The following is a 144,179-nucleotide window of genomic DNA, read 5'->3' as shown; positions in this document are numbered from 1 at the left end:
TTAGTATAAGGTGGGTTATAATTATTTATAACTATCGGATGTGAAATTTGATAGCTTGAGTGCGTTATAAAGTTCAATTTTTTTTTTTTTTTAACATTGAACTTGGTCAACGAAATAAATGTAGCCACCCAATTTCACATCCAATAGTCGAGATTAATTGTGACCACTTTGTATCAAAGGTAAATGGTTTCCTCTCAACTAAATTTTTTTTCGCAACTTTTATTTCAAAATTATGTTTTATAACAAATACACTCTCAAGTCAAAAAATCATATTTTTTGGATGAAAATGGACCACGAAACCTACAACTCTCCCATGTCCAGCAAGTGAAATTGCATTTTGGCAATGTGTCGTTGGTCCGATAGTTGTGTGGTGCGGTTCGACAACATTGTATGGTGATCTCGCTCCGACAAGTCAAATTTCACCCTGGCAATATGTGTTGCCAGTCCAGCACTTGTTTACCGCAGTCAGAGACTTGTCTACTGCGATCCGGCACTTGTTTGCCGTGGTCTAGCACTTGTTTTCTGCATGTTCTTATGACATGGTACTGGTCCGATAGGAATATGTATCGGACCGTCTTTGGTCATTGTGCATCCAACGGGGATTGGTGCCATCATATACAAAGGTATTTTTGTTCAAAAAATATGACTTTTGATTTGGGGGATATTTGCTATAAAATATAGTTTTGGAGTAAAAGTTACGGATAAATAGTTGGTTTGGGGGAGGTTGTCTAGAAAGTTTACTTTTGGGGATTTTTTGTAATTTTCCTTACATTAAAGTCATTAAACAATAATTTTATGGCTTTACCTAGTGTAATTAAAGTAATACTTGATAATTTACTATCTAAATTTTCAATAAATACAACAACAATGCTTATTCTATTGCGGTAACACTAAACATATCGTATATTTATGGGGAGTATAAAATGAATCAACATCAATTAATATTAAATATAAGAACTACATAAGTAAATAACAAGAACTGTGAACCAATGTATAGATTACTTTTCAAAGAAAGCAAAAAAAAAAAACTTTTAGTATAGAATTGCAGTCAACTAAAACTAAAAACAAACATCGAAATATGTAAAATAGTAGTCTATCCAAAATACTATGTTATATACACCAATGAAATAAATAAATAAATAATAATAATATGAAATCAAAACTCTCTATGCATAAAGAAAGCAACAAAACGCTTAAGCAAATTCAAATCTCACACTGAATTCCTATTTGTCTAAATCTAGTATCATTTCATCTCTCTCTTGCTCCTTCTAAAGATGCCTAGGTTTAAAGAAAAAAAAAAATCATTGGGTTACTTTTCTTCTTTTAATTCTACCCATTGTTTTGATATGATTTTATCTTATTTTCTGGATAATACATTGCTTATATTTATTCGTACACTTTTCTAAAAGAAACTTATTGGTGAAATTTTTTTTATTAAATTAAGATTTTTAATTTACTTCCATTGTTAATGTACTTATCTTTCAACTAAAATTCAATAATATAAAGTTAATGAAGAAATAAAGTGATAGAGAATAAGTTTTTTTGAAAAATTATATGAATAGAAATTTATATCGGTTCTATTAAAAAGACACGAGTTTTGAAGATCTTTTGAAAAACTCGAATTTTTTAACTGATTTAAAAAAATTGAAGATTTTTTGAAAAAATCGTATTTTAAACAGAGATGGATCGGGATTTAAAACAGGCTGGGTTTTAAAACCCTTGATCCAAGCCTATGGTGGTGCTCCAATGCTCCCCCTATCTATAATGTATCTAATCCCATCACCAATTCTGACATAGAGAAATCCAAAGAAGAAAAGTGGTTGGTATATGTCAAACAGAGAAGCTGGTAACTTCCAATGTAGAGAGAGAGAGATGAAGGGAAGATAAGTGGTTATGGTGAGAGAGAAAGAACTTCCAAGATAGACAGAGATGAAGGGAAGAGAAGTGATTGTGGTGAGAAAGTGAGACTCTGGTAGGGGTGGCAACGGTTCAGGTCCGGGTGGACCAGGACCCTAACCTGAAATGATACGGGACATAGACCCAAACTCGGACTCGACTAGACCCAACTCAAAAATTTTAATATCTATGCGTTAAACTATATTTAAATATATTTTTTATATTGGGACTTGAAAAAATATTACCAGACCTGAATCCAGATCTAACCCGTCAGGTCCAATAGACCCGGATCGGGTCTACCCTTAGACCTGGCTCCCGATCCATTACCACCCCTAGACTCTGGTAACTGCTCGCAAATAGGGAAGAAAATTTGAGAACAAAATTAGAGTTACGTAATCAGGGGTGCAAAATTGATCAAGTGGACTCGACAGGTTGCATCTAGGTCCAACTGACTTCGACTTGGTTAGGTCCGAGTACCAATCTAACTTAGACTTTTTCAACTCAGGTTCAGTCTGGGTAGACCCGACTCAAACCCTATTATCTGAACCCAACTATGTTTGGGCCGGACTCGGCCCATTTTCACCCCCTAAAGCAAATGAGGACAAAGAGAAACGTTATATATGCTCTCAATTCTTAAATGATAGAAACTTAAATCCACAAGAAAACAATGAGAAAAAGTGACTATTGATTTCACTTCAGATATGACAAGTATTTGTACCTAATCATATCAAAGAAAGCCACATTTTTTAATCTTGTTTGATTATCCACCTTTTCATTTGCTTTAAAACTTTCTAAATGGCGTGGTTTCTATAAGGCTGAGGCCCTAAACAATCAAAGTAAGCCGCACATCCAAATAGTGTTGAAAGATGTTATTTGAGTATCAAATTTTTTTGTAATGGCCTCAAAATTTATTTTTATATCTAATTATAAAATTTAAAGTATCAAAAATGTTGTGGATCGAGCAAATATTTGAATACTTGAAAAACTTGAAAATTGAAGGTCAAGAAAATCCATAACATGATGCATTATTTCTAAGACTTGAAATACATATTTTTTAATGGCCATACATCATGAGGTCAAGATGATCAATTTGAGGATTTTGAAGTATCGAAATAACCTCTTCTAATGAATTATTGAGGAGCACCGTAATTTGATTGTTTAGGGCATCGCCCTTATATATACTTTTTCTGGGTTTTTTAAATTTTTTAAATACAAGATGTGGGGCCTTGTATTAATTAAAAGATTCCAACAAAAACAAACTTCCAAAAAGAAAAGGTGAGAAAGGGAGAAAATGGGTTTGGAGGACTGATAAATCTCTTTCCATTTTCAACGACTCCAACAAACATTCAAAAGTCCATGAAAAGAAGACCAAATGCTCCATTTGATGCCATGTGGCATCAAGACAGAAGCTTAAAACCCATATCTTTCTCTCTAAGAAAGAGTAGTAAAACTAAAGTTATTTTGAAATACACTTAATTATTTTTCAAATAAAAAATACTAATAATTTTTAAATCCCTTTAGAATTTAAAGATGAGCAGCTGATTATTTGAGTAAAAAAGGAGAGATTTTGAGAACCAAAAAACCTTTGTACAATCCAGGGGCATTATTTCTTTTAGCATGACATGTTTCTTTTTTTTTTACTTGCTAGATGGTTTTGTTGAGTAGGTTGTATCACTGAGATTTAGGGTCCTAAAAGTACTCTAAACAATAGCTCAGTTCGAAGGAACAAATGCACATTTTGCTCTCACTAGAGCATATGATCTTTTCAAAGCACAAATAAAATAGTAATTTTTATTTGCGTTCAAGCAAATAGTTTGTATAGATCATTCTTAGTAAAAATACAGTAAAAATTCCCATTTTTTCAGATATTAAGGTGGAATATCTGCTTATGTGCTCAACTAAGAGAATCAAACCAATCGGAAAGGTCCAGTAAAACTGGTGTGATCACTAGTTGAATTAGTTTGGCGAGATTTTAAAAGATTAAAAAATAAAAATGAAGTAATGATTTAAAGTTGTGAAATTTTTGTTTTGCCTGTCCGATCAGTTAAAATCAGTCAAACATGGATTTTGTCCAAACTTTCGACAAGACAAAGGAGGAGCCAATCACGGCCCTGTCTTTTCTTGAAACAAGGTAATATAAACAAGACAGGGCTCATAAAGATCGACAATGCGAGAATCATTAGGCCATAAAATCCTAGAGAGAGAAACAAAAAGAAAAATTATGTTTAGAAGGAAATTGCTAGAGAGAGAAAGAGAGACAAATTATGTTTCAAATGAGCTTGGAGAAAAAAAAGGCACTATTGTCGTTTTTCAGCTAAACAAATCTTCTCCTTTTCTTTTGTGAAGAAAACGGCAGATTTTGGAAAAGGAAGCACTAAAACCACTTTAATTTTCAGAGAAAAGTAATGGCATGACAATCGTTTTCTTTTTCATGTCGTATAGAAAAGACTAGCCTCACGGATTTCCTTCTTTCACAAGTAACCTGCCAAAATTTTAGAGAGAGAGAGAGAGAGAGGGAGGTGACCTCTTAAATCGCCATACACAATTTTTATGGAAATACCATAATTTCAAAGTTATTAATAACCACCCAAATTTGTAGAAATTCACATTCCATGAAAGGGAGAGGTAACTTATCAATAGGGGTGGCAATGGGTCGGGTCGGTTTGGTCTACCATTTTAATGAAAATACCATAATTTCAGAGTTGTTAATCAGCATCTAAATTTTATAGAAAGTCATAACGGGAGCGATAACTTATCAAAAGGGGTGGCAAAGGATCGGGTCGGGTTTGGGACTCGATTGGACAGATACAAAAATAAAAAATAAATATATACTTGAGTATTATATTAAATATATACATATAATTATTCAAATATTGTAATAAAAATATATAGTTATATTTATTTAAATATGGACCCGGTTTCTATGCGACCAAACTCGCATATGTAGAAATGCGAGCCTATTAATAAATATATTTTTGAGATGGATTTTTGAACTTAATTTTTAAAGACATGTAATCTCTAACATGGTGATCATGAATATGAAAAAATAAGTAAATTCTAAAAACTAGAAATAATAATTCTAGTAAGAAATAATAATTATAGTAAAAAATAATAATTTTAGATGGAACACCTACTTGCATCCATCTTTAAGATGGATGCTTTACACTTTTTTGGAACATATGTAGTCATGCGGTCCATCGCGCATGAAACAAATTTTCTTTAAATATTAATTAAATGTTATTCAAATATTATATATTAAATATTATTTAAATTATAATACGATTTGGGTAGGATCCGAATATTGGACCCAGACTTGATCCACCATATCCAATTTTTTGACCCATAACCGGACCCGGGTCAGGTCTAAGTCCATTGCCCCCCCCTTTACTTGTCAATGATGCATCTTAAGCGCAATTCCTATTATTGATCTACTCCAAAAAAAAAAAAAAAAAAAAAGAAGGAAAGATATATATATATATATATATAATTTTAATTTCATAAAGCTGCAATATATGAGAGAGAGAGAGAGAGAGGGGTCTAAACTATTATAATTTCATAAAGCTGCAATATATGAGAGAGTGAGAGGGGTCTAAACTATTAAATCACCATCACTATTTATATAAGTATCATAAATTCAAAGAGAGAGGTTATTTGTCGCCGACCCACACCAATAAAAGGTCAAAATTCACAAAGAAAAGTAGACCACCTCAATTTCATAAAAAAATGTGTGAGAGAGAGAGGTAACATATGAATCACAACTCAACTTCATTAAATTTATCATGATCATAGAGAAAGAGAGGGAGCTGACCCATTAGTCACCACCCCCCACTTGTAACTCACTCGTATTAGCACTTATAGCAGGCTGTTGCTGGAGCATGCTGTTCATTAGTTCCCTCGGACAAAAATACCTACACCGAGTAACTTTTTTATCTCAAAATTTGGGATCTACCCAAAAATCATTTGATGATTATTTTTTAAAAAATACTTAGTTCTTTACCACTTTGATTTTGCCCACAAAAAATTAGATACTTCCTATGTAATATTTGGATGTTATTTGGATGTTATTTTGTTAAGAGATTGTATACTATGATACCATTTATTTTTGCTAAAATGAGGTCACAACCATTTTTAACCATTAGATGTAAAATTTAATATATTGAAGTGCGTCACAACATTATATAAATTTTATTATAGACATTATGCCCCATCAATAGCACACCCTTAGTAACTCGATGTCACATCCGACGATCAATAACAATTGTGAATTTCTTGTATCAAAGATAAATTGTCTCATTTTATATATTTCATTTTGTCAAAGTATCGCAATTTTATTTTATTTTAAATTTTTTTTGTTGAGGTCAAAAAAGTCCCATCTCAATAAACAATATGCTCCCCCGCAGGAGTTTATTTCAAGTTCAACTAGACAGATCACTCACACACGCCATGTCTTTGAAAATTGCGCGTCGTTTTCCCCCAAAATTCAAATACAAAAAAATAAAAGAAAGAAAACCGTAATAAAATGGAGAATTTAGTCAATAAATGGTTTAATATTGGCATAAAAAATCATCAACCAATTTATTAATATCTTTATGGTTGAAAGTATCATTTCACCCGTAACAGTTTTTTAATAAAAAACAACAACCTGAAACAAGTAGAGGCTCCAGTTTACTTGGTCCAAAATTATAAAAAAATATTTTAATGATAAATACAATATTTTTTATTTGTAACAAAAAACAAATAGAGGTATTTAAGGATCCCCTAAGTGGGGCTAATAAACATATTTGTTGAATTATAATTTGCAATATGTGTGCTTATTTGGATTCTAGGTCCAAACTAGGGGCACTTTGATTGTTTTTCACAAAATAATTGAGAAGTAATTTGCTTGAAATAATCCTTTTAAAGTAACTAAATCATTTTGTTAAATTGGTTAATTTGACAATAGGTGCTGATTTTTCCGAGTATTTTAACCACTTGGTGACTAAAAAAGAGAAGATTAGCATGCCCTATGTTGAGAAAAGCAGAGGCACTTACCAAAAAACACAAAAGCAGAGATATATCACAAATTTCAATGAAGGTTCCAATTTAGCTTCAAAAAATCTTCGAATTGATCATCTCAATCTCAATCTTGTAGAGTTCAAAAAAAAGAAAGAAAAAGATTTCAAACCCTAATTTTTTTTTTTTTTTTTTTTGTAATGCATTTCTTAAAATGTTCAATTTCAAGTGTTCATAAATCCTCAATTTAAGAGCTTCAAACTATCATTTTAAGAGCTTCAAATTTCATAATCAATAGTAAAAATGGATTATCAAATTATCATAAGGTTCCCAATAGGAAAACTGCATTTTTCAGTAGGATTTTGAGGAGCAACTGTATTTTTTCTCATGTCGAGGCCTCATATAAATAAAATAAAAAAGTGAATTATGTGAAGAACCCCTATATTTTTTAAACAAATTAAAATTGCTATAATATTTTATGATTTACATTCACATTCTATTTTTTATAGCACATCTAGTATTTTCAAATTTATCTTAATTTTATATATTAGATTAAGCTCAAATTATAGGTGTCCATATTTACGCCATAATGCACTGCTGAAAGGATAAAAATAATAATTTTAATCAAATAAGATGACCAAAAAAAAAAAGTATAAAATGAGACTATTTACCTTTGATACAAGACGGTCACATTAATCTTTATCATTTTGATGTGCAATTATATGGCTGTAGTTATTCTATTGACCAAGCTTAAATTTCAAAAGGAATTTTTTCGAGCCTTGTAACACATCAAAGTTGTCAGGTTTCACATCAAATGGTTGTAAAGAATTGTGACGACCTTATATCAAAGATAAATTGTCTCACTATGTACAATCCCATAACTAAAATGCCCCTAAAATTTGTACAAGTATTGTGATAATTTTTTATTTAATTATTTTTTACTGTTTACGGGTTTGAAGCGTGAATTTACGAAATTCGAACTTAATCCGACACATATAGAAAAATACAATTAAAATATTAAATGTGCTCTTAAAAAAATAATATGAATATGAAATATAAAATATTAATAATATTATTTTAAAGAGAAATGATCCTATAAGACCTTAATCCACTCATGTGTATAGGACTCCAAAAGATCACCATTAAATTTGACATGGATCTATAAAAAAATTAAGTCCCATACTTTTTTTAAATATCTGTATCAACTTTAATAGTGATCCTTTAATATATATATATATATATATATATATATATATATATATATATATAGATGGAAGAGAGGCATATAAGATCATTACTCTTTTTTAAAGCCATAAAAATTTTCCAAAATAGAAAACAAAAATCAGGGGCTCTAATTCACTCTAACTGGCCGTAATTTAAATAATAATTATTCCTATAAATACCTGGTCCTACCCTTTTAACTTCTCCCTTGTTGATTTTGGCACGTCTTTTTTAGCGCATTTCCTCTTCTTCATAAGGCCGGCTCCACAATTGAAACCCCTAATTCTATTTCCTCCTCTTCAGGTGAAATCCTGAAACCCTAGTTTTATAGTTTCAGAGCCATTTCATGCAATTATAGGACGAAAAAAAAACATTTTTTGGAGTTTTGATTCTGCTGTTTCAGGACGTTTTTGAATTCCTAATTTTTTGGAACATTCATGTAATCTGAGAGATTTGGTTTAGTTTAAGCTTGCTGTTTTGTCTTGTAAATCTCTGGTTCTGAGAATCTGATGATTTTTTTGTGATTGGTGAGGGATGTGCTATTTACTTCATTATTAGGGTTCATGTGCTTTAATCTTCCCTACTTCATGGTGTGTGATTAGAGATCATGGAAAAATTGATGTAATTTTGGGACTTGATGGGAGATCAATGATGAGGGACTGATCGAATTGCATGAAGCTGATGTAGATCTAGGTTTACTGATCTGTTTGTGATTATATCGCCTTATTCTTGTATTTATCAAAGAAAAGAATCCCCTGATACTTGTCGAATTTCTGCCTTTTCAATTCAAACTATTGAATTTTTTAATTCAAGAAGTTCAGTTCAAATAAACTCTGCGCTTTTGGGGTGTTAAAACAGTGAATTTTGATATTGAAGTGATTATTGATGGAGGTCCAGTCCTGGTAATAGCACACTAACACCTGATTATAGGGAATGGCTATTAGCAACTTCTCGACCTCTTCTGGTTTATATGATTCGGTTCACCATTTTTCCCTGCATATGTATTTCTCTTTAAAATTTGTCGAACATTCTATTTTTCATGTGATATTGGGGGATTTTTGCCATAGTTTGGCAACTTTTATGATTGAATAAAGAAGCAATTGTGGAAGCCAGAAGTGCTTTTCAGTTTAATGGGGTAGTTTATGGTTTTTAATTGGGTTTTCCTGGTGGTGTGCATGCTTGGTTGTTGCTGCTTGATCGCATTTTTCAATATCTTAATCAATGGTTGAGGACAGTGGGACTGGAATTTTGTGTTTCAGGTGGAGAAATCTTTTAAATTCTTATTCTTCGTTCCAGAAGTTATCAATGGTTGACTGTAGAAGTTTGATCGAGTTCTGCAAGGCTTTTGAGCAACACAGAAACATGGCTAATTCTCAAGCCATGTCTGATCAACTCACTCACCACAAGAGCAGTAGTAATCACTCGAAGAACAAGAAATCCAACAATTCACTGAACCCTCTTTCCCATCCCTTGTGTGACCAATCACCCTTTGCAGCCATTGACATTGTTGTGCTACTTCTGGTTATTGGAGCGTTTGGGTTTCTGTTAATTCCATACTTCAAGTTTGTCTACCACGAAGCAGCTGAAATTTTACCTGCCGCGCTTTATTTTATTGGAGATATTGTCTATAATGCACCTGTGGCTTATGCTTTGGGTGCAATCCTCATGTTCGTTGCTGTTATTGCAACTTGGGAGATATACAGTTACAAGATGAGGAAGTGTGAGAATCCCCATTGTCGAGGTCTTCGAAAGGCAATTGAATTCGATATACAATTGGAATCTGAGGAGTGTGTGAAGTATTTGCCTCCTGTTCCCAAGGATGCATTTGGGGCTCGGCCTTTGGAATTGGGCCAAGATCACAAGGAACTTGAAGCGGAATTGAAGAGAATGGCACCTCCTAATGGTAGAGCAGTTCTCATATTTCGGGCACCATGTGGATGCCCAGCTGGTCGAATGGAAGTTTGGGGGGCAAAGAAGCTTCGACGAATTAAAAAGTAGGACTCATTTTGTTTTTCTTTGATCATATATAGTAAAGAAGCTCAGCTGCTAAATGGGTCATTCACGATCCTTCATCCCTTATTAAATAAGTGACTCACAGGCATGGTCCTGGCAAATGTTACATTTGAAGGGAAAGTTTCGATAATTTTGTTGTCATTGTAGACATACAAATGACCATAATGTTATTGATCATGGAATTTATATCGTGTTTCCTTTTCCAGTATGGATGACAACATAATACTTGATCAATATATAAACTCCTGTTTCTATGCCATGGTATTACCATAACACTTGCAGATCTGATATCCATTGCATTTTCTTCCTTTTTCTTACACTGGCCTGAGTTTCTTACTATTTTCACTCCAGTCAGGCTTTATTGCAACCCTACATGATATTATTCAAGCCTGCACAAATTATTTGTAAAGATTCATTTGCAATTGATCAACATTGTGATTATTTGTAAAGATTCATTTGCAATTGATCAACATTGTGATTAATTGTAAAGATTCATTTGCAATTGATCAAGATTGTGATTAATTGTAAAGATTCATTTGCAATTGATCAACATTGTTTAAAGAAATGATGTTGCCAAACAGTCAAACTCAACATGATTGCGCACTTACACTAGAAATTGTCCAGACATGACATTTTTAAGATTGGTGATACCTGATTTTTTTTAATGAAGTACACAAGTTTAGCTTAGATAGAAATCATTTTTTACATGTCTGTTAGTCATTTTTGCTTTATTTTTAACTCCTGCAAAATATCTCTAAAACGGTGAAACCACCTCAAAAAATCAATGAGCTAATAAACTGGTGAAACCACATTAAAAATCATTGAGGTGGTTAAATTTACTAAGTTGCCAATAAAGTTCTTGCTCTGGGTTACAAAGCCAAAGTGAGACTTTTTGACGAACTTATTAGTTGGAAGCAGATCAAGCAGGGGTATATAGGTCATTTCACTCAAGTGACTTAAGTGAGTGAAATTACCGAAATGCTTCATTTGTTCCAGGTTGCAAACCTGGAACAAGGGCAACTTACGTATTTTTAACGAAATTCTAGAGGAGGAACCTAAATGAAAGAATTTTTAAAGAGCAACTGCTTTGTTGGCAAAATTGTTGATTTACCACGTCATTGATTTTTTGAATTGGTCGACCATTTTAATGATATTCTCCATGAACGTTTTTTTATACATTTTCTCATAGTAAGTTGGGTACTTCCTGGGCTATCCACACTGATGATTGTTGTTGTTTAATTAGTAGAAATCTTATATCTTCTTTTTCTTTTTTCCTCATATGGTACAGGCTACAACTTAGGCCCTCATTGTACCTTTCTCTAGAGCAAGCCGTTATTGATACTGAGAACGAAAAGTATTCCTGGTCTCCAAACCACTATTTGTACTTTCTCATACTTGCACCTCATACTAGTCTCAATTAATGAATTCCTAGACCTTGAACACAGATGATAATTTGGAAGAGATACTATTTTTCATGAACATGTTTATGTTCTTCTGGGTAGGCCAGCATTGGATGGTGACCTCATTTATGGTATTATCTCATCTCATCTCATCCACGCTTCTTAATATTCTAGAAGCAAAACTCATTGTGTGAAGGATGAATCCTTCAAGTTTTTTATAGTCTATGCCAAATTGGTTTCTTAATGGCTCAATCTCAGCAGCAAAACTCAGTATAGAAGTTCTAATATGAGTGGTTGATGAAGGACCCAATGGAGTTTATTGGACATTCTCTTTCATAGGAAGTTGGGTGCAGGTTTTGTCTCTTGATTCAGCGGGCCATCTATTTCTTTTCAGAGAATTAGTTGCTCTAGATGAGACTTCAGAAATGGATTTATGCTTTTCTTGTTAGTTGTTTTCAAAGAATTCATCCCATGGGAGAAGAAGAACTTCTGATAAAGTTGTGGCTTTGGATGCATGGAAACTTTCTTCATTGTAAAGATAAAAGGAAGTTTTCTATGTGCAGTATGAAAAGGTATGATCTACTTGTACTAGATTTTCTGAGATGGTTGAATATGGAACTATGATGAATTAAAGTTGATATGCAAAACATTGATTATCACAAAAAAAGAAAAAAAAAAGGAGTGGAAATGGAGTTCTGTACATTTCATCAGTAAGAGGAGGTGCAAAACATAAATATCACTAGAAGAAACAATAAATTGGAGCAACCTTGACACTCTTTTGGACCTTTAACATTTGAATAATATTCATGTCTGCTGACTAATATTATATTAGTGTCAATGGTTGCATGAATGAACCTTCAGTTGTTTTAGAATAAACAATAAATTGGAGCGACCTTGACACTCTTTTGGACTTCTAACATTTGAATAATATTCATGTTTGCAGTCTGCCGACTAATATTATAGCATAGTGTCAATGGTTGCATGAACCTTCAATTGTTTTTTAAGAGAGGAAGACACTGTTCTATAGACAAGATCCACCATTTCTTTGTCTACCATATTAGTATCTTCAGGGGCTCTATGACTTTTGCCTAAAGTGGTAGTGGGAGTGGTGCTTTTTGCTGGACACTCTTGGTAGAATTCATTTGATACATTGAGTATTAAACCTAAGGGAAACCCGTTCCTGATGATAATTTCTGAAAAGAACTCGATGGAATTTTCCTTTTTCTTGTGTTGGGTAGCCTAAGAAGCGAAGTTCATGGTGCAAATGGGAATAAGAACATGACCAAGAGTGTGGAGGCAACAAACTTTGGAAAGGAATTGGCTAAGAATAGTAGAAAACTGCCATTTTAAGAGAAGAGCACCAACCCTGATTTTACTTCCTTCTCTCCTTTTAGCTGCATGATGGTGACTGAAAGTTGATTACCAGGGATTTTGGGTTCATGGACGTGTTACTGAGGTTAAGGCATGACATGAAAATCAGATATGAAATGATGCATAATCCTAAGATGGCCCTAAAAATGTAATCCGAAAGCAGCAACCTGTGAAATGGAATGGCCTGAGAATCATTTTGGAAACCACCCTTAAGAGTAGCGCAACACCCCTGATTATAATTATCTCTTTCTTGTTATCCCTAAAAGTTATTAGCGTTGTTGGAATCATGGTGGGTTTCTCTTTTCCTTGAACACCATTTAGTTTTGATTTGGATAAAAACAATGACCATTTCTCAAATATTATTTGTTTGATTTGTGCTGCGGCAATTTGGAAATATTATTTATGTACCACAATGGACGCGAGCTTTTGGCCAACCAGCATATATTTAAGATTATCAAACCTTCTATTACAGGGCAAAAACTATCTAACGGATTTAATTTGAGTTGATCATCTTCTAGAATGTATGAAAATATAAATTATACAACTGTTCAGCTCCAGCTGAAACCATTCAAATCGAATTCTTTGCATTCGGAAGAAGCATCATTTTCATCATGAGCATTTAAGTCTAGAACTGCAGTATGGTTGGACAGTCTGTCAAACACTTCTGTTTGCTCTATATCTAATGCTTGTGTCCTTGAAGCAACTGATCTCTTACGTGGGGGCTCACCACAAGCACCCTCAAAACCTCTCTCTTTTCTTCTTGCATCGGAGTTGGTGCTGCAAGCACCTTTATCTCCTGGGGCTCTCACATTGTTAATTGTATCACCAAAGCTGCTTGTTAATAGATGCATTTTCCTTTCGGGAGATGGAGAGTAATGCTTAGTATCTTTAAGGCTTTCCCCAGTTGAATGATTGGGCCGTTGGACCCGAAACTCTTCTCTCTCTGCTTTTTGCCACAAGAGTGAATTGCTGTGATAGCCCAAGCCTATGCTAATGTTTTGTGTTTCCTGGTCCTTTTGGGGTCCCTCACATGAAGTTAAGCAGCTGTCCATTGAACAATCTGCTAAATGTGATTTCTGTGCTTGCTGGTTGTTTAAGCTGGGTGCCTCTGTCAAACCAGAGAAAGCAGAATTGAGGCATTCTGCCGATACTTGAGATACCAGTTCGGAGATTTGAGCCCTAGTTGCCTCCAGTCCTGAAGAACCAGGGTTTTGTTTCGCGAGGGTTTCTTGGGCTTTCTCGAGCACCGACTGCAAATACTTCCCTTGAGCTTCTATTCGGAGTTGTAGATGTCTCTGCACCTGAGTCATTTTAAAACCACACTAAATTTCAGAAAGTTCAGGATCCATCAGATTTATCAAAGTAAAATATTCGATAGAAAATTTGACTGAGTGTTTGAAGATTTGAATGGAAATTATTCATATGCTTTGTGGAAAGTAGTTCCTGTTTTCTCTATAACGAGCCAACTTCCATTTGTCTCTCTCGCTTTTTTTTTTTTTTGTTGATGTTTTTGTTTTTTTTAATGTTAACTTGGGACGGGTGGACTTGGAATGGAACTGTTGACATTACGGTGTAGTTCCCCATACCCTGACCACCGTTCCAACTGCCCCATTCCCTGAGCCAAATTTCTTTTCTTAAGACTACCATTCTTTATCATAATTTCATGATTGTTCTGCATTCTGACTCTTAGCATTCCCAAATATGCTCGAGACTTTCGGGTAACGATGATGATGTAGTGATAGAGTCACATAATCAGTTGTCAATAATTGTTGTAAACATCTCTAAAAAAGAGTTTTATTTATGGTCTGATCAATACTAAGGTTGCTTTCCTTAAGTGTCCTCCTACAGTTGTTATGGTCAGGTTGCCAAAACAAGTTGCCACATGATCTAGGGAAGTTCAGTCTTTTTTCCTGCAAATATCCCTGAAGTTTCATATGCAGTATTGATCTTTTTGGTCATTTCAGAAAGTGCGCAGCCATTTTCAGCTTCACTCGAATAGAAAATTTGCTTAATAGTACAATTCATTTCTTTAGAAGTTTCTACCTCAAGTTGTTCATGCAACCTTCTCTGCACCTCAATGTGCATCTGAAGCGCTTCATTGATTTGCAAGCCCCTGAAATCCATAGCCTACTGTAAGTAAAACGTGTTCCATATAAGGAAAAAAAAAATATTATCCAGAATAACACACTAGCAAGGTCTTTGCTTAGAGTTCTTAGCAAGGTCTTTGCTTAGAGTTCTTACTTATTTGTACCAGACACGGCCATGTTTGCCATTCCCATATGTGGCCCATTGGTATGAGACATTCTTTCTGCTGCTGCCGCTGGTCCTATAGAGCAAATAATTGATTATTCAGAGATTATAAACTGCAAGTTCAAATCAAACAAAGCCACAATGTACAATTTGGGTTCATGTGAGTTTGACTTCTATGTCTAAGAAACTATTGCTACTTTTCTTACCATTCTTGTCGGAACCATTTGATTGTGACCGTAGATTCTTGCTGAGTCTATATTTCTGCAATCAATGAAATTCTTATTGGCTCTTGTGAAAAGATTTAACTTATAGTTAGCTGCTGAAATACAATAGAATACACATGGACGCACGATTGCACGCATCTAGGATAAATCTCATATACAATGCATATTCATCTTAGGAACTTCATTATTACCTGAAGATGGCTTTTTAGATGATACAGTGTAAGTCCAGGGATGCCCATCACCCTCATTACATTTTTTGGGGTAGCCTCTGCAGCGGAAAATTTTCTTAGTTAGTCATCAGAGGGGCAAAAAAAAAATCATTAATGTGAATACACAACATGGCCAGAGTTCTCTTAACCTATGGTAGATATGTTGGTCTGAATGTCATTGTGCATCTTCTTTGAAAATTGGAAATATTGGAATAGATTTTGGAAGTGATTGATGGGAGAAACTTTGGAAATGAAATGTGAATATTAAGGTTTTAACTTAGGGAAATGTTGAAACAGGTTGTGGAATGTCTACCTTAGGAAAGTTCAGAAACCTTTGAAATAAGACCAATATGAATGGTTAAAACTTAATGTGTTTGGTTTGGATTTATCTTATACTCACTGTCTGCACCTCCGAGCTGTGCGACTGCTTCTACAAAGCGCTCATGAAGCTCAGGGGTCCATTTGAGTCGAGGCTTCGCATCAGTTGAGAGTACCAGTCCTGGGTCTCCTTGAATGTTTGCACCATGCAAAAGCAATGGTCTCTCGGGGGGCATGGTTGCCCTTGAAGAAGAGAAGCAGTTCTTGCCTTGATAGTACATTTGGCCTCACTCTGCATAAGTATGAATTACTCAGACATCCACAGCCCGATAAATATACCAACTTCTCTATCTTTCTCTCTCGAAAATTCTTACCTCTAGAAGAATAATTTTCTTTGTTCGTTGTATGCAGTTGCAACTTGTCTTGGGCAGCTTGATCTTCAATTGACTGAAATGGAATTTCCTTCTCACTAAAATTTGCTATCCTAGGAAACCACGATGGATTCTCCCAGTAGAGCAGCCTCAAGTTCTCTGTGACTTTCAGAGGACTCTCTCTCTCTTCCCTACCTCATCTAGTTCGATGGGTAAGCCATACTGCACAGGGCGCATTGGCTAACATTATAAGGAAATAGCGAAGGTGAAGCATAGAATCTTGGACAGGAAAGGTGAAACACTTGACCCAATCCAATCTTCACAGCGACCCTAAAAGAGATCGTGTCCCCTCTTGCTTTGGGTATCTTTCTACACCTTTGGTTGATGCTCAAAGAGCCCCACAACTCCCATGTGAGTTCTCTGCAAGAGTCTTGTACTCTTATAGGCAAAAAGATTACATATGGTCACCATTTATAACAAAAGAGAAGCAACAGAAAAAAGGAATAGCTGGTATGTTTCGGTGACGGTTAGAGGAATAGAAGAAGAAAACGAGTAGTTTCTGACATGGTCCCGCTGTTAAAAGCTGGAACCCTATTCCCAAAAAAGGAATTTACTGGCCCATAGATAAATAAAGACATGCCCCGGAATCTCCTCAAGTGCCTACACTCTAGAAACTCTTTGCGCAAAGAACACGATCACGGCGCATCTTTTAAATGTAAAAAGGCTTATCAAAATATCCATTTTCTTTTTGCCATATACTAAAATTGGATGAAATTATTGTTATTTTAACTATTTATATTATCATTATTACTATAAAGATTATATGTTGTTGTGGTTGCTATACTACTATTTACTACTTTATCATTATTATTATTGTTTTTAGTGTTACTATTATTATTATCATTGTCATCATTATTATTATGATTAGTTTTATGACTGCTACTGTCTGCAACTTGTGCCTTCTATTTTTTCTACAACATTTTTGTTTCTAAGTCTTCATAGTGATATGTCACCATTGGCATAAATTCAGGAAATTAACTCTTGAAATTACTAATCTCCATCCCATGAATCAAGCTGCCATTCTGCCCCTTATCATCATCATCATGCTATTATTATTATTATTATTATTCTTATTAGGAAAATTTATCAAAATACCAATGAGAGAAACATTATTTAACATTTTACACATTTGCAACAATTCCAAGTCATGATCATGTGTAAGGTGATGCTTAATTTGAAACTAATTCAAACAATATGGGTAAAATGTTAAATTGTTCCTCTCTCGTTGGTATTTTGGTAAATTGTCCTTCCTATTATTATCGGGTTAGTACTTTTGGGTTTTGATAGGCAAAATGCCTGAACAGATCATGCGTCTCTGCCTGACTGAGATTCAAGATTGTAATTTTCATTATTAGACATTTCAATATAGCCTGCCTCCCTGAGTACTTCATTTGGGGCCTGCGATGTTGATGTTAGGGTTGGAAGCATATATGACATGGGGCCGGATAGTAGAAGCTATATGAAATTGGCATAAATTCCAGTTTAAAGGTCATTATACTCCTGAATTTTGCTTGATTGGTTGTGGATATGAGAAATATAGGAATATCAGTTTATGAGAAAGGAAGAAGGCAGGAGATTCTGTTGACTGCTTATGCCGTAGAAGCTGAATGAGACACACCCATAAAATGTAGAAAGATGCTCTGTAGTTTAGGTAGTGTTCAAAAGCAAGCTATGGAATAAGCATATACTTTCCCTTTCTCAATCTAAAGGGAGGATTGGTACATATTCAACCATACTGTAGGAAAAGACAAATGTAGCCACATCTTTCATCTTTATCCACTTGCTCTCTCTCTCTCTCTCGTTCTCTCTCTCTCTCTCTTTCTCACACACACACACACGCACGCACACAAAATATCACATGCTTTTGTTTCATATATTGCTTGATTGGTGTTCCTTCAAGCATTGGTGTTGTTTAATAATTAATATTTTTGATCCTGTGCTGTATGATACTCAGATTATGGGTTGTACAGTTGATTCAATCAGTTGATGTTGATCTTTTGTTGCTATGATATGCTTGCATACATATTCTTTTATGCATGACTACTAAAGTAACCGTGGCTTTTGTGAGGATGGCAATGATTTAGAAGCTGGAAAAGTGGCACATTAAGTATTGCCTCATGGAGGTACCAGGAAAAGGTACACAAGAAATCCTTTCTTTGAGAGAGAGAGAGATTTGTAAGAGAGAGAGAGAGATATTTGTGTTGAGTACCATGGATTGGATGGCAATAATATTCCATGATCATTAAACATGGACAAAACAAGACCCAACATTTGAGATGATACTATGACATGCATGAGAGATATTGACATGCTTTTTCTCCCTTTTCTTGTATTTTTAATTTGGCTTATTGCTGTTATGGAAATATATATTTCCATTAGTGGGATAGTTGATACCAGGATCAATTCTTGAGCTTAGTTTTGGGGGGTCTCTTGAATGAGAGCATCGGATTGGTAACTTATTTTTTTAGGAATTGGGCATGTGTAAGCTGAGGATTGGTAGTCTCATGTTGACTGCATGTGATTATTAGTTGCTATGAGAAAGTATAGTGAATTGACCACACAGCTGTTTGTTTCTTTGGAGAAAGAAGAGGGAAGGTGATTCTTCTTCCATGGCATGGAATGAGGAATCTGTCCAAGGGAACTAGAGAATCACACTAGGGAGGGTCACAATTGTTCAGGTTCTCCAGTCAATTGATTGGTTATTCTTTCCCTTCCCTTCCCATCCTCAAAGGGGAAAGAGTGGGACCTGACTATTGTTTGCTCTCTCTCTCTCTCTCCAAAGTACTTTGGTCTCTTTCCCATCTTAAGGAAAAAGGAATGTTTATTGCTTTTGCTCTCTCTCTCTATATTTGGTCATGCTCCCCCCTTGAGGGAAAAAGGAATGTTGCCCAACTTTTGCTCTCTCTCTCTCTCACACACACACACTTCCCTAAATTGATTGCTTTCACACAAGTGAAACCCAACCAACCCAGCTTGTTTGCTCTCACTCAAGTGAATTCCAACCCAGCTTTGTCCCACCTTACAAATAAAACTTGTATTTTCTCAACCTTTTTTGCCATGCTGCAATGAAACCTAGTTTATTACACAAAACTGTGAAACCCCCCCTTCTCTTATCTCTCTCTCTCTCTCTTACACACATGCAGGATTTGATTTGTTGGCCATGCATGATGCATCCTACTCTGGAATGCATCAGTTGGGTTACATGGGCCATATTGAGGCTGTCCCTTGTTACAAAGCATGGTTGGTTTAGCATTGCTTCTGCGGCATTTTAGGTGGCCGCTAATGTAGTTGGCACTGTTTGGGTGGTATTTAGGTGGCAGTGAATATGCGGTTAAGTGGTTATTTTAGGTGCACTTTGGAGTCTCTTTTAGGTGTGTGTTTCATTGCACTTGCAAAATGCTGCATTTTGTAGGAACACTGATCTTGTGTTCAGAAAATTGGAGAATCAGCTCGATACTCGCCCCGAGTCCTTGCTCCTACCCTAATTTATTTGTTTACAAATCACCGGTTCGACGTGGGACGGGCCTGAGTTGGGCCTGGTGACTCAAGGCTGGGGACCTGGAATGCCCTAGTCTGAGAGCCAGTTTTTTTAAGAACTGCATGGACCACAACATAATTTGCAGGCAAACTGGGGGTAAATGGTTTCACACTCTTTATGAAATGTTGTCTTTTCTTACACTCATAGCTGAGTTGATGGTCTTGTCAGGAATTTGAAAGTCCATTATTCTTCAGAGATTAAAGGAATTAAGCAAAGAAGAAATTCTCTCATTTTCAAAAAAAAAAAACGTGCAGAGAGAGAGAGAGAGAGAGAGAGAGAGAGAGGGCATCCATCCAGCTTGAGCTCCTCAAGTCTAATATTCATGATTAATGAGAACTAAGCAAAGAAGAAATTCTCACATGAGAGAGAGAGAGAGAGAGAGAGAGAGAGAGAGGTCTAATATTCATGATTAATGAGAACTAAGCAAAGAAGAAATTCTCACATGAGAGAGAGAGAGAGAGAGAGAGAGAGGAAATTATCACTTTAAAGAGAAGAGAGAGAATCCATCCAGCTTGAGCTCCTCAAGTCTAATATTCCTGATTAATAAGAACTAAGCATTATGTCACTTTAGAGAGAGAGAGAGAGATGGGACAGCTTGAGCTCCTATCAGTTGTGGAAGAATAGGTGTCCTCATCCCTTTGATTCTTTGGAAGCCATCCAATTATGTCTCTCTTAAAAGTTGCTTGAAAATGGTTTGGCCATGCTAAGATAGAATCATTCTTGGTCAAGGCACTTCTTTATTTATGGGAAAAGTGAGGTTACACAGATGCATTTAAAGTAAGGCCCCTTCTTAATCAAGCTTCACTCAACATCTTTGAGAGATGACTCATATTCTCTCCCAATAATTGGAAAGTACTCCCACAGTAACAAGATTGATGATGTATCCTCAGGGACAACAATAATTGGGAAGAGAGAGAGAGAGAGAGGTTGGGACCAGATGCACCACAGCAGTTAATCTAGACAGACAGAGAGGGTTTTTGAGACTAGAACTCTATAGCACTAAGGGCATGGCATGTTTGATATGTGGGAGTATTCGAAAGTGAGAGTTGAACGTCCTACTTCTACGATTGATATTACAGTGCGGAAGCTGCTAAGTGGAAGGGCCGCTTTCCTTGTAGTATTATTTTTTTGTATCAAATGGTTCCACTTTTGAAAGACCTCCCTTTTATAAAAAATAAAGAATAGAGGTCTTTCATAATTTGCGGGAGACCCCATTCCACCCCCAAAAATTCCACGTGTCAAACACGCCCTAAGTGAATAGAGATAGAAAGAGAGAATGTGTGTTGGGACCAAAAGCCCCACAACATTAAATCGAGAGAGTATTGGTTGTTTAGCACTAAATCAGTACGCCTAATTTTTTCCACTTAACAAAGTGCATGAGGGAACCTATGTTTAGGAAATCGCCTAGGCCAATGTACTCGCTAGGGGTTGCAGAGGACCTAGACCCGAAAAAATATATGGGACCCAGACCTGATCGGATCCAATTGGATCCGACTCAAAAATTAAAATAACTATGTATTTAACTATATTTAAATGTATTTCATATATTGGGACCCGAAAATAGTACCGGGCTCGAAACCGAACCCGAACAGTATTCTAGCCTAAGATTTGGACTTGGGCCCAAGCTGTTGGGTACAATTTTTAGACCCGTACCCAGGTCTACCCTCCGGGTCTGGGTCCATTGCCAGCCCTAATACTCACCTTTCGTCAAGGTGAGTAACTCGACTGAGTACCCGTGGTTTGAGCTGAGTCATGCACACAAGAAAAATAAAAAAAGTTAAAATACATAAAGAAATAAAAATAAAACTAAGAAGAGCTGGAAAAGGTCATAGAGTCCATTCAAATATGAATTTTTTTTCGGATTTCAAGTGTCGTCAATGGTACACTTTTTACTTATCTAATTTGCACATAAAGTGATTATGACTTTTTTGTACCAAATGTAAACAATGTTATTGTTTTTCAAATTTTTATGTTGAGAAATAATACATTCCTAACTGTCTCATTTTATGTCCAATGACTTGGGCCTAGGGGTGGCAATAGGTCTACCGACAGACTCGACCAGTGTTTCGACTCATGATTGTCTGGGTCTTGGTCTACCTAGGACCTTATCAAGGCGGGTCAAGGTTGACCCGACATAATATTTGTATATATAGTATATCCTTAACCACTAGTTTTTATGCATAACAAAAAATATACAACAAATTTTGTACCTTTTTATTTAGACACGGACTCGACACATATCTAGTCCCGGGGCCCAACTAGAACCCAATTGGTGGAGTCAAGCTAAACCATGTCCGACCCATTTAGATCCGGGGCATTTGTGACCCTTGTATATAAAAATAAACAAGCCAAAAGCTTTTAAACTCCCATGGCTGTACAATGTCCATTTACTCCCTCAACAAAAATTCAATATGAGAGTAATTTTAGGATCCCAAAAATGTAGCCTCTTTAATCCATTAACTAACCTTAGTAAAAAAAAAACAATCCAAATTAAGCTCTCTATATAATAGGGAAAAAAGAAAATTGCATCAATCTTGAACAAAGACCATCCAATTTTTTAAGGGCAAATTTAATTGTCAAATAACTCAAAATTAAATTTTCTTATGTCAAAATTAATCTAGTGATTATTCAATGATTCACATAATTTCAGATTGCAATATCCTCCCAAATAAGTCTTTTGATTTAGAGAGTACATACGCAGTATATGCACCTGCAGGAGCATAGTTTAGGACAAATAATCATTATATAAAATCCCTAAGGGCTCGTTTGGTTCACATGAAAATATTTCCCATGAATATTTTCACATAAAAAAAAATCCTTCATGCGGTTAGGTGTGAAAATATTTTCACACCAATTAGCTATCTATTAATGTGAAAAGATGCATCGGGACCAATTAGTGTGAAAATTTCTCACACCTTAACATATTGGAAAATTTTTTCATATAAAAATATTTTTCAAAAAATATTTTTACATGAACCAAATATGCCCTAAAATAATCTAGATATTTATCATATGAGCCACTATTATCCCTTAAGTGGTACCCCTAGGTGGAAGCCAAACAGGACAAAGCAAGTACTTGGAAGAGGACTTCTTTTTTTTTTCTTTAATGGGACATATTCTTCCTTGGACTAGGAAATCTCTTTATGAGGCATATTCTTTCTTTAAAGTGTCTCAACCAATTATGGCACATATTCTCACACTTTATCTGTCAATTGATAGCTTCAATGAGGCTAGGCTACTTGTGAGGACATCACAAACTGTGTGCTTTGTTTTTTTATAATAGAAAAGGAAAAGAGGAATGTTGAGAAAGAAATAATTCTCATTTCCTTTTGATGGCTTGTTATTCCTCATTTTCTCTTCTTTTGTTATGCCAACATAGGTGGAGAGAGAAAAAAAGATTTGGTCTATATTGTATAAGAGAGAGAGAGATTTGGTCTCTTTTGCATGTCATAAAATATGGCAGTCTCATTTGCAGTTTGAGCAACTTTTGCATGAAGTATAGTTGTTGTATGTGTTTTCTTTTTTTTGTGATGATCGTTCATTGTGCATCAAAAGGGATTGTAAATTATAAGACTATTTATTTTTGGTACAAGAATGTCACAATCATTTTTAACTATTAGATGCGATATTTAATAGAGTAAAGTATCTCACAATATTTGAAAAAATTTATTTTGGATATTGTGCCTAGTCAATGACACATTTCCAACCACCCGATTTCACACATACTGGTCAATAGTAATTGTGATCTTCTTATACCAAAAGCAAATGGTCTCATGTTATATATTTCGGCAACAAAATATTTTTGTTAACTAATTCCCCAACTAGGCGAAGTATCTCTTGACAAATGGGTCATCTTACTTTTGGGTATAGTCGGTATACGTTGTTAACTTTAAACAAACAAAGTAAGGCACATATTTAAATCATGTTAAAACACGTAGTTTTAATGCTAGGAACCCTTCAATCACTTGAAAACCTGTTTTTAGACCAGTTATAAAATTTAAAGCTCAAAATATGATGTTGATCAAAGAATCTATAAATACTTGAATATTTTGAAAATAGACGGTCTAGATAATATGTTAAAAGATGCACTTATTTTAGAACTTAAAATCATTTTCTTTTCATATCCATACATCTTGAGGTCAAGATAATCAATTGTAGGGTTTTTCAATATTTGAACAACCTTTCGAGTATAAAGTTGACACATTTATAAACTTTTCCCCTTATGTTCTAGCCCATTTATGAGTTAAAAAAGAGAACAATTTAGTTCAGTGCACTATTCAAGGCTACAACATAGTGAAAAACATTTTTTTTCACTTATTTGAATTAACATTGTTTGGAGTTGTTGAGAACCCACCCAAAAAATATACCAAGGTAATCATCTACAATGAGCATATTGTAGCTGCCTAGAAAACTTCATTGTAGTACCACGAGTGTGTCATTTCTCTAATCGAAGAAGTCTTTCAAAAAGGGGCCTGTGTTGATTGCTTCACGAGTATAATGTAGAAAATCTCCATCAGGCAAAATAGATACTTGAGACAATTTTTTAATCCATAATTTGGGGATCTGTCTAAGTCTCACTAAATTACTATTTCAAGATAAAAAAGTTGGATTTTGAGTTCTTGAACATCTAGATCTTTCTCTCCAAAAATTGGACGGTTATTGGTCAGTCTTGGGACATCAATTTATTTTGACACATAGAGAGTACAATTTTTTTTTATTTTTTTTGAAGTTGGTCCCTGGGTTTTAGAGATTATATCCTCAAAATTTAGGATCCAAAAAATATTCTTAGCTTGAGTTTTTCTCAAGGGAGCAAATGAGCAGTATGCTCATGTAGGAGCATATTTCAAAAAATTACAAGAAGAGAAACAGCAAATTCCTAACCCAGTGGGGAGATTGAGATTCCCTACAAAACCTTTGCTCATGAATTACATTTCCATTCACTCCCATGCGTATCCCTATGTAGGATTATTTTTGGCCCCCAAAGTTTGGGGATGTGACCTCGACCAACTAATAATAGTAGTAGTAACAACAACAATAATATAATAATAAACTAATCAGTACAGTCCCACGACTTAAATTTAGAAATGAGTTACCTCTTAAAATTATATTTTTTAGATGGATTTTAAACCTATGTTTTTAAGAATATGTAATCTCTAACATGGAAATCATTAATATGTAAAAGTAAATAAATTTTAAAAATTAAATATAATAATTTTACGAAAAAAATATTTAGACCAATGGTTTTAACCATTTTTTTTTGGAGTGATTACTCATTTGTGTCTATCTTTAAGATGGATGTTTTATGCCTCGAGGAATGCAATTGTAGAAATGTATCCCCCGATGCATACAACCAATTTTCTGTATCGTTCATACACAGAATATACATGCTTTAAGAAAGAATAATGTACTAGAATTGAATAGATGTCCAAATTTTAGACAGTTAAAACTAAGTGTTTAAAAACTCAAAATCCAATGTTTTTTTTTCTTTTTTTTTTAAAGCCTTGTAATTATGAAGTATGTCCCAAAACATCAGCTAGAGAAAGTCCTTTCAAGTAAAGTAATTTACTTGAAGCGGTAAAATTGTTGTGTACCGTAGCAGGAGTAAGCTATGCACCGTCATATATAATTAGGGCAAGCAATTGGCTAGGCGGCCTAGCCTGGTCATCCTAGCCCTGAAAAACTAGGGCATGAGCCATAAAATGTGGCTCAAGGGCCGAGCTAGGCTTGGGTCAGGGCCACAAAAAGTCGGCCCTACCTAACCCTTTTTTCTCCTTTTTTGTTTTCTCTTTTTTAAAAAACCTTCCAATGTTGTGGATACCCCATTTGAAGTTGGTTATTTTTTCTAAGTTCCTAAACCCTGATTCCCTAGGAACCATAAGAAAATATTGTAAAATGCCCCTAAGGAGAAATAGATCCTAGTGTATCGACATCCTTGATCCATACACCCTAGATCATAATCTTGACTTTTTGGGAAATATATCATAATATCTTAAACCCCTAGAATTATCCAGGATTTAGGAAAATCTAGAATTTATGTCGAGATAGGATTGACCTACGCTGAAAAGAATAGCATGGGTCTTGGCGGTAGTATTGTCCAACCCCATGATGAAATCTCTAACTCCATTCTTATCAAAAGGTTGGGGCCGAAATCCCCATTGACTTACCACTTTACTCACCCAAAAAATAAGAAAAGAGAGAAAAAACTCACAAAAAAACATACCAAAATACCAAGAAGATCGCACATTCTAAAAATTAAGTCGCAAAAGGGCTGGAACACAAACCACCTAAAGACCTGGATGGTGCGATAACCCATATTTCTTTGGTTTCATGATGAAAGAGATAAAAACATGTTTGGACACTTGAAAAAACCTATATAAAGGCCTAAATAAGAATCCTACACATCTTATAAACCCTAGGGAAGCCCAAAGGTTTGAGATCCTAAAACCCTAGGCTAGACCACAGACACTCAAGCCTAAAACCCTAGATCTATGGAATCCTTTCTTAGCGCTTGGTGAAACCAATTCCCTGCAAATTCAAAATCCTAATTTCAATTTTAAAAGCTTTAGGAAGTCAATGCCCTAAGCAAACAAAAACCCTAGGATGAACATACCTTAGGTATTTTTTAAATTCATGCAAACCTTTTGGGGGTCCCAATCTAGTTTGGGCTACCAACTCCGAGTGTCGACCAAAAGGACCATAATCAAATAAGTCTTTGCTTTTCTTTGATTGTCTTTTGATTTATTTTTCCTTTATTTCTTTCTTGTTTTCTTTGTTTATGTTTGGATTTTGAGTGATTTCAAGCTGGCTCTGATGGCAATTCTCAAAGAGAACTAATCTCCTGGGGATCATGATCTTTTTTTTAACCATAATTTGACATACCTTACCATTCTTTACCGATCTTTAATTTTAACAATTTAAAGCATAAACTTGAAGAGATTTCTTCAAATTGCATCGTAAACAAGTATATTATGCCCGGTTGGCCCAATCTCAACCCAACCCAAACGAGCCTAGGCCAAGGCCTATATGGACTGGAGCCAGAGCTGGCCTGGGCTAGATCCAGCCCGTTGCGAGTCCTATACATAACATATGCTTTCTAGTTTTAAAGATGCTAAAATACACCATAGTTGTCATTATTTGATAAATGGTACACCAATGGGAGCTCCACCATGCAAACCCTTTTATAGATGGTGGAGATTATCGGGAACCACTTTTAATCGGTACAATTTGTCATGGGAACAAATGGTAGATGGGCCCATTATGCACCATATAGCAGACACTAATATATTCTTTTCTAAAAACAAAGGTATAATAAATTGAAAGAATTTACATTAGGATAGTGACTATGGATCATTTGTTTGGTGGATCAGCCCATTTCACATCTAATAGTCAATGATGATTGTGACATCTCTGAAGAAAAAATAATTAGTCTTTTGTAACATTTTAACTATCATTTAGGGTACCTTGTTTCCTTCTTTTAAAGAAGACAGGCCCAAGGTAGAGCCACCCCTTCTTCTACAAGGGGGAGTCATCTCTCTAGCTGTTTTTAGTTTAAAAGAAAAAAGAAAATATTTTTTCTTGTGTAAGTCTCAGGTTCTAATTTTATTCATTAAATAATTCTTAAAATTTGATATTAAAAATATTAAACTGAAAAATATGGGGAATATTAACTATTCTTTGCAAATTATGGAAAATAACAATTGTTATTTAGAAAAGGGTCCATGTGCTAGAAAACCGATTAGGTACAATAAGGTCACAAATTACCCGTAGTTGTTAGATGCAAAATCATGCAATTAAGAGTTAGTCATCTAATTGCATTAAGTTAGTGAAAATTTTATTTGGACTTTGAGAGTCGTTAAAAACAAGTCGCTTGATTTGACATTTGACAGTTAGATGTGATTGTGACCTCCTGTAAAAGAGTCAATAGTTATACAAAAGCTGAGAGTCGCTATCCGTCAAGTATCATAAATGTGTTAAACCTTGGCCTAAAAAGCCAATACGAAATAAGTCCGTATAACAAGATTATATAAATACTATTTACCAGTACATACAATATAATTTCCTATATTAATTAACATATAAAGTGGGTTAATAAGGTAGTGAACTCAAGATAGTTGCCCATATTGAGAGCATTTATTTTGTTTAATACCCAAATACCCCCATGTGTCCCTTAAAGATCCCAAACAAATAAGTCCATTTTAACATACCCCGTTGAGGATCCTTTCTTTCTTTTTTTTTCTTGTCTCCCTTCTTCTTTTTTTTTTTTTACAATGTTCATAAATTTTATTAATCAAGAAAGCTTACAATACAATCAGATCATCAAAACATCCAAAATGACCAAAGCCTGCATCGAACCTCCTCTCCTGGTACCCCTTTAGAGACTTCAAGTCTAGTTTTTTTAAGCTCAACAAATTAGTTTTCCAATAGAAATGGTTATCTAGACGTTGGAAAGACTTTCAATTGATCATCTTAACCTCAAGATGCATGAATATATATATATAAAAAATTTCGTATCCAAAAAATAATGCATCTTGTAATACATTATCTTGCCCATTCATTTTTAAGATTTTCAAATGTTTATAGATCTGCTTGATCTACACTATTTTTTTAGCTTTAAATTTAGGAGCAAAAATAGATTTTTCAGGTTATTATAAGACCTTTTAGATACTAGAACGACATCTTCCTAAACGATTTAGAGGTATTACTTACTTATATTGCTTAAAGTTAACGATGTATATACAATACACACGCTGAAGAGTAAGTAATCTAAAATTCAAAAGACTAAGTGAAAATATTGTGAGGGTGGAGGGATAGGGGAATGTATGATGTCCACCACCATTCAACTCATTGATGGACGGTGATGACCTTTATGACCATATGATTATCATGATCATGTACATCATCGCATAAATCTTCCCGGTCTAAATACACTATAATTTAGTACACATTCCCAATTAATGATAGAAATCACCAAAATCATATTGAAGTTTCACTGAAGGGAAAGTATGCAACAATTTTTTTTTGCCTTGGCACATGTGTGTCACAATCACCCTTGAAATGGGGGATCTTGGGGTGCCATTGACCATGTTGAAGTTCCAAACAAAATTTCCGAGGCTTTATGTATGGAAATGATGCCTTCATTGTCTGGTTGTATATTTGACAGCTTAGAGTGCTTGTGACCTTTGTGTTTTGTAAGACGTTCTTATTGTAACTTATATAAAAAAAAAGCCGTTCTTATTGTATACAATCCCTTTGTTAAAAACTTGTTTATTTGGAAGAACGTTTTATAATTCCTCTTATATATATGATTTATTGGAAAAAGTTTATACAAGGGTAAGGCCCTAAACAATTAAATCAAGGCACACCTAAAAAATTAAGTAAAAGATGTTGTTTCGATACCTAAAAAGCCTCAAATTGATGATCTCGACCTCAAGATGTATGGATATGAGAAAAAATGGATTGCAAATCTTAGAAATAATGCATCTTATAATACATTTTTGGACCCTCAATTTTCAAGATTTTCAAGTGTTTATAGATTTGCTCGATCTACACTTTTTTTGAAGCTTTAAATTTTATAAATAGAGAGAAAAAAAAATTTTCAGGCCATCACAAAGATTTGTAGGATTGAAACAACATATTTCGACACTATTTGAAGGTTCACCTTACTTTAATTGTTTAAGGATGTAGGTGCCTACTGTGGTCGGACTTATGGTACTAAGTCAACAATATTATCACACATCGCTTTATGCCTTGATATTGTTGTTAGCTTACTATCGTATAATTAATATCGGGGTTGTCATTCCCTTGTATATACAAGTAAAGGAAATGTATAAAAATCATCAAAGAAACTTGATATCTTAAGTGTGATTTGATAAATTTTCCTTTATATATATATATATATATATATATATATATATATATGCGAGACGCAAAATGATATTTCCTTTCTTGCATGAAATACTTGTTTTTGGTAAATTTTTCATAATAAAGTATACAATAATACATTCCTCTTTGGTATAAGAATGTTAAAAAGGTTTAGAAAATGCGTTAAACTTATATTATGACACTAAGATGCACCTCCCAATTCCAATGAAAACGGTTCTTTAGATATTTGAAAACCCAGTTGATCATGTCGAACTCAAGATGTATGAATACGAACAAAAAGTTTTTCTAGTCTTAAAATAAGGGAAAATTTCGTATAGAACTCTAATTCCCCATATTATTTCATGGTAGACCATCCTTCCGCTTTTTTTTCAAGCCGCATAAAAAAACCCCTAAAGATTGCACCATACCCCCTTATCTCTTATCTCCCTTTTTTATTGATTTTTTATCATAAAAATTAGCCCCAACAAATCTTTTTATACCATTTCAACCCATTTTTTTTTTAATGGGTAGAAAAGAAAAAAGATGGTTAAAATTTTTTTTGGGATGAAATGATATAAAAAGATTTATTGGGGCTAATTTTTATGGTAAAAAATCAATAAAAGAGAGAGATAAGAGATGAGGGAGTACGGTGAAATCCTTAGGGATTTCTTTATGCTGCTTGAAAGAAAAACGGAAAGATGACCTATCGTGAAATAATATGAGAAATTAGGGTTTTATATGAAATTTTTCCTTAAAATAATGTATCTTGTGACAAATTATCTAAGACCATCTATTTAAAAAAAGTTTACGTATTTATACATTTGTTCGATTTGCATCATTTTTTGAGCTTAAAAGTGTATAATCAAGAGAGAAAATAGTTTTTAAGGCTTTGACTGGGTTTTCAAACACCTAAGATGCATCTTTTATCTTACTTCGATATTTTTTTTGATGTTATTAACTATTTGTGTCTTACTTTGATTATTTTAAAAAAGGGAGTTTATACAATGAGACAATTTACTTTTAGTACGTGGAAGTCACAATTACTTACAACCATCCGATGTGAAATTTGATAGCTTGGGTGTTTCACAAAGTTCAAGAACATTTCTTTTGAACTTTGAGCTTGGACAATGAAATAAACATCGTCACCCAATTTTACATCCAATAGTCAAGATTAATTGTAATCATCTTGTACCAAATGGTAAATGGTCACATTATATACTTTATTTTAAAAAAATTAACCAAAAGCCCCGAAAATATTTTTCTCATAGAAATTATAGAACGAATCGATCCGACCCGTTGCCACCCTTAGTCACAGATATCCCAAACTGTGGACCAGGACCTGAAAAATGATATGGGACACAGACCTAACCTGACCCAAACTCGGACCCAGACCCAAAAATATAGTGTGAGACCCGGACCTTACCAGATCCGATTGGATCCAACCCAGAAATTAAAATATTTTTGTTTGACTATATTTAAATATATTTTATACATTGGGACCCAAAAAAATTATTGGTCTTCAACCCGACCTAACCCCAACCCCGATCCGAATAGTGTTCGAATCCAAGATTTGGACCCGGCCCTGCACTGTTAGGTCCAATTTTTGACCCATACCCAAACTTGGATCAGGTCTACCCCTCAAGTCCTAGGTCGGGTCCGGGTCCATTGCCTGCCATTGTGACCTTGTGGTGGAAAATTTTTTAATGCGGACTGGACTGCATTTCTACATATGCAGTCCAGAAATTGTAAAGCATTCATCTTAAAGATGGACATAAGTAGGTATTCAATCTAAAAACAATGGAGACTAACGGTCCAAATGTTTTCTTACTATAATTATTATTTTTAATTTTTAAAATTTATTTATTTTTTCATATTCATGATCTCCATATTAAAGATTACATGTTTTTAAAAATTCAGCTTTTAAATCCATTCAAAAACTGGGAAATTATATAATAAGAGCATTTACTTTTGGTACAAAATGGTCATAATTAATCTTGACCATTGGATGTGAAATTGGGTGGTTGTATTTATTTCATTGACCAAGCTCAAAGTTCAAAAGAAATTTTTTTGAACTTTGTGACACACCCAAACTATCAGATTTCATATCGGATGGTTGCAAGTAATTGTGACGCCTTTGTACTAAAAGTAAATGGTGTCATTGTCTAAAAAGATTTATTAAGAGTCCAGCATTTGGCGCATAGAAATTGGGTCCTTTGTGCCTCGACAAATCGCACTGGAAATTTCTCATAGAGTATGGAAATTAGTAGAGTCACAAATAAAATCACTGATTTTCCAAGCGTCCTCTCGATAAAATTTTGTTAAAGAGAAGCTAAATAAGATTTTGTTAGAGAGAGAGAGAGAGAGCTCTGGTTAATGGGATGACAGGCATTTAAGAGAAATGATAAAAAAAAGGGGAACGTCTCTAGCTAATTTGAGATGCCCCCATTGTGCAGGTCCTCTCTCCAAAGACCTGGTATGCTTCTTCTTTTAACATTTAGTGGTTTAAACTCATCCATTAAAATACCCTCTCTCTCCATGTGTGTGTATATATATATATATATATATATATATATCTTATTTTTTTGGGTTCGTCTCATTTTTGGGTCATGTTTGTTTTTAGATCAACCTCAGCAATTAAAAAAAGACCTAACTTTTATTTTTCTTTTGAATTTCTATTCTCTAAATACTAGATCAACCTCAACCATTAAAAAACAGACCTTAATTTTATTTTTCTTTTAAATTTCTATCACCGCAAAAAAAGATTTTTCTTTTGAATTTCTATCACTGCTTTCAATTGGTTGCAGGAATCTAGCACTTGGATTGTGGCTCCCTTCATTAGAGATATAATTTTCGATGGTAAGTTATTCATTTCCTGCCTGTTAAACATTTTTTAACATTATATTTATCAGAGACTAATATATAGAACCCATGTTAGAGTTTTCTTTGGGATGAGTTATGTGAAAATACTAGGCTATCCTTTCTTTGGAGAAATTGGGCTTGTTCTTTCTCTCTGCATAGTAAAATTCTCATTTGATTGGAAATTGGGAATGTCACATACAACAACAAAAAAAAAAAGTTATTTGTGGAAATCTCTCTCTCTCTCTCTCTCTCTCTCTCTCTCTCTCTCTATATATATATATATATATATATATATATATATATATATATATATATATATATATATATATATATATATATATATATATATATATATATATATATATATATATATATATATATATATATATATATCTATCTGTCTGTCTGTCTATTTTGCTCTTCCAATGTAGTTTTTCTTTAGAGAGAATATTGAATTGAGTTTTGATGTATTTTTATGCATGTTTTTGGTAGATTGATACTGCTGTTGGAGGGACTGCAAGTGCATTCTATGGGTTCAATCATAGTACTCCTCTCTTTCTCAAACTTATCTCATTGACATATTTGTCTCTCAATGGCCATGAAGTGTTCTACTTGTGGCTCTATTAGTGTTTGAGTTGGTAGAATTGAATCTCGATATGTTAACTATATCACTCCATTTTTGTTATGTAATTTAGTCTAAATGACTTGTTTATCTTTCATTAATTCATATCAAATTGAAGAAGTTAGATCTTTGTAGTATGCTTCAGTAACTTGATGTTTTAAATAGCTGGCCATGTTAACTGGATGTGTTTGGGGAAGTTGGAGATGATGTTACAACCTTTCTTTCTTTCTCTCTCTCTCTCTCTCTCTCTCTCTCTCTCTCACACACACACACACACACACACGCACACATGCACAACCACTGGAGTTGCTCTTTTGTGATATGCTTGAATGACTCGATGTTATATAGTTGTTCAAATAAATGGAATAGAATTTTTTTTTTTTTTTTTTTTGAATAAATAAAAAGGAAAGCTAAGAAAAGGGAATTAAGAGAAAGAACTTTTATTGTTTTTTGTTAAATAAAAATAAATCATGTTATAAAGCTTGGCAATAGAATGGAAAATAATCAAATCTTAGAAGAATATAAAAATGCCAAGAAGAATGATGTGAAAGTAGTAAGTAAAGCTAAGCTAAGCTCAAGGCATATGATAATCTATGCATCAAATTAGGCACAATAGAAGGTGAAAAAGATGTCTTCAAACTAGAAAAAATGAGAGAGGAAGTGTAAGGATCCATATCATATTAAATGCATTAAGAGTGAAGATCAAAGGGCCTTGGTAAAAGATAACTAGGTAACTGAAAGGTGAAAATTTTATTTTCAAAAATTGCTAAATGATGACCACAATGAGAACACAACATTAGGAAGAACCTTTGATATAGAAGAGATCGAAGGTCATCGACACATTCGTACGTTTAGGATATCTGAAGTGAAAGAATGATGCAAATCGCATCCAAAATATTTATTTATTGTTGGGATTCAATTTTAGGGATATTCATATAGGGGTTTAAAATTGACTTTTATTTTATTTAGGATGGATTTACTAGTTTGTAGGATTCCATGATCCTATTTTGGTAGGATTGTCAGATAATTAAAAAGAAAATGATGGGAAAGGGTTGATCACGTGAGGGATAGCGAAGAAATTTTTTTGAAAATAGGATCTAAAGGGGTTGATTTGTTTGATTTAGAGAGATTTATGTGGCATATGGATAGGGAGTTAGAGATTTAAAAGAGAGATTTTTATGAGAGATTTTCATAGAAGTGAATATCTAAGGAAAGATTTGATGGAGGAGAGATTCATGTGAAAAGGAGATGAGCTAGAGAGATAAAATTGTGGGGGAGAGAGAGGAAGAGATTAATGTGGGGGACAGAGAGACATATGTGGTGGAGAGAGAGAGAGAGAGATTGGCATGAGAGAGAGAGAGAGAAATAGTCTATCTTTTTGTTTTTTTTTGTTTTTATTTTTAATTGGCTTGTATTTAAGGTGGAACTTTCTCTTTAGAAAAGAGATTGGAATATTTTTGTAGAGAATTTGTTTATGAATGAAGAAAGATAACGTCTTCTTTTCCATGGCTTGATTTACAACCATATTTTTCCCTCCATTATTGTTGAAATTTTGTTTGTTTAAGAAGGTTGGATTTAATTTTTCAGACTCCTTTTATTTGGTATCAAAGCATGGTTCGAAAATGGTTAGTGACTACGATGGATGGTCGTGGAGGTCACAACGGTAGAAATGCCGACCATGACCAAATACACAAGAAAATCGACAAATTGACCTAGATGGTTGAAACTTTGTTGCAAAAAGAAAGATTGCAACAATGCACATCAAACAAAATGAAAACTACTGTGTTAGATCCATATTGTGCAAGTTCTAGTGGAGATCGGCATAGATCACAGCGCAAGTCTGAGTGGGAACGGCCTGATGTTATGGTTGATCACACTTATGGATTCAATGCATGACCACATCGACGAGAGCATGATTGCAGAGAAAAGTTGGGCGACCGACAACCCCAAAGCCGATGTTATTGGCATAGAGGAGTAGACCAAAATCAGTGTCGAGACGAGAAAAGAAATTTTTTCCTATATCCAGATCGACCATTAGAGTTGGATCATCCCAAACTAGGAGACTAATACCTTCAACTCGAGGAGTTGTTGTCCCTACAACAAAACCTAAGCATTACACAAGTAAATATAGAAAGGTATGTGATTGCTTGGTAAATTAAAATTCTAAGTTTTCCACTAGAGAGGTTCATGCGTTGAAAGACACAACGGGTCTTAAATTTAATGAGAAACAAGTAGATCTATTTATAAATTAATCTGCTGAAAAAGTAAATATAGTTGAGGATATGCCTAGCATTTTTATTGATGAAAGTACGGAGGATTCCAAGTCCGATAATGAAGAAATTCTGCATTGTATTGATCAGAAGGAAATGTTAACTTTTAACGTTATTCTGTTGAAGGCAATGTTGGATTTTCAAATGATTCCCTCTTTGTGAACATGGAAGAGCAGCCCGTGACTACAATGAAATGGGATTTATGATTGGATGAGAAAACCAAGATAGTGGTTTTTATCAAAGCAAATTGTCGATGGTCAGACATGAACTATCTTTGTTGCCATTAAGTAATGAGACTCCACCTGAATCTTTTAAGGAGGAGGGTATGGGTCGATTCTCTATTCGGCAACTTATTAAGGAATATGTTGATGATATCCAGACTGTAGTTGATGATGTGGTGGTGGTAAAAATTATGTGTGCGCATTGGAGTTGTGTAGTAGAGGTGATGAGAGTGTTGGTACAAACATGGTGAGTTGTGATTGGTTGTTTGTTCTGAAAAAGCCTAACCATGATGTGTGGAATAGCTATGATAAATTTGGATGGTTTGGTCGTGTATTGGAACCATTCAATAATTGGTGTAGTGATTTTCAAGTAAATTGTTATATTGTAACTTGTGAAGACATGGACACACCTCGGGACCCAACAAAAACATTTGATAAGGCTGACTATTATGCACATCCAAAATACTACTTTGCCATTTTCCATGAAAGAATTGCACCATATGCTTATGTAGTAGTGAATTGCATGTGTTGAGAAAGAAGATTTCCTCGATTGCTTAGTACTAAGCAAGTACAAGACATAATGAGAAAAGGATGCCCACTTGTTAATATTTTTGATGTCACATGTGATGTTGCCAGTTCAATTGACTGTGTTAATCAAACCACATCAATAGAACAACCTTTCTTCATGTACAATCCCTTCACAACGTTTTATCATGAGGATATGGGGGGCGAGGGTATAATATGTCTAGTGGTTGACATTCTTCCAACTAAGTTTGCAAGAGAAGCGACCCAATACATTAGTGATGTCCTATCTAATTTCATTGTTGTCTTGGACTCTACAATTAACATCTCAGATTTACCTCATTTAAGAAGAGCTTGCATATCTCACAAAGGAGTGTCTACACCTTTATATAGATATATTTCCCGCATAAGAAATTCAAACTTAATTGATTTACCGTTAGCAATGACCTCCACAAGAAATACAAGATATTGGTTTCTCTTAGTGGTCATTTATTTTATCAATTTTTTATCAATAAGTATTGGATATTATTGAGGCTGTTGGTGGTGCACTTCATTAAGTGATATGTGAAGTCGGTCAAAGTGTGGGTGCCTTGTTATTCTCAAAACTAGAAGTTGGTGTTGATGATCAAAGCATTCTTGACCAAATAATTGATTTGTTGTCTTCTATTATTAATCCAAGTGATTATTTTGAGGCTAAAATTTCCAGGAGACGTACAAACGGATTTTCACTGGAGGTTGGTGAAAAAATGGTGCAGGTAGGAGGTCACTTGAAGGAAAGACTGGCGGATCTAATTTTGGGTGCAACATGAGTTCATCAACAACTATATTTCCCGTGCAGATATTTGAATGTGTTTGGGTGTTTGTTATAGGAGAAAGTTTTTTTTGACCGGAATCAAAATTCTTTGGTTGGAAACAATGCTTCTTTAGCAAAGGTAGTTGATTTTAATCCCTCAATCAGCAATTTGTTCTGCAATGTATATGCCAAATGGATGGCCATTGAAGATGTATCCCGGTTGTTCAGCTTCATGCCTTACAAAGTATATTTGCGTGGAGATGTTGGATTTCACCATCAGCTGAGGGAGGATGATGGAGATGCAACAGAAAAAACTGGAGACAACCCGGGGAGTATGATGCAAATCGCATCCAAAATTTTTATTTTTTTATTTTTTATTTATTGTTGAGATTATATATTAGGGATATTTATATAGGGTTTAAAAAGGGATTTTTATTTTATTTAGGATGGATTTCCTAGTTTGTAGGATTCTACTATCCTATTTTAGTAGGATTGTTAGATAATTAGAAAGAGAATGATGGGAAATGACTGATCACGGAGGGGTAGAGAAATTTCCAAGAAAATAGGATCTAAAGGGGTTGATTTGCTTGAATTATAGATATTTATCTGGTATATGAATAGGGAGTTATAAAATTAAAAGAGAGATTTTTATAGAAGTAAAGATATAAGGAAAGATTTGACGGGGAAGAGAGTCACGTGAAAAGGAGATGAGCTAGAGAGAGAAAATTGTGGGGGAGAGAGAGGAAGAGATTAACATGGGAGAGAGAGAGAGAGAGAGAGAGAGAGAGAGAGAGATTGGTGTGAGAGTAGAGAAAGAGTCTATCTTTTTGGGTTTTTTTATTTATTTTTAATTGGCTTGTATTTAAGGTGGAACTTTCCCCTTAGAAAAGAAACTGGAATATTTTTGTAGAGAAATTGCTTCTCCATGGCTTGATTTACATCCATATTTTTCCCTCCATTATTGTTGAATTTTTAATTGTTTAAGATTAAAAGAAGGCCGTATTTAATTTCCCAGACTACTATTGCATCAAAGAAACTTTGAGAAAGATAAAAATATAAAAGACTTTAGGACCAAATGTTATCCCAATAGAGGTTTGGAAGTGCTTGGAGCGATTGGTATATCTCGGTTGACCAAGTTGTTCAAAAAGATCTTGAGAACAAAGAAATGTCTACAATAATAAAAGAAATATACAAAATTGTAAGAACTATTGAAGGATCAAACTTATGAGATACACTATGAAACTGTGGGAAAGAGGACTTGAGTAATGACACGACACGAAACGAAATGAGTGTATCAAGAGCTCAATTTGGTTTTAGTCCAGGGAGGTCAATGAAAGATGCTATTTTCGTTCTTAGGCAAATGATTGAGAAGTTAAGGGAGAACAGAAAAGACCACCACATGGTCTTTATTGATTTAGAGAAAACATACGATAGGGCACTTTAAGAGTTAATTTGGTCGGTATTGGAAAAAAATGAGTCTTTTGAGGATATATTGACATGGTAAGAGATATGTACAAAAGAGTGCTAGCTAGAGTAAGGACAATTAACGGAGAGACAAGTTAGTTCTTAGTGATGGTAGGCGTTCATTAGGGGCCAGCATTGAGTGTATATCTCTTTGTTTTGGTTATAGGCAAGATAACTAGGGATATACAAGATGAGGTACCATGGTGTACGTTGTTTGCAAGTGACATAGCTTTGATTGATGAGACTAGAGACAACATCGATGCAAAGTTATAATTTTGGAAGGATGCTTAAGAATCAAAAGGTTTTAAAATTAGCCGGACTAAGGCATACTATATGGAATACAAATTTAGTAATAATATAAGTTGAAATGATAAATTAGTTAAAATTGATGGCCAATAAATACTTAAAAGAGATTATTTTCAATGTTTTCCATTTAAGTTGGGCCAACTTGTTCTTGGGTTTCCATACTTTGGGACTCTATGTTCACAACGACGTCATGCTTGCTTTTGGTACTCCAGGAAAACAAATCTTGATTGAACCTATATTTGCCGAATGGATACAATCCGCTCATGGTAAGGTGGATAATCCATGAAAATAGGGAGATTAAGGAAGATTTTATGCATAGAATTAGAGTTGGGTGGAAGAAGTAAATATGTTTTTGGAGTCATATGTGATCGTCTCATAACACTGAAACTGAAAGGGGGATTCTATAGGACAGTTGTAGGACCAGCCATGTTTTATGTGACAAAATGTTGGGCGGTCAAGAAACAACATATTTGTAAAATGAGTGTAATTGAGATTGATAAGTGGCATGACAAGAAATGATAAAATTTGGAATAAACATATCTAAAAGAACTTAGGGGTAGCTCCAATAAGCGGTTAGATGAGGGAAAGTAGATTTGAGTTGTCTGGCCATGTACAACTTCGACCTAAAACATCGCCTGTGAGGAGGAACGATTTAGCTTAAGTGGAAGGCTCTAAAAGAGCAAGAGAAAGGCACAAAATGATATGGATAAAAGTAGTGAGAAGAAATATGATGACCTAGGGTCTAGCTGAGGGTATGACACTTGATATAGTACAATGGTGGAACATAATTCGTGTAACCAACATCAAATAGTTGGGATAAGGCTCGGATGATGACATGATGAAATAAGAGGGAAAGAACTTTAAGATGTTATGTGGCATTTGAAACTTGACGTGATATGGCATTTCATCTCTTCAAGGGTGGATTCTCAAGTGATTCATAATGAATCTGGGTTCTGATATATGGAAAGTGCCTTGGAAATATTTAACTAGGAAATAGTTGAAGTATTTGGGGAATAATTGATGTGTTGATGTAAAGTGGAAACAAGTTTCAATGTGTGCACATTTAGTGACATTAGTGGGTGTAATGGCTGGATATGTTTTGTGAATTGACTGTGAATGTCAATTTTTTAGCAAATTTTGAGATTTGAGCAAGACTTGCTCATTCCCTTCATTTTATCTGCTAAAAAATCCCAATCGATTTTATTACGAAACTATGCTCTTTTTGCTTTGATGTGCTGGTAATGTAGTTCTAGCCTCTTGTTTCAAGCCGTATTAAGCCATTTGGGATGATTGTATTGTGTTAAAGAAATAATTCGATGTTCATTAGTTTCTCCCAACAACGATTTCCATTTTCTTTCTTTGTTGAATATAGTTAATTGATTTAAATTCCTCAGTGCACTAAATTTATCAACAAATGTTAAACCACTTCCATAAGTGCTCTCCATTATGGTATTCTACCCAACTGATCAACCAAGAGACTAGTACACGTGGGTGCATGATATTTCCATTAAATTTAGCCCCGTAGTTTCTTATGGACGCATATTTGGAGGACGTCCAACAACTTCGCAGACCACCTCACCAAGGAAGCAGCTAGGAGCCAGCCTTCAGCACAAGTCTAAATGGGTCACAGAGGAAGTCCTAACATAGTTCGTATAGCTTGCTCTAGTTGATGTGTTGAGCCTCAACGGGAAGCCTCCCCCTTCTTATCTGGCAATTCTATCTCATGTAATAGGAGTATTCTATAAGCTCCTTTCTTTGAACAACCCCACTTTCTGTATCTCTAGTGATGCCATAGCCAGATTTCTAGTACATGTCACTTTTTAGTGACCATTTTTTGGTTGAGAGACCCGGTCTATGGGCCTCCTCGACCCATACTTTTGTATCACTATTATGCATTACTATTTATAAACTCAATCGGTAACATTCTAAAAAAAAAAAAATTTGATACCACATATATATATATATATATATATATATATATAAGGAAACTTCGTTGAGCAGTATTTTTGTTTATATTTTTATCATAACTTGCTGAAAATTTTCCTGCTTTGCAATCAATAGATTGATCATGGGAAAGAGGCATGGTAAACACATATCAAAATACTTATACAGTGAGAAAACACCTGGCTCAATCCTCAAATGTATTGTGTCCGGAGACTACTTAGTTCTAAGATGCAAGGAAATCAACAACTAGGCTATCGAGGATATGGAAAGTCTCTATGGTACCAGTAAAGTTTATTTCCCATCTAAAGGTCTCTAGAAATCTCTCTCTGACCTTATGGTTTTTTCCCGATTTGTTCCATGAGGCGATCATGTGTGGACTTGGATACTAGAATAATGAGCAACGGTCACATAGATAATTGGTGGTTTTTGTAAGTCCAAAAGGGATGGCGCTTGAGGCTATATGCAGTATGGTCTAGATGTAGTTCTACCATAGACTACTAATTGGGGGTGATCCATATAGGTTTTCTTTTGTTCTCTAAGAGGTGCCATGTGATCATTTATTGATAGTGGCTACTCTCCATATTTTTTGGGGAGGAAAGCAAGTTGTCAGAAATGTACAATAACATAGAAGAAGAGCTTAGTTTATAACATTTAAGATGAGTCCTAGTTCCATGATCGGAATGCCTGCAATATGACTTTAGTTGTCATAGTATAATATTTTAGCCCTGAATCCTGTAACACCCTAACCACAAAATCCAAGAACCTGAACTTAACCTTCATAGTGGAGAAAAGAGAGAGAGGATTTGGTGTTAGCCTGTGGAGATCTGTATTACTGAGGAGTCTAGGAGATATGGAGTTAGGAACAAGTGTTGGCATTAGGAGATGGATTCGTGATGCTCTAGTGACAAGTTTATCTAAATAGTTTGATTGATCATGTCTGTTTCTTTGGTTAGATTGAGTAGTTATCACAATTGACTTGACTTGTGTCCTTTTCTTATACTTTTGTTTTGTTTCTTGGTCCTTGACAATATCTGTAAAGGCCTCAAGTTGTTGCTTGCAATATGGGGATATTCATAAATCGACCTTAAGACAAACCTTCTTGCTACTTTATTGGCTTATTTGATGGCAGTGATCTAAAAAGTAGACCACCCAGCGCCTAGGTGGCAGCCTCAACTGTTCAGAAGGTCTAGGCAGCCAAATTAGGCGGATATCCCTAGGCGCATGCCTGAACCCGCTTAGGCGGGCCTGCAACCCGCCTAGGGGTGGAAATGCCCTTTGTTGAGGGTATTTTTTTTATCATTTTTTTAATACTAAAGGAGCAAAATTGTGCGTTTTAGGTCCATTTCAAACCTAAAACCCATTGGAGCCTATTTTAGAGAGAGAAAACCTCTACAATTTTTTCTTTCTACTAGGCCACCCTGGTTCTGAGTGCCCGCCTAGGCACTGGGCGACTTGGACCCACTGGCCGCCTAAGCGCCACCTAGCAACTTTTTGAAGCATTGTTTGGTGGTATTGCACTCAGTAAACAATACGAGTATCAAGTGAATCCAGGCATCGGTGAAGTAATTTTATTTGCACCAATCTGGTTGCCTGCTTTCATTCAAACTAAAGTATGAAAATTACATTCACCTTTGAATCTCATCTGCTTGCTTTTGCATTGGTTCTATACCATTGTAGTTCCATAAATATTTAATCGAACTTTCCACTTCTCACATACTTTCTTAGTCTTTTCTTGAATTTCTGAAATCACATGGAATGGTGTTAGATTTCACTTCTGTTTATTGTTATTTAAGAGAAGCAAATCTTGAGATCTGCATGTCTCATAGGCTATAAATATAGGAGTAGGTAGTATACTTTTGTCAGTTTCGTTTTTTTGATGATTTTTTTTTTTCCTTTTTCTTTTACCTTTTTGGTTGGAGTGATGTCTATCGTACAGAAATGGATTAAAGGGCCTATGTGGGTGCATTTCCTTGTTGGTGTAAGTATATGAAAACAAGTTTTTGGTTTTCTGCTCTACTTGATGAAATTTACTCCTCTTCTGCTTTGAGTTTCCTTTATTTTATCAAGTAAACTAAATTGATTCCTTTGACCAACCTGATTTTCCTATTCTCTGAAGTTTAAGATGTTCCGAGGAATTTTGCTAGTTGAAATTAGATGCTTAATAGATGCCCTTCAGTGCATTGCTTTAATGCTAAATAATATAATGAATGTTATGAAAATAATATAATTTATTTATTTTAATGAATGTTAATCTTCGCATAGATCTGATAATTACCAGAAGGAGGGATTTTAATTTTGATGACAACTTGGTTTAAGTAGCTTGGGTCTCCTTTATGAGATTTTAGGAGGAATTAGATTCATTATGAGATGGGTCTTTTACCGGGGCTTTATGCGTGATGGGAGGTGTTTCACAGATTTCTGAGCAACAGAAGTTCAAGTTTATTAGCTCAAGCACATTATCTATGTGCTTGTGCATGTGTGTGTTTGTAAAGGGTACAAGGCTTTTAACACCCTTGACACACAATATTAGAATAATCGACATATAGGTGAATATCAAGTAACATAGATGGTGTGCAGTTAGGGATACAAATAAGTTACTAACCAAACTAATGCCACTAGGCTCTAAGAGTCCTGGCAAGAGCTAGTCTAGTGTGTTTTTGCAAAGGGTGAGAAACTTTTAATACCCTTGACTCATAAAATATTAGAATAACACATGCATGGATGAAATACAAGAAGTAACATCGGCAATTTACAGTCAATGGTGCAAACGAGTAACCACACAAGTAACTAACACAATGAGACCAATAGGCTCTAAGATTACCTACAAGCTTAGGGGTGGAACTGAGCATCAATAGTTTATAAGTGAGTAGGTTTGATGATCCCAAGCCAATGATCTTTTGAAGATATCAACAAAGACTTCATATCAAATCATGCTTCACACAAACAGTTGTTGTGTTTATTAAACCATACCCCCCAGCAGAGTCATATTGACTTCACTTGGGTGAGTCCTATGTGGACTTGTCTGATTCACAACTAAAAATTGCATGGTATTGGCTCACTCAGGCAGGTTGTGTGATAAACCAAAAAACTCATCAAGTTCTCAGGCCAAGTCAAATTACCATTGACTTCTTGATGACAGGTTACTCTTGTGAAACTTCATGTTGCATAATTAAATATTTTTTCTTATTAGTTATGCAAACTAAAAGTACAAGCATACAAAACCAAGATTTAGTCCGGTAAGTCTCAGTTACATTTACTTATTTTGTGTTTTTCTTTACTTCTGTTGTTGAGTTTATTACTAGATTTAGAAATGGTACAAAACTGCATTGCAAAGTATTTCAATTAGATAAGAGAACCCCATATGCTCAATTTCAGTCAATAGAACATTAGGTTGGGGAATCTTCAAAGTAGTGTTTCTATTATCTTAGTTGTCACTTCTCTCCTTATGACGTCCTATAAAATTGCCTGGAATAAGAACTAAGAAGCTAGGTTTATCCATCTTCCTCTCATCTCAGGCTTGCCCAAAAGAGTTCCTTGAGCCCACCTTAAATAAAGTAAGATTTCATTCAAAAGCTACCCTTTCAACCTCTTAAGAGAAAGCCCCTGTCATTTCCTTCAACATTGTAAAAATCCTAATCTTCACCGCATACTAAAACATGAATCACACGGGGAGGAAGCCACAAAATTTGTCTTATAAGCAAAAAGAATTGGGTTTTGATAAATCACATGATATATCCGTCATAGTATATTTTGTTTTAGATAGATATATTGTTTAATCATACATAATATCTTATTAACATATCTATTGTTGTGTGATTCCAGCCTTTGAAAATCCATCTTGGAGATGGATTTGGGATCCAAAACTCTGCAGGTCTATCATCATGACCACCACGATCATGAATCTGAAGAGGGAAAAAAAAAGAAAAGAAAAGGAATTGAACCTTAAAAGTGGCGCATCTTGTATATTGGTTTGGGACCATTCATTCAATTATTCAAAGATAATTATATCTGCACTGTTCGTATAGATTCAGATTCATGCACTGTTCGTATAGATTCATATTCATGGATTTCACATGGAAATGGATTTGCAGTGATTTGGGATATGTTGCAAGTCCAAAAACTCTTGAAAAGCAAGGCAGATGCAAAAGTCCATAGACTCACCAAAATCTTTTCCTTCCTTTATTTCCATGATTTCACATTTATTAACATCCCTAGAGTTAGTGGTACTAGAATCAGGGTCTTATTGTATCGATACCAGTTTGAAAAGAATGTGAGCATTGATTTACTTGATTTCTTTGTTTTTTTAGCATACTTCGCATTTTAACTTATAGCTAAGTATTGCAATATTACTAATGATTTATATGACAAGAATCAAGGTTTTTTTCAACAAATCAGGAAACTGATAAACTACATGCTACTTATCTTATTCCTCATACAATTTCAGTTATATTGTCTAAATTTGATTTCAAGCTCCACCAGTAATACTCTTCTCTAGAACTTGTGCTGGACTTGCAGGTAAATCAAACCTTTCCCTTAATGATTCATATTACGCTTCCAAAAAAAGAAAAAACAGATGGTCGATTCATATCCTTTACACACCCTCAGGCATAAAAAGAGCGTACACACAATGAGAAATTCTCATGTGGACTTCTTATATTGGTCATCTATTTGTAGTTCGATCTTTCTTGTTTTTGAGAGGATTGAACAAATATTTTTTCTTTTCATGGGAATTTTACAGAATAATCCCATTTTATTTTTCAAAATTTAAAAATAATATCCTATATTTTATATTTGAAATGTATACAATGAGACCATTTACTTTTGATACAAGGAGGTCACCGTCATTATTGACCATTGGATTTAAAATCGGGTGGTTGATGATGTATCATTGTTTGGGTACAAAGTCCAAAAGTAAAATTTCTCAAATGTTGTATCATACTTTAATCTATTGTATTTCATATCTAATGACTAAAAAAGAATGTGACCTCCTTGTAACAAAAGTAAATGGTCTCATAGTATATGATTCTTTTTGTATTTGGGTATGATTTGTATAAGATGTTAGCCTTAAACAATCAAAGTAACGCAGACCTCTAAAACTTGGCAAAAGAAAACTTGGCAAAAGATGTAGTTTTGCCTTTTCGATGACATAAAAATCTATTTTCAGACCAAATCATAAAATTTAAAGCTTGAAAATGACGGAGATCGAGCATATCTAAAAACACTTAAAAGTTTTGAAAATGGACGGTCTAGATAATATGTTACAATATATGCAATCCATGTATCTCGAGGTTGAGATGATCAATTGTGGGCTTTTTCAACACAAACTTTTTCGATTTATATTTTATGCTCAAGTCCCTCTTTTTTTGTGTGTAGTGTATTTCAATTTTATTTCTTCTATGCATCGGATTAAGTTCAGATTTGGGGCAGCTATAGTTCTTCATATTATGCACTCATTAAACACAATAAAAAATAATTCAATAATAAAATGATCAAAATACCCTTATAAGATTTAAGGGTATTATGGTAATTTTATTTTTTCAAAATTATTTTTTATATTTTTTTACAAGTCTGTGATGGTGAGAAGTATGAACACCACAACTTCAAAACATTATCTACTTTAGCACAATGAAGATGCCACCAACAAATCGACTCTTAACTCATTGAGGGAGAGAGGTTACTCTTACTGTGTGTGTGAGAGAGAGTAAAAACATGAGAATAATTTTATGAGGATGAGGTATTTAAAAAACGATGGGTCGACACAGAATTACCCGATCCGAAGTAGGAATCGGTCATGCCATTCTGGTTCTGTGTATATATAGAAAAACGGTTGAGTCTAGAAGGGAACCAGCAGTTCTGCACAGTAAAACGACAATTCTTTATAGTAAAATAGCGATCCGGTCACCGATTCACCGATTCATAGTGGTTTTTGGCTTGTTCACTATTTTTTCACGCTTTTTTTTACCTGTTCATTAGTTTTTCCACATGGTAAAATGATGATCCGAATTGCTGATTCATTAATCTGGACTAGTTTTTGGGGTGTTTGAACTAGGTCACTGATTTGTCTTTTAAATCACTGGTTGAGACTTGTATTTTTCATGTAGTTTGGCATTGTATTAAGTGTGGGCTTTGGGGTATCCTTATGCCGTTTTTCTCTTTGAAGGTGCTAGGGTTTTATATGATTGCCAAAAGACATTTGTACTGCTACTGTTGGACCATACCGGCTTTCTTGGATAAAAGCCTATTTAGGATTTACTTAAGACTCCAAATTTTTGAGATGTAACAACTCATATAATCATTTCAGAAAAAAAAAAATCCTAATTGCACCTCTATATATTTGAAAAAAAAAGTCTCGAGCTTTAATAGTGACTGTCCAATTTTTACATGATGAGATCCAAACGTACGAAAACTCAAATTTCAATTGTTTTTTTTTGAAAACAATCATGTAGTGATTCTTAAGTGGTTACCAAAATTTTAAATTGAAAAAAATCCTCCCAAATAGTTCTACTGATCGAGGGAGTAGATGTATTATATGCTCTATAAAAATTTTGTACTTTTATTTTATTTGTGTAATTTACTCTCTCTCTCACTTTCTCTCTGTTTTTATATGTGTATGTGTCCGGAACTAGACTTGGTCGGGTTCAGGTCAAGTCGACCCTGGGACGGGTTGGATTTGAGTCAATGTATACATATATCCCTTCTACATGCCCATGAGTTAAATGCTCTCGTGATTTTGCTCATGCTCCTAAAGGTTATCGACCGTACGATTAAAATCAAATGGTTGATGGTATATAATAGCATTTTAATTTTCGAATCGGATCAACCTGAAAGTTTGGGGCATGGATATACCACACCACCTCCTCCTACGCAATAGAAAATTAGCAAAAATATTTTGATTTTAAAATGACAAAAATACTCTAATGTTAGAGGAGTATTTTTGATATTTATAATCATGTGAAATATGTTTTTATATTTTTCATTATGTGCATGAGGTTAAGGTGCATCTAGCCTCCAAAGTTTAGCTTAAAGATGTTTGTACAAAAGATTAAAAATAATAAAACAGAATAACTCAGCTGTTTAATTAAAATTAAAATCAGACAGGCAAAATGGGACAGGTAAGAGTCTCTTGGTAAAATGGCACAGGTATGAGTCTCTAGGCTTATGAGCGAAATTGTTGTAGTATTGACTATTAAGATTAAGATAATGTGTGTGTATAATTCAGGCTCATGCAAATGTTATGGACATAGTTTTTTTAGTGATATCGTTATGCTAAATGAGGTGAAAAAGAGAGTGCTGGGGTGTAAAGATAGATAAGAATTTCCATTAAAAATATTTTTGAGTAGGGTTGAGAATTTATCCGGTTTGCTTCCACAATCCGAATTTTGGATTTTATCTGGATTTGGGAATGGATTTGATATTACGATCTGACGGTTGGATATGGATCCAAAATTTGGATCTGAATAGTAATTTAAACCAAATCCAAGTACAAGTGGATCCGATCCAAATCCGACCCAATTATTCAAATATTATATATATATATATATATATATATATATATATATATATATATATATATATATATATATATATATATATATATATATATATATATATATATATATATAGATATATTTATAGATAAAAGTGGTGATCCAATGCAACCGGTTGTATCATAGTATAATGCAACGACACTTCTACAAAATCATGTTTGTGGTATTTGTATGACCCCAAATTTTACACACACACTTTCTTCATCTCAATAATCATTCCTCCAAAAAAACAAAGTTTAATTTGAACCCTAGATATGGTCAAAATGAGTCCCCTCCAAAAATGAATCTAGACCATTCATTTTGTGAATTTCAAGATCTTAGCCTTTATAAAGTCAAAATCATTTTTTTATTTTTTTAACATAGTTCATCTAATGATAATAAAGTCATCCAAAAAAAATTGGAAATGAAAAAATCCTTCTAAGGCCTAGATCTAAGCATCTCACCAAAATGAATGGCCTATGTTAATTGGGCTAAAAAAATACTTTCTAGGTAGTGTTTTCAATTTTTTGTTTTTGCGAATGTTCATTAGAATGAAAAGAGTGTATATTTCAAAATTTGGATCAAACGAATGGCCATAAGATGGTGTTTTAAGGTTGTTGCATCATATTACTATACAACGGTTGCATGAAATCATTGTCCTATATATATATATTATTTAATATTTTTTGTTATATATTATTTTATAGGTATAAAATAATATATAAAATAATTTTTTGGATCCGAGATCTGGATCCAGATCCCATGTATACTTTTTGGATTAGGATATGAATTTGAATATTCAGGATTTGATTAGTTCCGGATCCAATCCAATCCTATGTATACTTTTCCGATTCAGATCCGAATCCAAGTGGATTTGGACCTAACCCAACCCATAACCCTAATATTGAGGTGCTTGTGAACAAGTAGGGTGAACCAATGGCAGCCCCACTGAGTGAGTGAATTAAACTAAATTTTGATGGAAGTTACTTGGTAATCCATAAAAAATTAGGATTCGAGGCCTTGTTAGAGACTCTATTGGGACATTCTTTCTTGCACGAGTGCTACTCAAGTCCTACAAAGACTACACAACAAATGAACCTCCAAGAAGCAATGGGCTGGGTGACCTTACCCTAAAACACTAAGGCCTGGGCCACAAAATGTGGCTTGAGAGCTGGGCCTTGGCTAGGTCAAAACAGGACTAGCCCAATTCGGCCCCATAAGACCTTTATTTTCTTTGTTTTTGCATTGTTTTTTTTAATTTTTATCTGAGGCCCTCAGGGAAATAGGGCTAGGCTAGGGGCAAAGTTTATTTCTTTCTTTTTACATTGTTTTTCTTTATTTTTCTCTGAGGCCCTCCGGGAAATAGGGCTAGGCTAAGACCAAACTTTGCCCGCACCTTTGCTAGCCTTAGAAGTGTAGATAACTATGGAGTACGCTTATTGACTAAATGATAATCTAGTAATATGATTAATTTTGAGATTTACCGACAAAGATTGATCCATTTTTCAAATAAAACTGGATACATAAGCAAGGAAAAAGTCTTGAAAAACTCTCCAATTGATTATATCGACCTCGATATGTATGAATTTAAAAAAAATTCAAGTTTGAAACGAAGTGTATCTTTTAATACATTATCTAAACGGTCAATTTTAAAAGGAAAATGGTTTGATAGGGCTGCACTCACCTCATAACTCATCAAAAATTACAATTCAAGCATTAGAAAACCTTCTTATCAATCATAGGCAACATTTTGGTTGTGAAAAAAAAAAAGATTTCAAGCTCTTTTGTAACAAATTATCTAGACCATCCAGTTTGCCCTAAAAATACATTTTTTAAGTTTCCAATTTCATTGTTGATGTTGGAAGTTTATTTAAGAGCCATCACAGAGATTATTTCCCTTGCCAAAACTATTTTCCGAACAAAGATTTGAGATGAGGTTTTATTTTGTTTTCAATTTTTCATAAGGAAAATTGTTTCATGAGGGCTTAACAGTATTTCTATATATACAGTCCAAAAGTGTAAAGCATCAAGTAGGTGTTTCTTCTAAAAACAATAGGTGTAAAGCATCAAGTAGGTGTTTCTTCTAAAAACAATAGAAACTAACGCTTATTATAATTATTATTTTTAATTTTTAAAATTTACTTACTTTTTCATATTCATGATCTCCATGTTAGAGATTATATAACCTTAAATAAGTCCAAAAATCCATCTTAAAAATAGATTTATTAATAGGCCAGTATTTCGCGGGCTTGGACGCATAGAAACCGGGCCCTTTACCATATATTATCTCTCTCTTCTCTCCCTTTCTCTCTCTAAATTTTGATATATTTTTCCCCTTGTACAGTCTCTCTTACGCAATGCACAATCTCCCTCCTTTCTTTATAATTACTTGAGAAGGCATCTTCTTCTTCTTGAGATCATTAACCTAAAATAATGAAATCTCCTATTTTTCATCTCTCTTTCACTGGCTTCTTCTTAATCACTGCTGTTCTCTCAGCTGATCTCTCAAAGGAGTCGCTAGGTATCCACCCTGAAGGTAAGCTAGGGTTTCAGTTCTCAGCAGCTATGGCGTTCTAGAGCTTTTATTCGAGAAAATTCTATATTTTTTAATCTTTTTCTGTTGGGGTTGATATAATCTGCAGTTTTTGGTTTTTTCTAGAATTGAAGTACTATAAGTCTATTAAGATCAAGTGTAAAGATGGATCGAAAAGCTTTTCAAAGGAACGATTAAATGATGAATTTTGCGACTGCCCTGATGGCACTGATGAGCCAGGTATCATGATGATTCAAGTTTTCCCCTTTTTTCCTCCAATTTGGAGAGAATTTGATTACAATGGAAAATATAGGTGTCTATGTTGTCTGATTTTATCGTGATTTGTGATCTATTTGGGAATATTTTTGGTTGGGAATGGACAGTCTTCATTGGGATTTAGTCATTCACCGTTTGATTACTGAAATTCTACTAAAGAATTGGGTAGTGAGGCCCAATGTAGTTCCCTTAACATTCAGGAATATTCAGAGAAATATCTGAATAATATATATACCTTTATATTTTTTGATATTCTCTTCTTTTTTTTCGTAAATTTCAATTCAGTTATTATGGTTTTTGTTATTATCACTGTTATTATTTGTTGGATTTGAAGTTAGTACTGTGGCTTTGGGTGTTAATTTTCTGAGTGAATGTCCTGATGTTACTGACAAAACATGTTCATGGTACAAAATCAATACACAGAACTGTTGACAATATTGGGAACTCTGTATTTAATAATTTTTTGAAGAAATCGATGGTATTTGTATCTTTTCTCTATTGGTTATTGCTTTTCTTGCATTATAATGTGAACTTTCCTCCTTTTTTGTGGTGTCAATATATATTTTCAAAGTTGATTATATAATAAATTATATGCTCGAACAAGAAAATTTGTGATGGTCCCAATGGTTTTGGTGGATCGGTCATCAACCCACATTGTATGTTCTTTTATTGGAAATCTGTAAGTTACACTTGCACCTGAAGTTTTAGGTTTCTTTGCTTGAAGTTCTTTTGTCTTGGTTTCTTTACTGATTGTCTATTGTTTGGAATATATTCTGGAATTGGATTTAATATATTTGGAGGATTGGTTTTTCCACCCGAAAACAGTATGTCCTTTCTTTTAATGTGGTTGATTAATTATTACACTGTGAAATATGATCCTTGAAATGGATTTTGATATTTGTTGATTTAATTCTGTTATTTCCAGGGACATCCGCCTGTCCAGAGAGCAGATTTTATTGCCAAAATGCGGGTCATGTTCCTGTCACACTGTTTTCTTCTCGTGTCAATGATGGGATTTGTGGTAAGGTTTGGATTAAGTTTAAATATTGTCCTTTGCTTTTATATTTTTCTATTATGGAAATTAGAATATTCATTTATTTTTCTTTGCTTATTTTCTATGTTGTAGGTCTTGTGAATAGTGTACTGTACCAAACCGTGATTATTGGCTGTCCTTCAAAAGGAAAACCAAAGATGTTGTCTTTTTAGTAATTTTAGTTTTTGCATGGGGAACATTTGGATAGCTGCAGTGTTGAAATGGGCATTATTTGAGCCTTATTAAGGCCCTAGGAAAGTAAAAGATGGCTTATTTGTTTTTGTTTTCATCAGAAGATAACTTTTCTGGTTTAACGATTTAACCTGAGTTATGTTACTCATGTGAGTCATTAAATGACTTGGTCAGGTCAGCAAAAGACTCGAAAACGAGTTTCAAAACACTTATCTGATTCTGTTGAGAAACTTAGTCACATAACCCTTTTCTTAATGGTAATGTATGATTTCTCGATGAGTTGAGTAGACTTATGCAATTCGTAAGTCAACTTAACAGTTTGCAAACTAATATAGTGCCTTAATTCTTCATGTAGTTTCTCTCTGAATTTCAAATATCCTAAAAACTAGTTTAAAAAAGTATGGCTATCTTGCTTTATCCAGACGTGCTAGGGCAATTGCAGAATGCTTAGATTGGGCCGCCACGTGGCTTGTGGTTGATGTTTGTATTTTCCAAAAAAAGGTGGCCTGCCCTCAATTCTTGAAAAAAAAAATTTAAAAGGCAAAAAAAAAAGAATTGTTTCAAAAAAAAAAGAAGTATGGCTATCTTCCCTTCAAATGAATGAATTGCTTTTTAGTGGTTTATGTGTGCATGGGCATACCTCTATTTGTGTCAATATGCGTGGGAATGAAGCCTGAAGTCTAGTCATTGATATGAAGTGTTCCATGCTGCTAGGATCCAACATTTTATCCCAGTTGGTTGATATTTTCTGCAGGCAAATTTTTCTTCTTAGTTTTGAACTCTCAAGTATTATGAATCAAAACCAAATTGTTTTGTTAGAAGCTACAAGGGCAATCCTTTCTAAACAAGTAAACTATGATAATTTTTTAGAAGCATTTGCTCCATAATTTCGAAGATAAAAATTAGAACCTTCATGCATCTAGTTGTGGCCAAGTTTTTGTTGTTACATTATTCTTTCTTGCTGCTATGAGCAGATTGTTGCGATGGAAGTGACGAATATGATGGTAAGGTTAAGTGCCCCAATACTTGTTGGGAGGCTGGAAAAGCGGCTCGAGAGAAATTGATGAAGAAGATTGCCACATATCAAGATGGCGTTGTAGTAAGAAAAAAGGATATCGAGCAAGCAAAACTGATGATTGCTAAAGAGGAAGCGGAGCTGTTAAAGCTGCGGGACGAGGAGAAGCTGCTGAAAGATTTGGTTGAAAAGCTCAAAGGTATGTGCCATTCTCCAATCCACTTGTACCTTTTCTTGTCTTTTCTTTTTTTCCCACTTGTACCAAGTTGGTGATTTGTTTCGCATTTTAATTTTGTTCCCATCTAAATTCTCCCCTAAATATGCAAATGAGAAATTAAAGTCTATCATTTGTTTATAACGATTCTTCCGTTTGTTGAAGCTGATAAGTTAAACAAGATCATTCCTCAAAGAAATGATAATACTCTTTTCACACTATGAGGGTAGCTTCTTGGCTTAGCCGTTGCAGTCCTTTTAAGTTTAGCTTAACAGACAAGCTATCATGGATTTATGATACCTATTGTTTTAGTTATAGGAAGAGAAGAAAGAATATAGTTATCATGGAGAGATGATGTAGATTTGCTTATTTATCAGATATCCAGTTTGATGTAGGTTTACTTATTTATCAGATATCCAGTTTCTGTGGGGAGTGTGAAATTGGTGTTTAGATTTTGTATCTGGGAGGCTCATTACCTATGGTTTACTGCATTGAGATTATATTATTTGAGAAAGTTTAACTTGTATTAATGTAGAACAAGTATAGATATGTACAAAATTGCGGCACATCCTTTGGTGCATATAACAAAACTGGCAACCCACATGCCGGGTGCTCCATCACTACAAAAGAAAATAAAAAGTGGTTAAGCCACACACATTATAAAAAAAATGGGGTGGGAGCCCCAAGGTGTAGCACATAAAAAAATAGCCCGCTGCAAACCAAACTACCATGTAGTACCATTAGATACGCCCTCCTTAGCGGCGGTGTTGGCTTCCCGCTTGTTTGCCTGAAGGTTAATAGTAGAAGCCTGCAAAGGTAAACAATCTGGTCAAGCAAGTCCTCAAGTCTCCTCGGACATTGTGCTAGTTAGAAGAATATTGAATTTTTTAAGACCCCCTCCGATGATCAACAATGCCGATGTAGCTGAGAGGAGAGTAGGATATGGGCTGGAGCATTCCTGAAGATGCCCAGCTTGGCCGGGTTCCAAAGGGAGCACCCATCTATGTTAAGTTTGATGACACGTACGTCTGGTGGTCTCCAAAGACTTGACCTAGGGATAGCCATCGGTTTGAAGGGGAAGATACCCTCCTAATTTATTGTAAAATTTACAACTGAGATGTCTTTAAAATCTATGCAGCCCTTACCCCAGATGATAAACCAAAGGCGATCATGAATGGCCTGAGTCCTTACCTTCGACTATCTGGTGGTTCCTCTCAAGCCAAATGATCTCTCCGCAAGAACAGGCCGATCCTCAGTTAAGTAGGGGAGTAGAAAGCATTGAATAGTTGCTGGATCAAATGAGGCGTGAACCAAAACCACTTAGCCGGGTACCCTGAAGTTGATTTTCCATCCAGCTATGCAAGAACAGGTGGTTAACAGTTTCTTCCACCTTTTTGCACATTATGCGTTGATTTTAGAGTTGGATACCCCTCCTTTCTAGGTGCTTGACTGTGAATGTTTTATTGAATAGTGTTTGCAAGTTGAAGGCATGTAGTTTCGGTGTTATGGGGGTTTGCCGTGCTTTGTTAACAATGGCCAGTCAGGCATGGGTAGGAGACAGGAAAGGGTAAAAATAGGAGACAAGGACTTACCTGACTGGTTTAGAGGCCATACCATCCTATCTATTATTTTGGGATATTACCATTGGATAGATTATTTTAGAATATATCTATTATGTGCTAACTAGTACAGAAAAGATATACCAATGAGGCTCATTACATAATGGATATTGTGAAGAAATTATCTAGGCGGCCAAACTAATTATCTTTTATTTGCTCTATTCATTTGCTTCTCATGCACACTCCAAAAAAGATCTCCAAAACTGCTTACATTCTCCTTAATAGTATGTGCAAATCTCCAGACTCCAGAGTCTAGGTGTTGCTTTAAACAATGATCAAATTTTAAGAGCAAAGTAAGATTTGATATTTATCCTCGAACTCAATGGTGAGTGTTCATCTAGTTCTTTTTCTTCTGTTCCAAAGAGGCAAAGACATAAAATGATAACATTAGTTATGGTCCAAGGTTCTGAATTGAAGTTTCAATCTACAATCAGTCTGGCTCAAAGACCCCACAAATTGATTGGGTTAGTGAGAGCTGCTGCCTTGTGATTCTCTTGGACAGTAGACAACCAATTCAGGAGTTGAATCTCAAATTTTCAGAAAGATTTCACAAATAGGCAGAACTCTGTTGCATTTGCATGTCTGTGTGGTGTATGTGTGCTTGTTTGTGTGTGTGTTTTCATTACATTGCTTTACTTAAGCATATGATGAGACAATGATGCTCATCACAGTAACCAGATCAACTATGAATTCATGGATGGTAACATGCATTGGAGTTTTCTTACAATCAAAATTAGTCTTATCCAGTCCCTAAGTTGTAATTTCAGGCTCCTATCTACTAGTTCTAATACGGCTTGACTATTTCTCCAGAGCGTAAAGAACAGATAGAAAAGGCAGAGGAACAAGAGCGGATAGCAAAAGAAAAAGAAGAAGAGAAGCTAAGAGAAGCCCAGAAGAAAGCAAATGAGAAGGCATCTGAGAAGGGGGCAGATGAGAAGGAAGCCAATGAGCAAGAGAAGAAGTTCGAGGAAACTCCACCTACAGACTTTGATGATTTCGTTGATGGGTCATCTGGATCTTCAGATAAGGTAAGATGATTTTATTGTCTTCAATGTCAAAATGAGGCATTGAGTTTTCATCCCTAGGCCCTAGCTTTCTAACGTTGCAAATCTTTTCAAGCATGCATGTGTAAGTGTATTTCCTCTCTTTCCATTCATTGTGCTATGCTATATTCATCATAAAAAACCTTTCCCCTTAACAACAAATCCTTTCTCGCCTCATTAGATATGGGGAAGATATCATATAATGTGATGGATTATGGAAGAACTATGTTCCACTGTATCACAACATCCATTGAATAGTTGAACTTTTTCAACCGTGGAAGTGATAGATTGAGAGATTTAAGGACTCGCACACACCATTGCATTCATGTCTTGTTCTGGTGGTTCCCACTCTCTCCCTTTCACTGTCCACCGCTTCATTTGAAAATGGTGATGACCCAAAGTACTATGGTTTTTCTATAGTTTCATACTGTTCTTCCCATTGCAGGTGGTTATTTTGAATTGCAAAATCTCTGTCATTCTCAAAAATAAAACTTTGTATATATGTCACTAATTTACTGCTGAATTTCCTAGAAGTGCGCATTGCATCATTTGCATTTCTTTTTAATGTGAGCTCATCATCATCAAAGCCTTTTCCCAACTATTTGAGGCCAGCTACATGAATCGTGGTCTGTCATGTTGCTCTATCGAGGGCACTACCCTCAGTGAAATCATAAGATCCCATATCTTTTCTCACGACTTTTAACCATGTCCTTTTGGTTCTACCTCATGCCCTTTTGAGCTTCCACTTGAACCAACTCTCACCTTCTAATAGGTGTTGTATTGGGTCTGCGCTGCATATAGCCAGCCCATCTAAGTTTACTTTCTCACTTCTTATTGTCTATTGGAGCCACACATAAATTCTCCCGAATGTATTCATTTTGATTTGTATCCCTTCTTGTCTTGCCACTCATCCATCTCAATATCCTCATCTCAACGTCACTCATCCTATGGGCATGTCATTTCTTGACTGTCCAACATTCCGCCCTATAAAGCCTAGGTAAAAGAAGTGGGTTGTGTTAGGTAGGCAACCAACATAAACTTTGCCAAAACTTTCCATAAATCATAAATCTATGTTATTAGTGTTAGCTCAGCACCTAAAAAAAAAAAGCATCCTCCTGGCTCCCACAAAAGAATAGCACTTTATAGAAATTCATTAGGCCTGATTCTTCCTATGTTATTCTATTATTTAAAGTGAGTATAAGAGATTAATACCATCTGGACATTTGTTATATTAGTCACCAGGCATTTGTGTATGAGTTATTTGTCAGTTTTCATCTGTAATTTGCTATAGATTCAGGACAATTGTTGTGATTAATTATATATATGTAGCAGGGTCCATTGGTAAAATTTTGTTATGTACAATTTAAAGTTTGAATAATGATCATCTTTACTAAATGCTAATCATGTACACTTGAGGAATAGCATGTAGTAGAAGAGAAAAGTGACTCCAACAATGAAGCTGAAGAGGGTGGTCATAGTGCTGGTCGTAATGCATCTCCTGATATCACAATAGAGCAGGTATCCATTTCTTATATAGATGCTCATACTCCACTTGTTGACTAATATGGTCTATAGTTGCATGATAGAAAATCTTTTTCTTCTACAGTTTCCTCGATTGACACTATGATCATTTGCCAAACTCACTTTATGGCGCTGATTAATGTTTTACTGTATCATATCCTATCTCCATTGTACAAATGATATCCCGGTGTTTTAAGAATTTGTTCAGAAGTCATTATAGCATAACCACTGAGCTGTTTCTAGATTCTTCATGTCTTTCTTTGTCTTTTCATGGTGTCATTTTATCTTTTTTTTTTTGTTTGAAAGGTTACCTTTTATAATAGGTATGTATAAAGAAGGCTTTTGTAGCCTAAAAGGGAGTGGCTGCTGTAGCCTAAAAGTACGCTTTTACCAAAGTAGTTGAGATGTAGAGAGAGAGTAGGAAAGAGTAGAGAGAGAGAAGAGATAGAAATGTGGTGGCATTTTATCATTGAATTAGTAAATAGATCAATGGTCAATTACAAGAATAGAGTTCGTAGAATGGATAAGTGGATCCTTTCAAAGGAGCCTTAGAGAAAATTTCCAAATAATTTTTCAATTGACACTCATGGCCCCTCTCACATTAATATATCTGCAGATTTTATTGGATTCCTTGTGATATGATTAATGAAAACCTCCAATAACTGGGACCAGTAGATCACCTCTTGGACAAACCCAACTCTCAAGGGAATTACAATATAGCGCATCTGATTATGTTTTAATGAATCTCCCCTTACATTCAAAGATCTAGAGAAATGTGAGGCAAGTCATCAAAGTTGTCATAAGAGATCCGCGGTTTCCTAATCCATTGAGCCCACAACAACAATCCATGTAGCAAACACTTCCGTCACATCTTCCACTTTGTCCGTCCCTCATTCGTTCCTTGATCATGTTTGAACCCTTTGGTTTCCAAAAGATCATTATCATCAAGATCATCATCAGAGCCTTTTCCCAACTATTTGGGGGTGGCTACATGAATCCCGGTTTGTCATTCTGCTCTATCAAGGGCCATACCCTCAGTGAGGCCATAAATCGTCATATTTTTTCTCACTACTTCTAACCATATCCTTTAGGGCCTACCCCTTGCTCCTTTTGAGCCTTCTACTTGAACTAACTCGCATCTCCTAACATGTGTTGTACTGGGTCTGCGTTGCATATGGCCAACCACCTAAGCTATTTCTCTCATCTTATCACCTATTGGAGTTACACATAAGATATCGCGAATGTATTCATTTCGAATTGTATCCTTTCTTGTCTTGTCGTTCATCCATCTCAACATCCTCATCTCAACTACACTCATCCTATGGGTGTATTTTTCTTGATAGCCTAACACTCTGCCCCATAAAGCGATCACAAAAAACTCAGGTTGCACATCTCCACCTCCCACCCCAGCTCAAATTCTATATGCGATATCTTTTTCAATCTCTCAATTTTCTTAGATTATCGACCCAAGATATGGAAATTGTATTCTTTCTTATATTTTTTGGCCGTCAATCTTAATTGCTTCCTCGTTTCTACTCCTATTATTACTAAATTTGTATTCCATGTACTCTGTCTTAATCCGGCTAATTTTAAAACCTATAGATTCTAGAGCATCCCTCCAAAGTTCTAACTTTGTGATGACGCCGCTTTGGGTCTCATAGATCAAAACTATGTTGTCCGTAAACATAAACTACAATAACTCATCTTGTAGATGCTTAGTTAAGTCGCCCATAATTGAAATCTCACTCGTCTCTCCACATCAATTCGTTATGTAGACCTATTATCACTGAAAACTCACTCGTCTCTCCACTAATTGTTCACACACTAGTTAGCTCTTCCTCATACATTTCTATCAACAAGTTGATACAGTTTCTAAAGATTCTTTTTTTTTTTTTTTCCAACACCCACCAAATTAAATCTCGAGGTACAATATCGTAAGCTTTCTCCAAATCAATAAAGACCATGTGGAGGTCTTTTCCTTTTGCCCTAAACTTCTAGATCAGTTGTCTAACTAGAAAAAAAAGCCTAAATTGTTGACCGCCCTAGCATAAAACCAAATTGGTTTTTTGATACACTCATTTCATGCTTTAGTCGTTGCTCAGTCACTCTTTCCCACAGCTTCACAGTATGGCTCATAAGTTTGATCCCTTGATAATACGCTCAATTTTATATGTCTTCTTTGTTCTTGTAAAAAATAGGTACCAGAATACTTTTCTTCCATTCGTCTTGAGTTTTTTTTCTTTTCTTAACACCTTGTTGAGCAATTTGGTCAGTCAGCAATGCCATTCTCCCTCATGTACTTTCAAACCTCTATCGGGAAACCATTTGGTCCGAAAGCCTTTCCTATCTTCATCCTATTCAAAGCTTCTTTCACTTCTGATATCTTAATCCTATGAATGTATCTATGATCCCCGTCCTCATTTATGCTAACGGTTCCTTCTACCATTGTGTTTCTATTGTGTTTGTCATTTAATAGTTTTTTAAAATAAACTCTCCACCTTTCATTGACCTCTTCATCCTTCACCAAAACCCATTGATCTTCACTCTTAATACATTTAATATGGTCTACATCCTTATACTTTTTCTCTCTCATTTTTGCTAATTTGAAGACATCTTTCTCACCTTTTCTTGCTCACAGTTTATTGTATAAATTTTAATATGTTTTAAGTTTAGCCTTACTATTTGCTTAGCGTTTTTCTTAGCATTTAATATTCTTCTAAGTTTTGACCATTTCTATCATATTGCCAAGTTTTATAATATGATCGTTTTCCCCTAATGGCCTTCTGAGCCTTATCACTCCACCACCAAGTTTTCTTATCGGAATTTCTTTTCCCTCTAGTTTCTCTTAAAACTTCTTTTGCTTCTTTCTTATGTTCAAAGAGCCATGAGAAAATATAAGCTTTAGAACCTCTGTAAAGTAATAGATCTGCAGAATCTTAATTGATCTTTCTATCTAAACCAGATCATTGTCTAAGTGGGAGAATGCCTTCCAAAAAACTACATTGTTCATCTCAGAAGGCAATATGGTTGATTCTACATGTCGTGTTGAAAGCATATTCTTGGTTCATGTTTTGATGAGAACTTCTAGGCTTGTAGTCCATTTAAATTTTTTCTAAATGCTTATAAGAGGTGCATTAGTGGATACTGGATTCACTCTGCATTTGAAGTACTTCTACTTTACTCCCTTAACCATTTCTTATCCGCCCACAGATTAACTTGTCTAAATTAACTAGTTTGTCTCATTGCTTCCGAATCTTGTGATACATTCTAAGTTAAGTTTCATTATTTTTCATTTCTATTTTTTCTTATTAAACAACTAATTACTACATACATTGCTAGAAACCCAGCATCAATCCCTTAACACTTGGGAATCTCAAGAACTCGGAAAGCAAATAGGTTTCAGTCTTAAATTATGTTTGCACTCTCTTCCTCAAGAGTGTTTATATGGTGGAATCATGGATTCATTACATCTTACTCAGTCTACCCAATTATTTTTTGGAGATTACTTGATCGCATGATGTAATTATGAGCTATTTGAACTGCTGGGTGAAAGTGAATTGTTGGTGAACTTGTTTCAATTGGATAGTTCTCTAAGTTTTTAGATGATTGTTCATTTTTGTGATGCAGGAGAAAGACAAAACTGATAACACCATTGACAAAATTGATCATAAGAACGAAGAAAACACTGAAAATATAGGTCTTTCAAGAGAAGAGTTGGGCCGCCGTGTTGCTTCTCGGTGGACGGGAGAAAATGTAGGGCAGCAAGATAAAGAAGCGACTGATAATAAAGAGGAAGAGCATGAAGATTTTGCAAATACCCAAGACAGTGGAGATAACTATGAAGATGAGTATCCTTCAGATGCTGACGAGGATACTAGAAAATATGATGAGGATGAAATAGATGATAGGAAGAAGTATGAAGACGAAGATGAAGAAGAGGGACCTTATAACCACGACATTCCCTACAATTCAGACACAGAAGACAATACAGACATATCTGGTTTGTGATTTATCTCTGACTTGCTCTTGATGCTATGAGAGAAAATGAATAGTGTTTTTTCTCATAGGCTCGGCGTCGTCTGATTTTTTCGGACAGTATGGATAAATCGACCGTAACGAACATAGCATGTCTGATGCAGTCGATTTTTCACGCAAAAAACACAGGTTACCTCAACGGCTCTATGAGAGGCATTGCATTTTTTCAGGCGAAACCGTAACGGCTCTACGAGTACCACAACGGACAAGGCATATCCAGTGCGGTGCGGTTGATTTTTCACGTGAAAAACAAGGGACACCGTAATGGCTCTAAGAGAGTCGTCGCACTTTTTCAAGCTAAACTGCAACGGCTCTACAAGAGCCGTTGCAGGGCGAAACACTATTCATTTTCACCCCATGGTGTTTTTAAGAATTCTCCATATATATATATGGAGAATTCTTAAAAACACCATGGGGCGAAAGTGGGGGCGAAAGTGGGGGCGAAAGTGTATAGTGTTTTTGCCCCGCAACGGCAGTTTCACGTGAAAATCGACCGCGCAACAGTCATAGTAGGTCTAGTGCGGTCGATTTTTTTGTGCTGTTCAAAAAAATCGAACGGTATTGAGCCTATGGGTTAAAATACTATTCATTTTCGCCGACAGCCACAGGCGTTGCATAGTTGCTTCCATATGTGTGTGTGAGATGCAACGATACTTCTAGAAAACCATCTTTGTGGTATTTGTATGACTCAAAATTTTACATGCACACTCTCTTTATCTCAATAATCAATCACAAAAAAAAAAAAAATCAATTTAAACCCTATATATGGTCAAAATGAGTCCCCCCCTCTAACAACGAATCTAGACCATTTATTTGGTAAATTTCAAGATCTTAGCCTTTACAAACTTAAAATCATTTTTATCTTTTTTAACATTGTTCATCTAATCATAATAAAGCCATCTAAAAAAATTGGTAAAGAAAAAATCCTGCTAAGGCTTAGATTTAAGTGTCTCACCAAAATGGACAGCCTATGTTAATTGGGCTAAAAAAATACTTTCTAGGTTGCGTTTTCAAATTTTTCTTTTATGTGATTGTTCATTAGAATGAAAATAATGTATATTTCAAATTTTGGATCAAATAAGTAGCCCTAACATGGTTTTTGAAGATTGGTGCATCATATTACTATACAACTGTTGCATGAAATCACTGCCATAAATACCCAATTTCACATCCAATGGTCAAGATTAATGTGACCCCTTTGTATCAAAGGTAAATGGTCTCACTTTATACTTTTCCTATATATATAGGAAAAAGCTGGGGTAACCCCACTAGCTCATATGAACATATGAGCCCATCGGCCCAGATTGAATCTGAGCCAATTTGACGATCATGGATGCCCGGTAGTGTTTGAATTTTTTTTTCTACAAATTTAAATCACTTGAAATTTTAGGCGTGTGTTCGTCAAAAATAGGTGAATCTTCGAAAAATATCAAAAAAATATTTTACATGAAATAAATTGACCAAAATACTCCCGAAAATTTCGAGGGGTATTTTGGCCTTTTTTTCGAGAATAATTTTTGTTATATTTTTATTAGGTGGCCTTGATGAGAAGAATAAACACCTAAAATTTTAAGTGATTTGCATTTTTAGAAAAATAAATAAAATTCAAGCACTACCGGACATCCTTGATCGTCAGATCGGCCTAGATTCAATTTGGGCCGTTGGGCTCATTTGAGCAAGTGGGCTAACCCCAGCTTTTTCATATGAACAGTGATTTCGCCTACTCTCATCACCATCCAAACTTCATCGCACGGTCACGGTTGTCCGGTATTGTTTTAATTTTTATTTTTTTCTACAAATCCAAATTACTTAAAATTTGGAGCATGTGTACATCTTAATGAGGTGCACCTAATAAAAATATGAAAAAAATAATTCGTAAAATATAAATTGATCAAAATACCCCCAAAAAATTTATGGGGGTATTTTGATCAATTTATATTTTACAAATTATTTTTTCATATTTTTATTAGGTACGCCTCACTAAGATATATACATGCTTCAAATTTCAGATCATTCCGATTAGTAAAAAAAAAAAAAAAAATGAAACACTACCAGACAACTGTGACTGTGCGATGAAGTTTGGATGGTGATGAGGGCAGGCGAAATCATCGTTCATTTTAGCCTATAACCGTTTTGTAGTATCTTCTATATATATATATATATACGAAAACTTCATAAAGATGTAGATAGACAAATTGGAATAGTGTTTCACCCCACTACGGACATGCTATGTCTGTGGCAGTTTTGCCTTAAAAACCGCGACGGATCTACGAGAGCTGTGACAGTCTTTTAATCCACGTTGTTCGAAAAAATTGGACAGCGACAAGCTTATGGGCGAAAATACTGTTCATTTTCGTCCATAGGCGTTTTGTAGTCTCTTCCTGTATATATATATATATATATATATATAGAAAAAGCTGGGATTAGCCCACTAGCTCATATGAACATATGAGCCCAACGGCCTAGATTGAATCTGGGTCGATCTGACGTTCATGGATGTCCGGTAGTGTTTGAATTTTATTTTATTTTATTTTATTTTATTTTATTTTATTTTCTACGAATCCAAATCACTTGAAATTTTAGGCGTGTGTTTATCAAAATAGGTGAATCTTAGAAAAATATCAAAAAAATATTTTACATGAAATAAATTGACTAAAATACCCCTAAAAAGTTTTGGGGGGTATTTTGGTCATTTTGTGTTTGGTTAATAGTTTTTTTTCTATTTTTATTAGGTGCGCTTTGATGAGAAGAACACACATCTAAAATTTCAAGTGATTTGAATTTGTAAAAAAATAAATAAAATTCAAGCACTACCGGACATCCGTGATCGTCAGATCAGCCCAAATTTAATCTGGGCCGTTGGGCTCATATGTTCATATAAGCTAGTGGGCTAATCCCAGTTTTTTCCTATATATATATATATAAGGAGTGGATGTTGTTAGCCCACGGGGTTAGTGCTACAGTGTTAGCCACTGGCCCATATTGAATCTCGGTCATCTAACGGTCACGATATTCTTTCGTATTTGAATTTTCAATTTTTTTTATCCTAATCCAAATCACTTGAAAAGTTAGGCGTACATTCTACTCATCAAGATAAACCTAATAAAAATATAAAAAAATAATTCATAAAATATAAATTGACAAAAATACCCCCAAAAGGGTTCGGGGGTATTTTGGTCAATTTATATTTTTTGAATTATTTTTTTAATATTTTTATTAGATTCTACTATTTTTTAAGAATAGACGCTCAAAATTTCAAGTGATTTGGATTTGTATAAAAACAAAGAAAATTCAAATACGAAATGAGGTGTGACCATTGGATTGGGCCAGATTCAATCCAGGCCGTTGGCTAACACTATAGTTGTCTGCCTGTGGGCTGACAGGATCTTTTCTCATATATATATATATATATATATATATATATATATATATATATATATATATATAGGGATTATATACAATGAGACCATTTACCTTTGGTACAAAGAGGTCACAATTACTTACAATCATCCGATGTCAAATCTTATAGCTTGGGTGTGTCACAAAGTTTGAGAAAAATTCTTTTGAACTTTGAGCTTGGTCAATGAAATAAATGCAAGCACTTGATTTAACATCCAATGGTCAAGATTAATTGTGACCACCTTGTACAAAAGGTAAATGGTCTCATTATATACTTTCTCATATGTATGTATATATATAGGGAAAAGTTTATATAGAGCCGAGGCTCTAAACAATCAAATTAGAGCCTACCTCAAAAATTTCACTAGAAAAGGTTGTTTTGATGCTCAAATTGACCATCTCAACATCAAAATGCATGGACATGAGAAAAAAATGGATTTCAAGTTTTGGAAATAGTGTATTTTGTGACACATTTTTGGACCATCAAGTTTCAAGATTTTCAAGTTTTCATAGATCTGTCGATCTACACTATTTTTTAAGCTTTAAACTTTGTAAAAAAGATGGAAATATATTTTAAGGCTATCATGAAGATTTTCAATATTGAAACCACATTTCTCGACACTATTTGCAGGTAGGCTCTAATTTGATTATTTAGAGCCTAGGTTCTATATAAACCGCTACCATATATATATATATATATATATACAATTCACAACCCTTCAAATTACCAAAGTTAATGTTAGAGCAATGATGTCATATTCGCTTTGGAGCCTTCTTTGGTTTGGTGAGAAAATTGAAGCAATTCGGTGCTTCGACTGATTCGGGGAAGACTTTGGACTTTTTATTTTTAATTTCATATAAATAAATTAATTGTTTATTTATAAGAATATATAAAAATAATGAAAAAATGAAAAAAAAAAAAAAAAAAAATGCTTTTATATAGATATTTCTTTGCTTAGGCCAAAGCCTCAACCGAATCGGCCCGAAGCATACCCAAATCCGAAAATCCGAAAATCACTCGATCTAGCCTAAAATCCGAAGGCTTTTGCCTCTTCGGCCGAAGTGGAATTTGTTCACTCGATCTAGCCTAAAATCCGAAGGCTTTTGCCTCTTCGGCTGAAGTGGAGCGAATTTGTTAACACTGTGGTAAAGTGAGTTGTGATTGGTGGTTTACTAAATATGAGGTATCTTTTTTAAAAATAGGTTATTTTTTATTATATCTGGTTCATCAAGTAAGAGTGTTTGTGTATATATCACTAAAAGACAAGAGGTATTTTTGTCATTTTCTTAAAGGGTAAAGTTGAATTTCTTACTAAAGGATAAGGGTACTCGACAAATAAAGTTTCATGACGTTAACTGCCAAAATACTATTGTACCTTTGTAAAAAAAATTAATTTGCCCTTAATGATTAGCTTACCTATTAAAATAATTTTTTAAACAAAAAGTAACTATTTTTTCAATAAATATACTCTTCACAACTCATTCTAATATTAACTGTTATATTTTGAGGGGTTGTTAACTCTAGACAAACCCATATACGCACGCATTTAGGTTGTTAACTCTAGACAAACCCATACACACATTTCGGGTTTGTGATTTATCTCTGAGTTGCTCATGATATATATATATATATATATATATATATATATATAAATAACCTTGCTTGTCGCTGTTTTTGACGTTCTTTGTTTTTTTTTTTTTTTTTGTGTGCGCTTGTCTTGGACTTCAATCTTATTGTCTCATCACAAAATTTGTCTGTCGTAAATGTTTTGGTTGGGCATTGTATTCAATTTAACTTCTAAGCCATAGTTTTAAATGTAGTTTATTTTTCTTGGGCTTTTCTTTTCCAGATTTTCCAACCCTTAGCAGCTCATCTTGGTTGGATAAGATAAAGGAGACCTTCCAATCTGTACTGAAAGCAATTAAACTGTCAAATGATCCAGTGGATAAATCAGGTGTCGTTCTTGGAAATTTTCAAGTAGATTGTGTTTACTGTTATTTATTGTTATAAAAGTGAAAATGAAAAAAACTGTTATTTGTTGCTATAAAAATGAAATGAAAAGAATTAATTCTGTTTTACATGATTATCATCCTGAGACCTGGACTAATGCAGAGGCTTCCCGTGTTCGCAAGGAATATGATGATTACAGTAAAAAGTTGTCCAAAATAAAATCAAGAATATCAACTTTGAGTGAAAAGTTGAAGCAAGATTTCGGTTAGTATATTTGTCTTAAAGTGGGTAATTACAATTTGTTGCTGTGCATGTCCTGGTTTAAGGGGATGCATGGTTTGTGAATCATTTATATGTTATGATTAATCTAATAAGTCCATGTCCGTGCTTCTTGAAACTTTTCATTACATGTCAGGGCCTGAGAAGGAATTCTTCTCGTTCTACAATCAATGCTTTGAGAGCAAACAGAACAAGTAAGTACCTTTTAACTTGAAGTCCTTTCAAAGGAAATGCATTCAATTTCCTAGGACCATGAATGAAGCAATTCACAATGTATATATTTTGCTGAATTTTATCAGGTATGTCTACAAGGTGTGTCCGTATAAACAAGCTTCCCAGGTAGAAGGCCATAGCACCACTCAGCTAGGGTAAGTTCTTCTTGATATTGTTGTTCGTTCTGTTGTTAAATTTAGTTTTACAGTTGACACTATTAATTTAAAAACAAAAAAAAACTTTTAAAGCTGATTGAAATAGGAGAGGAAGAACACTACAAAACTGGTGATCCCTCCCATGGTAGATTCCTCTCCTGGTTCTTTTTAAGTTGAAATTTGGGGTCAAAGGGAAACCTCACACCAATAATATACTTGAACCTCAGTTATCACAAAAATAAATAAATAATGATAATAATAATATAGTTTCTGATCTACCAGGTATTCTGTCTGAAAAAACTGAGTTAAAAGGTTGGGATATTTTAACCCATTGGCGTGTATCAATCTTTGGCTGGTTACTATTCATTTCTTTCTTTGTGTGAATTATAAATTGAAATGAATTACTGCTAGATTTAGAAAATGATCTATCAGTAGCCTATGTGTTTTTTGACTTCTATCAGGAGATGGGACAAATTTGAGGAGTCATACAAACAAATGCATTTTTCAAATGGAGACCACTGTTGGAATGGACCTGACAGAAGTTTGAAGGTAGCCGATATCTTATATCATCTAAAGGAGGGGAATTTTTGGAAATTTTGATTCAATGTCTGGTTTCTTGTCAGGTCAAGCTTAGGTGCGGCTTGAAGAATGAGCTCGCTGATGTCAATGAGCCAAGCCGTTGCGAGTGAGTTTTCATCACCTGGTGAAAATGATATTTGATCTCTCTCTCTCTCTCTCTTTCTCTCTCTCTCTCTCTCTCTCAGAAATGTATTTATGCATGCACGAACAGATACGTTGCAGTGTTGTCCACGCCCTCTGTATGCCTAGAAGAAAGATTACAGGTAACTTGTACTCTGCAAAATCAAAGTCTCAAATTCATCTCCTTCGTTTTCTCTAACGAAATGATCAATTTCACCAAAATCATGCCAGGACTTGCGAAATAAACTGGAAGCCATGAACGCTGCCCGAGCTCAAAGCCACGATGAACTTTAACTGCCCAATATCGACAACCATCAAAACACACTGAGAAGGCGGGCCTCTTGATCTTTATTGTCTCTTGGATTGCATGGTGAATTGAGAAACTTTTTGTATTCTCTATCTCACGGTTATTTTTGTGTGACCGAGAAGCTCGAAGAGGCCGCTCGATTCGGAAGTTAGCAAATGCACTTTTAAGTTATGGTTCAGAAGTTTTGCAGTGTTCAGTGATGAGCAACTTCACATCCCTATGGAAAAGGATGACCCATAAGTTGTTTAAGTAACATGATGTGGTCTTTGATCCTTCTTTCGTTGGGTCTCTTTGTATGTTACTTATGTTGGCCCATGATTGGTTAATGTAACTACAAAAAATAGAATAGGAAACAATTGAGCATAAACATGCAAGGGTGCTTTAATTTAGTTTGAGTTCATGAGAGAGAACTCCAAAAGTCTAATCGGAGATATTTTTATGGAGAGGAGCTTCTTGAAAATCAATAGAGAGATTTTCAAGAAATAAATTGCCTACCACAAGGAATCAAAGCTATCTGAAACGGTTAAAGTTTCGATCTGCTCAATGGAATAAATACAACCGTCCAATTTTACATACAATGGTCAAGATTAATTGTGACTACATTGTACTAAAGATAAATGGTCTCATTGTATATTATAACATGCTATTTAGATCATCTATTTTAACTTAAAAATTTGTGTTTATGGATTTGTACTATCTTTTGAGCGTTGAATTTCATAGTATTTCATAGTCAGTATGGGAAATTGATTTTAGAGCCATTATGAAGATTCCTAATTCCCAAATGGTTTTCTCGACCAGGATTTGGGGGTAAGGCTTTACTTTGTTTTCATAAAGCCTAGGTCTTAAAGAAACTGCATCCTTATTTGACTATTACAAATACGGTGGGGTATACAATTGAACACGTTCTCAAAATGAATCTTCACCATGAATCATCGCCGCAGAGAATTTAACCAATATTACGCTACCCTACATGTTCAATGTTTAAAAACCCGAATCGGTTGGGTGTACCGGCCATCAAGAGGTTAGTTCTAGATTGATATATCATTGATTCAAATTTGGCAATCTGGTCGAGAGAATCGACAATAAAAATAAAAAATAAAAAAGAGGGAACAAGGTAATCGGTCTGGGTTGGATAGCTTGGTTCCTTGACAAAATTACCCAGTTTTATAAGTGAACAGTTTTAGATAATTCCAAGATCAAATCGGACGATTTCAGTTCGATTCGATGATTTTTTAAACTCTTGTGCGGCTACAAATGCATGCAAAGTCATAGTCATCGTCATCATTACCATCATCATCCATACCTTATCCCAACTATTTGGGGTTTGCAACACGAGTCATTTTCTGTTGTTTTAGGGCCATACCCTTAATTAGACTATAAGTCATTAGGGCTTTTCTCACTACTTCTATCTATGTCCTTTTGGGCATCATCCTTGCCTATTTACAGGATTTCACTCGAACCAAATCATCTCTCAGAACCGGTGTTGTTCTAAGTCGACGTTACATATGGGTAAACCGCATAAGTCTATTTTTCGCCATTTTATCATCTATTAGAGCTACCTTAAGTTCATGTGAACATATTGTTTCAAATTCTATTCTTATTATTGTGCCACCCATCCATCTCAATATCTTCATCTCGAGTACGACTCATTCTATGGATATATTATTTCTTGATTGCCCAATATTTTATCCCATAAAAACATGGTTGGTCTTACAACGATCATATAGAACTTCCTTTTCAGTTTCATTGGTAGGAACGATTATATTAAGACTCCATAAACACATCTCTTTATCTAAGGGTGTGGTTTATATAAAGCATCCACCTTAAACAATTAAAGTGCGCCTCTAAACTCAGTCGAAAGTTGTGATTCTTGAGTTAGAAAACTCTTATGATGGCCTGAAATTTTGTTTCCACCAATGCTTATGGAATTTAAAGCCCCAAAACTGGTGCACGTGGAGGATATCCATAAACGCTTGAAAAACTTAAAATTGTACAATCCCAATAATATATTATAATGTGCACTATTTTAAAGTTTTGAAATTCTTCTTTTTTATATTCATACATGTCGAGATGGTCAATTAGAAAGCTTTTTAGTGCCGAAACAACATTTTTCGATGGATTTTTTAGGAGTGCTTCACTTCTACAGTATTGACATCTTATTATAAACATTCCATTCCATTAAAATGCACCCAACTTTTCAACAATTTAACATCTTACCCTTTTTTAGCTATTCCAACTTGTGGTTATGTGTAATTTAAAGGATTTTAAAATTAAATCAAAAGAAAAACAAATGTTAAATAATTTAATTTCTTATGTAATTCCAATAAATTTACGTATTTGAAAATTGATCCATGTCATTCAAGATTGTTTGGAGCAAATTCTGGTCATATTTGATATCTTATCCCAACTATTTGGGGTAAAAACTACATGAATCATGTTCCATCCATCGTGCTGTTCTATCAAGTGCCATACCCTCAATCAAATCATATGTCTCTCCTCACTACTTCCATCTATGATATTTTGTGCATTCCTATGCTCTTTTAGAGCCTTTCATTAACTAAATTGTCCTTTTCATTAACTAAATTATACTTCTTAATCAATATTGTATTAAGTACCCACCTAAATCTACTCTTTTCAAATCAATAGATCCGGTCGGAATCCCTCGATCAAAATCGAGAGTTGATTTTCAACTTATGTTATTTTATTTTTTGCTTGAGTCTCTACACGAGACCATTGATCCACCAAATTAGGGCCGGTTTTTTAGATTGGCGATCCTGATCAACAAACTTCATTTGTAAACCTTGTGTCATCATGTTTGATCTCTTATGTAATATTTCCAATTTATTTGTGTTTTTGGTGGATCAGTGGTAGGAATCGAAGTTGAAACGTAGCGTGGTTAGGCATCAACTGCTAACCACTTAAGCCGACCCTCATGTCATATTTCCATTTGAAAATTGATCTATGTCATTTTAAAAATAGGTTGGGTTAGTTATGGTCATCTTGTCGATATATAAGGGCCATCGAACCCGCGGAGAAGCTTGGTGAGTGGCGTGGAAGGGGGTGTGAAAGCTTGCTCTGTAAATTTTCAATCGATCCGGACAGGTTTGAACCCTAATTTATCTGTCTTCTGCACTGCTTCTTCCCTCCAATGCTTTACTGGCTCATTCTCATGATTCGATGGTTTTTTCTTTCTAGGGGTGGAACAGGAAGAATCCCTTGCATGATTGTGTGGATACTCAAGTTCTAGAGAATTCAATGGCGTTCAAGCTTGGTCCAATCAATTTCAATGCAGTTGCTCAGGTATTCAACTCTTCCTCTTTCCCTCTATCGCTCTAAAATTCTCTCTCTCTGAAACTCTATTTCCCTTTCTTTGATTGTGGTGTGGCTTGAGACTCAGTTGATTTTTTCGTAATCAAAGCTACTATTTTGTTTTTTGATTTTTAACATGATTCCAAGTTCACTAGCAGTGTCTGCTCCATTTGTGTAATCCGAATACATGCATTGTTTTGGACATGTAATTTGTGTGCTTATTGTTAATAAGATGAACATCGAATCACATGATGTGTCTTGGTATCATTTGGTTAACATTTTTTGTTTGAGAAATATATTGACTTTATATAAATGGTAAATAATTTACAAGGAGCTTAATCTACGGATGGCAGCCCACAGATTGGGTGCTCAGACTATAACAATTAAATGATAATGTAGAACCAGAATGTTAAACAGGGAAGGGGGGCTACTAAACAAAGAAGCCAAACTAGGTGATCCAAAAAATTTATAATGGAACTCAGGGTAGACAAGGGTGCTTCTGTTGGTCAATGGCTCGAGCTTCCAGCGGGTGTAAATTACTGCAAGGTTGTTTCCTGTGTGCTGACGGCTCCACTGAGGTATACCCAATGACCAAGAGAGGGGGCAAGGGAAGAAGTAGTGTATTGTGTGTTGTCATCCGATCTTCAAACTTTCCTTCCTCTAGGGGTCGATGGTCAGCATACCACCAGATACTGAATCTGCGAGGGAGGAGGGCAGGGTAGAGGTTGTCGGCTTGTCCTGCATACAACACTCTCCTCTGCTTCAGCTAACCACTATTCTGAGGACCACCTAGGCTTCCTCTGCGGCCACAAGTCAGCCGGACCTAAAACGTCTCAGTGAGAATAGAGAGGGGGGGAAGGGGGGGGGGGGGGGGGGGGGGGAGAGAGGATAAACTGAAAGTGAGAATAGAGAGGGGGGGAAGAGGAGGGGGGGGGGGGGGAGAGAGGATAAACTGAAAGTGAGGATGGAATAAAAGAGAGAAAAATGAGGGGGAAACAGAGTGATAAGTTGAGGAGGAGAGTTAGGGAGAAAAGCGGGAGAGAGGTAGGGGAGGGGTGTAAGACGAGAGAGGGGGTGGTAGAGAAGCAGTGAGATGAAGAGGGAAGACCCAGATAAAGAGGGAGAGGGGGAGAAGATTGAGAGAGAAAACCATAGAGAGGAGGGAAGAAGGAGAGAGCCCTAGAAGGGGTAGAAATTGGGAGAAGAAAAGAAGAGTAGGGAGGAGGGCGTAGAGACTTAGAGATAGAGAGAGAGAAGGAAATCCATTTTCCCCTTTATATATTTTTGTATTTTCTTCCTTTTTTTTCCCCCTGTTTTTTCATTTTCTCGTTTTTTTTTTTTCCCCTTCTACTTTTTCCTTTTTATTTTTTCTTCCCCATTTTTTTTTTGTTAATCATGGGATAATTTTTGACATTTTTGTTGATTATATTGATCAAAGTGATTACTTTGAGTTATTTCATTTATTTTTATGTTTTCAATGGATGAGGAAGAACTTTATTAACACTATAAACTTGATCAATAATGATAATATTGATAACTTGCTTGACTCCATTTATGCATTGTTGCTTGAAGCTTTGGACCATCTTAATTTATTTGTCAACTAGATGATTAAGAAAGTCCTACCTAAAAAGAAAATGAAAACATGGAAACTTTAGTCTCCTCAACAATGTAATTGTCGAGGTAAGAGGTGTCAATTTAAAATTAGTTAATTATTGCAACATGTCAAATTATTTGATAAGCAAAGATTGTCAATTAAGTTGGTATTTAGGAAGGCAGCATGATAAATGTCTTATGAGAATAAAAGTAGTAGGTAAGATTATGGTTTTGCTTATAGTTTCTTATTTCTTTTTATGTCTTGATTGTTGGTTCTGAAAGGGGCCTTGGGTAGTGGCTTAGCATAGAAGAAATTATTGATTGAATCTTGTAAGGACATAGTCCCCTAGAAGTGGCTCTCCATCTAGTGAGATTTTTTTGATTTTCTAACCTATTCTTGATTTTCACTTAATCATTTCCTGGTTCTTTATCTTGTGTTCCTTTATTGTGTTCATTCCAAACAACATACTTCTTTGTACAGTAATAATCTAATTATGATAAAATGTCTTTATACTTCTAAGTGGAAAAGGAAGTCTCATTCTATTGTAATTAGTGTCATCTTCTAGGGATCTAGTTCAAATCCTATTGACATGGAAATTAAATTGGCCTTGCGGGCATTACCTCTCTCAATCTCTGAGAGCACTGCATGAAATGATTGTCTAGGTAATTGGTCAAAAAAAAAAAAAAAGAAGAAAGAAAAAGGGATTGTCCATGTCACCTTACCATCAAATTTCACTCTATTGTAACTATGATGACGGCTTTCCATGTCTCTCTTGTTTTGATATATGGGAACAAAAGTATCATTGTTATGTATCCTTGCAGAAAAAGGGGAAATTTACATAAATATCCTATTTTATTAGAACTAGAAAATAATTTCAATATTTAAGTATTTTATGCAAAGGTCCCTTTTTTTGTCCTTTTTTTTTTTACTGAAATACCCTCCATTCCTGTAGTTGAAGTGTCGGACTTAATCCTAGATGTTATTAGGACCAAGGTTTTGATCCTCTTAATCATTGGCTAATCAAATAATTAAATGACTTCTAACCGTATGTTCAAGATTTGTTCACCTATGATTAGGCATTTATTTAATTTTTCCTTGCTTATGTGTAATAATACAATGTGAGATACCAATTAAATATTCTGTTAAATTATTTTTATACCTTAAATAGAGTATTTGTTGAAATATTTGTCTTGGATGTTGATTGGTTCTCTCAAAGTTTAAGTGGTTGGTTATTTTAACTGTTTGGAGAGAGACACAAAGGTGGTTGGGCCTGTTGGACATCCTATGAGTTTATCCCTTGGATGAACAATGGTCCTAAAGTACGTCACTAGAGAACTAAAAGTACTACTTATGAATTAAAAATGCATGCTCCATATTTTACTCCTGAATGCTGATTGCTTATTAGAAACTCATGTACATTTTTCCGTATTACTATTGCCCATTTAAAATAACTCTACGAATATATACATGCATTTATACTTGTCTGTAGGTTGGATAAGTATCAATTTTGAATCTCTACCCTTCAGATTGACATTGAGAATTCTATATCTTTTGGCTATGGTTCTCAGACCTTGGGATACACACACACACACACACACAACATATGCATATGCACAAACACCTATAGAATAGATACTCTCTGTGTGGTGGCAGGTGGGTTTTGGAATCTGTTTTCTTCAATGACACTCGAATCCTATTTCAGATATATTTTGATGTTGGCATTTGATGCAACCCAAAATACTGCTCTGGAGTATCTAGATAAAAGAGACAAGCTTAAAGTTTACAAGAGGAATTATTGAAGGACAAACTAGTCGTAGAAGCTGTTCTTTTATATCTTTTATTTATTATCGAGTCATTTTATTTACTTAGGGGCATAAGTAGTAATTCCTAGAGTCTTTTCTGTCTTTTTATTCACTTAAAGTCTTTTATAATAAATGGCCATGATTAGACCAGATGGATGGCCATGATTAAATCTTGTTTAGGGTTTTCTTATACAAGGGATGTACTCAAGCATAAGGAAGCATCTTGTTATGGACTTCATTCAAAACCCTAGAGAAGCAAGTGTGTCTTCTTTTACCTCTGGTTTTTTAATCTTTCTCTACTTTTGATCTTCCCTCTCTTCTTCTTTGCTAAACCCTAGCTCTAAGCTACAGGGCTTGCGTCAACGTTCCTTGACACATGGAAGCATTCTTTTTTTTTGTTCGGTAGTTTTGGGGAAAACGTCTCAAGAAAGGTTACGATAAGGGCCTTCTTTATTGTCTAAGCAGACATGCGCTTCTTATTTGGATTTTTGGAGTGCTTAGAGCATCTCCTTTACCAGTATGACTTGTTGGCCTGTATTTTAATCTTTGTTGCAGATCTATTTGGACTGCTTCCTTCCCTTTTGTAGAATGAACATATTCCCTAAAGCAATGATTAATTTGAATGGATGATATTACTGGTTTAAAAAAAAGGAAATTTTAAGCTCATGTATATTGAATAATAAGGAAAATATTTTGGGGAAGAGTGTCCAAAAAACTGAATCTGTCTTGTCCTCCTGCCCTTCCTTCCCGTCCGCCCAATCCTCCTCCCTAGCCTTACCACCCTCCACCCTCTTGCAACCTCTCCTCTTCCAACTCCTGACCCTTTAAGAGCTCTTCCTCTTTCTACCCCCCACTTACGAAATCTATGCATAACTCCTCCAACCACAGAAGGCTCTCCATCTAGCGTCTGATTATCTTACTCTTTACTCTTCGCCAGTTGCCCCCAACCTTCAGTCCCCCTCTCCTCCTCTCTCTACAACTTTTTCTATCCCTGTGGGCAGCAAACATGTTACCTTCCTAGAAAATGCATTGAGACTCGTGCTTGTGGGAAGGTTCTAGCCTCAACGAAATGATGTTTAAAGGGATTTAGAGGTGGGCTGCAGAAACGTGGGACGTCTCAGAACTTTCCTATTGAAAACTATCCTCGGGGGATTTCCTATTCCCCTTCCCCTCGAAGGAACCTTTGCTTAAAACTCTAGGGAGCCACAACACTTGTTTCTAAGGGGCGACCCTTTCTCTCTCTCACTGGAATAAGGACATGGGTGTTGCAAAACCACAGAAGGTCAAGCTGTTAGCCTCCAATATCCCCCTCCAGGCATGGAATACTGACACATTTAAGAAGATTGGCTAGGCTTGCGTCAAGTTTATCTCGGTTCACTGGACTTCCGCTGCTTCTCTTCCTCTCGGCACCATTTGGCTCCTAGTTGAGGCCCTAATCCCAGCCATCATTCCCCAAATCCTGTGGCTTGTGGTTGAAGGCCTTTATGTCAGAGTCTCGGTTACTTGGTCGTCTGCATCCCCACCATGTTCATGATCACGACGCATCAGTGCGTGGACCACAGTCCATGGAACATAGGCGGTCTACCATGTTCCTCATGGTTGGACCATTGTGACTTGTAAGTGCCCGTGCCCTTCAAAATCCAATTGCCACCATAGACTTCAGCAAAGCCTCTTGGTATCCTTGACCTATGGCCTCGATGGAATCCCCATCACTAGCTCACGAGTCGTCCAACCAACCATTCCCTAGGGTGACTCATCCCTGCCGCTGCCACCCGACATCCACGTGGTGCCTTCCCATGCAACCCATCCAAATGTGACACATACCCCCTAGGAGAAGGGAACAAGGCATGTTGAACAAGCCTTCGATATTGCTTTCCCACCTTTGCCCTCATCGAGCTCCACGCCTCTGGCAACCCAATTTTCGACCTTCCCCTCTTTCAATCACCCTTCATCGAGTAGTAGGCATGCCGCCACACGCCTCTCGTCCGGTCCCCCGATCACCCCATCCAACGGTCATCCCCTCAGCATGACCCTGGCACACCATGTGTCCACCTTCCTCTCATCCAACCGTACTTCCCCACGTGGCAAGCGTGCCCACCCTTGCTTATTGATTGGCCTCCCCTCTCATCCAACGGTCACCCCTCTTCCTCAACCTATGAGAACTTGTACGATTGCCTGCCAAATGGCCCCCTTGGTTACATCAACAGCCAAGTTCTTCTTCAATTCCATTTCTTGTGCTGGCTCACCCTCTTTGGTCCCCTCTTCTTCCTCTGTCTTGGCTTCCGGCCAACCATCGATCAACATAGATGATAGGCATCGCTCTTTTCCTCCTATTGCACCGTGTCTGCTGCCGGCAGAGCGCTGGTGGGTTGGCCTTGGAGGCCTCACCTCCATCAAGACTAGCAGTGATGAATGCACACATTCCCATCAACTCCTCCCCTCTCCATCTCAGGGCTTCACTTCGGGCTTTTGGGCCTTCCCCATGTGCCTTCTTCGACTCCATATTGCACAACCACCTGCCTTCCCCTCCCCCCCCCCCCCCCCTCCCCCCCCACAATTCCCCGTCTCTGTACAGTCCCTAACCTCTCATCCCACAGCCTTTCCCTTAGTGCCTCCTATTCATCCTCTCAGCCCCCCTTGTCTTCCCCCCCCTCTACTATGGGGACCTCCTCATCCCTACCAACCTACATGCTAGTCCCCTCAACAGAGATCCAACACCTCTCCCCCCATCCAGATCTCGGCATGGCACTGTATCCAAGACGAACCTTTGGGCACCCTCCTCCCTGCATCTCTAAGGGCCCCCATCCGTTCCTTAACTCGCCCAAGGAGGCGACTGAGACTGCTTTACTCCTAGTTTCCCCTCAATATACCTCCTCCCCTCCACCCATCCCCTTTCAACAGTCTGTGCTCCTTTCCCTCATTTCCCTTCCTCCGACCCCTATTCCTTTCTATCCCGCTCAACCTCGCTGGCTGCCCCTCCAGTCTCTTTTCCCCCCTTCTCCCCTAGGTGGATCCTCGTCATCTCTTGGGCTCACCTCCCCACCCTTCATCAACTCCAACACTGCCATGCCTCTTGCATCCCCAACTTCATCCCGGATCTCGCTTGATAGCTTCCAAACAGAGTCGGTGACCTCTATCGACTCCACATTTGTCTACGACGTAGACTGTTCTCAAGGCAACACTCACGAAGCCCTGAGGGTAATGGGCTTCAAATTCAATGGCCCCAAGGAGGTTTTGGAAGACTTCATCACTGTTGATACCAAATCCCCCTTCATAGCCAAGATAAAGGGCCAAAGAGAACCGTCTAACCTCTTGCCTTTTGGGCTAAACTATATGACAAAGTTTAACCATCGGGTCCCCCATAATCTTCACCTAACGACCTGGGCCCTTTGGCTAGGCTCTATTCAAGGCGCCTTACGAGGCGCACCGACCAATCCCACCCCACCCAATGAGGATCTTGATGTGGAATATCCGTGGCTTGGGCCACTTGCAAAAAAGGTGTGCGGTTTGAGATATCTGTGCCAAGTATTCCCCCTTCCTCTTTGTTGTGATCCAAACCAAACTCCCTCCCCCACCCTCCCTGTTGTCCGGGGTATTTGGGGATTTAGGCCTTGTAGGTTCGGGCACTAGGAGCTTCGGGTGGGATTTGGATACCCTGGGACCCCACCCTACATGACTTTTGGACTTTAACATTGGCCAATTCTCAGCCACGGTAATCCTCTCAAGGCTTTTGGACGGACTGCCGTGGAAATGTTTGGCACTGTATGGCCCCAATTCCCATAGCCTGAGGCCTTCCTTCTAGGAAGAACTGTAGGCCTTAGCTTTTAGGGCCCTTGCTACATGGTGTTTGGGGGGGGGACTTCAATGTCACGCGATGGTCCCATGATCGCAGTTCCAATCAATCCATCTCACCGGCAATGATCCATTTTTTGGACTTTATCTTCCAGAATCAGCTAATCGGCATCCCTCTGGAAGGGGCTCAGTTTACCTGATCTGACAATTCCCTCAATCCCTCCCTCTCCAAGTTGGACCGTTTTATTATTTCTTTGGAATGGGACCACACCTTCCCAAGCACCCACTCCACTGTTTGACCCAAACCAACATCGGACCATCACCCTTTACTCTTAGACACCCAAGCTGTCTCTCAAGGTCCAAAGCCGTTTCGTTTTGAAACTTGGTGGCTTCATCGTGGAAATCCCTCCAAACTCAGGTCCACGGATGGGCAGGGTTCAAGGTCCAAAGGAAACTCCAGCTGCTGAAATCCACCTTCAAAACTTGGAAGTCCCAACACCCAGGGAACTTTCACTCACAAAAGGAAGCGCTGCTCCAAGCCATTCATGTGTGGGATGAATTGGAGGAGTCCAAACCACTACTCCCAGCAGAACGTGAGCTTCGATCCAAGGCCAAATTCGATTATCATTCCACTCTCTATAAGGAGGAGATCTAGTGGTCCCAGAGAGCCAAGGTCAGATGGTTGAAGCTGGGAGATCTGAACACAAGGTTCTTCCACAAGATAGCAAACTGTAGAAGACGTGAGAACTCGATCACCCACTTAAAAGTCGATGACTCAGTTATTGACCAACCCCACCTCATCAAGCAGGTTCTTGTACTCTTCTTCTCTAATCTCTTCTCTTCCTTTTCTAGGGCGAGACCCATCATGCATGACCTCGCCTTCCTTACCCTCTCTCCTGAGAAAGTAACCTAGTTGGAAAGACCATTCCTGGAGGTCGAAATCCTCATGGCCTTAATTCAGTCATTTCCCCCACCCAAGGGGCTTTTGTCAAAGGCCGCCAGATCTTGGATGGGCTCTAATCACCCACGAGTGCATCCACACTCGCTCCATATCTAAAATCCCGGAACTTGTCATAAAATTAGATTGGGAGAAAGCTTATGACTATGTTGATTGGTCAGTTCTTGATGCAATCCTTAGAAGGATGGCCTTTGGGCCTAAGTGGAGAAACTGGATCAAAGAGTGTTTCTCCAACCCCATCTTCTCAATACTCATAAATGGGACCCCTAAAGGCTTCTTCTCGGCTAGTAGAGGTCTCCACCAGGGCAACCCTTTGTCGCCTTTCTTGTTCGCTATCATGGCTGAGGTCTTCAGTATCTCAATCTCAAGGTTCTACCAAGCAGGCTTCATGAGAGGATTCCAATCAAGCAATCGATATCCTTTCATCTCGCACTTGCAATACGCGGATGACACCCTCATCTTCTGCGACTCCTCTGTGCAACGCGTTGATACATTGCTGCTGTTTCTAAAGTATATTGAAATGACTACTAGCTTAAGGCTAACCTAGCCAAATCCAAGATGATGGGGGTCTGCACCGACCCATCTCTAGTCCGGTTACTCACTGATAGATGGGGCTGCTTTGTCAAGAACTTCCCCTTTATGTACCTCGGACTTCCCCTTTGCCTTGGCATGCCACGACTCTCGCAATGGAGTCATATAATCAACAAATACAATCGGAGATTCGTGGGCTGGAAAGGCAGGTTCCTATCCAAGGTGGGAAGACTCGCGCTAATCAAGGCCACCCTAGCCAACACTCTCATAGTTCAGATGTCTTTATTTCTTATCCGTGCCTTAGTGGCCGCGAGATTGGAGCAAATGATGAGGGAATTCTTGGGTCTGGGGATCACAGACACAAGTTTCTTCTCATATCTTGGTCCAAGCTATGTTTACCTAAATCTCAGGGGGGGCCTGGGTATTCGCAACCTCAGAGACCACAACATTGCCATTTTGGGCAAGTGGTGGTGGAGGTATGCAACCCAACCAGGCCACCTTTGGAGGGAGGTCATCAAGCACAAATATTGCTATGGCAATGACCATTGGACTCCCGAATGCAGAATCAGTGGGCATATCTCTAGCTTCTGGATGTCCATACTTCATTGCCGAGACACTTTCCTCCAACACATTTAATTTAGTCTACGGGAGGGGAATAGGGTGAAGTTTTGGACTGACACTTGGATCGGTCACACACCTCTCAGGGATTAGTTCCCTAACCTATTCCTCTTAACCTGTGATGCTCAGTCCTCTGTGGCCGAGAACTTCGGTGTTTCGGGGTCCTATAGATCTTGGACGCGTAACTTCAGGAGACCCCTCAATGATCACGAACTCGATGACCTTAGGGGTTTTTCTGAACTTCATTCTGTATTCCTCTCTTTCTTTGTAGACAACAAGATTATTTGGGCTCCAGCAGCATCGGGATTAATCTCAGTGTCCTCCTTTGTTCGGACCCTCAACTTGAATCCCTACCTTGCTTGTCCCACCCTCAGTCTAGCCTCCAAAGCTTGGCTTCCCTTCTTACCACCTAGGATACAGGTGTTTTGCTGGATTGCGCTCCACGATAGAGTGCTGACTGTTGATCACCTTCAAAGAAGAGGTTTGCAATGCTCAAGTAGATGCATCTTGTGGATGGAGGCTGAAGAGTCCAATGCCCATCTTTTCCTCAATTGTGAGTTTGCTAGAGCCTTATGGACCAATCTTCTGTGTCTTTTCGAGTGGCCCTAGGTCACTTCTAGATCCATCCTCCATTTGTTTCAGGCTTTCTCTAGACTCCCTGGTCCAAGGCAGGGAGAGTACTTTTGGAAAGCCTCTATCTCAGCCATTATCTGTGTGTTATGGATAGGAAGGAACCACATAAATTTCAGGGGAGAGAGATCCACGGTCACGGTGCTGGCCGAGAAAATCAGGAACCTAGTGTCCTTTTGGGCCACGAACCACAAGCTCTTCAAGGACTTCTCCTTAAATGATTTCCATAGCAATTGGCAGAATTTGCTGTGCCTGGCCTAACCTAGGATCTCGCGGGCATCACTTTGGAGACCACCAAAACCAGGATCCATTAAGCTTAACATCAATGGTTTCTCCCTTGGAACCCAGGACCATCCGGAATTGGTGGTCTCTTTCAATTGAGTAATGGATGTACCTTGTTATCGCAATCCTGCTCTATTGGTATGGTGGACACCACTCTTGCCGAGGCACTAGCCCTCTTGGAGGGCCTTGGCAAGTTGGACCACACATGGAGTTCTGATCTGGTGGTGGAAGGGGACTCCAAGAACGTCATCTCATAGGCATCTAATCTCTTCTCTTGGCCGTGGTGTCTAGACTATGTATTCGACGAGATTTCGCACTTATCCCATGGTTTCAGAATCTCATGGTGCCATGCTTTGAGAGAAGACAACTCTGACGCAGATTGATTGGCTAGGGAGGGGGCCTATTCTAATTCTCCAATGGGGCGTTAGGCTTTTGAGGCCACCCTTTTCTTTGCCTGCTTCTGTAATTCTTGTAAAGCATTTTTGGACCCTATGGGACCATGTATTGTGTGCCCTTTCTGGGTCACCTCATTTTTTGTATACTCTATTATTCAATAATACAATAATAGTGAACTTTCTCAAAAAGAAAATATTTTGGGGAAGATGATAATGTCCTTACATATCAGAACCAATTAAGCCTCTGGTAAGCTTGCTAAATGAGCCTTTTGTTGATCAAATCTTTTTGTTCAGGACATTCCTGATGCTCGGTGTATGGTTTATTGTTTTTTGTAATTTTTTCTTCTGATTTATCTTAGTTACAAAGATTCTAGCTTGTTTTTTCGGCTTTGACCCTGCCATTGAAATCCTCTTGTTTCCTATATAAACTGGTTTGGATTCCGATTTTAACTCAATAAAATAGATGTACAATTTCTGGAAATTATGATATTATGATATCAAGTAGTTACTTAAGAACATTGTTTCTTCATTTATGTGATTTTGACTTCTGATTTAGTTGTTATTATGTTTTTTTTAAACATCAATTTGTATGAGAAATTTGAATGTATATTCCGTTGTGAATTCCTCTTTTCTGCCCACTTCTCGATTCAGTGTAAGGTAAAATTTTCTGTCAAACTTTTTTATATTCCATATTTCAGTGATTTGGTATGATACTTACATACCGGAAAAGCCTTTGCAGGGTGTTGGTGGACTTGTTTTTGGAAATGAGGATCAATCAACTGCAGATGAAGATAGGTATAATTTATTCCTTTTGTTGTATATTGAACTTCTCGAGATATTTATCCCACCTCAAAAGTGGTATTTGAAGCGGACGAGCATCAAGTTTAGTGCTCCTAGGGGTTCTTAGCAGTTTTTCATAAGTAAATAGTCTGCTCTGTGGCCTTTGCACCTTGTGAATTTAATCTTGGTTTGTGCTTGAGTGACAATAATTCTTACAGCCCCTAGGTTACAATGAATTCTGATTGACATCATAATGATCAAGATTGTGTGCAACAGTGCAAGAAATATTCTTTTGTCAAGTCTGAAACCCTCTAGTACAAAGGCTTATTCAGTAGGCATGTTGGAAGAACTTTAAACAATTGAATTTCCACTTACTAGATGATAACTGCTTGTGTGCTTCGGTTACGCATGTCATGTTATAGGCTATTCATTACTTATGGGGAGGATTTACTCATGGTCCCTCCACTCATAAATGGCATGTAAATCACTTGTGAGATAAACCATGAGAAGTGGACAACCATGATTTCTTCAATAAACTGTGGTAGAGTTGTAGTTCATACGGTTCCTACTTTAATTCCTGTGGCCTATCCTCATAAGCTCTGTTCAGACGGTACCAACTAGGCAACTACTCATCTATTGGTCAATAGCCCATGTTATACAAGAGAAAGAGAACACATGCAACAAAATACTTGGAGAATTACATAAAGAATGTGATTGACACTGTGCCAAATGGTCAAGAAGTGAGTATCTGTATTTGGAAAGGAATGCATTTGTGGGCCTCAAAATCCAAGAAAAAAATTGATTGGAGGTACAAGAATTTACCTTCTCTGAGGTGTTCAAAGAGGCGTAAATAACATGGCTCCTTGCTTCTGCACCAAGTACCAACAATCCCTTAGAGAGTCTCAGGCAGATTTTAAACCTAGGAAGGGGTTCTAAGGATTTTAGCCTTGCTCTCTTATGTTCCCATTGGCTACCAATGTTGGCACAATGGTTTGTGATGTTACTAACATCACAATTGTTCATACCAGAATGAGCTTCTCAGAATTGAGATGCTCTATGGCAATAAAGCAATCTGCTATAAAAATTTCCTAGGTTGGTTTCTAGAATAATTAGTCATGTCATGCCAACATTTGAAGTCTGGATATTGTTAATTGTCAATGGCGCATGGGAGGTGGGCTACTCTGCCATCTTTAAAATTGGCAGAATTCTATGCTGTTATCGTGCTGGAAATTCCTTTTTTTTTTTTTCAATTCAACCGTAGTCCTCTCACTTGGTAGAGAGGTATGCTTGATGGATGCACCTTTTAGCAAGCTTGGCCCTCGTGTGGGCAGGTGGTTGTGAGTGAAGCATCAATTTTTTGTGTCAAGTTGGCATTACAAACTTGGACATATGTATTTCTCAAAAAGGAAAAAGAAAAAGAAAATTGGATCAGATGACTGATTTTTCTGAGAAATGGCAATAGGTCTATGCAATTCCATGTGTATAAGTGGGTCGCGTTTAACTTGAATCACTTGTTCCAGATTAGCTAGTTTTTTTTAATTTGTTTTTGGGTAAATCCTGATTAGCTTGTTTCACTTACTTTGAATCACGTTTTGCAATTTAACTTGAAAACTGAAAACTCTTGTTCCACTTTTGGTGTTGTTTGTTCTCGGCCTTCTAAATTGTTGCACTTACGTTTGTCATGAAGCACATACTGTTATATTATTTTAAATATTTGCATTTTATATAGAATTCCTTCTTCTTTTTTTGCATTTAATATTGAATCTGTGTGATTGAGAGTATGGCCCTTGATAGAGCGGAATGGTGGAACATGATTCTTGTAGCTGGCCCCAAATAGGTGGGATAAGGCTCGGATGATGATGCTAATGATTCTTTTCTTGTTGGAAATTCTTTTCTTTTGGTGGTATGTTTCTAAGACATGTTGAGCGTTTGCTGGATCGAATAAGCAATGGCGTTTTAGCTGACGATAGACGTGCTGCCATGGCTGAACTTCAGTCTATTGTTGCAGAAAGTCGTTCTGCCCAGTTGGCATTTGGAGCAATGGGTGAGTTCCTCTTTGCCACATATAGAATGTAATTGTAATTTGAATTGTGACAAACTTTTCTCCGTTCCCCAATCAAGATATGCTAATGATGCCATTGTTTTTCTCCTGGTTACAGGCTTCCCAGTGCTTTTGTCTGTTTTAAAAGAAGAGCGAGATGATGTAGAAATGGTGCACCTTTTCTTCTCTTCCCTTCATTCTTGCAATCATGTCATATACATTTATCCACCTTAGTACGTTGCCATCATTTATTATAGGTGGAGATTATTGTATTTTCTTGTCATAAAAATGATTAAATTTACATTTCGACTTTATGAAAATATTTCAGTTTTATTTTCTTAAGATTATTTAACATTCAAAAAACTAAATATTACACATATAAAAGTAAAGCGAAATATTGCTGCAAATTCAGAGCGAGTAGGTACATGCTGCGGATCTGGCTTGCCTTGGTTTTCTCAATTGAGATTGACTCAAATTGTTGTGGTGATTTATTTATCAAGAAAACAAAAAATCCATGATATTTAGAGTTCTTTTGGCTTCTGTTTGAATTTGATTTTGATTTCCTGTGGAAATTTGGGTTAGGCTAGGTTGGAGAAGGGATGTATTCAAGTGCTTTTCTCTCTTCTGGTGTTACTTAAAAATGTTGTTCATTATGTTCTTTGTGCTTTCGATGCTCCACAGGCTCGAGGTGCACTGGAAACTCTTGTAAGCTCTTTGACTCCTCTGGGTTATACACATGGACTAAGGAATGAAGTTCAACCAGCATTAATGAACTCTGATCTGCTCTCTAGAGAATCAGAAAGCATTTCTCTTCTTTTAAGTTTGCTGGTATGAACTTTTTGAATCTTTGCATGGTTTGACTTTAAGTAGCTTATCCATATTGTTCAACCAAGATTATGTTATTTAACTGGTTGGCATAATTGGTTAGTCAGAAGATGACTTCTATATTCGGTACTACACATTGCAAACTTTGACAGCTCTTCTCACAAATTCTCCAAACAGGTATTTTGTTTGTGAGGTGTATGATGTTCTGCTGCCCCTTCTTTTTGATAATGGATTTTGAGGAAACTTCTTAAGTAAATTTCTAGTCTACTTGAGTTTACACCTTCCTCATTATCTTTCCACAGGTTGCAGGAAGCAATTTTGGCAACTCCTCGTGGAATCACCCGGCTTATGGACATGCTTATGGACCGGGAGGTAGTGGGATTTCTTCCTTAGTATGTCATGTGGTTTATTATTTAGTTTGATATAATATTATGCTGTTATTCATTGCTGTAATAGACAATTAGCCGTTTTGGAGTTTCGACATCTTAGTAGCGTCAACGGAATACCCTCTATTATTGCCTTAACGCCAAAACTGTAGGTCTCAAATGGTTGTAATTGTATCCAAGAAGTTCCTCTTTTTTTGGGAATACAGAAAACAAGATGCTCTTTTTCTTTCTCTTGTACTGATAGGGGTGTTTTGTCAGCCATGTTGGGGACAGGCGTGCAACATTAACTCCCCTATGGATAGGTGTGCCAATATGGGACACATATTACTCTTTAATGTGTGCAACAGAAAAATAGTGCCGTGGTTATAACTCCACGTACCCAAATGGTGGAAATATATCCTTGTCTGTCTAGAAAAATTGTTATAAAAAAAAGTTAGAGGTGCGCTGTCTGGCAAATCTTGATGTAGTTTTCTTTCATGTGAATTGTAGTATTAATTGGCATTGATGTGTTACCTTTAATAGTATAAATAAGGACAAGATTCAGATTGCAACTATAAAGCCAATGAGTGGATTCCTAAATTTCCTGTCGTACTTCCAGAATCTCTATAGCCCTTGCTCAGTTTGGACAAAAAATTTGAGGAAAGCCTATTTGGGTGTTGATGTTAACCTGGGATGCACCTTTGGTAGGTTCAATGCTCCTTTGCACTCTTCTGATTCTACATCCATCCATGATCACATTTATCCCAAGTTAACTTTCATTTATCTTTTGTTAAGTTTTTTTGCTCAAGTTTCCCCTAATAAGGTACAGCACCATTGAAGCTATTGGCTTGCGTATTTTGTTCAACACTTTAGGAGATTGTGGTCCCATCTGAGAGGCAAGTTTATAACCTCCCTACAACCCATAATCACTAGACCTTAAAAGTCCAAAAATGGCGAAAGACAATCACCATTCATGTTATTGAATTTGAAACTTTTGAGATCATTTTCACGTTGGCCATTCCTATTTGCATGCCTACCTCAGTCTACCTTAAGGACGATGAAATGATTTAGGTTTTATTTTTTAAATTGATAGCGTTTTGCGGTTTTGGAAATTTTTATGAATTTTGTAGTACATGATTATATAAAAAAGGTGAAAGAGCTTCCTGTGAAATGTCGATTGTGATCTGATCTGGTTAAGCTGTTAATAAGAATATTTATGACTCCTTAATTTGATTAATTATAGCGAAGTTTATTATGTTGTTTTCAGGTACTTCGGAATGAAGCTCTTCTACTACTCACATATCTGACTCGTGAAGCTGAGGTGATTTTGCTATTCTTCTTGTTGGCCACATTTTCAGTGTTTCTGTGGAGTGATATGTTCTAATACCTTGCTGCCACAATATATTTTTCAGGAAATTCAGAAAATTGTAGTTTTTGAGGGTGCATTTGAGAAGATCTTTAGCATAATTAAAGAGGAGGGAGGCTCTGAAGGTGGTGTTGTTGTGCAGGTGGTTTCTTAAGCAGTAAAGTGTACTGGCCAGCCACCAGTGAATTTTAAATTACAATTTTCTCTCATATTGCTTAATGAATCGCCTATGAGCACTGTAACTGTTACTAATTTTGTGAAAGTTTATAGTTTGTTTCATTGTTGTGCAGTATTTTTTTTGTCAAAAGTTTCTTGGTCTTGCTAGAACTACATGACAATGTCTAAAGAACTACAAATGTATCGGAGAATAATAGAAAACAGAAAATAGGAAATACTTAGCAGGTTAAGAAGTTGTGACATAGAAGGCTTCATTTTCGTTAGCATTCTATGAAATTACTCGTTATTTTATTGATCTAGTTAAAGTGAATGAAATGATGGGGTACTTATTTCATGCAACAATTGTGAAATTGCATGAACAAGTTGATCATTTTTATCAAGCATGACTACCCTACAATAACAAGACGATTGTACCATGGCAAGGATGTTCGCACATGATCACTTTGACACAAAATCTAACCATGGACATCTCTAGAATTTTGCTTAAGTTAAGCAATGCTGACTTTTTCAACTAATTATCTTGGAAATCACCTTTAAACTGGGACCATTATCATTCATGTAATCTCCTTTTATCAGCTTGCAGTATTTCTTCCTTTTTGTTTGTAATGTTAAAATCTCTCAGAAGTATTAGGCTTCATAAGGAAGAGAGTGCTTCCATTTTTTCATTGAGGTACACTAATGATATTTCTTCCGAATGAATATGGTACTGTTAATTTGTAATACAACTAAGAGATAAAAGAGAAAGGCTATGTTTTTTGGAATCTCCCCCATTTCATTTCAAATTGAATCTCCTAACTGATCAGTTCATTTCAATTTTATCCTTAATAATCCCTCTGGATATTTAGGCTCCTAGTTCTCTTACTTTGACTGTCAAATGTTTAGATTCCCAACCCATCCCCCTTCCCTTCCTCCCTGAAACCTCGGAAACCCCTGATATATAAGAACTCCATGTATTCTAAATAAATCACAGGGAAAAAATAGGTTGAGCGAATACTTCGTATTTGCTCGCACCAGTGGTTGACAACTTTGGCCATTGCAATTGCTCATACTGGCAAGCTATTCATTTTCATGACCTCAATTTTACATTCGAGATATTTTGTATATACCTCATCATAACATATGTACACTTCCTTCTAATCCAAGTGCAAGAAGCCTTCCGATTTCATATTTTTCTTGTGCCCCTCTTACTTAACTAATGCGTGCCTGATGCTTAGTAGAACCCTAGGAGCACCATCGATGTTGTAATTAAGCATCTTTGACTTCAGCGTTTGTGATATACGCCCATAGGCTCTGGAACAAAAGAAGAATTTAAATTGGATTCTTTTTTTATTTTATTGAATTTCCTTTTTAGTTTCCATATTTGACTGTCAGCGATGAAAGAAGATTTGGAAGAGAACCTTTTTTGCTATTTGTATTAATTATGCATAGGGCAAAGTGTAAAGTCGCCGTTATGCTTCAGAATTGACTTCACGTTTATCAGGTTCATTTTTTTGAAAATTTTTTCGGGTGGTTTGGGGAAGATGACATCAGATTACTGTTAGTCATGTCTAGATTCAAATTTTGTTTAATATGAGGGATTGAATCTTCTTAATGGTGGTGGGTGTCTTACTTGAACTAATGATCTAGGAGCTCTGATTATGATGAGATTGGATCGCATCCTTATCTCCCTACTGGAAAGTCATTTTTAGAGCAGGCATGTCCAATACTCATGGTGGGTATGTCTTGATTTTATGTGATAAAATAAAAAGGCTATCCGGATTTTTTTTAATAACTAACTCTCTTTGATTTAGATCCATGTCATTTCTTGGGATAAAGTCTGCCAACCGAAGCATCTGGGGGGGCTTGGGATTTGAATTTTGAGGAAACAAAACACTCCTACTCGAAAAATGGTGGTGGCAAGCTACAAATCACAATAACTTGCTTTGGACTCAAGGTACCCGCAGCAAATACTGAATCCACCCTTCTCACTGGCTACCGGCAGGGACTCGTCCCTCTAGGACGTCTGGGGCTTGGAAGTCAATGATGTCTTCTTTCTCCCTCTTTCAACAAAACATTTGCTTCCATCCTAGGAGAGGCGACAAAACTCGCTTCTGGTTAGACCTATAGTTGGACCACACTCCACTTAGGGATCGGCTCCCCTCTCTCTTTTCCTTGGCCACCAATACATCCTCTTCCATTGAGGACGAGATGCCCATCTTAGGTAGTCGTAGGGTCTGGAACCCATCTTTCAGAAGGGCCCTCTTCGATAGAGAAACCTTGGATTTTCTCTCTCTTTCCTCCTTGTTACACTCAACTTTCCTTGCTTTCTCTGGTTCCGGATAGTATGCTGTGGACCCCCTCACCCTTTGGTTCTTTCTCAGTTGCCTCCTTCTACAAAAAACTGCTGCAACCTCCAACCTCTCCCCAGTCTCCGACCTCGGTGGTATCCAAGGTGTGGTTCACTATAGCCCCACCCAAAGTACAAGCTTTCAACTGAATAGCGTGCTTCGAAAAGGTGCTTACTGTCGATCATTTACAACGCAAGGGTATTCCCATTCCTAACCGCTGCGTCATGTGCCTTTGTGAAGCCGAGAGCAACCTCACCTCTTTATTCATTGCAACCTTGCCTTCAATCTATGGAGCCGACTCCTTTGCCTCTGCGACCTCTCTTGGGTAACACTGGTTTCCCTCCCAGCACTCCTTAGTCTCTCCTTGGACTCTTATTGACCAAAGGCAGGTAGGCTCCTTTGAAAAGCCTCCATGGCGGCAACCATTTGGGTAATTTGGGTCAAAAGAAATACGAGGATTTTTCGAGGATCCAGGTGTGAAGCCTCGGCTCTCTTCGACAAGACTACAACTCAGATAATTTCTAGGCTTCTAATCACAAGGCTTTCAAAGGCATTTCGGCTTCGAGTTTTCTACAAAACTGGGAAAATGTCCTCTTGCTCCAACCACCTCGTCTCCCCCTCCGGCACGCCTCACAAAATGAATTTTGACAGGTGCTCTTTGGGAAACCCCGGCCCAGTTGGCGTAGGTGGTGTCTTCAAAGAAGACCGTGGCAATATTCTGGCCTCTTTCTCCAAGTTCATTGGCCATGCCGATTCCCAGCTAGCAGAGTCCTTGGCCTTTCTTTCGGGATTCAAATTATTTGACCTCGCATGGGGACAACCTCTGATTGTGGAAGGAGATGCCCAAAATATAATCACTTGGGCTTCTGGAAAGGCAGCCCTCCCCTGGTACCTTACTTCGATTTATGGTGAGATTATGCACATTTGCAGGGATACAGCCGTCTTATGGAGGCATATTTGGGAATCAAACACCCTGGCGGAATAACTGGCTAAGGAAGGAGAGCTCAAGGACTGGTTTGCTCATCTTGGTGTTTCAACCCTACTCGTTTTTGTAGCCTCGACTTTTTGGGTCCATTGCATCTCTTTGTATATCTGTTGTAATGGGCACATTTTATAAGCCCCACTCATTTTTTGTATAGGGCCTTTTTGGGTAAGCCTATTTTTGCTGAGAAGCGCGGCCTGTGGGCTATCTCGAAGGACTACTGTAATACCTCTTTTATTAATACAAAAGTTAACAACTTCAAAAAAAAACTCTCTTTGATTTAGAGAGCCAATTCTCTTTGTATTGTGTTGAAGTGGTAGGCTTTCTTGGTTTTAGGGATTAGGTAAAGTGGTGGAGGTTATTTTGTGCTCTTGTTTTTTGTTATTTGGAGAATTGGTGACATTATATTGTGTTGAAGTGGTAGGCTTTCTTGTTTTTAGGGATCAAGCAAAGTGGTGGAGGTTATTATGTGCATTTGTTTTTGGTTCTTTGGAGAATTGCTGACATTATATTGCGTATAATATCATCATCATCATCCAAGCCTTATTCAATGGTTTGAGGTCGGCTATATTGCATATAATATGTGCTTACAAAAACCCATGATGTGGGTATAGGCAATACACAGACAGGTTGCTCCTAGAACTGTAATCAAAAAAATCAAGTAGCAAGAATAGATACAACAAATAAAGATTAGAAATGTTTCTTTTGAGCATAGTTAGTAGGATCTTCTAAGGAGGGGGTCGCTTCCGCTTCAGAAGCTAGATCCCGCTCTTGAAGACATGGGATCTTGATTCCGAGCAATTCTTTGATATTTGGCATCTCAATCTAAGAAATTGGTGAGGTCAATCCAAGTTCATTGGATCCAGATCCCTATGCCAAAAATCATCCTTATGAGTAAGCGAAACCACGATTCCACAAACTTGAAATCGAGTATCCTCTAATTTGGGAGTGTGGATATCGAATTTTTATGACCTACAAAGTTTATGAATGCCATGATTTCCTACATATTTTACAATTCACGACTTTACACACGTATTGAATCATGAATCATATTTAGTTTCAAAGAAAGGCAACGAAAGAGAGGGCAAGGAGAGAGAAGGAAGAAGATGGAAGGAGACATAAAAGTTAGTCACATTATGGTTCCATTAAGGAATGTTAATATGCTTAACTTCCTTGGGGCTAGTTCATTGGCTCCTTTCCTCCTCCCGGAGGACTTCTATTGCTTCGCTTGGGTGTTGGTCAACCAAATCAAGCCATCATGGGGTTGCCTTATGGGTGATGGAATAACATGTATGCATGGAAGTGTGAGGTCTATCTCGTGTATGTGTTTTTGAGCCCCTAGCAATCTTCAACAAAGGAAAGCTATTGGGAATAGTATATTGCAATGTCTTTCATTGTCATGCTTTGCAAAAGAGAGCTTAACTATCACAGTATTTCTTGTTTGGAAACAATCCATCACAACAGTCTTATATGTAATCATCAATCGATATTCGAGTGGGAGTCGTCCAATCCAACTGATTGGTGCCAAAAATGGCGATGTGTGCGTTGCAGGCAGACCAATGTAGGTAGGGGGTTTGCAATTTTTGTAATGGACCCACATGATTAATCTTTTATAGTGATCCTTGCTTAAGAAACTGTTTTTATCACCCTCATTCCCACGTGTTAACATGGAACTGAGGACTTAGATGTTACATCACCATATAGGATTTTTATTAACACTACTCATGTGTTAAATCATATTCCAATGACAACAAAATTTCTATGAGAATTTCAAATGACATGATTCTTATTCACATTGGTTCTTGAGTTTGTGGATTTTGAAAAAGTTAATTATATTGTTCAATGGAATTCGTTCCCAAATTACAGTAGAGTTGATAAGTGAACTTCGGGACTCTTCATCCTTATCACGGAGGAATGCTACCTCATTTAGTAAAGAATTCACACCTATGAATATTTGGAACATGCTCCCTAAAAGTCGGGGATCTCGATCCCTTTACCTGGCCATTTACATACCTCATCCCCCCGACCACGGATCTTCGAGCCTACCTCGCTCTGCTCTCCTGCTCCCGCTCGAGATCCCGATCTTGGAGCCCTTATCACTCCCGTTCCTGGTAACTGTGGTTTGGAAATATAGGAAAGTGGGGCAGGGGAAAGAGACGGGAGAGAGGATATGGGGAGTGAGATCTAATGTCAAAAGATGGGACAAGGGAGTAGAGAAGAAGTCCTAGGATAGAGAGAGTGAGAGAACAGCAATGAAGCATACAGGAAAAGACAAATAAAGGAGACATGAAGAAGCAGAAACCAAAAGAACAAAGGAAAGAGGCACATTGTAGATAGGCATACCACGAAACCGGGCTATACTCAAAAGATTACAATTATAAACTCCCAAGAAATTATGGCTGTACTGAATTGTGTTTGAGTGTGGCACTGTTCTTAGCCAGCATATCAGCTATCAGTTTGCTTCCTGCCAAGCATGAAGGAAGTCAACTCAAAGTGGCCCGCACAAGTGAGCAATGTGGTAAAAATACGGTTGGCCTCCAAGGGCTTTGCAAACTACCAAATGACCAAGAAATAACATTTTTGGAGTCCCCTTCGACAAGGAGGTGATTGCCCCAACTCGGATTTAATCTCTTAAGGACGTTGAGGAGGGCACTTGCTTCAGCCCAATTGGAGTCTCTAAAACCGAGATGGAAAAGCAGTCTAAGATTGTTCTGTGTGAGTCTTTCCCATGGACCCGGGTTCCCCATGGGACAATTATGTTGACCTTAATGACCCCCTAAGATTTTGGACCGTTTGGTATGGATTGGACGGTGTTACCCCAATTCGATTCAAATTCTACTTTGGAGAAGGTCTTGATATGTTTGCAGCAGCTGGCCTAGAAAATGGTGAGGTCTGTGGCTCTTTCTGTAGTTGTTCTCGCACTTTTCTTGACTTCTCAAAAAATACTGGAGTTTCACTCCACCCAAATTGTTCCAAGACTAGCTAGGATGGAGGCTCTCAGTAGGAATAACCCTGCTGACGTGAAAGGGGGAACGGGAAGGGGGGGGGATGTAGGACGGAAAAAAATGTTCAATGGACCTGGGAATGTCCCATTGCCAATTGTAATGTTTGAGATGTTTGGGCCAGGCTTTGGAAGTGAATATGCAATAAGAAAAGATGAGAATGGGTATCTTCTTCTCCGCAAAGTAAACATTTGTTTGCAAGGTTGAACCCTCTCCTGTTAAGTTGGTCTAAGGTTGAGTTTCTGTTGGAGATTACATGCCAAGTGAAAGCTTGGATTTTGAGGAGGTTTGGGTGAGCCAAGCTATATTTTGAATGGATGGAGAGTTGCAGGAAGAAGGGTCTAGTGCTTTATAGAAGGAAGCAACTGTGAAAACCCCTGTATGGAATTTGGCCCATGCTGCCCTGTCACTTCCAGATCCATTGATGATCATGGAATGATCTTCTAAACATGGGTGTCCAAGATTAATTTTGGCCATTGTGTTCGAAATATTGAGCAACTGTAGGAACATTGGGGTTTAAGAGCTATTGCAAAGAGATTAGACCAGGTTTCTCTGAGGAGTTGGTTTCCAATACAAGTGGTAGTCCAGAAAAGAACATTTTTCCCCTGAGTTAACTTTGAACCTTATAAAAGGCATGAAAATGTTTCGACATCGATAAAAGTTTTTGAAAAAGGCAGAAGAAGCTATATGCCTTGGGTTACTTTTGAAGGAGCACCTAGTGCCATTCAAGTTTTTTTTGGTGGTGAAGCGCCACCACCATTTGCCAATGAGAGTCCCATTCATCTTGCTTAAGGCTGCAAATGCGTAGGCCTCTAACCTTTTTAGGTGTTCAAATTTGATCCCAAGCTATCAAGTGAATTTTCTTTTTGGAAGTGTCCCCAAACTGAAGAAAAATTTCCATAAGCCTTTCAAGAGAGATGATGGTGCTAGCATGCATATTGAAAAGTGACATGGAATAAATTGGGATGTTTGAGAGGGTAGCTTTGATGAGAGTTATTCTGTCCATAAGAAAGAGGTAATTCCTTTTCCAAGAAGTCAACCTCTTCTAGAAATTTTCTGCCATGGGGTAAGTGCCTTTCTGGAAGTACCTAAGCAGAGTGGTAGGTCGAGGTACGTGGATGGAAGTTGGTCTGTGCTGCAGCGCAGTCTGCTTGCTAGGAAGGAAATGTGATCATCAGATAATTCGATTCCCCTTGGTTTTGATTTGGTCGTAGGTAATTCCTTTTCCAAGAAGTTAACCTCTTCTAGAATTTTTCTATCATGGGGTCCCAAAGTGCCTTTCTGGGATTACCTAAGCAGAGTGGTAGGTCGAGGTACTTGGATGGAAGTTGGTCTGTGCCGCAGTGCAGTCTTCTTGCTAGGAAGGAAAGTTGATCATCAGATAATTCGATTCCCCTCGGTTTTGATTTGGTCGTATTGGTCTTCATGCAAGAAGCCAGTTCAAAATATCCGAGGAATAACCAAGGTCGTCAACTTGTTTAGTTGCGGCATTGCAGAATATGAGAGTATCATCTATGTATTGAAGAGGATATATTTCATGTCCAAACCTTGAAGGTTTGAAACCTAAGAGGGTTCCTCTTTGATTTAACCTGGAAGCGACCTACCAAAGTTTTCAATTGCAATGGCAAAAAGAAAGGGATGGAGGGTCCCCTTGACATAAACCGCTGGAAGGGGAGAACAATGGGGGACTATTTACAAGAATGGTAAAAGAGGTGGAAGAAACGCAATCATAGATCCATTTTCTTCAAATCTGTCTGAATTCCCCGGTTTCCATTTTGAGGAGGACTTGATCCCCTATAGGCCAGGCTCCTTAGTCATAGGCTTTTTCCTTGTCCAGCATCAGAATGAGTCCAGGCTGTCTAAAATCAATTCTGTTTTTTTTTAATTATAGCCATTTATAATTTGAATGGGAAGGTATGCTATATGTTCCCTTGGATACTTGATTTTGTTGGAGGGTAGATTTGAGTATTGAATTGTTGATTTTTTCGGATGATGATACTGAAAAGGGTAGGCTCCTAGAGGAGACCAATGAGTTAGCTAGATGGTTGCAGAGAAATGAGTTGAATGGAAGTGCCACATGGTAGAATATGAGACTGCAGCAAGATATAATACCACAAAAACTGAGGAGATTAGTTGGAGGCAAAGTCAAGAGTTAGGTGCAAGGCAGCTGGAGTTGAGTTTTCTCCAATAGGATATTTAGAGTGAAGGCAGCTTTGATCTCATTATTAGTATGGCATGCGAGAAACTATATCTTTTCAGTCATTGAGGACTCCAACCCTGTCTAAATTGAAAGAAAGCATTATGGATGTCCTGTCACCATCCAAAACATGTGGAACTCTGATTCTCATGGGGCTACATCAGACCAGGTTGCTTTAAATGGCTTCTCTTGTCAAAGCAACTCTTCAACTGTTTGAGTTGCCTTAGCATCCAAATGAATATTGATCCTGAAGCTTGTGTCATGGACAATCCTGTTCCTCAACTTTATGATCTCTTAACTGACATTCTTACTTATGATTTGTCATTTTCTTCACCAGTTCGGGGATGCATGAGATCGCATAGACTATATTCTTTTATGGAAAATGAGTATAACTCTCTTTCAATTTTTTTCTTGAAATCCTGCAGTTTTTTTACTCTACATTTATGGATACTGTGGTCCCTATACTCCTTCATGTTTTTAAAATACCAACACCTGTATTCTCTCCTGTAATTTGCTTCGACTGGTATATTATTTTAAGTGAATATTCAATCGGGAAGTATGCTTATGAACTTATTTATTTCTTCGAAATGCCTGCAATCTGGTGCCTTGGTATGTGTTCTTCTTGCAGTTTCTATGATTGGTATTTTAACTATAGTGCTGTTTGGTTTTGTGAATTTATATCTTTCTATCAGTTAAGTACTCCTATGACAATAACACTACAAAAGTTAAATACTCACATGCATTGGCATATTATGTTTCAAAACTTTTTGTTTAGAAACCACATCTGCTTGGATGAACTTTTATTTCTTTTATGTTTGTAATGCAGTTATTACCTTTTTATCTGGTATCAGCATCCTATTATCATTTTTAATAAACTTGTAAAGCATGTTAATTTTTTTCCAGCAATTCTTAAACCATGATCACATTCGTAATATGCATGTTACTCACAGGATTGTCTTGAGTTGCTGAATAACCTTATCCGCAATAGTGTTCCAAACCAGGTATATGGCTTGCCTTTTGTTGTGTTAAATTTTTTGCATCTTTGATAATAATTGATTTAGCTGGACAGTCCAGATATTACTGAGAGAAACTGTGGGATTCGAGTCTTTGATTTCAATTTTGAAGTTGCGTAAAGGAAATGCATATAACTTCACTCAGCAGAAGGTATGGAATCAGTTATCCTTGTTTCTGAGTATTTTACTTAGATTTAATACCATTTAATATATGAATAGTGAAAATGCTGTTGAAGACATGCATTAGCTTACTCCGTTGTGTCCTGGTTTAAATCTGAAACATCCAATATGTCACTAGACAGTGAATCTGCTCAGTGCATTAGGCACCATAGAACTGCTCTTGGTGGGATCTCCAGAGAATGATCCTGGAAAAGATGCCAACAGAAGATCTAACCAGACAGTCCTGGCCCAGGTAATTTTGCTATTATGATGCTTGTGAATTGACTTAGCAATGTCATGGTACTGATGTGGGTTTGTTTATTTCTGAACATAAACAGAAGAAAATATTGGATAGTCTTTTGATGTTGGGAGTTGAGGGAAGGTGGACCCCAGTGATGGTTCGCTGCTCGGTGAGATTGACCTCTTTATCCTACCAGTTGGTTTGTGTACAATCTGCTTTTAGGTTTGATATATTTCCAATTGCAAATCAAATTCTTCCGTGTTTTTCATGACCAAAAAAATCGGTAGTTTCATGTTGTCCTACTGTATTCTGCAAATGATTAATCGATCTTCCCTTTTTTCACATATTTCTTATGCTAGAAGTCCATTAGAAGTAGAAAGGACTACAAATGGAAAGACATATCATGGAGAGAGTACTCCATTCCATGCACAGATCATTTGATTTTTGTTTAGCTGGTCTTTTGAGTGTCTGATTTATTTAGAAAAAGTTGCTTCTTATAAAATTGAAAGTCACCAATTTATAGACATTTCCAACAAGTTTGTCATGTGTATGCAAGTCTTTCATAGTTACTCAGCAATGTTTCCCACACGTTTGTCATATGCATACCATGATATTGAAAACATTATAGTTAAAAAAGGACCAAAAGTATGATTACTGTCTATATTATCATTTGGTGATCTGGTGTAAATGTTATCCTAGTTCTCTAATTGTTCCCCTTTTGCAAATCATGTGCCGTTGAGTATCCTGTGACTTGCATGAGTTCCCTGAATATCTCCCTGGATCTGTTCCCCCTTTTGCAACTATGATCCAAATACCTGCTAAGATGCAGTCCCCATGGCCCTCCTTATTGACCACCCATTAGATTTATACAATATATATTGTCCTTTATCACTCGTGATGACCACCCTTGTGATAAAGGGTGACTTTGCCTAGAGCGATGTGGTTCTCTGATGGGTGGCTTTCCAGTTGTTAGTATATGATATATTGTATATATAGGTGTACTTTATTATATGGTAACCTATAGAGTGAGACCATTTACCTCCGGACATAGTCCAAGGACAATTTTGATACCTCCCAAGCTGTCCAATTTCACATCTGATAGCTTGGGGTGTTTTTTACTTTTTTGTATGGAAGGTAAATGATCTCGTCGAATACTTTCCCTTATTATACAGCATATAGATGTGAAATAAGTGAGTTAGCCTTTTATGTGGTTAACATCAATCACAATTTACACACATCCAAGTCATACAAATATGATTTTGCAGTTACTGTTTAGTGGCTCTTTTCATTTCTTGATTCAGAAACTGTTTTACCACATAATGGCTTCTTTAAGATGCACATTACTCGAAGTCAGGACTTGATCTCTAAGGATTCCATTTACTTTTCTGTATGTTGTCATTAAACTTTGGGAAATTTATCAAAAAGCAACCAAGAGAGGGATTATTTAACTTCTCACCCATGTCTTTTGATTTAACTGAAAAGCCCTATCATGAGTTGTGATAGTTGATATTTTAGATGTATTTTGATAAATAGGTAAAGTGTTAAATAGTTTATATTTTTTGTGTGTTTTGATTAGCTTCCCTTAATTTTTGGATTTTCTTGGATTAGCTTACTTCTTTTATTTTTTATTTTTAGGAGTAGATTAGTTTTATTTTGATATGTTTTGGTTTTTACGTCTCGTGTTCTACTTGATACTCCTTATTGCACTGTGGTTGCAAAGAGGTTTTTACATGAAGATATGGTATGAAATTTTTACATCCAAGTATGGCCTATTTCTATTGAAAATGTTGTCTTTATATAGTGTTTACAGAGCTGTTGGGTAGACATATATCTATGTTGGCACTTTAGATCATCCGTTTTTAATGATTTGTCTACCTGATGTGTATAGTGTAGCTTGTTTTCATTTTTCTTCCAATATAACATGCACAATTGATGGATTGGTTTCTCGCTTTTCTAAACTGATGATGTTAGTTTGTGTTAAAATTTCTGTGTTGTCCTTTTTGGGTTTCCTTTTGTAAGCTGATATTGCGATATCTAATTAAAATTTTATGGATCAATATCTTATTCTTTCTATCATCAATCATCAATCTTTTCTTAATGTCTTGGTAGTGAGATATTGTCCTCTATAATCATATTTTGGCATATTTTTGTAACCGCATCCCTACTTTCAGGCACTCCGCTGTGTTGGTGATTTGGTTGCTAGACACCCCCAAAATATTGACTTTCTTACCAGTAAAATGCTTGGAGAAGAGCACCATGTTAAACCTGCACTAAACGCAATTCTTAGTATCTTATTACAGACCCCTAGCTTGCAAGAAAGAATTGCTGCTGAATATGTTATTAAATGCTTCTGCGAGGTATACTTGCTACTAAGTTGCTGTTGCACTATCTTGTTCCGTTTTTGTTTATGCTTTGCAAAACAGAAATAACTTGTTAGGGAAGTAATTGAGAAGCTGCTACTATTACTCTACAGCATGCTGCATGTTTCCTGGCTGCTACCCTTGTAGAACGATTCTGTGGATTTCCATTTACCCAATATACGTGTTAAAGAATTTTTTTGGCTTGTACATTTGCTGTCATTTTACTTGTACTAAAGAGTATGTTTCTTATATTTTATCCAACATTTCATTTTTGTGCATTTTGTGGAAGCTCAGGACATAAACGAGTTGTTTATCTTTTTCGCTACAGCTTTAGTGCCAGTGCCACACATGATTTAAGTTCATTTATATCCATCCTTGTATAACAATGCCAGTTTATGATCCTACGCTATGATCTAATTATCAAAGAAAAGAAAAATCCCACACTAGCATCATATACAGCATCTATCACCCTTTATGATTACTTTTTTGGCTCATGGTAATAATTGTCTAGGTTACAGCTCCTTGAGCCATGGCTTCCTGGCTTTTTGGTCATTCACCTACAAGAAGTCTTCTGTGAAATGAAAGTTGGACGAAACGACTTCTGATCTGCTTTTTAGGTTGGAATATAACATAGGGTGACTCTTTTGTGTGAGGAACTGCAGTTCTGTCATTTATTTCCTTATAGCTGCCTGTAGCTCGTAATTGACTAGTATGGAACTTCACTATTTAAATAGAAAAGTATAGAGTTAGATCAGGCTTGAAAAAGGCTTTAAGGTGAATTTTTGTATGGGGATTTGAAATTAGTAATAAATACTAGAATCAGCAGCAAAGGCGGGTGACATGAGGAACTAGAAACCATGAAAGACTTTTCTTATAGATGAGCTGATGCTGGTGGGGATAGCTGTTTTCCTGGTTTATCATTTAGATGGCACTGTAAATTACTTGATCAGGAATTTGTTCTTAAACTCTTGGTTCAAAATGTTTTCCTTCTCTTATTAGCCTGAATTTTTAACACTCAAATTTCCAAACACATTTTCATAGTTGCATATTTACTCTCAGAATCACCCATGATCATACAATTTGGATTAAATGAAATTTAGGCATCTTGTGGATATGAATATGAATTCAGAACTATGAAAAGTGTGCATTTTGTGGGATTAATTGCAATACTGTTGTTTTGCGAAAAGGATAACAAAGCTTGATTTGTTCAGTATTTGTCGAACAAAGGTGGGTATCTGATACTTGGGTACTATATGACTTTGAGGAGAGAGAAAAGTGGGTGCATGGCCATTGAATATGAGAACAAACAAGAGAAACCATGTCTTAGTCGGTTTCTAATTTCATGTTAAAAAGAGACAGAAAGATGGTTACTTGGGCATTAGATGGGAGAGAGATAGCCTTAATGCCTTGGTGGCATATCAGGAGGATCTTGGTCCAAAATGCGATAAAATGGGAGAGAAAAATGGGTGAAATATATAAACAGAGAGAGAGAGAGAATGTATATGTACCATCGGAATGAAGAATCATCAAAGACAGCATTAATCAAAGGATTACAGAAATAACCCAAAAAAAAGGTAAAAATGGGCCTGTAAAATTCTATTACAACCTTAGATATAATTCAACAAAACACACAAAATAATGAACCCTAAAGAAAATGGAAAAATAGCATGTGGGGGTACTTGATAGGCTAGCTTCTCGGAGCTGAATGTTCTCTTCTTTGCTAGAGAGAGAGGAGGGAGGAGCAAGCGTAGAAACTTTTTCTGGGTTTTAGAGAGAGAGATTTTGGTGAGCTTAGCGAGAGAAAGAGAGAGGAGAAATGAAGGGCCTGTTATAGAGAGAGAGAGAGATAGAGAGAGATTGGGTGTCTGCAAGCTATGTTAGAGAGAGAGGGAGGTGAGAAGTAGCGAGAAAGAAGGTTCCTGTTGAACGGTATCGAGCAAGAGGGAATGAATGGCGGAAAAACTTGGGCTTCAAGCCCTCTTTTGGGCAGACATGATGCCTAATAGGGGGGTTTGAATCTTTTAATTTCAGGTCCATATGGATATTGTTTCATGGAGATCACAAGTCCACGTATTTTGGTGGAGAAGTGGTCTCCTTATTTTGGCCCCTAAAACGTGGATATGCCTTTCTAAGGGAGATGCATATTCATGCGGATTTTGCAATCCAACCTGAGGAGATCAACAATCTCCATGGAATCATGTTTCCCAGAGAGGCATCTGTGATATCGAAACAGGCCCTAAACAAACAGTGACTTGTTTGGTTTCCTCCGAGTCATAAAGTAGTAGCTCTTATCAGAAATACAAAAGATAAAGAGTTATTGGAGGAACAAAGAGACCTTCCCCCCTTGGATTTTGACGTCCAACTTGCAAGGAGATGTGTCATGTCTAGCAAAGACGATGAAGTAAACCTTATTCTTGACTCACTGTTTTCGGTCTTCCATGGTCTAGACTCTAGACACACTTCGTTCATTGTTCCCGGCCTTACCTGGTCCCCCCCTTCTCAGTTGAAGACCTTTACAAACAGCACCATCTCCTTGCCCCCTGCCAGCCACCGGTCTCCGTTTGTGTACTTAATAATACAGGCTTTCCATTGGTCCATCTGGTTAGAGCAAAACCCCAAAGAGATTTTGGGAGCTCTAATCCAACTCTCCACCATTATCCAGCAGATCACGTCCATAATTGGTTTTTGGGCTTCCTCAAACAAACACCTCCACAATTTCTGCTCCTTGGACTTTTTATACCAGTGGAACCATAGCATTCGGTCATCCCCCTTGCTACCCCGGTCCTCTTGTAGCGCAGCCCCTCAACCCTGATGTCATCAAACTAAATTTTGACTGCAGCTCTTTGGTAAATCCAGTCCCTGCTGGTTGTGGCGGTTTGTTTGGAACCTACACAGGACAAACCCTTCTCTCCTTCTGGGATCCAGTAGGCTCTGCTGATGCCTCTCTCGATGAATCCTTGTCCCTGCTGTGTGCCATTACACTTTAGAATGGAGACTGGGATTCCTCCATCCTTATTGAAACTGACTTCCTCAATATCATTTTGTGGGCCAATAAGAGCCTTCCCATGCCCTCGGAGGTTCTGCAGCATTTTTGAGCAGCTCTTCCATCTCTGCCATGGTCTCTTGATAACCTTGCAATACATTTGGCATGAGGCAAACTCCCATAGACCATGGACCACATTTTTGGATAGATCAGTCTTTCAAAAATTAGAATCAGGCCTGATTCCCCAGGGTCTGGTTCCAATTCGACCTGTCGGTGATTCTTAAGCTGGATCAGGCTGTATTTAACAAAGATATCAAAAAAGGGACTAAAATCTAGTGAATCATAGCGATTTTGGGGCTCCGTGAATGGGAATCCTGTCGCTAACTATTCCGACCCAACTTGGGCAATTTTGAGTCAGATTAGTGATTCTTCAATCGCTTTTATAGACTCCTGTCACACATTTTGTTACACGTTTTTGTACCCAATTTTCTAACTACTACCATATGCAGTGGTCTTGTATACCGCCCACATGTACGAGTCTACAATATCAAAACAGAGAATTATTTATCCAAAAAGAAACTGGTTCAGTTCCATGAGAAATGCTGCAAATAAAAAAATGGTCAAACAAGATTCACATTGGAACTTGATTCAATGGTAGTTGACCTGTGTCAACCTGATGGCTGGACTACAAAGACTATCGAGTTGTATTTTACCATAACATAGTGGCAGCCAGACAAGAGTTCAGACAGGTGATTAGACCCCTGCAAGCTGAATCACTATTGATTTCTTGCCCAAGGTTTTTACCCTTGTAGAAATCCTTTGTCTGAATTCTGAGATAAGGTTTTTTTTCTGTTGATTTCACTCAGTGATAAATCATGGATCTGTAGTGAATAGCTTATGTTAGTTCCTCGACAGCTTAAGCATTTCCTCTGAATTTATTCTTTGTTTTATGATAAGTTTGTGGCATTCATTGAAAACTTTAAACAGCTTGCGAGATAAATCACCCTCTAACGTGTCCATTGATCCACTAATAGTTTGCATTATGTGAAGCAGAGGAATCCCGAGGGCCAGATGATGTTGGCATCCACTATGACTCCTCAACCTCTATCAAGTTCACGTGCTACTCTTGCGGATGATATTCACTTGCCATTTGGCAGGTCAAACCTCCAAACACCGTCACCATTTCACTGCTGAAGTTCACTAAATCTAATGGACTATGGAAAAACCGTAGTCTAGTGGGTCATCACTGTTAATTAAAATGATAAACAGTGATGGTGAGAGAGTCAATAATGGACCCATCATGGGGCTATGTCCTATTCCGCTGGGTTTTACCGCTGTTTATCATTTCAATGGAAGGTGATGACGCAATAGACTTGGGCTTTTTGATAGTCCACTTAGTTATACTATATCCTTTCTGCTATCTATGGTTGATTTTTCATGAGTAATTTGTTCAGAAAGTATTTGTTCTCTTCAATTTTATTTTGAGCAAGATTTCTTTATCAATCTGTACTTCTTGTGCTTGTTTAGTTCCTTGCTGAACGTTTCTACTTATTCTTGGCAGCTTGCTGTTGCATGGACTTGTATTGAGGGATAATGAGTACGATCTCGAGGTGAGCAGAATACTCTGCCTTACCTATAGCTCTAGATATTAGCTTCTTGCTTAAGTTTTGGGTGTGAATGCCTTCCAGCAAGCCTTTGGTTGGGTAAACTCCCAACAAAAAAGGCATTCTAAGCAAGTGGTTCCAACTATGTAGATCGAGCCTGGTTGAATGCATTTGATGAGTGAGAGAAGCAAACCATCTCTATGCACATTATATGAAAGCCCTAAGATAATCTCTATAAATTCGAACTCCCGTTACGAGCTGTGAGAAAAGTTAAAAGTTGTAATTGAGAAAAATATGAGAAAAACTCAAAACGGATGACATTTTTATTACAAGGTGACAGAAAAAGTCAAGTTAGATCCTAGTTTAACAAAATGAAAATCTAGAGGTAAAGGTGAGTCTTTTTTATGATCCTTGGGGATGCATTCTGCACCAATTGCAAGATAAAGAAGAGCGCCTCTAGAAATTAGAGTAAAATGAGAAAATGTTCTTAATTGTGAACTTAGGAAGTCGTATACGTGCAAAATAAAAGCTGGTGTGGGTATCAAGAGAGATTAGCCGGACAATAGAAATGATTTAGCCTTTTGTCATTGATTTCTCCTTGTTTCAATTTTACAGACTACTATCTGCTGATTAGCCTTTCACTTTTCCAATATAGACCTGTTGCAGGGCTGCGAGTGTGCTATCTCACATACTGAAGGACAACTTGCAGTGCAAAGAACGGGTACTTACTGCATCATCTTTCTTAAGTTTTTCATTTCCTGACAGAACCTGTAAGGCCTCATATTCTTTTGGGAAATATATGAAAAAAATCCTATTTTATAATGAAAATTTGAAGTAGTCCTGTATATTTTGTATTTTACACTCGAGTCCCACTTTTAAAAATATTGTATATTAATTTTGTTTTCTCTTCTATACATCAGATTGAGCTCATATTTTACTATCACCATCTCACATAAGTGAAAAAATACCCAAAAACAATAAATTTGTGCAATAAATAAAATGAGAAAAATATTGGTAAAATTTTTAAATTTGTAGGGTATTTTGGTCAGTTTTATTTAAATTAATTGTATTTCAATAATTTTTACAAGTGCATTATGATGAGAATTATGGATGTCCAAAATTTGAGCTTAAGTATTAGATATATATATATATATATATATATATATATATATATATATATATATATATATATATATATATATATATATATATATGGGGAATGATTTCATGCAACGGTTGTATAGTAATATAATGCAACCACACTTATAGAAAACTATTTTTGTAGCATTTGTATGACCTAAAAATTGCATATACCCTCTCTTCATCCTAATAGTCAATTTTCAAAAAAAAATAAAATTCAATTTTCATCATAGATACGGTTAAAATGAGTCTCCTGCAACATTGAATCTGGACTTTCCATTTTATGAATTTCAAGATCTAGGCTTTCACGAACTCAAAACCATTTTTTTCCTTTTTCAACGTTGTTCATCTGATGATAACAAAGCTATCCAAAAATTTTGATAAGAGAAATCCTTGTGAGGCCTAGATCTAAGCACCTTAACAAAATGGATGGCATATGTTGATTGGGCTAAAATAACACTCTCTAGGGTTCATTTTTTTTTGTGATTGTTCAATGGAATGAAACGAGTGTACAATTAGAAATTGGGATCAAACAAATGGCACTAACATGGTTTTGAAGGTTGTTGCATTATATTATTATACAACCGTTGCATGAAGTCATATATATATATATATATATATATATATATATATATATATATATATATATATATATATAAATTTAAAACACAATTCATTGTAAAAAGGTGTGACTCATGTGCAAAATATAAAATATATGGGACTATTTTTTAATTTCTAATACAGAAAAGGGATTTTCTGTTAATTTCCCTATATTTTTTGTAGAAATATAATGTAGTCCACTGGACTAAAGAATATTATACTTCGTTGGGCACCTGAGGTGTCCAATGAAATATTGGGCGGTGATGAAGATAGTGGGATCCACCAATGGTAGTCATGCTATGTTTTGTTGCATCCCATTTTCCTTCACTGACTGTCATTTCATTGAGATGGTTATTACCCCAGTGGACCTTGGTTTTCCTTTGTCCTTCCGACTGCTGTATGCTTTTACTTTCTTTTAACATTTACCACTCCGAGAGTGAGGATAATTTTTTTACTGCTGTATACTTTTCCTTTCTTTTAACATTTACCGCTCCGATAGTGAGGATAGTTGAGGATTCTAAGTTTGGTTGGTACAAGGTCTTGCGAATTGAACTAGAGGATCCAGCTCCCTCTTTGGTCTCTTCAGAACCCCTCATGCATCGTATTGTTAAATATCTGGCTCTTGCCGCCTCTACAAAAACCAAAGAGCAAGATCCTCAAACACACGCCCAAACCTCATATATCCAACCGGCCATTCTTCGTCTCATGATCACTTGGCTCGGGGACTGCCCCAATGCAGTTGATACCTTTCTCTCCTCGCCAGCCCATCTCCCATATCTGATAGAGCTCATATTAAACTCAAATTCTAGCCCTCATACTAAGGGCTTGGCGGCCATTCTTTTGGGTGAATGCGTAGTCTTTAACAAATCGATGGAGGATGGACGAGATGCCTTCATGGTAGTTGATGCCATAAGCCAAAAGATTGGGCTCACTGCTTATTTTATGAAAGTTGAGGAGTTGCAAAGAACCAATGTCTTTGTCTCGTCGATATCTGGACCATCCACTCGAAGGCCTCTCTTGAGATCAACGACTGAGGCCACCGAGGTGGGGGATATGCAAGGGCAGGATGAGGGAGAGAAGCATGAGCATGTGTTCCTGGTATCTCTATTTGATGGGGCGTTTGTTGAGTTCATAAAGAGTTTGGAGGTGAGAATAAGGGAAGGTGTGGTTGAGATATTCAGTCATCCCAAGAAGAAGGTGGCAGCTGTGCCTTCCGACTTAGAGCAGCAACAAGGAGAGGGAGATAGGGATTACATTACTCGGCTTAAGGACTTCATTGAGAAGCAGTGCTTAGAGATGCAGGTAAATCCTTAATCGCATGCTAAGAGAAAAAATTGGTAATAGGCAAAGTATGCTACAATTGAATTAAAGAACATCTCAGTCAATTGGGATCATCACCATCCAATGTTATGGAGATAAACTGGGAACCAGCAAAAGAGAACATGATCCCATCAATCTGAATTTAATTGGACGGTGATGACCCAATGGAGTATTATTCTATTAGATTATATTCTACTCCCTTGCAAAAATGGGTGCCTTCAGACTCAACTACTTTTTAACAACCATTGGTCATTGGTAGAATGAATCTCTCTCTCTCTCTCTCTCTTAATTGAGAGATTGTGTCGTGTCTAAACACGCTCTCTCATAATTGTTCACTGTTGCCCTATTATGTCTCATTGATCATGTGGCATCATGTCTAATTGTGCCTTTTGAGTGCATCAGGATCTTCTTGGTCGAAATGCAGGACTCGCCGAGGACTTAGCCCAGACAAGGGGCGAGGGTGCCATCACCGACATATCTGCTTATGGTGGTAGAGAGAGAGTGCATTCCGAGCCCCTTCACCGCGAGCTTCACGAGGCCCAGCAGCGCATTGAGACCCTCAAATCCGAGAAGGCCAAGGTTGAAGCTGACTCATCAAAGAGCCTCCAAATGGCCAAAAAGCTTGAATTGGATCTCAAAAGCCTCTCCGATGCATATAATAGTTTAGAGCAAGCCAATTTCAGGCTTGAATCTGAGGTTAAGGTCCTAAGAGTAGGAGGAGGTATAGGCGACTTAGAGGCTGCGAAGGCTGAGGTCAGGGCAGAGGTAGAGAGAGAGACTGAGGCCGAGCTTAATGATTTGTTGGTTTGTTTGGGTCAAGAGCAAAGCAAGGTCGAGAGGCTTGGTTCGAGACTTATGGAGCTTGGAGAAGATGTGGATTCTTTGCTTGAGGGGATTGGTGATGAAAGTGGTTTGGCTGAAGAAGGTGAAAGCGAAGATTGAAAATCATTGGAAAAAAGCTTGTATCCTATAGGACTAGGTGCTTAGGTGTCCCAATCACTCCTAGAAATCAGATTTCAAATCCGGCGTCTTTGGATGCAATACAAAGTTTGGGGATTTTTTTTATTTTTATTTTTTTCTTTTTGGGTCTTTCAGAATGGCAACCCAGAATCGTGCAATTTTACATCTAACGTCTAGGCGGCTGTGACCTTCTTGTAAGGATCTTATCTTGTACTCTTATGGAAAGAAGGTGGGTCGGGATTGAGACAATTGCTGCCCTGGGTTTGTTATTTATGCTTAATTGCTTTATTTATGGGTGAAGAATAAGCTGTTCTGTATAGCTGAACTTGTACAGTTTTATGTATTGGATAGGGATTTTCTTTGTTAGGGGGGCCTTGAGAATCTGGTTGAATTTCTTACTCAGAAGTAACGGATATAATGGTAATGGTGCCACCTGTTAATGTAAATAACAAGTCATTAGAGAGGGTAGGGGTCTGGTGCATTTACTGACTCTGCCCATCCAAAGTCCATCTTGAAGATGGATTTTAGATCCAAAATTTCAAAGATCATCTGATTTGCATTGCTTTTGGAGTTATGATTTGATGAATTTGAGGTAGAAATGGATTTGCAGTGATTTGGAATGTGTTTTGGGTCCTAGAATCGGTATAAACCAGAGCGGATGAATGAGTTGCTGGAGTCGCCGAGAACTTTTCTGTGTAGGAGCTTTGTAATTGTTGTGTTTAATGGCAGTATTACAAGGATATCAATATTTTTAGAAAGGAAAAGGTTGAAATGTTTTTTAATGTTAGTTTTTTTTATGTGCTTATCCTTGTTTTAATGGCAGCTTTTCCATAAAAGCATTTGGTTTTGGTTCTAGTCCCGCTCTCTTCATCACCAGCCAACCTTGTAGCTGAATGGGGATAATTGTGATGAACACATGACCCTGTAGCTGATGGTGATCATTATGATGAACACATGACCCTGTACCTGAATCGTAAAGAAAGTTACGACCCTTGCATGAAATCATTCCCCTTAGGTTTTCTTATTTTTAATATCAGTGGCTCTTTCCAAACTAAAACCGATTATTAGAAGAAAAAGGTTTCTATACGTCCCTTACGGCATAGATGATCTATGCTTCCCCTACCATCCAACCGTCCAATTTTGATTAAGAGAGTTGTTCACCATTTGATTTTAGATATGTTTCAAAGTATTTTATTTTTAGTTTTTTTTATACATATTATATGAATATGAAATTTAGTATATGCCATCTTCTCATTGGTGTGCACTTATAAAAAATATTAAAAATAATTTTTTAATAAAATATAATGACTAAAATACTCTTTGAAATGTTTAGAGGTATTTTGGTTATTTTATTTTATTGGAAATATTTTTTTATATGATTTGCTTGTATGATTTTAATAGAGGATTGGACGTACAAAATTTGGTGCTAAGAAATAATTAAAAATAAAATAATGTAGAGACGTGACATTGTGATTGGGGCAATCTTAGCTTTATATTCAGAATGGACTGTTAGATGAGGAGAAGTATATAAGTTTTATGTTGTAGAGAAAGCATAAAGATGAATTTTTTATCCAAATATTTAGGAAACATGATCTAGGTCAAGGTGATCATATATACAAGAACAAACAAAATTTTTATAATTTAAAATACACGTTTTTGAGGGATCTTGTTTGCACCGTCCAAGTTATTTTGGTCCTGTGCAGGTTTACCTTTAGCGGGTCAGCGGGCCCTTGTGTCCGCTGACTCACAAAACTTTTCAACCGAAAAATCCCTACATTCACATAAAACATAAAAGGGTAGATGCTACCGCATGGCAAATTGTTCACTTACTCCCTCCAGTGAAAAAACTGTTTGGAATGAGTTTTTCAATTTGAAATTCTAAGACCCACAAAAGAATTACAAAATAATTATTTCCAAAAAGCAAAAAAAATTGATATTGAGTTTAACATGTGATAATCATCATCATTATTATAGCTTTTTTTCAATTAATTAAGATTGGCTACACGAATTTAATAATTAATCATACTTTTAAATACTTAGGTGCTCTATTCAATCTTGTGACATTCTGCGTTTGTAACGCACATGAGTTTGATTCGAATTTCTTTTTTTCTTTTTGGGAAGTTATTCGCTAGGTTAAAGAGCTTGCATTGCCAAAATTAAGGGTCTCAAAGTATTTTTAATTGATATTTTACCCAGGGAGATGGAGAGGATCCCTTGAGGGAGCACAAATATTTTGACTATTAGAAAATAAAAATATCACATTTTTTAACTGTTATTTTTTTTTGACAAATTGATGCATGGAGAAAATAAAACTGGAACAATAAAAATAAAATAAAATAAATCATTGAGAGAATATACCCTATCAAAATATGCAAGTGAATTAACCCAAAAAACAAGGTCGTCAAGGGAATCTACCCCAAAAAAAATCTTATCACAAGATCAATTTGATTCAACTCTAATTATTTGATCATTGTCTAATTTGTTTATAATGATGGAGCTCTTACCTTTAAATAGACTTCAAAACAAAAAAGAAATAACTAAAAAAGACCTCTCTCTAACTTTGACAAATTTCCCTTTTTTTCTCTCCCCTCCCTATTTTCTTTCTTATCTTTTCTCTCTCTCACGTACCATCTTTATAATTATTTCTTAAATCAAAATATCTTTATCTTATCTATATGTTATTCTCTAAATTAAAAATATTGACTTTCCCAAATCAAATCACGCACAAAAAATGCTCTCTCCTCTTACCTAACTTTATCCTTATCTTAGCTCTCTCCCTATTCTTAATTAAAAATAAAAATAAGTAAACTCTAATATTTATTTGTATCACAAATGTTTCTTTAATTGCCTTAAATGAAATGAACTTTGAAAACAGCATTAAAAAATCATATACTTTTACTAATAAGTAGGAAAATAGTTTGATAGGGCTACAGTCCTATCAAAATAAATAAATCCTCACCTCATAAGTCATTGAAAATTGCAAGTCAAGCACTAGAAAAACGGTATATCGATCATCTCGACGTGAACATTATACTTGTAAAAAAAAAAAAAAAGTTTCAAGCTCTAAAATTTATAATAAATTATCTAGATCATTCATTTTGCCTTAAAAATAAGTGCCCGCCTATCGACAAGACCTATACATTTTTTAACTTTAAATATTTTCGAGCCATCATCGAGATTTCGTTACCCGATAGTGTTTTCTAGACGAGGATTAGAGGTGAGGCTTTATTTTGTTTTCATAAAGCCTAGGCCTTATAGAAACCGGATAATTCTGCCCATTGGCGCGTAACTTTGAAGATTTTCCTTAATATAAATATCTCTCCTCCCTTCTTCCCTAACAGCGCAAAGCCATGGCTTCACAAAACCCTAATTTTCGAGAGCTTCTAGGGGCCATGGCAAAAATAGAAGAAAACCCTAGTTCCAGACCTAAAACCAAGATCGTCTGCACTCTTGGCCCTGCTTCAAGATCGGTGCCCATGCTTGAGAAGCTTTTAAGAGCAGGCATGAACGTGGCCAGGTTCAACTTCTCTCACGGCTCCCACGCTTATCACCAGGAAACCCTAGATAATCTCAGGATTGCGATGGAAAACACCGGTGTTCTATGTGCAGTTATGCTGGATACTAAGGTGTGTTGATTGTATCTGGTTTCTGGTTTTTTGTTTGCTTTATAGATTCCTTTTGATGGCCTTTTGATCATAGATTCCTTTTGATGGCCTTTTGATGGCCTTTTGATTTGTTTTGGATTGGGGTTAGGCGTTTAGACTCGATTGGTGGTTTCTTTTTGGTTCTTGTATGTGAAACATTAGTTTTTCTGTGAATAGAGAGGGTCGATTGGTGGTTTCTTTTTGGTTCTTGTATGTGAAACATTAGGTTTTCTGTGAATAGAGGATAGAGTAGGAGAGGCAGTGGTACTGTTATTGATAACTATTGCATGCCCTAGAAAGTTATTTTTTGCCTGATTTAATCTCGTTCATTGTTGTTACTGGTGTTATTATGATTTATAATTCATAAAGAGATCCCCAACAAATCAACTATTGATGTCTGTGTACAAACAAGAGATTTTAAATTTCAAGAAACTTATCATTCTTGGATTACTTGGAAATGTATTTTCTCTGTGTTTGGGTAGTGGGCATTGGAGATTCAGATTCATACCTACAGAGAAAGAGATGCAAATACTCTGATTATACTTTTTTAAATAAATCCTTATACTCTGATTATCATTCTCCTTTACGTTTTTGGGGAGGTCATCTTTTGATGCAGGGAGAGAATAAAAAAAGAAAGATTGAGAGACTATACCCTCTCTCAAAGACCCACCCCAAAACAATATCTTCATGCGATCAAATTCTATTCAATTAATTTTGATTTACAAGGAACTCTCCCTTAAATAGACTGAAAAAAAGATGAACACTTTCTTATTTTATCTCTCTTCCCTATTTTCTTATTGGATAAAAACCTGGCTGGTTTCAAATCATATTTATATCCTGGCATGGATTGTAATCCAACATCCAATAGGTACACCATAGGCGCAGAGGATTAAGCCCAATTTTTTGGCAATTACCTCCAGAATCGCTAGCATTTGTCCAAAAGGCGGACCCATTAAAACTAGATTTAGTATTGGAGATTTTGTTGAGAGATTTTAAGAAAGATAACATTCCAGGGGGTGGGGGGATGTTGCCCCATCTATGTTGCTGGAGGAGATAAAGATTTATAAGTATTGTAAAAAAGAAAAAAGATGACAACCTAATGGTTTATATTTTCCTATTTATGATTTTTACTGTATATGGTATGGACTATGGATATGGTCTAATACTGAAGTTTAAACATCTGGGAGGCTAATTTGAAATCAGATCTATATCCTTGCATCCATTATGACCCTAACATCCACCATTAGTTTTATACCCTGAGTTATAACTGAAATCACCCTACTTTGGGAATGAGAAAGATAGCAGTTTGTCTGATTACCCCTAGGTTGCGGTGGTCTAAACACTGCATACGTCCAATTTTCCTCACCCATGTCATGATGGTCACAAGGGGCATTTTCTGATTTTTCCCATCCAGCAAAACAGTTTTATCAGATTGGGAATTAATAGTGTCACCCCCCTGAAACACCAATGTCTGATTACCCCTAGGTTGTGGTGGTCTAAACACTGCATACGTCCAATTTTCGTTACCCATGTCATGATGGTCACAAGGGGCATTTTCTTATTTTTCCCATCCAGCAAAACAGTTTTATCAGATTGGGAATTAATAGTGTCACCCCCCTGAAACACCAGAGTTGGTGCTCCTCCCCTTAAAACCACCTTCAAGTTGTAGCGTGACTTGAAAATTTCCAAATCATTCTGTCTCACCCTAAAACAGTTTCCCAAGTAGAACAAAAAGAAAAGGGATTCAGATATCAAAGGATGACTCAAGTACATTGTGACCTCAAAATCAAATCTGGACCTTCTTTTACAAGCAATCAGATCTGGGCCATTAATTTCAATGGGGCATGGGTAAAGGGGGACATGGAAACGAAATCAAACTTGGAGGAGATCGATCCTGAAGCAATTTGGAAATTTTTTGGCTCCACACCCCAAAATTGGTTTTGAGGTGAGTGGAATGTTAAATTCAGCGTTCCAGAGACACGCTCACCATTTCAAAATGTCGGTTTTCTATAACCCAAATATTATACCTGTGGGATATTGGTGTTACAAATGCTGATATCTCAGGTTGTTTTCTTTTAGGGAAAAGGGACAACAAGACATCACGACATCACTATTTCAAACACCGATATATTTGTAAACAAATTATTTTTAAAGATCTTAGGCTTCATGGCAGAGGGGCAAAATCAAAAAGCGCACCTCCTGCTATTCCTGACCCAAAATGGAAGGACTCTCTTCTAATTACATCGCTCATAAGGATGCAGCATCAAATTAAGCAATTCTAAAATGGTTCTTTGATTAAAAAAATACTTTGTATTAGAAATTGTTACGCTAGGGCCACTCCCTAGATTTAGAAAATGTGATACCTTTTCTAAATCTGAATCTGAGAATTTCAATCATCTTTTCCTTCTAACAAACGAAAATTCATTCCCTGAATGATAACTGAACTGACTAAAGCTTTGGTCAATTGTCCCAATTATTTGGCTCATCTTGCCCAATGGGTGTCCAAACTCTGGTTTTGATGCATATCCAGACTGTGCAAATCTTGGGATATGCAAACCAAGATTATTGGGGACAATGCTGGTTGGATATCTTCTAAATAGAACCCAGGACATCTAAATCCCTTATTTAGATCATCTATTTACAAACCCATAAAATATGATTGTAACAGGCAATCAAGGGGTCTTTCAGTCTCTCCACATCGACCTTGATCTACAGAGCTATTTTAAATGTATTGGTTTTCCAGCTATATGACTTCTAATGAGAGAATTCTAATGAGAGAAGCTTTTTAAATTAGAAATAGTAATCTGAATGTCAATTATCAGTTCCAATTGTTGTATCCTCTCAAAGTTCAAACATCAGTATGTGACTACTATGCCTCTAAATTTTACATTGGTTCATCATGGAAGGGGCCAGAAATTCGAACCGGTTTCTTGAAGGATGGGAAACCCATCCAACTCAAGAAGGGTCAGGAAATCACCATCACGACCGATTATAGCATAAAAGGAGATGGGAACATGATATCCATGAGCTATAGCAAATTAGCAGAAGATGTGAAGACCCAAAGCGCTATCCTCTGTGCTGATGGCACAATTACTCTCACAGCACTTGCCTGTGACAAGATCAAAGGCCTGGTTCGGTGTCGGTGTGAGAATACAGCCACTTTGGGTGAGAGGAAAAATGTCAATTTGCCGGGCGTTGTCGTAGACCTCCCAACTCTCACAGAGAAGGACAAGGAGGATATCTTGAATTGGGGTGTCCCCAACAAGATTGACATGATTGCTTTATCTTTTGTGCGCAAAGGTTCCGACCTTGTACAGGTCAGAAACTTGCTAGGAAAGCATGCCAAGTCCATCCTGCTAATGTCAAAGGTATGGTGTTTTGATTTCAGGTTTCACATAGGGAGTGCTTCCATCCATTTGCTCTCTCTCTCTCTCTCTCTCTCTCTCTCTCTCTCTCACAAAGAAAACTGAAACTTCTTTCACTCTAATCTGTAGGTTGAAAATCAAGAAGGGGTTGCTAACTTTGATGAGATCCTCGCAAACTCAGATGCATTCATGGTGGCAAGAGGAGACTTGGGCATGGAAATTCCCATTGAAAAGATCTTCCTAGCCCAGAAGGTGATGATATACAAGTGCAACATCAAAGGAAAACCAGTGGTCACAGCCACCCAAATGCTCGAATCCATGATAAAGTGCCCTCGCCCCACGCGAGCAGAGGCCACCGATGTGGCCAATGCTGTTCTTGATGGCACCGATTGTGTAATGCTTAGTGGGGAAACAGCAGCTGGAGCTTATCCTGAGCTTGCGGTTCAAACCATGGCCAAAATTTGTAGAGAAGCTGAGAAATCCATCGACTATGGATCAGTATTTAAGATGACTATTGAGGCAGCTCCAATGCCCATGAGCCCATTAGAGAGCTTGGCTTTCTCAGCAGTTAGGACTGCTAACTCTTCAAAAGCGAAATTAATACTGGTTCTCACTAAAGGGGGGAGCACTGCAAAGCTAGTGGCTAAGTACAGACCTGCCATTCCCATATTATCGGTCGTTATTCCTGAGATCAGCACTGATACTTTTGATTGGTTTCACAGTGATGAAGCCCCGGCGAGGCATAGTCTTATTTTCAGGGGTTTGATCCCAGTTCTGAGCGCGGGTTCAACAAAGGCTTCATACTCAGAGGCCACCGAAGAGGCAATACTTTTTGCTCTCCAATATGCAAAAGATAAGGGCCTTTGTAAGATTGAGGATGCGGTGGTTGCATTGCACAAAGTAGGATCTGCTTCTGTTATCAAGCTTTTGACCATAAAGTGAGAGAAAGGAGTTTGAGTTGTGATGGGCGAAGTCTTAATGTGTTTCCTATGTTGTGCTCTTGGTTTTGGGGCGTTTCTTGTAGGTCACCAGAAGCCTACCTAAAAATTTTGGCCTACCCCAAAAATTTTGAGGAATTTTAGTAGCTTTCTTTCTTTGTGTGATTTTTTGGTGGTTGGGGTTTGGAAAATCAAAAGATGGTGGGGAAGGCCTTCAGTGCCTGAATTTATTTATTTTTGTTATTATTGATTCCCACCAGATTAGTAGAAAATGAAACATTGAAGCTGTAAGTTCAGCAAAAAATTTGATTAAATACATGTAAGTTCTCTCTCACACCACATAGTTGCATTTAAAAAGATCAAGCACAATGATTGTTTATAACTTCTAAGTTCTAATCATGAAGCCCAAAATCCAAATGATTGTTCATAACTTCTAAGTTCTAATCATGAAGCCCAAAATCGAAAGAGAACAAAAAGGAATAGAGGGTTGCATTGCTTTAAAAGAAATTTGATTAAACAGGCTCCTGTTTTCCGACTCTCTATATGTAAAGTCACATTAGAAAGATCAAGCATTCTCTCTTTATAAAGCTCTGCAATATAATTTCATTTGGATGCATGAGTATATATATCTACCAAAGCATGCTATGAGACCCCCGCCATTCTACAATAAACCCACAGCAAAAAAACTCAAAAGTTTCTTCACCATTATCATCTCTCTTCTAAACAAAGCAAAGGGAATGAAGAACCCAAAAAAAGAAATATCCATATTCTTCGGCAAACCAAAGCCAGTAAATTTAAACGCTATATACAGAAGAAGTTACTACTACACATGGGGCTTCTTCAAGTTTCGTCTCTCTGAGGACTTGCAGATGAAGAAGATGAAGAAGGTGAAGATGAGTTACCAGCCTGTGATCCAGAGAGAGAAAACAACCCATTAAAAGGCCATGGTACAGGTACCCAAAACCTCCTGTTATTCTCTCTCTCCCCTTCTCCATTTTGCTCTCCTCCATCACCGCCATTACTACTATTGGTTCCAGTCCCTTGAGGCAATTTTGATTCATCAGCTGGTAATTGAAACCTGCAAACTGGACATGAACTGTGAAGCTCAAGCCATGGCAAAATACAACCAGAGTGAAACTTATGCTTACAAGGCAACTCTCTAGCTTCCGCACCCACTTCAAAATCCTCGATGCAAATCGAACACCTCTCACTCTCTCCAGTTTTCACAGTGGGCAAGGCCTCCACTGCTTCTTTGGTAGCAGGAGGAGTCCCATATCGATTGGGATCATTCTCAGCCAAATGTTGTAACAGAAGATCCAATCCAGGCCCTATGACGTAATCACCAAGTGACGAACCAATGTTTGTCGAGCCCGTTTGGTCATTGTTCTGGTTGGGGATTGGGTTCGCATCAAATGATCCTTGAAGGATTATTGCCTGGTTCAATGGGTTTATCAGAATGACTCCTCTCTCTCTCTCTCCATCTTGGTTCTCGGATTCAGCGATCCCATTCCGAAGGCTTTGGAGGAGTTGCAGAATGGCTGTGCTGTTTCTTCTCCTCCGAAGGCTCGGTTCTGGTTCCAATAACTCGGCTTCGCTATGGTGGGTCTCTTCTTCTTCATCTAATCTAAACCTTCTTCTCCTCCTTGATGGACCCATCATCCCTAAAAGGATTGGAGCCCATAGAGAGAGAGCTCTATCGGAGACTGCTTCATCTTCTTGCTCTCTCTCTCCTTCACCCCCGATCTCTTCCACAAAGCCATCCTCACAAAATGGGCATTTGATTTCCTCCATTATGGGGTTCACCACTTGGGAACACCTGTGGCACCAGTATCTGGCAACCAAAGAATCCCCCATGTCTGCAAATTTTCAGAGACCAGAAACATCAAGCAGTAAAAGAGGACAAGAACCCAAATTGAACAATAAATCAATGGAAAAGGGGTTTGACTCTAGATGGTTTTAGATAAACAAGGATGATGAAATAGAAATACATGCAAGTACAAAGAAGCATATAAGAGAGAATAAATTAGGAACACTTAATGAAATATGAGAGAGAGAGAGAGAGAGAGAGAGAGAGAGAGAGAGAGAGAGGGGGGGGGGGGGGGATTGAGACCAGAATAAAAATATAAGGCACCAAATAAGGGGGGAAAGACCCCAAAAAAATAAACATCGGAATTCACTAGAGGGAAGGTTTTCCTCTGGTTATCAAGAACATAAATAAAGAAGAGAGATCTATACATGTTGATACATCCAAGTCCAAGTGCATCATGAGATGCTCAGAGAGAGAGACGCAGGAAATTAAGGGCAAAGGGTATAGTCCCCATGTATGGTTATGAAAACAAGCATAAACCTGATGATCACAATATGTCATGAGAGATAAGCCACAATATAATCAAACCAGATAAGAAATATGCCAAAAAAATTTGAAAGTGTTAACTGTGATGAGAAATTTCCCAAATTAAACACCAAAAATATCCCTTTGTTGGAGGGATGCAAAAATGAAACACAAAACCCGACATATAACATGAGGGACAGAGAGAGAATTCAGAACCTTGAAATTATTGAGAAACAGATACAGATCTAAACATATCTAACAATCTGATAAAACATAAGCAAAACAGAAGAGGGACAATCCCCTGACAAATATTGGGGTAATCCCCTGATTAATATTGGGGTAAAAGAAGATCAACCTTTTCAATAATGGGGAGGTAGAGCCTCTCTCTATCAATCAAGCCTGTGGATTTTGGGAGGTGAATTCAGAGAGAGAGAGAGAGAGATGCAGAAAAGATGAACACCTTCTCTCTCTCTCCACTTAATCTTTTTCTCCCCTCTCTTCCTTTAAATTTTTTTTTTCCTTTTTTAATATTTTTCTTTTTTAGGGATTTTTTTTTTTTTAAGAGAATTTCTCCCTCTTCTTTTTCACTTTATGGAGACGCGTAGGAGGTGGGATTTCGTTTTCTCGTATAAAGGACGACGCTCCTCAACGACCTCTCTCTCTCTCTCTCCCATCTCTTTTCTTTTTCTCTCTATTTTTTTTTAATATATTTTCTCTCTCTACCCTTAATTTTATTTCTCTCTCTACCCTTAATTTTATTTCTCTCTCTAGTCTCTACCCTTTATTTTCTTTCTCTCTCTACCCTTTATTTTTTTTCTCTCTCTATTTTTTTTTAACATATTTTCTCTCTCTTTTTTTGAATAGTTTTATGAAATGCCTCAAAACTTGACTTCAAATATCAAAATTAGTCTTATCCAGCCCTTTTGACTTTTTACCATTTTTGCCAATTCTTTAACACCCTTGGATGGTTACTTTAATTTACTTGATGAATGTTGATGATGAGATGAGATGGCTATTGGACCTTTATATAAGGAAAATGGTTTGATAGCGCCCCAGCCCTATCAAAATAAGTTAAGTCGCCCATTATAATTCATTGAAAATTGTAAGTGAAGTATTGAAAAACCTTTATTTCTTGAAAATTATATTTGTGAAAAAAAATAGGATTTAAAACTCTAAAAATAATATATATTACAACAAATTATCTAAGTTGTCCATTTCGTTTTAAAAATAAGTGTTCATATATCTACATGATTTGTATCTTTTTTGAATTTCAAACTTTATTGTTGATATTGGAGATTGATTTTTTAGTCATCATGAAGATTTTTGTTGCTGAAACTGCTTTTTTGACAGATTTGAGGTGCGGTTTTATTTTGTTTTCATAGAGCTTAAGCTTTATAGAAATTTTATGTTGCATTCGTAGTATTTTTATTATTTTTAATGGAAAAAACATCACCTATATTTGAGAGAGAAGGGCAAGCAATGGTGTAAAATGCCCTAAAACAAAGGGCATTGGCTCCATCTTTGGTCATTCATAATGGAGTGGAGAGGCATTACTGATATATAATGTGATACTAAGGGCCATATGTTGACACAACTAAAATTATTTTTTAAAAAAATGGAAACATAGAAAAAATCATAAAAACAGCCTTTGACTCGACCCGACATAATTACATGGCCGAAGCTGACAAAGCCGGGTAAGGAATCCACAAATAGTCTGCCACGTGTCCCTACAGGAATTAGACACGTGTATGGCAAGGATGTTCGGGCGTGATGTGGCACGCGGTTGGGAGAGAAACGGTCGGCTGGCCAATGTCGACTTACACCCACCTCTCAAATGAGTGAAAGAGGAAGTGTTTATGCTTTTTTTTTTTTTATTGATTTTCAATTTCAAACCTTTTTAGGGTGGCACTTGATGGTCATGTGGCCATCGGATGTGCAATCCGATGGCCAGAGGTGTGCCATAAATTTATAGGAATTTTTTCAAGAAAATTTTAACTTAGTGGTGATAATAAACTAGTGCGTTATCAGGATTAAACTGACTAACGAACTAGTGAAACGTCTGGTCCAGTTAAAATAGGTCCCACTACGGTCAATCTAATTTGGTAGATTTTTTTAGAAAAATTCACCACAGTCAATCTAATTTGGTTGGATTTTTTAGAAAAAAAGTTGTCTAATTTATTTGGCTAGTAAAGCATTAAAAAATGGCTGCCGGACTGGTCATAACCAATCAAAACACCGATTTTGAGCGATTTATGGCCAAACTTGGTTTTTATTCTGGACCACCCTGATCAAGCCACCGGTCGAACCCCGGACTATTAACTCTGCCGCTCAGTTTAGCATATATTGGCCAAAGGTAATTGTGGCCTCTTTGTACAAATCAATAAATAATCTCATTGCATGATTTTCAATCGGATTCTTTTTATAGCCCAATTCTATAAATTTGTTGGTTATATTAAAAAATATAAGTGACTTTAAAGATGAATACCTTTTGGGTACTTATTCATCTCCTAGGGAAATCAAAAGAGAGAAATTTATCGTTCTTAACAAAATGTAATCCGGTACCTAAACCACTTGGAAAAGTAGAGGTCAATTAGATCCTAGATTATGCATACATGTTTTCCAAAAAATAACACAAGAACTTTAAGAACTCAAGATCTATATTTTTATTATAAAATTGTTTATACATCAAAGATGTGCAAAATTTAAATCAAGAAAATTCCAGAGCTTAGCCTACAGGCAACAGTATCAAAGGTGGGTAACAGTATCTTTGATACAAGTAGGTCATAATTACTCCTTATCATTAGACGTGAAGTTAGGTAGTTACGTTTATTCCATTGACAAAGCTCAAAGTTCAAATTTTTTTTTTTTTAACTTCGTGATGTATTCAAACTATGAAATGTAACATTCAATGGTTATAAATAATTGTAACATCATTGTACAAAAGATAAATCATCTTATTATATACAATCCTCATAAATAAAGATAAATATTTTGCAAGCCACCTAACCTATGGAACAATATAGGCCAAAGATCCATATTGCATGATGGAAAGCGGTTCGAATAGCCAACGTGCATCGAACACGACCGACACAAACCGGCTGACAGTTTGGTTCATATTTATTTATTTATTTATTTTGAATGCTTAGATAAGTAAAACATGTATCGAAATTTTGGAATACATCAAACTCAAAAAGAAAAAAATTAGAACAACATGCAGTGTCAATTGTCAATCCGAGCCATGTGGCATACACTATTTCACAAGCAGAGTGACCCACATTATTTTTTCAAACATAAAAATCTGATTCTCTTGTTATATAATACTATAAAATTGAATTTCATGTTGGCTATTTACTGCCAAAGATAAAATATAGAATGAGATAAATCTTTAATACAAGGAGGTCACGATTATCGGTGGTCGTTAGGCATAAAATTAGACGGTGGGGTGTGCCATTGACAATCCTTGCATTATTCAAAATGAGAATATTATAATGATAAAAGAAATATCTAAATAATAATAGGGATTATCTATAAAGATACTATTTACTTTTGGTACAATGAGGTCATAATCATTTTTGCCCATTAGATTTCAAATTGGGTGGTTGTAAGAGTGTAATTGATTAGATACAAAGTTCAAAAAAAAATTCTTGGACTTTGTGACTCACCCCAAGCCATCGAATTTATCTAATGAGTGAGAATAGTTGTGACCTTGTACAAAAGGTAAATTATCTTTTTGTAAAATATTCCCTAATAATAATAATAATTATAATAATAATAATAATAATAATAATAATAATAATAATAATAATAATAATAATAATAAGAAAAAAAAAGAAGTAAAATTCCATTATGAGAAAGCCAGCACATATATAATTACCATTTAAAAATTGGCCAGTCTATATTCAATCTCGAAACATTATTTTTTCCAAGTACATAGAGGCTATAATTAGAAAACATTATATGGAAGTTAGTATATGGTTGAAGAGATTATATCCCCAAATTCAAAATCCTAAAATTAATTTTATGTGGGGTTTTTGGGAATAAATGGACATTCTACCCCCACATGAATAAGACATCTTTTGGCTATACTAGATATGGGTTGAATAAGACATCTTTTGGCTATACTAGATATGGGTTGACAATTGTGAGCTGTTGCTATAAAAGACTAATTTATATTCATTTATGTGTGAGCTGTTGCAATTAAAGTCTAATTTGTATTTATTTATGTGTGAGCTGTTGCAATAAAAGACTAATTTATATTTATTTATGTGTGAGCTGTTGCTATGAAAGACATTTATATTTATTTATGTGTGAGCTATTACCATAAAATAAAAGAAAAATAGAAGAGGGCCCCCAAATGGGGGTGGTAACAAAATGATGGAACGAGAAGACCAAGCATAGGGCCACAAAGCATTAGAATATGCATGAAATCACACACACAAATATATATATATATATATATATATATATATATATATATATATATATATATATATATATAGAAAAGCTTGGTTGAGTCCACTAACGCATAGGAAAAAATGAGTCCAATGGTCATTTGGGCCGATTTGAAGATCATGAATGTCCGGTAGTATTTTAATTTTAATTTTTTTTTTACAAATTCAAATCAATTAAAATTTTAGACGTGTGTACATCAAAAATAGGTGAATCTTTAAAAAATATCAAAAAAAATATTTTACATGAAATAAATTGACCAAAATACCCCCCAAAGATTTCGGAGGTATTTTGATCATTTTATTTTTACGAATTATGTTTTTTATGTTTTTTTTAGGTGCGGCTTGATGAGAAGAAGAACACACGCCTATAATTTCAAGTGATTTGGATTTGTAGAAAAAAAAATTAAAATTCAAACACTACCAAATATTCATGATCGTCAGATTGGCTCAGATTCACTCAGGGCATTGAGCTCATTTTTTCCTGTGAGCTGGTGGGCTCACCCAAGCTTTTAATGAGTCTAGTGGCTCATATCAGAAAAAAAAAAAAAAAAGAGAATTGTTTGTGACCGAGACCGAAAGAATATATGTGGGTAAAAAATGAATAAATAGTGTAAGTGCTCTTAAGAAAGACAACTGCATGTTAACTGCGACTTCCAAATAGCAAAATCAAGCTTTCTCATCATTAATAGTCCTTTGATTTCGTAAACAGTCACTTGATTTTGCACAGGTTTGACTTTTGGCTTTGCATAGGAGAATAATATCTTGGCAAGCCATGTGAAAACTTATACACATGTGCATGGAGCTTGCGCTCTCTTTTATTGTATAAACATAATAGTAGAAAAGAGGCAAGTCCACACCATGATGTTTATTACGGTTCTAATTTTGTCAATGAATTTTTTTTCATTATCAGAGCTTTTTTTTAATTATTTGAGGTCGGCTATATGAATCCTGATCTATCATTCTCCTCTAACCTTACCATTAAACTATTTGCACTTTATATCATTTTAAATAAAAACAAAAGATTTTAACCTTAAAGAAAAAATGTGTTTTTCTTTGCCATAATACTTATTAACCGCTACTCTCATAACCTTTCATTAGATCTTTATGGGGCTACAACCTAAACACTATAGCTCCCAAACAAAAATTGAATTTTGTAAATGCACCCATGTCATAAATTTAGAACATGTGATCTTAAAATTTTAAAGTCATAAATGAAAGTACCCAACAAAAAGAAAATAAATAAGAAAAGAAAACCTAGGTCACAACAACTTAATTTTCTATACTATTATTGTCATCTCTCTAATCTTTTTCCTTGACCCACTTGCAAGATGCTCCTAACATAAACTTGGGCTCATGACCTTGTTTCCCTGGAGGATATAATGGTGTCTTTATATATATTTGGAGGGGTATTATGGTCATTTTACTTACCAACCTTATAAAAATACAGTGATTGAAATGTTGTGTAATTCTATAATAGAATCTAATTAATGGGTCCCCTCTAAGAGACTAGTGGTTGCCAAAGGAAGATTTTGACATTTGAAAGGCCAAATTTTCAATGTATTATTTGCTTGAAATTTAAAATATTTGTGATGAGCTGCTGAGTCTTTTGTGGCAATTATGAGAGGTCAAAAGATTATATGGTCCAGCAGGAACATAGCCTCTCTTCACTCTCTTGCGTAAATCCACATCTAGGACTTCATATTTTGGAACTGTATCCTCCTGAACTTATTGGCCAAGTGGTGATGGCGAGCTCTAAATTGTGGTCAAATATGGTTTCAGCTAGAAATCTTTAATGGGAGGGTGGCTTGCTAAGAGAGTGCAGGCCTCATATTTTTGAAAAGGAATTGGAGTGTTAAAGAATTAGTGAGCAGAAATATTAGACGGGCAGTAGGCAAAGGCGATAAGATTAATTTATGGCATCACAAATGGGTAGGTAATTGTGCTTTTAAATTATCTTACCCTAAATTGTTTGAGAGGGCTCTAAATTAATCTGCGAAGGTATTAGATTTGCGGATATCGCAAGGGTGAAATTCTTATGGGATTGTATACAATGAGACTATTTACTTTAAGTACATGGAGGTCACAATTACTTACAACCCAAAAGTTCGAGAATTTCTTTTGAAATTTGAGCTTAGTCAACGAAATAAATTCAGCAACCCAATTTCACATCCTTTGGTCAATATCAATTGTGCCGCCATGTACCAAAGGTAAATGGTCTCATTATATATTTTCTCATTTCTTATTGGGACTTGGGGTGTGTTTACATTGGAATGCCAAACATAATTATTGATCAGTTGTTTGCACTACTGAATGATCTAAACTTGGTATAAATATCTTTGCATGGTGAAGATGAGGTGATTTGGGAATGTGAGCAAGATGGTATTTTATCAATCAAATATGTTTATAGACTGCTATACTATTATCGATATAAAGAAGGTCGAAGCTCACTCAATGTTGTTTGGAAGCTGCCTATTCCGCACAAAATTCAGGCTTTCTTGTTGATCCTTTTTTGAAATAAGACCTTTAGAGTAGATAATTTGAAAAAAGAAAGAAAGAAGAGGTATGATATTGGTTAATGTTTGCTTACTTTGTAAAAGGGATGAGGAGAATGGATGTCATATCTTTTTGCATCGTCGTATTTCTAGTGCTATATGGGGTTAGGCATTTGGTTTGATATTGCCTAATGAAAAAACCAATATTTTTGTTCATTTGGAACTCAGTGGTATTCCGAAAGGGGCCAAATTGTGTGGAAAATTTTCAAGGCATCCATATTATGGGAAATATAGAAATAAAGGAATAGAAGGACCTTCGAGGGTGTCACTCTTGTGCTAGAAGATATTAAGAGAAGAATTTTGGATAACTTATGGAGATGATTTTCGGTTACAAAGGAAGGCTTTGAAGTTTCAAAGGAGGATATATGGGTAAATCTAAGGCATGTTATGACATGTTTTTTGGCATATTTGATCACAAAGCAGATGACATCCACCTTTGGAGGGTTGTTTGAAACTGAATTTTGATGGGAGCTCTTTAGGGAACCCAGACCAAGGCTAGCTGTGATGGGGTTGTGAGGGATTAAGATGGTGAGGTTCTTCTTTCCTACGCGAGCCCTAGTGGTGTCCACACGGAAAACTATACTGAATTCTTTTCATTGTTGAATGGATTAAGGTTGCTAAGGGACAAATACCCAAATTTATGTTAATGTGTGGAGGGAGATTTATTGAATGTGATCAATTGGTGTACCAAGCAAAATAGATCTCCATGGATAATTTTGCCGATGTAGTTAGGGGTTATGGACGTATGTGAGAACTTGATGGTTTCGTTCCAACGTGTCTATCAAGAAGCTAATTCCGTAGTCGATGGCTTGGCCAAGTTGGGTGTGAACCTTAAAGTGCTTTGAGTCTCTGATGTTTTGATTAATGTATAATTCCTTTGTATTCCATCATTTTATTAATAGTAACATAACATTGTCAAAAAAAAAAAAATATATATATATATATATATATATATATATATATGCACTATAAGAAAATAATGGTATAAAATTAAACGGAGACCACTCAACTTCTAAACAGGTAGATTAAAGTGTTTAGATTTAAAATCATTTGTTTTGTTTTTTGTTTTATATCGAAAATGGTCATATGGTGTTTCTAGGGTGGATCCCAAATTTTTTGATCTAAAAAAAACTTCCAAAGTAGTTATTTTGGTTGAGGGAGTAAATGTACAGTGTGCATTATTAGTGAGCATGATCGGTACAGGTTCAAAAAAGTTGCAAGTGGCATTTGAATTTGTTAACCGTGAAGATTTTCCTTATCCTTATTATAACTCTATGAGACCACAGTAAGGGAGTCATAAGATATAGCTCCTGGTCTACATCTCTCTCTCTTTACACCCACATAAATAGTCTTACTGTCCATGCAATAATCCTCAAGAAAAAACCATAGGATAGGGTGGCAATGGACCCATGATCTGACCAATAACCCGGATCCAACCCAAATAGTGTTATTATTTAAATAATATTTAATATATAATATTTAAATAAATATAATTATATATTTATAGTTATATTTTTTAACATATTCTTTAAAGGGTGAAGTTTGTATAGAGCTGAGACTCTAAAAAATTCAAATTAAAACCCACCTTCAAATAGTGTCAATAAATATAGTTTCAATATTAAAAATCTTCATGATAGCCTTAAATTATATTTTCATCTTTAATTATAAAATTTAAAGCTTTAAAAATAGAGAATAAATTGAGTAGATCTATAAATACTTGAAAATATTAAAAATTGACGGCACAAAAATGCTTTACACTATTTCTAAAACTTGAAATCCGTTTTTTTTATCATGTCCATGCATCTTGATGTCGAGATGATCAACTTGAGAATATTTTGGCACAAAATCAACCTCTTTTAGTGAAAATTTTTGAAGTGGGTTCTAATTTGATTGTTTTGACCCTGGTTCTATATAAACTTTTCCCTTACTTAAATATATATAAGTCGAATTTTTATATTTTTGTGTTGGGTCCAATCGGGCCGGCCGGACCGTCCATGTCCATGCTCTTATTAACGGACACGGAGATGATGAGTTGCTCCAGTGACAAACAAGATCGGCCTTACAAGTTGGGACAAAGTCTCATCTACGTTGATGAGAACCGGCGATGCATGGACAAATATGTGTGTGCCTTACACTACACTCGGTAGGAGTAACATTGAATGTTGACAAGTACAGTTCAAGATAGGACTCCGCAAACTTGTGCCTTGACTGCTCTTGTCTAAAATAAAAATGGAGTTTAGTAGAAAATCAATTAAAACTAATGTTTAGCCAATCAAACCATCCGGTTTTGAGAGTCATATAGGTTAAACAAAAACGTACATATTATTATAACAAATATTATATTTTAAATTAACCATCCTTATTTTTCTTTACCTTTTTTAAAATTCAATTCAATTAATTAGATATCTAATTGAACCAATTTTAACTAGACTAAACCCACGTATACTCAATCTTGATAACCCTGGTACAAACAGGTCGATGGCATGTGCGTGTCCCTTATACCATATTGAGCACGAGTATTTGATTTTTTTCCTTAAAGAAAAGGTTTCTATACTTCCTCTGCAACATAGAAGTTCTTTTCTTCCCTTGCCATCCAACCATCCAATTTTAATCAAGAGAACCACTCACCATTTGATCTTAGATCCGACATCTCAAAGTATTTTATTTTTAGTTTTTTTTATACAAATTGTATAAATATGAAATTTAGTACATGACATCTTTTCATTGGGGCACACCTATCAAAAGTATTAAAAATAATTTTTTGATAAAATATAATGATCAAAATACCTCTTAAAATTTTCAAAGGTATTTTGATCATTTTATTTCATTGAAAATATTTTATTTTATTTTTTTCACTAGTGCGAGTTTAATAGAAGAATGGACGTCTATCAAAATAATTTATAGAAAACAATTAAAAATAAAATAGTGTAGACACGTGACAATGTGATTGGTGCAATCATAAAGGAAAGTATATAAGTTTAATGCTGTAAGGAAAGCATAAAAAGCTTGCCCTTTCCATAATCCTTCCCAAGTACCATAATATGAATGAGAGAGAGAACACTAATAAGTGGTCAGATACTATTTGGAGTCTTTTTTAGTTTGGTAGGAAAAACAAAGAAATTCGGTGCTTCCCGATTCAAATGAACAATTCATAATTTAAAAAAAACTTTAATATTAATAAAGTATATATATTTATATTTAAAAATATATAAAAATTTAAAAATATAAAATTCAATATAAAAAAAAAAAAAAAATTCTACGCTTCGGCCAAAAGGGCCAGAGCTTCAGCCGAAGAGGCCAAATCATACCGAAGTGGGCCATAGCACATAATTGCCTTTTTAAAAGACAATTTTGTGCTTTGGCTGAAGAGGTTGAATCAGACCAAAGTGGACCGAAGCGGCCTAAAACAAGCCAACGTGGATGCATTGGAGATTCGCTTCGCTTTGTTCTAGACCGAAAATCCGAAAATTTCAGCCCCTTCAGCTGAAGGGGAGCGAATCCAACATCATTGGCACTGATAGTATCTGGTACATGATCTCAGGAAGATAAGAATGAGAGTAAAAAGTTTCCAAAAATATAAAGTAACAACCTTATTAATTACACTAGTAGACAAGTAAACTTTGAGAGAGAAAACTTGGTTGCTATTGGCAATTGTAATAAACATGAAGTACAAAATATTCTTCTAACAAACAAGCAGAAAAACTCAGAACTCACATTAAATTATGAATAACTAATCAATTCTAACAAAGAACACAGGGTAAAATTACAGTGAACTGAGAAAAAAAGTCATGGTAGCTTAATGGTTTTCATGTCCTTAGTGCCTTGATCCAGTCAATCTCTAGCTTGAAATCTCCAGATCCGGAAACTGATCCAGGAGGCCCACCTTCTGCATTCACAGAGAGAGACATACCTAAGATACGTGATGGATTCATCTCCAACCTTACGTCTACTACGTTTCCTCGCCATGTTGGCATATAGCTAGTAAGAGGAATCTGCAAATTCGTAAAAATTGAGGATCAAGAAATTATTGTTCTATGAGCATTATGATGTGAGGAAAAACCTCAGTAGGGGGAGTGGATTGGTACAAAATTAATATCTTAATATTCTTTTCAGAATTACACTCATCAATAATTTTTTCAAATAAGAGTAAAAATAAGGTAGATGGGAAGCACCAAAAACATAGGTATACATTTACCCCCAAAAAATAATAGGTGTACAGTAAAGAACAATTAATAGCAACAATTGATGAAATGTTAGTCAGACCATAATTGCAAGACAAATCTTTGGTGCCCTGAGTAGTAAGTTCATGAGAATCAGGTATGATTTACCCAAATGAAACAATTTTTTTTTTTTATACTGTTAACATTGTGTTAATGAAAGGTAGATACAAAAACGGCCTCAAAGCGCTTACAATAAAGAACGCCATTGATACATTCCTCTTCACCCGTTAATGTAGTGACATTAGTGATGGATCACTTAAATGAAACAAATTCAAGCAGAACTTTCATTTAAATGCAGCTAAGGTCGGTCGAGTTATTTTGGAAAGACAGATGCGGAAAATCATGGACATAGGTGGACATCAAAGAACAATTAACAGCAACAAATAATGAAGTATTAATGAGACCGTAAATTGCAATATAATCTTGGGTGTCTGGACAAAGTCATGAGAATCAAATGTACTTTCAGCTAAATTTGAGAATCAAGAAAAACTGTTGGTTCAAGGGCATTGAGATCATCTTGGTAATTTTGGAAAGAATGGGGATTTGGCCTCTCGGCTTAAGCTAAGGTACTCCACCAAAGTACAGTTCAAGGTTTTAATCCAAGCTTACAAAAATGTAAAAGGTAAAGCCCTCTAATACAAAAATGGCTAAAATTTAGATAATAGCGTGTAGGACAAACATCTAATCTCGCCATTACTAACAGAATATATTACAAAAAGTTTCCTAATTTCAATTGGAAACGAATAAATAGTACAGCCTTCTAATACAAAAAATGGAAAATGTTGAGATCAATGGGCAGGTAAGACATCTAGTACCACCACTAATAAAAGAATACATTCCAAAGAGTTCGCACATTTTTATTGCAAAATGGCATCAAACAAATTTACAGATTTCAACGACATGAGAGCAAATAGCAATCAAAATCAAAATAGCAATAAAAAATGGAAAATGTTGAGATCAATGGGCAGGAAAGACATCTAGTACCACCACTAATAAAAGAATACATTCCAAAGAGTTTGCACATTTTCATTGCAAAATGGTATCAAACAAATTTACAGATTTCAGCGATATGAGAAAAATAGTAATCAAAACACTCGAAAAAAGGCTGATTTTTTAAAAGATACAGTTTATATTTTAAGGAAATCTGAGTTTGAACTTAAGACCTACCAGATCACAACAATAAGTGCCTTACTATTGAGCTATGGGCTTGAAAGAGTTGAGCTTGTGAACATGGAAACTTACCTTTGCAATATACCAATTATCTTTGGGCAGTCTCACAAATGCCTGCCATGTGTTGTCTTCCTGTTGACCAGGGGCATTTACCCAATTTTCTGTGTATATCTACAACAATGAAAGACAACAGATTAGTGTTCGCAAAATCGAACCGGAACAGTGAACTGGACATGGGCCCAAAAGCGGTTTAACCGGCCTAACCAGTAAACCGGCCGATTCAACCGTTCTAACAGGGCAAATCCCGGGCAGTCAAAAAAGTGTTGAAACAAAGAAAAGAGATACAAAAAAAAATCTACTAAAATATGAAAAACATATAAAGAATGATTAAAATAAAACACGTTCAAATGAAGTTGAAAATTAATGAAAAAATAGATTTTAACGAGTCGATTTGTGCCTAGGGGTATTTTTAAATTTTCTAAAAAGATGGAAAAATATAAAAGTGAGTATTAATGACCAAAACAATTATTAGTCTTTACCATAATGTAAATAATATTGAACAATGCATTACAAACCAAATTCCTAATTTTTGGGAATTTATATTTTTTTTTAAATTATTTTTCTAAATACCAGTTGATCACCAAAACCGCCCAAAACCGGAACTAGCCACTGACCAGTTCTGATCTAACCGGGCAATTAGCGGCTAGATCACCCGGTTTTTCCAAAAGTGCAACAGATAGAGGTTTGGTTTTGATATTTTGGAGCAAAAATACCTATCTGTCTATATATCTGTGATTCTATATATGCATGAATATGTGTAAGTTCAAAGAGAGAGAGAGAGAGAGAGAGAGAGAGGAGGATCGTGTTCCAAGGTTCAATCTAACTTTCAAACTTACAGTAGAAATATAATATCGCCCATCTCCCTTAAGCTTCATGGCTATCGTATCGTATGCTTCCAAGTCAATGAAGCCATCAAACTGCAGCAACAAATAAATATATAAGAAATAGTACAAGAAATAAAACCACCGATGTTCAGCGTGTATGCATAAAGGGTTCATTTGTATTGTGCTAGAATTTGATGTTAATCATACAAGGTCAGTCCCTTGAAAAATATGGCCTAGAGTGTCTTGTCCATTGCTGGGATTTCATGGTTCCTATACCAATTTAGTCTGTGCATATGGTTATGCAAGTGGAAAGGTACACAATCCTAGCAGTTCCGTGCATGACACGGCAAGAGGAAGAGACAGACCCTCTTCCCTGCTCCCCCCAAACCCCCCTTCCCCGCATGGGGCCTTTTTCCTTTCTTACTTATCTATAGGATGAAGAAGAAGCCATTTGCTGCAGATGATCAGTCAGTACACTCCCCCCAACCCCCCCTCCCTGCATGGGGCCTTTTTCCTTTCTTACTTATCTATAGGATGAAGAAGAAGCCATTTGCTGCAGATGATCAGTCACTGCAAATCCATTGGCTCCACTCAAGAAAAACAAAACAGATTGTTCCCCAAAAGTAACCAAAGCACGAAGAAGTAAATATGATGACAAATTAAAAAATGAGGACTATACGTTTCACCTTCTTAGATCGCATTCCACAGAAACCACTTCGATTCATTCTCCATTTCGAACCATCAGATACATCAGATGAAAGGTGGCCAGAAAATATCCCTTCAAACAAAAGGGATAAAAAAACAATTGTGAACGTTGAAAGAAGGGTAAAAAAATTATGGAAACACACAACACATTAATGATATCAAGAGAGCATACAAATGTGAATTAGTTTTGCATTGGCCACAGGTCAAAGGAACCAGGAACTAAGGAATAACATGACTTGGGGACTATGCACCTTACAGGGAAACTGCAAGGGGTAACATGCAAAAGTTGTACATCAGAGTCCTTTAACCAGTGCAAGAATATTTCTATACAATAACGAAAAATCATCTATTCTTAGTAGAATAGCAAGCATCTAGAAGTCAGGAGATACCAAAGCATACCTTATACCATATCAGAATCACAGTGAATACTCCAACAAAGTGGGTTTCTTACCAGATCTCAACAATTTTCACACCAGAATGTATATAAAGCCAAATGCTATGTTTCTAGTACATGGTAGATGTTGGTTTAAGTGCTAGGCCGTATAAAAATTTTGATGTCACAAAATTCCACTAAGAACCATCATAAACTAATAGTCGGATCGTCCTTATCATAATAAGTTTCCTAGAGTAAATGTGGGAAAGTCTGACCCTAAATAAGAATGTTAGTTAAAGTTCCATGGGAAGCATCAAGTATCAGATCCAACGGTCACTTGAACAGACACCAGTTTATTGGCTCTGTCTTTTTTTTCTTTTTTTCTTATTTTTTGGGCAATTCAGTGAGGAAGACAGGCCCCTGCCCGTTTTTTCAATAGATTAGGGAGTTACATTTTGAATGTGTTAATTGGGGGTGTTGCGGTAGGAATGGATACCCCGTTGTTGTAACTGGGTGTGGGGATGCTACCACCACGACCCCAGCCCCTTTCCTTAAAAAGTGGTAAGTCAATTGGCTCTGTCTTTTCAAAACAGTGTTTGTAAATATATAAGAAGTATTACAAAATTGATCCTCGCCTACATCGGTGTGTAGCAGGTTTTTTCTCAATTATTTTGACGCCACCACTACCATTGTGATGCCTTTACTTTCATTATACTCCCATGTTTTATAACTCGTTCTATTTAAATTTTGATAGGTAATTGCTTAGTGACCCTAAAACATATTCGTAATGTCCTCTCTTTTTCTGATAATTGATTAATTTTATTTCTTTTTGCAATTGTGTGTACAAAATGGAGATAATTGTACAATAGTTACAAAAAAGTAGGCTCGAGCGGACACAGTCCTAGGTGGCTATTTTTGTGATAAGATATCATTCCTCCAAACTCGTCTTCATGCAATTGGATTAGCCACTGATCTCGCCAAATGTGAACAAAACTATATCTCGGTTTCTACATAGTTCAAAGATCCCATAAAATATGTTGGCTAATCTCCAAGTAGCTTCTTTTTTGCCCCAGGAAATGACATTTCACAAATTCCCTCCCCCCACCACTGTTGTCCATTGCAGTATAGAGAGTCCCTTTTGTTGCCCCCATATGCAAGATGATGTAACCCCTTACTTCTTAGAACTGGTAGAAACTAAGTTGAAGACCTAATTTTCTTTTCTTGTGTTGTGTTCAACTTGTTGGGGAGAAAGTTTCAAAGGGTAGCAATGATTCATAAACAAACAAGGATCCTAGTGAAGCTCAAAACCATAAATGGTGTATATAGTACAACTTACCATTGTGTCCCGTTCCAACATTTTCTATTTCCAAGGAGGCTGAAGATAAACCTGATAATGAATTCATAGTAAAAACAAAGCCATCTCAAAATGGAGAGCACAGAAGTAAAGCAAAAGAATGAAAAAGAAAATTTCCAAAATTTTCATTCCATGTTGCCGTAATTGGGTATTATAAATCCTTCACTTTAAGCATCTTGTTAAGGAAAAGCAATGATATATTGCTAAACTTCTAGGTACAATAGAAGTCTTAAGGCCATGATTCCTTGAATAAGGAACCAACAGGAGTATAACTCATAATAGTTTTGGGATTCTTGATCTATATGCTTAGAAAATAGTGGTGTCAGTATATTAAGGATTCAAACCATACCACCATATTCAGAATCAGAATAAAGATGCCACCTTTTCAGCTCATCTATTGAATTGAACCTGAACACATATTTCTCACTCGGTGGCATCAGATCCTCCACGTTCCAAGAAAGTGCTACAATCCAAAAATAAGAATGGAGACCATATGAGCACACTCTACAGCCTTTGTATACAAAACACTTAACAAAAAATACCAGATACTGGTATTTCAAATTAAATGCAGTAACATGGTTCTAATTTTATGCTACATGCACGGATATAAGAAATATGTATCAGTAAGTACTCTCAGTTCTGTGAGATATAACAGGAAGTACAAAAATAGGACTATTTAGGCATAAAAAACCATAATTCATATCCAAAGCTAACATTTGAAGTCTGATCTTCTTCAAGTTAAGGGTGTCTTTGCAACAGAAATAAACCCAATTCTGCAATTTTAAATAGTTGGTATTGTTTATATCATAGGAAATATAAAATTAAAATATGGGAGTGCTTAAATTTAGACATTACATGTCATAACTTTATCTAGCTCTAAACCACACTTCGAAGTATTGTCTGTTCTCAACTATGAACAGAGTAGCCTAATATATAAACCCATTTACTCAAATTTACAGGCCATGTTTGTTATCTTGTGTGGAGAATAGATATCTCCATGACCATCCTCAAAAACTGAGCTTTCTTTAAGAAAATTAACAGAACGAGATCAATAACCAATCAATTCATGCAATTTTAAATGCCGGGTATTGCTGAAAGCAGACAACAAGGGCAAAAACTTGAACTCTTTAATATGCAATTTTAACGTGTGGGTATGGATTAAAATGCAATAAGGGTAGCTTATAGAAGAATAAAAATCGTTTTAATACCTTTTTTTGTAGCAGAGATTGAAGCCTCCCACAAACCTCGAAGTCTAGACATTGGCTGTTACCCTTCTAAAATCTCTCTCTCTCTCTCTCTCTCTAAAACTGGGTATTTTCGCAAGAGAGAGAAAACACTACCGAAAAACACACCTCAGATTTGTGAATGGCGCAATATACCCCTATCGCCTTTATGAATTATCGGTTGTGTTCTTGCTGTATTAAAATTCGGTGGACATCTCTAAAATAACATTTTTGCTCTATTTATCTACCCCAAAAAAAAGTATTTTTTGCTCTATTTGAGTAATGAAAAGGAATGTCACGAGTATGTAACTGGTTGGGCCTTCATGGTTTTAGGCTTTGGACGGTCCGGATTTGATCTCGACATATTGGTCTCTAAATGAAAGGCCTGGATATGGACTGTCATTTCCTAGCTAGTTATTTTATAAAATAGAATATGGTTCATGCATACTCGTTATCACTAATAATCAATGAAATTAATCATGATACGAGTTATTTGTTGTTTGGTAGTTAAACATATAAGGACATCTTTTTTAAAATGCAATTTTACGATACTCGGCATAACTTTATCTAATCCGGTGCTATTAGTCTAGCAGGGAGTAAATGAAAAGAGCTCTGTCTATCTAAAAAATTACTAAAAAATATTGTACGTAGCATAGTATAGTGGATTTATTCCTAAAAGCCTTATCATTTAGCAATCCCTTGGCGGTGGCAACTATGGTGTTATCAACAATACTTGTAGTGAGGTTGTTTAGATACCACCACCAGTTAAAATTTTCAAACTTAATTTTGATGGAAATTCATATAGCAATGCAAGGTCAGCTGGCTATAGTGGACTCATCATAAATAATTTGGGTCGCATTATATTTTTTTACTCGGGTCCTTGTGGTATCATAACAGCAAACGAGGCGGAAGCACAAGGTTTATTAGAATGTTTGAAATTGCTATGCACTTTGGAATGGAGTAGGATTATCGAAAGAGACTTAACAAATGTCATTACTAAGAGAAAGTCCCATATTTTTTGGATATTAAAGACTGTTTTTCATTAAATTTGAGATATTTTATCAACCTCTATGGTAACGGTCCAACATCGTTATAGAGAGCCGATGTTCTTGCCAAAGGAGGAGTCCATACTCCTTTTTTGTTAGTTACTTCATTTCTGTAATCTTGTGTCTTTACTTGAACATCTTGTATTTTATATATGAATTAATGATAAGTCGTACACTACCGTTCAAAAGAAATATACATATTGTATAATACATTAAGCTCTAAAAATAATATATATTATAACAAATTATAATATAAATAGGTGTTCATAGATCCATAAGTTCCATCACTTTTTAAGTTTCAAAATTTAGTGTTGATGTTAGAAATTGATTTTAAAGCCATCGTGGAGATTTATGATTTCTAAAGTGCTTTCCTAACGAGGATTTAAGATGTAGCTTAATTTTGTTTTCATAAAACCTAAGCCTTATAGAAATTTTATCTTTCAATTCGGATGTTCAACACTCGAAAATGGGAATGTTAATGGTATACTTTCAGCCTAGTTTCGGACGTTCAACATCCGAAAAAGATAAAGCTGTCTTTTTTTAAAAAATTAAGTTATAAATGGTAAAAAACGGACTTATATACAATAATGGATACTATTTGGTACATCCATAATAATGTAAAGTATAATAGATATATATATAATTTTTTTAAATTTTGTTATGAATAATATTTTTGAAAATCTAATATATTAAACAAATATTATTATTATTATTATTATTATTTCTACTGGGCCGATCGAGGCTAATACCTTGAATCAGGGGCACTTAGGAAATTTATGCATCAAATATGGGGATATTGATATTTTCTCTCCGGTTCTCTGTGCGGGTTCTAAGACTCGGGCGTTTCTCCCGCCGTACGTTCGTTTTGCAGAAAACATTAACTCTTTTCCGTTTTGCCACGCTCCAAAAACTGCCTTTCGTTTCTCTCTCTCGCCACAGTCCAAAAGTGTATTTTCTCTCTCTTATTTCTCTCTCTACTTTTCCTTGCTCTCTCTCTCTCTACTTTTCCTTGCTCTCTCTCTCTCTCCTTTCCGTTCTCTCTTATTTCTCTCTCTACTGTCTTGCCTCTGTCTCTCTCTCTCTTATTTCTCTCTCTACTTCCCTTCGTCTCTCTCTCACTCTCAGCTAATATGCGAGGCCGCAAAAGGCCTCCACTGGATCTGATGAAACCCAAAACCCCTAATTCATACCTTATCCTCTTAAACCCTCCAGCTCTCTTTCTTTCTCTCTAACTTTTACAAGCTTCAATGCAGTTGCATAACCTCTCTCATCCTACCACGAATTCCCTTTCTCTGGTTCCCCAATTCTCTCTCTAAAGTTTTGAATTGTAGGGCATTGTTTCCCACCACCAATGCAGTTTCTGAATCGCTGTCTTCACGGCAGTCCAAGCTCACCAAGCCGGCAACTTTTGTGAAGGGATTTTGTCTACCGGGGTATCGAGATATAATGCCCTGTTCTTCACCATTATGGGCACAGATTAGCTCGTGGCATCGTGATTACGATAAAGTTCAGGCCTGTGCTGTTTTCCTTATTCACATTCAAGTGAGATTTTCCTTCTAATTGCTATCGATTTCATCTTAATTCTGGTCATGAATGTGAAATTTGTGGTGGCTCTCTTTTGGGAGTTTCTATTGTTGCCAAATTTGTTGGGTTTTATGAACTATCCATGAATGTTTTGGAATTCAGAAATTTGATTTGGCGTTTGGATCTTTTGCAACCAAGTTGGATATCTCTCTCTCTCTCTCTCTCTCTCTCTCTCTCTCTCTCTTTATGGTTCATTTATTGGCTTTGGAATTATGGGTTTTAGTTTTCTTGGATTTTGATTATGGTTTTTTGGCTGTTTTTTTAGATTGGGTGTGCTTTGATAGGATCTCTTGGCGCCTTATACACTGGGGTTTTGCTGATCAATTTGGCGGTTGCACTTTTTGCCCTTGTGGCCATTGAGAGTAGCAGCCAAAGTCTTGGGAGAACTTATGCTGTTCTTTTGGTTTGCAGCATTCTGCTTGATATCTCATGGTTTATCCTCTTTTCAGAGGAAATATGGTATGCTGTTTGACATGTGCGACTTCTTTCTTTAAGCATAATTGGCTGTTACCAGTATGCATGGCTTTATGGATGTATAGTAATGAAGGCCTAACTAGCAATTGCTTATTTTCTTTGCGATATTTTATCTGCCATTTTTCGGATGGAAAATTTACAGTTTTTCTCTTTTTGATTGTTAACTGAAGCTAATTCATTTATTTTGAGATTTTTTTTTTTGAGAAAGTTGACTTTATATTAATAAATAGTAAAAGAGTACAAAAAACCACAAGGTGTGGTAAAAGGGCTGGGTACTCAGATTACAAGAAAAGAACTAGAAAAATAGGGAAACAATCTAAACAGAATTCTAGAAGAGGTTAAGTACAAAAAAAAGGAAGAAGCCATAAGGAGAGGAGCCCGTGAGAAGAGGGAAGAGAAGAGGAGAGAGGATGGAGAGGACATAGAGAAGATGAGAAGAGATAAGGAAGAAGAGAGATAGTGAAAAAGAAAGAATGAAACTCTAGCTAGGTAGGTGGAGAGAGGATGGAGAGAAAATAGAGAAGATGAGAAGAGATAAGGAAGATGATAGATAGTGAAAAAGAAAGAATGAAACTCTAGCTAGGTAGGTTGTACCCACTTATTCGCACCATGATCGTAAAATTCTCTATGGAACCCTTCCTTTGGCTCATAGAATCGAAACCGGTTGTCACCAATTGTACATGCGAAAGAAAAGATAGAGAAAGAGAGCAAAGAAGTCCAGGAAGAAGGTTAGAATAGAAAGATGGACCTGGTTTCTATGCGGCCAAGCTCGCATGTAGAAATGCGGGTCTATTAATAAATCTATTTTTGAGATGGATTTTTGGACTTAGCTTTTAAAACATGTAATCTCTAACACGGAGATCATGAATATTAAAAAATAAGTAAATTTTAAAAACTAGGAATAATAATTCTAGTAAGAAAACATTTGGACTGTTAGTTTCCATTGTTTTTAGATGGAACACCTACTTGCATCCATCTTTAAGATGGATGCTTTACACCTTTTGGACCGCATACGTGGTCTTGCAGTCCAGGACGCATGAAACAATTTTCCTAGAAAGATTAGGGAGAGGAAAGACTTCTGGTTTGCTGTCACCAGACTAGCAAACACCGAAGGTATTAGTGAGGAAGGGAGCGAGAAGAAGAGCAGGGAATGCAAAAGAGAGGCTAGAATAAAAGAGCTAGGAGAGGAGAAAGAGAAAGAAGAGAGGAGTAGAAGAATAATAAAAGTAGAGGAAAGAAGGAGACAAAAGGAAGGTACACTTGCAAGAAAAGGGCGGGAGAAACGGGAGAGCGAGTTTAAAAAGGCTGATAAAAAATGAATTTACAGAAATATATCCCTTCTCTCTTTTTTCTTTTTAAAATTTTTCTTTTTATTATTATTTTTCCTTTTTTTTTCTTCTTTTTTTTTTTCCTTTTTTTTTTTTTCCCCGAAAATAGATAAGAGGGAAGAGGAAGAAGGGGGGTGGGGAAGACATCATGAGTTAGCCAGGCTAAGTATGCTGGCTAAGAGAGCACCTTCCTTAGTGAGATTATCTACAATTGAGTTAGCTTCCTGGTGAATATGCTTGAAAGAGATGGGTGGTAGCGAGCTGCACAAGAAGGCTCTGAGATAAAAAACATATGAGAGGCACCAAGGAGGTTGTTTGAGGTTAGAGTCCCAAAGGCTGATGTTGTTGGAATCTACCTCAACCTGTACGATTGTGAAATGTGCTTCAACTTGTGTGGCTTTCTTGAGCCCTTCAAGTAAAGCTGTAGCTCCCATTGTGGTTGAGTCTAGAATACCCAAAGACCCTGAGAAAGAGATGAAAGCCCCATCTGAATTGGCTGAAGTGCCACCAAATATAGAGGGGCCAGGATTCCATAGAGGAACCATCAGAGTTGATTTTGAGGACCCCCTGGTGGGGGAAGGATCCACACTGCCTTAGGATGGGGGAAAGGAGGGACAAGGAGGTAGAGAAGAGTGTCCCAGTTGGCTGGGTAATGAGCTAATGGAAGGATGGATTAAGCAGGGATATTTTTAACCCCAAAGGAGATCAGTGCCAAGATAGAGTCAAACAAAGGGGACTAGTGCCTAGCTATACAGCCAAAGGTTCTCGCGTTCCTTTCTATCCTTATAGACCACAAGAGTGAGAATTAAGATGTGCTACAGTTTACAACCATTTTTTGGGAAAGGAGGGGAGAAAAGAAAATAGAAAAGTTGTGGAAGGGAGGCGGGGTGGAGGAAAAGGTGGGGGATAGTTTCTTCTACATGGAGGCAGAGGGTTCAGCCACGCGTTTGAAGCTGTTCAAGCGTTAACATCTTGCCTTGAGTAAGGATCCAAGTGAAAGTTTGGACTTTGAGGGAAGTGGGACTAAACCAAATTTTGTTGAGGATGGGGGATGGATCAAAATGGGGGACTGCGAGGAGTAGAAGGAGGAGACCGTAAAGGTCCCATATTGGTTGGGGCCCAAGATGAGGGAGCCTTCTCTAGAGAGGGGAGAGAAGAAAGGAGATAGCAAGAGGAGGAGGGGGTTGAAATCGGTAATTTCAGACTCTAAAGATTGGGGTCCACACCAATGATGAGCCCCTTCGCTTCACATAGCTAGCAACTGTGGCATCTTGATTTGCAGCTAAGAGAAAAAGAGAGGGAAAAGCTGTCCTAGTGAATAATCCCCTAGCTAAATGTCTTTCCAAAATCTAACTCTGTGCCTGTTCCCTAATCCTAAATTCAATGAAACCACTATAAGCAGATCTGATAGAGGAGAGATGGACTTCCAAGCACTAGAGGTATGATGCAAAGGCGAAGAAGGGAGCAAACCGTTAACTCCAAGACCATATTTAGCCCAAATGACTTCTTTCCATAGTAAAGGATATGGGCAAGTGAACCTCCACCACCATTTTCCATCCACCACCATTTGCTAAGGAGGGCAGAGTTCACGTGGATCAATTTCTTGATACCAAGGTCCCCTTAGTTTTTTGAGGTACAAATCTTATCCCAAGCAACCAAGTGGAATTTATCGTCTTCAGAATCGCCATTCCACAAGAAATCCCTCATAATTTTTCCAAGGCGATTAGCAACAAACATTGGGATCCTAAAGAGAGACATTTGGAAGATAGGGATGTTAGCTAAGGTTGCTTTTATAAGGGTAATACTATTGCTAAGGGGTAGGAATCTACCTTTCCAATTGGCTAGCTTCCACGAGAATTTCTCAATGATTTTGTCCCAAAGAGTTTTCCTAGGTTTCTTAAGCAAAGGGGAATGCCCAAGTAAAAGGAGGGAAAATGATCTATAGCACACCTTAACTGCTCAGCGAGTGATGCGAGATCCTGGTCTTGGACCCAAACGCCTAGCATCTTTGTTTTGGACATATTTGACTTTCATCCTAGTGGAGATCTCAAAGCATCTAAGGAAAGAGCCAAAGCTTATCCAGTTGGATGGTATCAGCCCCACAAAAATAAGGGTGTCATCAACATAAAGGAGGTGAGAGATTTCAGGGCGTTTAGAGGAAATACGGAATCCAGTGAGGATCCCAAGTCTGGTAGATCTAGAGAAAGGCTCTTTTAGGAAAGTGAATAGAAAGGGGGAAAGGGGGTCTCCTTGGCGGAGCCCCTTAGAAGATTGAAAGAAGCCAGTAGGGGATCCATTAATGATAATGGAGAAGGAGGGGTTGGAGATGCAGGCCTTAATCCATGATCTCCATTTGAGATCATATCCAATACCGGCCTGAATTTCATCAAGGATATCCCAATCCATCCAATCATAGGCTTTCTCCCAATCTAATTTGATGACTAACCCTGGACTCCCAGAAGTATGTTAAGAATCTGCCTATTGGCAATGGATGCCGATTGTTCTGGGGATATCACAAAGTGCAGCACGTTCTAAAGTCTCGTAACGAGGACCTTAGAGTGGATCTTGAAGGAGGAATTAAGAAGACTTATAGGGCGAAAGTTTCTCACTTTTTCGGCCCTTCAAACTTAGGAATGAGGGAGATGAAACTACAATTTAAAGCTGTGTTTATGCGACGTCTATTTTAGAATTCATTAAAGAAGGGATAAGGTCTGGGGTCATGGTATCCTAGAAGTCTTGGAAAAACAGCAATTGGGAAACCATTGAGGTCAAGGGCTTTATCCCTAGCAAGATGGAAGATTGCGCCATGTATTTCAACTTCAGTGAACTGTCTTTCCAACCATGATGCATCTTCCCGAGAAAGGGTAAGAAAGGAGAGATTACCTAAGGAGGATTTAGGTCCACGGGGAATGGAGAAGAAAAAAAGGGCCGTAACTCGGTGCTGGTCCCGCCTAAGCGGGGTCCCGGGAGGGGTGGGCTGGAAATGTTCCTAACCATTGGCTTATGCAAAAAGTGGCAGTTCTCAGGACTCGAACCCGTGCTCTTGCGCTGGCTATCCGAGCCTTTTACCGTCACGCCCCTTGGGGAATGGAGAAGAGATTCCTAAAATATCTAATGAAAATCTAGTTAATATGGCAGGTTGGGTGAAGAAACGGTCCCCAACAGAGATGAGAGTAATAGCATTACCTCTTCTCCTGGACCTACCAGTTTTGTGGAAGAAGGCAGTGTTCCTATCCCCAAGTTTAAGCCACTTGATCTTGGATCTCTGGTACCAGTACAATTCCTCTTGTTTGAGGAGAAGAAAGAGGTTGTGTTTGGTCGAGGCCCCAAGGATTCTTGGGGAGAAAGATCTCTGGATTCTTCAAGGGAATCTAGGGATTGGATTTAGGTCGAATAGGTCTGAATCTGTTGCCTAAAGTTACTTGGGGCACTACAACTCCATTGTTTA

At 36.5% G+C, this 144,179-nt stretch overlaps 8 protein-coding genes and 1 long non-coding RNA gene across 22 annotated transcripts in view; 6 read left to right on the top strand and 3 right to left on the bottom strand.

Annotated features, from left to right (window-relative positions):
* The first annotated feature begins 8,254 nt into the window (after positions 1-8,254).
* LOC18425202 (uncharacterized protein At5g19025) lies at positions 8,255-10,379 on the top strand. Its single transcript, XM_006829768.4, has 2 exons — positions 8,255-8,412; positions 9,369-10,379. Exon 2 carries the CDS (start codon positions 9,415-9,417, stop codon positions 10,105-10,107), a length of 693 nt encoding a protein of 230 aa, XP_006829831.1. The 5' UTR covers positions 8,255-8,412; positions 9,369-9,414; the 3' UTR covers positions 10,108-10,379.
* A 2,938-nt stretch (positions 10,380-13,317) lies between these two features.
* Positions 13,318-16,815, bottom strand: MYR2 (Homeodomain-like superfamily protein). Its single transcript, XM_006829767.4, has 7 exons — positions 16,269-16,815; positions 15,977-16,186; positions 15,559-15,635; positions 15,350-15,404; positions 15,135-15,219; positions 14,937-15,006; positions 13,318-14,194 (listed from the first exon to the last, which is right to left on the bottom strand). The coding sequence occupies exons 2-7, from the start codon at positions 16,173-16,175 to the stop codon at positions 13,442-13,444; spliced, it is 1,239 nt and encodes a 412-aa protein (XP_006829830.1). The 5' UTR covers positions 16,176-16,186; positions 16,269-16,815; the 3' UTR covers positions 13,318-13,441.
* A 33,849-nt stretch (positions 16,816-50,664) lies between these two features.
* PSL4 (calmodulin-binding protein) lies at positions 50,665-69,102 on the top strand. Of its 2 annotated transcripts, XM_011630963.3 has the most exons (15): positions 50,665-50,787; positions 50,911-51,024; positions 51,986-52,081; positions 53,260-53,499; positions 55,944-56,161; positions 57,599-57,694; positions 61,325-61,697; positions 66,982-67,086; positions 67,245-67,346; positions 67,498-67,555; positions 67,661-67,729; positions 68,191-68,278; positions 68,353-68,414; positions 68,520-68,571; positions 68,660-69,102. In XM_011630963.3, the coding sequence occupies exons 1-15, from the start codon at positions 50,685-50,687 to the stop codon at positions 68,720-68,722; spliced, it is 1,839 nt and encodes a 612-aa protein (XP_011629265.2). In that variant the 5' UTR covers positions 50,665-50,684; the 3' UTR covers positions 68,723-69,102. The 2 variants fall into 2 exon arrangements, with proteins under 2 accessions (XP_011629265.2, XP_011629266.2); XM_011630964.3 differs by lacking the exon at positions 57,599-57,694.
* Positions 69,103-71,773: 2,671 nt separating this feature from the next.
* On the top strand, positions 71,774-109,454 carry GC6 (golgin Putative 6). Of its 7 annotated transcripts, none has more exons than XR_016056581.1 (20): positions 71,774-71,837; positions 71,931-72,035; positions 83,386-83,441; positions 85,343-85,470; positions 85,586-85,638; positions 86,149-86,295; positions 86,396-86,469; positions 86,595-86,664; positions 87,925-87,978; positions 88,070-88,165; positions 97,659-97,709; positions 97,783-97,872; positions 98,024-98,133; positions 98,219-98,290; positions 100,293-100,478; positions 104,518-104,621; positions 105,026-105,074; positions 105,724-105,789; positions 107,346-108,110; positions 108,553-109,454. XR_016056581.1 is itself a non-coding variant. In XM_088868292.1 (20 exons), exons 2-20 carry the CDS (start codon positions 71,991-71,993, stop codon positions 108,568-108,570), a joined length of 2,238 nt encoding a protein of 745 aa, XP_088724418.1. In that variant the 5' UTR covers positions 71,774-71,837; positions 71,931-71,990; the 3' UTR covers positions 108,571-109,454. The 7 variants fall into 7 exon arrangements, 2 of the variants coding, with proteins under 2 accessions (XP_088724418.1, XP_011629264.1); XR_016056572.1 differs by having other exon boundaries at positions 108,531-109,454; XR_016056529.1 differs by having other exon boundaries at positions 98,020-98,133; positions 107,308-108,110.
* LOC148783469 (uncharacterized) lies at positions 89,825-91,801 on the top strand. The gene is made up of 2 exons (XR_016056845.1): positions 89,825-89,911; positions 89,991-91,801. It is a non-coding gene; the product is annotated as an uncharacterized LOC148783469 (long non-coding RNA).
* A 2,973-nt stretch (positions 109,455-112,427) lies between the features above and the next one.
* Positions 112,428-117,369, top strand: LOC18425196 (pyruvate kinase, cytosolic isozyme). The gene is made up of 3 exons (XM_006829762.4): positions 112,428-112,714; positions 115,639-116,100; positions 116,227-117,369. The coding sequence occupies exons 1-3, from the start codon at positions 112,439-112,441 to the stop codon at positions 117,037-117,039; spliced, it is 1,551 nt and encodes a 516-aa protein (XP_006829825.1). The 5' UTR covers positions 112,428-112,438; the 3' UTR covers positions 117,040-117,369.
* Positions 117,370-117,594: 225 nt separating this feature from the next.
* On the bottom strand, positions 117,595-119,846 carry LOC18425195 (E3 ubiquitin-protein ligase SIRP1). 4 transcript variants are annotated; one of them, XM_011630961.3, is made up of 3 exons: positions 119,584-119,846; positions 119,271-119,382; positions 117,595-118,891 (listed from the first exon to the last, which is right to left on the bottom strand). In XM_011630961.3, the coding sequence occupies exons 2-3, from the start codon at positions 119,299-119,301 to the stop codon at positions 117,876-117,878; spliced, it is 1,047 nt and encodes a 348-aa protein (XP_011629263.1). In that variant the 5' UTR covers positions 119,302-119,382; positions 119,584-119,846; the 3' UTR covers positions 117,595-117,875. The 4 variants fall into 4 exon arrangements, with proteins under 4 accessions (XP_011629263.1, XP_088724631.1, XP_088724747.1 ...); XM_088868505.1 differs by having other exon boundaries at positions 119,723-119,846; XM_088868621.1 differs by lacking the exon at positions 119,271-119,382.
* Positions 119,847-129,989: 10,143 nt separating this feature from the next.
* LOC18425194 (NADH:ubiquinone oxidoreductase intermediate-associated protein 30) lies at positions 129,990-136,424 on the bottom strand. 3 transcript variants are annotated; one of them, XM_006829760.4, is made up of 7 exons: positions 136,285-136,424; positions 135,426-135,539; positions 135,059-135,109; positions 133,331-133,422; positions 132,657-132,737; positions 131,833-131,931; positions 129,990-130,362 (listed from the first exon to the last, which is right to left on the bottom strand). In XM_006829760.4, the coding sequence occupies exons 1-7, from the start codon at positions 136,334-136,336 to the stop codon at positions 130,177-130,179; spliced, it is 675 nt and encodes a 224-aa protein (XP_006829823.1). In that variant the 5' UTR covers positions 136,337-136,424; the 3' UTR covers positions 129,990-130,176. The 3 variants fall into 3 exon arrangements, with proteins under 3 accessions (XP_006829823.1, XP_020517561.1, XP_088724286.1); XM_020661902.2 differs by having other exon boundaries at positions 129,990-130,256; XM_088868160.1 differs by lacking the exons at positions 135,059-135,109; positions 135,426-135,539.
* Positions 136,425-138,176: 1,752 nt separating this feature from the next.
* Positions 138,177-144,179, top strand: part of LOC18425191 (uncharacterized) — a 27,736-nt gene continuing 21,733 nt past the window's right edge. Inside the window, exons 1-2 of one of the 2 annotated variants that reach the window (XM_011630958.3) lie at positions 138,177-138,887; positions 139,195-139,388. In XM_011630958.3, coding sequence (XP_011629260.1) covers positions 138,792-138,887; positions 139,195-139,388 — 290 coding nt within the window. In that variant the 5' untranslated portion in view covers positions 138,177-138,791. The remainder of the gene's footprint in view (positions 138,888-139,194; positions 139,389-144,179) is intronic. The other variant, XM_011630959.3, reaches the window with a different exon arrangement.

This window comes from Amborella trichopoda, chromosome 1 (genome assembly GCF_054954075.1).
Source record: "Amborella trichopoda isolate Santa Cruz 75 chromosome 1, AtrichopodaSantaCruz75HAP2 v2.0, whole genome shotgun sequence".
Taxonomy (NCBI): domain Eukaryota; kingdom Viridiplantae; phylum Streptophyta; class Magnoliopsida; order Amborellales; family Amborellaceae; genus Amborella; species Amborella trichopoda.
Note: the sequence above shows the minus strand (reverse complement) of the source record. Positions and strands in the feature narration are given on the sequence as shown.

What these genes read in the sequence shown, in the direction of transcription:
- LOC18425202 (XM_006829768.4), top strand. Translation starts at nt 9,415, where the DNA reads ATGGTTGACTGTAGAAGTTTGATCGAGTTCTGCAAGGCTTTTGAGCAA.
- MYR2 (XM_006829767.4), bottom strand. Translation starts at nt 16,175, where the DNA reads ATGTACTATCAAGGCAAGAACTGCTTCTCTTCTTCAAGGGCAACCATG. An exon ending in ATCTAAAAAGCCATCTTCAG is followed by an intron (nt 15,405 to 15,558) that starts GTAATAATGAAG and finishes CATTGATTGCAG; the next exon opens with AAATATAGACTCAGCAAGAA. An exon ending in AAATGGTTCCGACAAGAATG is followed by an intron (nt 15,220 to 15,349) that starts GTAAGAAAAGTA and finishes TTTGCTCTATAG; the next exon opens with GACCAGCGGCAGCAGCAGAA.
- PSL4 (XM_011630963.3), top strand. Translation starts at nt 50,685, where the DNA reads ATGAAATCTCCTATTTTTCATCTCTCTTTCACTGGCTTCTTCTTAATC. An exon ending in GCTAGGTATCCACCCTGAAG is followed by an intron (nt 50,788 to 50,910) that starts GTAAGCTAGGGT and finishes GGTTTTTTCTAG; the next exon opens with AATTGAAGTACTATAAGTCT. An exon ending in TGATGGCACTGATGAGCCAG is followed by an intron (nt 51,025 to 51,985) that starts GTATCATGATGA and finishes TGTTATTTCCAG; the next exon opens with GGACATCCGCCTGTCCAGAG.
- GC6 (XM_011630962.3), top strand. Translation starts at nt 71,991, where the DNA reads ATGGCGTTCAAGCTTGGTCCAATCAATTTCAATGCAGTTGCTCAG. An exon ending in ATTTCAATGCAGTTGCTCAG is followed by an intron (nt 72,036 to 83,385) that starts GTATTCAACTCT and finishes AAGCCTTTGCAG; the next exon opens with GGTGTTGGTGGACTTGTTTT. An exon ending in CAGTGATGGTTCGCTGCTCG is followed by an intron (nt 98,291 to 100,292) that starts GTGAGATTGACC and finishes CCCTACTTTCAG; the next exon opens with GCACTCCGCTGTGTTGGTGA.
- LOC18425196 (XM_006829762.4), top strand. Translation starts at nt 112,439, where the DNA reads ATGGCTTCACAAAACCCTAATTTTCGAGAGCTTCTAGGGGCCATGGCA. An exon ending in CAGTTATGCTGGATACTAAG is followed by an intron (nt 112,715 to 115,638) that starts GTGTGTTGATTG and finishes TCATCATGGAAG; the next exon opens with GGGCCAGAAATTCGAACCGG. An exon ending in CCATCCTGCTAATGTCAAAG is followed by an intron (nt 116,101 to 116,226) that starts GTATGGTGTTTT and finishes TCTAATCTGTAG; the next exon opens with GTTGAAAATCAAGAAGGGGT.
- LOC18425195 (XM_011630961.3), bottom strand. Translation starts at nt 119,301, where the DNA reads ATGATGCACTTGGACTTGGATGTATCAACAT. An exon ending in GGACTTGGATGTATCAACAT is followed by an intron (nt 118,892 to 119,270) that starts GTATAGATCTCT and finishes GAAAATTTGCAG; the next exon opens with ACATGGGGGATTCTTTGGTT.
- LOC18425194 (XM_006829760.4), bottom strand. Translation starts at nt 136,336, where the DNA reads ATGTCTAGACTTCGAGGTTTGTGGGAGGCTTCAATCTCTGCTACAAAA. An exon ending in AATCTCTGCTACAAAAAAAG is followed by an intron (nt 135,540 to 136,284) that starts GTATTAAAACGA and finishes TTTGGATTGTAG; the next exon opens with CACTTTCTTGGAACGTGGAG. An exon ending in GTGGAATGCGATCTAAGAAG is followed by an intron (nt 132,738 to 133,330) that starts GTGAAACGTATA and finishes TTGTTGCTGCAG; the next exon opens with TTTGATGGCTTCATTGACTT.